Source organism: Chenopodium quinoa, unplaced genomic scaffold, assembly GCF_001683475.1.
Source record: "Chenopodium quinoa cultivar QQ74 unplaced genomic scaffold, ASM168347v1, whole genome shotgun sequence".
In the NCBI taxonomy this organism is placed as follows: Eukaryota; Viridiplantae; Streptophyta; class Magnoliopsida; order Caryophyllales; family Amaranthaceae; genus Chenopodium; species Chenopodium quinoa.
In genome coordinates this window covers 19977967-20121344 of record NW_018742204.1, presented here as the reverse complement: position 1 = coordinate 20121344, position 143378 = coordinate 19977967, and the positions used below count along the sequence as shown (strand labels likewise).

Sequence of the window (143378 nt, the reverse complement as noted above, 5' to 3'; positions counted from 1 at the left end):
ATCAACGTTTTGTAGGGGATATAAGATCGTGTCTTCGTATCCTGCCACAGAAACAAGTCCTGTGAGACATTATACGACTTGTGATTATGGTGAGACTTTCCAAGAAATGTTCTGTTCCTCCCAATATCTTTAAAGAGTCCAGTCCCTACTTGTAAAATTTAGAATGGTTGTGGTGTACTTAAAGAGGTGTGGTGGTACATTAAATGTTTGTGATGTATACCTTCCTTATGGATTATGTAATCACATTAACTACTTTAGGATGTTTAGAATAAATTGCCACATTTCCTAAAAGAATAATGAAAAAATCCTATAATAAAATCACAAGGACATGACAAAAGGGCTTATCTATTGTCTGTAAAATCATGTCATATCCGAAAGGAATTGTGATAATTTTCAGACGGAGGTAGTATATGCTTGTTTATGGTTGTGGTAATGTAATCGTGTGAGCTTTGTGATGATACCTTAAATGTGAAATATCTGTGGTGGTATGGTGTTTGGGATAGAAAATTCAGATTTGTCATTGTTGAGGCTGCTGATATATATCAATAGAATTAATTAAATTTCCATGCTTATTTCACACCATCTGTATCTGAATTTACGAAATAATATGCTGGAAGCAGAAATGGACTAGAATGTCAATCTTGAACACGGCTGGTTCGTACAAGTTCAGCAGTGACAGAACGATTCACCAGTATGCCAGAGACATATGGGGGATAGAACCTGCTATCCTGCCATAGACAATATCGGCAATTGCAGTGAAGCACTTCATCTGTATTGGAACATTTGTAGTTAGTGTATATCTTTAGAAGTCATGCTCCATCTTGTTCTTATATTTTGGTCGAATGTCGCGTACTCACGTAGTTGTAATGTACTCCGTAGTATATATAGCTGTAAAACTAGGAGGCAATAATAAATACTATGTATAATTTAGGGGTGACTTCTTACTTTAAAGATAGCTTTATAGCAAAATTCAATATGGATTTAGGGATTGGTGTTCGACATGGGTATGTATCTAAGTGTATGACTTGGCTTAATTGTGATTTTATTTTATTTATTTATTTATTATTTTTATGATTTTAGTCCAAAATAAAGTGTCAGAGTGACTACACTTATGTATTGTGTTGAGAATGCGATAAAGGTACTTGAGGTAAAATGAAGAATTTGAGCAACATCGATGATGTACAGTTGTACACACCACATGATAAACTTATCCTTAGAAAGGTGTCGTAACATTTAATTAATCAAGGTTTTTACATGATTGTACATTAGTTTTAGTTCAAATATAACTAAGTCAAAAAGATGCCTTTTTATTTTTCTTTTTTTACTTAACACGATGAACAATTTAATTTGTCACACGTATCAAATCTATAAATTGCCTTTTTGCCAAGATTAAGCATACATTGGCCTTTTATATACGGAGTAAAAGGCATGGAAATGGAACCTTTGTTCTTTTCTCTTTTTTCAATTTTTTAAAGCAAAGAGAAACTCTGACCATAAGATATTGCGAGCTTATCCCCTTTGGCGATGGCCACGTATTTTTCCCCATGTGGTGAGTATATTTGTTGCCCTAATAAAATTGATAATTATAGTATTAACATCATAATTATTATTATTTAATTTTAATTGATAGGTTGCAGGTGGTTTCAAAAATAAAATAAAATAATTTGATAGGTAATTTAGAAGTTATATTTTTTTTATAATAATATGATAAATTGATTGAGAATTTATAAAGTTATACTCATAGTTTGATAATTTGATTGTCATTATTATTCAAACATATTGTAAGCAAAAAAGTGATTTTCGCAACAAATATCATAATTGAAACAAATGATTAACCCGACATAATTTGATTAAGTACCAAATTTCAAATAGGATAAACAAGAAACAACCAGCGAAAAAAAGGGAAAAACAAGAGGAAACGGACTAAAAAGGAAAGCAGGAAATAAAACCGAAGATGATTAACTATTATTTTGATAGAGAGAGACTACCAAAAAGTGCACCTTTCCATATGGTTGTTTAATAAGAGAGGCGAAATGGGTCATAAGATACTGCAAACAATGTTAGTGCAAAATGCATAGATGAGTTGATAAGTGATTGATTATGGTAGGTTCATGCATGGTATCTTCTTCCTTTTGAAAAATGCACTGTTTAGCCTGAGTGTGAGCAGTTAAGATACTATAAATGATAATCCATATATGTATATGTGGTCCTCTACTCCATAACTGTCATATATATATATATATAGATAAATGGTAGTGTATATGTCACTTTCTATTGGAGCTTGTCAATGAAAAACACAGCCTGGTTGTTGCTTCAAGAATTATGACATTGTCCACTAATTACTGTATTAATATTAATCATTACCATTCCAAGGATAAGAACTTAATTATTTTCGGATTAATCATGATTTAAGCAATTACTTAACTTTTTGTCTATTATATATATCGAAATCGTCTTTTTGGTTTAGAGTTCAAGCTATCGGTTAATTAACTTTCATCGATTCTATACAATAGGTGTATTAAAGGGTTTACATGAAAATGATTTATAACCTAATTTTTTTTTTTTATTTGAGTTAACATTGAAATGACTGAAAATAAACCATAATGAATTCATTTTGATTTTTTTTTTTTAGACAATGAATTCATTTCAATTGATCTAAAAGAACAACATTTTACCTCAAATTTCCTAAGGCTTTGTTTGGTTCATTGTTAGTAAGGGAAAAAAAGAGAAAGGAAAGGAGGGGAAAAGAAAAGAAGAGAAGGGAAAAGAAGGAGATTTTTGTTTCCAATGTTTGGTTAATGAAAGGTAATGAAGGGAAGAGAGGGAAATATGCTTTTATTTTCTCTTTTCAGTCGAATTTCTCCAATTTTGGGAGGAAAGGAAAGCTAAAAATTTGTAAAAAAAAAAAAGAGGATTTCCTTTCACTTTCCTAATTGTCACCTTGAATGTGGAGAGAATTAATTCATTAATTTTTGAAATTAGTTTTAATGTGATTTACGGTAATATGTATGATAATTAATTTGAGTAACTAACTTTTATGTGATTTAAAATAGCTAATATATTTGTGAACAACTTTTTGACCTCAAATTAAATATTGACAAATGACAATCAGAGAATGTTTTGTGATCATAATTTTTGCTATCTATCCAAAATAAGAGTCTTCTTGAAATTCGTTGACATGGAAATGAAAAAGGTAATGTCCATCAAACATTTGCTTTTGTTGAAACAAACTAATTACCTACTATCAAGATTCAAAAGTTGATTAGATTAATTAAAAAGTTGATTAGATTATTAAAATGTTGATAAGATAGGAAATGTAAAGACGAAGAAAGGTGCATATTGATAAAGTCCATCTAGACACTAGACAGACATATATGATGGTTATTTTCTTTTCTAATAACTTATGCTATCCCCTTTGAGTTGATTCTTTCACAAAAATAGTAAAAAGTAATAATCCATAATTATTGATCAATAATAATATAAACTGTACCCTAAGTCCCTAAGTCAATTTAATTGTAGTTGTTTGATTGAATTTTAGATTATCAATATAATTATGTTATTGATTGTGATGCAAGTAGTCAAAAATCCATCAGTCTTAGAATTGAAATTGAAATACCAAATATGTACGTAGTTCTAAGATTGTCAATCGAGGTAGATTTTTGAGCTGTATTACCATCAAGTATATTATGTTAGGGGAAAAAAAATTAGTATACACGTATTAGTAATGATTTGTGATTGACTTTTTATTTACATTTTCCAATATGCTCTTTTAAGACATTTATTAAATCGAGTATTTAATATTTAATTTAAAATTTTTCGATTTGTAATGCACCGTAACTAGAGGGGATTAGAACCTTCCGACACTATGACAAGTAATGGATTATATATATATATGATTTTGCATTTACCATTCCACTCCCCACCTTGCGCATGCAACATGAAAGTCGAACTTGAATCCCACGAATGGACGACCGTGGGGTGAAAGTGTAAAATGAGAGTATATGAAAATCAAATTAATTAAAATGCATGATTAAAAGAGAGATAAAAAAATAAATAAAAAATAAAGGCAACATTATTAAGAATAAGGACAATTGGAGCATTAAGAGCATGAACACTAGAAATATATATACGTGTTGGTGGACCTTACACCACCCACATTAATATAAATGGCATAATTAAAAAAAAATAAAAACAATAATAAACTTGGAAATAGTATTGGTGTGTCCCTATATTTGTCCACTGATTCTAAATGTTGGTTATTAGGCAGCAAAGTTTACTTTAAGACCAACAAAGTATATAAATATTGTTGCACTAATTATAAAATGAAATGTGGGTTGCTGGTTGCAAACCAAACACAAGGGGCAATTGATGGAAATTAGTTTTAGCACATTTTGCACTTTTGTGTGTTGGTTGAGAGAATATTTCACGTGTTTGTGGAGTGCATAAGCTAGCTCATGTTAGGAGATGGGGTAGCAATTAGATAGCTCTTGATAGATGAGAAGAATCTTACAAACTATATACTGTATCTTGCATTCAATTCGGATGCATCTAAATTTAGGTGCGCCAAATATTGGTTTGCGGTTTATTTTGATATTTTTAAAATGAGGGTAAAATCCGTTAAAAATCATGATTTTGTGCACTTAGCTTTAAGTGCACCCAATTAAGTACGAGAGAGACGTGCTAGATGAATCTTAAAACTAGTAAGGAAAACATATGAATTTAAACGATTCCCTTGAGCATTAACTATGTGGAAAGACGTTATTTACAAAAATATATATATATATAATCTTTTGCAAGTTGAAACCTAGATGGAATCTAAAATTGTAATGGAAGATCTTTGGATAAAACACTAATATATAATTTTGTAAGTAAAGCTCATGTACCGCATTGATATAGTTTTAAAAAAAACATGAAAATTTATTATGTTGCTACACATCAAGACCGGGAAATGATTTTGGCACACCATAAATGATTTAAAGATTTTTAACACACTTTTTATGTGAGAGCACAATTTTCTATATTCTCTTACATATGGGAGTACCAAAATCAATTAATGGTGTGCTAAAATTAATTTCCATCAAGGCTAATGTAAAAAGGTTATACAAGTAATTAAAGTAAATGACCGTAGTTAAAGTTTTCTCGCTTCAAATAATTACTTTAAATGAGATAAACATAAAGGAATAGAACTGAGTCTCTAAAGATACTTTATCGATAGTGTCAATTATTAGCGATACCGAGGACAATTAAGATAAATATAAAAGAACTAGTGCTGTCAAATTTCAAACCAAAACCGTTTAACTGCCCGAAACCGACCGACCCAAATGAGAACCGAACCGATTAAAAATCGATTTTTTTGAAACCGAAAACCGACCCGAACCGTATTTTAGTAAACCCGAAACCGAATCGACCCAAATAATGTTAAACCGTATAAGAACCGAACCTGTTAACAAACCGAACGAAAAAGAACCGAACTGAAAGAAAACCGAACCGAAAAAGAACCGAACCGTATCTAACCCGAAACCGGTTCCAACCCGAAACCGTTTAAACTGGCAAAAAAAACCGCTTACACCGAACCGTTAGCAAACTGCTACCCGTTTGCACCGAACCATTTAAAAACCGAACTGATTATAAACCGAACTGGTTATAAACCAAACCGTTTATGAACCAAACCGCTTCTAAATCAAACCGTTTACAAACTTTTTTATATAATTAAATGGATTTTTTTTTTTGACGAGGATATAATTAAAGGATTAAATATTAGAAATCTTAGAATATTTTTTTTAAAATAGCAAGGCAAATCATTCATTAAGGTCTTAAGGATAATCAGTGTTCACAAACAAGAGCAAAACAAGTAGGCTCAGGCCCTGCCTCAAACTATTAGCAACACTACTGCCTCTAGTCATGTATACATTTGAGGTGATGAAACCAAATGAAAAAAAAGCTTGTAATATTAAGTATCAAGGCTTGGCTGAAGGCGTAGTAAATAAAATTAATTCACAGAGACTATTAAGCATATGATTACATTAATTCTGTGAGTAATAATGAAATAAAGATGGGAGTGTGCTAGTGACATGAATATACTATTAGGCTATATTTTAATTCAGATTCAACTATAATTTAGTAAACTTGAAATGGAACCGATATGAATAACGTTAAAGTGGTTAAACAATCGAAGAACCGAACCAGTTATAAACTGAACTGAAAAAGAACTGAAACAGTTAAAAACTGAACCGAAAAAGAACTGAACCAGTTATAAACTGAACCAAAAAAGAACCGAACCAGTTATAAACTGAACCAAAAAAGAACCGAACTGTTTCTAACCCAAAACCGTTTCCAACCCGAAACTGTTTGAACCGGGATAAAAACCGTTTACACCGCACCGTTAACAAACCGCAACCCGTCTGCACCGAACCGTTTACTACCCGGACTGTTTACAACCCGAACCGAATTAAAACCGCTTAAGAATAAACTGAAACCGAATCGAACCGATAACTATTTAAACCGAACCAAAACCGACCCGTGAGACAATTAAACCGATTCCAAACCGACCCGATTAAATACCGAACCGAAACCGAACTGTCAAACCGTTTTGACAGTGCTAAAAAGGACCGACTATGATAGAATGAACCATAGATTATGAGTCCTACAAAGAAGAAGGTACATGTACAACAAGAAGGTTGATAGTATTTGGAGTCAGAAAAATGGTGAAATGAAAGCTGAAAATCAAAGTAACCAATAATAGCCCAGTCGCCGCAAGCGGGCCGCTTCTTTAAAAGGAAGAGAGAGTACAAGTAAATGGGCCCGGGCCCATTTAGGTAAGTCGCGTGAATGAATTTCTACCTCGCTGTTTTGGTCAAGGCTACCGTTGGAGATGCTTGGACCCCCTCTTTTTTTAACTAATCCAATTCATTTTGTGGGTCATTCTTTTTATTTTATTTCATTATTATATACTCCTAGTACTATTCTAATATAATTATTAGCCTTTAAGATACAATATAATAATGTTTTGGTCGGATGAGAATTTTTTTGTATCATATTAAAATTTGTGTTTACATGATATAGTAAGCCCCTGTTTTTTTGATTTTTTGGGCAAAACAGAGCAAATTTCAGCAGTATAGAGCTTCCAACACACTACAGAACAGAGTAACGCAAATTTAAACAGGATAAGGTAGAGCAGAACAGTTCAAAAAATGGTACCTAAGACCATAAGACGGATTATTGACCTAAATTTGTTTAATAGGCAAAATCTATACAAGATCAAAGTGTTTTAACTATGGTTTATAACTCCTAAACTTGAGATTGGAAGAAAAGCCAACTGAACTAGATTAATTTGATAAGCTACTTGATAATAACATAAATAGCAGCTATAACATTGGGTGTAGTAAATCTTCATTGAGTTAAAGTAATACCACGATCAATTTACTGGGCTACTAGCAAATAAACATGTATTCAAATCCACAAGTATACAATACAAAAAAGATTTCATGTTGAAACTATTTGCTAATAGGTGGAGAATCCCACCAAACTTATATATTTATCAATTCTTCCTTTCTTTTATTATGGGAGACAATTAGTTTCGATTCACATGTGAATATTTCTTTTCACATGGTTCAATGGCACAAGGAGGTAGATATATACTACCAAATCCCACACTTGTCCATACCTTTAAACCCCTCTCCTCCCGTTTTTCCTTCCCTATATATATTTGCTAAGTAATTATGAAGTGTATTGGAATGTGCCATAATATTACAACAATGGATCGTTGAATCAAGCTAGGTTTCACAATAAGTTTTGAGCTATGTTGTTAATGTCATGTACTTAAGTTAGTTAAAATCCTAATCAAAATCCATTAGATCATCACTTGAATGATTACTCACTCAACCCTATCATTCACAAGCTATATATTAAAGGTTTTCCTCTCTTTACCTTATCATTCTTTTACTTGTTCTTATTAGAATTAGGTCAGATCATACCGTAACTTTTATTTCCTTTTCTATTTATCATATATTTTTAATTTCATATGCATACAAAAATGAATATTAGATATCTAAAAAATACACATGAGCTGGGAGACGAATTTAACATGATTCTAACATGCGGTGTTTAGTGCTATATATCAGTGTAAAAACACAATAAAATTTAAATCAAATCAAATCAAACTGGACAGTCAAGAAAGATTATTATCAAACCTTAATTGATTGAACCTACAATCAAACACGTATAGAGAACATAGCACAGATGTTCATGAATGTTTTATTTGAACTATATACACTCATGAATCATACACATGAAAATCGTTATAGATGAAAGTCTTGAGCTATAGAAAGTGAATTATAATAGGAAAAGTTGGGGGGGGGGGGTATAGGACTTAGGGTGCAGCGGCGTGCTTTGTACCAATTTGGCAGTTAGTACTATAGTGTATACAAATAATGTGTTCCATATCTATCAAGAGGATTATTTTGTATAGTAAGTTGTGCATGTGAACACGTTTGGCTCCTTTTATAAGAGCGTGCCCTCCCAACCTTCTTAAGCCCTTCAAGTGAAGGTGTCAATTCGGATATGTAGGTTGAATTCGTTTTGATGAAGTTAGATTGAATCTATTTTAAACTTGAGTTATGCTAAATTATTTTGTCCATATGAGTAGAAATCTGAACTTGATATTTTTCTTTCTGGTCGGTTTTGGTCAGACCAGACGATCGGGTTTTGACCCATTTATCCTCATGTGCTCATCTATTTGTATTTTATATGCTCCGTATTACCTTAATATACTTCTTTCATCTTGTAGGATTTACTTTATGAATTAAGAAATTTTATTTTGAAATCTTGGAATTCATCATTTGATCAAATATTCTAAACCTAATTCATGATTTGAAATAATCTAAATTTGTTTAATTACTTTAATATTTACCTCATGAAGACATTTAAGACATGATCTAATTAACATGCTATTTAACTCGAGCTGCTTTTTATAAGTGAGAATATAGATATGAAATTGCAATAAAAACCTATCTTGTTATATGTCACGTACTAGGTACTATTGCTTTAGGAAGCAATTGCGTCGGTCTAATGCAACAACTAATAACAATGCAATAGTACATACCATCATTCTTTGTAGATATTGTGCATCTTTCTTTCTCTCTCTCTCTCTCTCTTTTTTTTTTTTTTTACAAGTTCTTTTCCTCTTTCTTTTTTATTACACGGCTTAATGATTTATTTATTTATTTATTTCACTAACAAGAATGTATAACTATCATTAATTTCATTAGTTGGTCTCTAGTAATAAAGACACTTAGGCCAATGCAAACAAATTAAATGTTATCAGCCCTTATTTGAGTAAATTTAATGACCCATTGTTGTAATATTATGCCACATTCTAATACACTGAGGAGGATTTGTTTTGAAATAATTATTTAGAGATCCAAGATTTTTGTATAACTTTTCATACATCACTATAAGGCTAAATTTATACTTCGTACCTATTTAATGACTTTTGTTGCCTTTATTTTTCTTTAATTAATACATGATCTTATATAAAGTGAAATTGTCTTTTATCAGAGTAAGCCCCATTTTAATGTTTGTGAGACTGAGGCGTGGGTACCTTGATAAAAAGAATCTAACAATACATCTAGATTTAATAATTCTCACCCTTTTATTTTTTCAATGTATGGTTCCTACAAGCGTGGGTACCTTGCATTGTACCACCGTTTCGCAAAAAGAACATATTATACAAATGTAAAGACATATAACTGTAGAGAAAAGAACATACTATTATAATATAAAGAACATATAGAACATTTTTTCAATGTATGGTTCCTACAGGTGTGGGTTTCGAGCTTATTTCGAGTCAAGTTCTTATTTTTAACTAATAATGTATTTTTAGGCTTGTCCAAACCCGTCATATTTTTGGGCCGGGCCATTTTAAGTAATTTGACTAATTAATTGTATTAGCCATTATTAATTAATTTGACTAATTGATTATGTTATTTGATTGTATAAAAGTGTTTGATAAAATTCTTTTTGTAGCTAATTGGTTTAAATATGTTTGAGTATGAAAAATGATCAATAAAAACATTAACACATCAATACTATATATATACTAAAAGACACACCAGCGATGACACGTGTTATCTACGGTGTGTCCTTAATTATTTTTTTCTTTTTTAAAAAAAATAGTTTAATTAAGGAAACAAATCATTTAAAAAAATCATTTTTTTTGTACATATTCCATATTGACACGTAATATTTATTATATTTAAAATAAAAATTTATTCACAAATCTTTCTAAAAAAAATTGGGCAATATGTACCAAAAATCAATATTTTTAAATAATTAGTGACCTATTTTACAATAAAGATTTTTTGCCTACTTTGTTTTAGTTGTGTATTGGAAGCTACAATTAAAATTGCAAATATTAAATTAACATATCACATACTTTTATTATTTCTTGACTAATTTATGATTATAATATTTCTCAATCAATAAAAAAAAAAATCACCGTGCATGCACGGGATCTAACCTAGTTTTTATTACAATAGGCTTTTGTGCTAGATGAGGATATAGTTGTTATTTCACCTTAAAATAGGGTATAACTATCATTTCGTCATTCACTAACCTTCATATGTTGCTATCAACACAATGTGGTCAGCCATCATAGGGTTAGTGGGTTACTAAGTTACTGTAGAGGTGATCATTTGCGGGCTTGGACGGGTAGCGGGCCGGGCCTATGATTTTTTTTTGTCCGGTGGGCTTTATGTAGCAAACCCGAACCCTTTTATGCGGGCTTGATACTTTGTCCATGCCCCCTTGTTAAACAGGCCGGGCTTACCTGCGGGTTAACGGGCCTTAATTTTTGTTTTATTTTTTACAACACTAACAAATCTTTTTATTTTCTTCTTGTGCAAAAATTATTTTGGTATAGTTGTCTTATAATTTTTTGTTCACAAATGGTAATAGATTTTAAAAAAAAGGTTGAAATTATGACATATGTTATAAATATATGTAAGATAAAACTTATTTAAAAAGTGTTATTGATAAAATATAAAATTAAAATGAATAATTGTAACTAATAAAAGCTTATAGTTCAATATAGTCTCTTTGCATTTATTTTCAAAAATACACAAAGTATGTCATAACTAACTAACTAACTAAATAAAATCCATTAAAAAAAACAAAAAAAACTAACTAAATAAAATTATTAAAATAAGAATGTTATTATTATTATTATTATTATTATTATTATTATTATTATATATTAATAAACGGGCTGGGCGGGCTAGCCCGCGATACATATTTCTTGTCCATACCCGCCCATTTATGCTGACGGGCTGGGCCTAGCCCGCCCAAATATCCATTTTTTCAAAAAGGTTGTCCAAGCCCGCCCTTTTCGCAGGCCGGGTTGGGCGGGCTTAGCGGACCGTCCCGCCTATGAACAGCTCTAAGTTACTGCTATAGGGACTACTTAATTAATAGAGTTATAAAGGTTATTACTTAATTATGGTTATAAGAGTTACCCTATCAGTGTTATAAAAACACGTTATCCTTTTTTACTTTAATTATGGTGAGATAATTACCGTTTAAACAAGAAGAACTTTGAAAGATAGATAGAAAGAGTACCTTATAGAATACGAGTACGATCCTTTATAAGAAGAGGGAAGGTGCGAGTGGGGGAGGGAGGGAGGCGCCTAAACGAAAAAAGGCAAAAATAAATTAGTGTATTTGAAGTTGACACTTTTTTCATTTTATTTTCTTTCCACCTTTCAGCCATTCCCCAATTCCAATTCCATTTTTTTTAATTTCAATTTCTCTCTAATTTGACAGGACTCACTCACATCACCCACCCTTCTCTCTCCTAAAAGTTCCCTCTTTACGCGTTCCTCCCTTTCTCCCATTTTCCCCCCCCTTTCCCAAACCCTAAATTCCCCTCTCTCCTCTTTTTAAAAAAGAAAATTCCGAAAAAATTATTTGTGTTCGAACTACCTCAATAAAATCCCAATCCGACTCCATCACTTATGGACTCGGACTCCAACAAACCCGACCCTCACGACCCAACTTGGTCGTCTTTACCCTCCTCAGACTCCACCTTCTTCTTCACCAGAGACGATGACAACGACTTACACAACACCCACAAAATAACCGACTTCACCTGGTCATATAACTCATCAGACCTATCAGCTGACGTGGAAGGTTACCAACCCTCCGATCCTCCGACAACAACAGCAACAGCAAGTGGTAGTAGTGATTCTCATCTATTACCTGGTGATCAAACCTCCGACATCATACCACCGAATCCTTCGGCTTCCTCGAGCTCATCCGAAGATCTCGCCGATAAAAACATCGGTAAAGCTCCGGCATCCGCAGCAGCAGCAGCAGTAGCTGATACTTCGTGAGTGGCGATCATCGTACACCACTCACTATTTTTTTTTCAAAATCTTATTACAGTAATCTTGATTAATTTTATTATTTCTTTTTTTTTAGTAAAAATAAATAAATAAAAATTCTTTTCATTGGAGGTGAAGTCATGGGGTCGGGTAAAGTGAATACACTAAAATTTAGGGGCTTTTTTGGGATCGATCATATTAACTAAAAAAATCATTAAAAATAAAAATTAATTGGTGGAGAGAGAAAGTTACCCGCCGTCATTGCGGCGGGAATGGCGTAGGGAACAGGCTTCCTCCCATTTTTATTAATTTGTACTATTACCTCAGTTAATTATTATGTGCAATTTTGGTGTATATATATTTTTTTTATTGAAAATATAGTAGAGTACAGTACTAAACACAGAATAAATCCTTCATTTTTTTAAAGTTTTTTTTAATTAATTTAATTTAATTAATAATTATATAATGTGGTGCATAAAATTCTGCAAGTTGGTTTGCAACTCGTGGGGAATTAAATGGATAATATAAATATATAATGAAAGAATCATTTCGATTTTATGAAGGTGATGAGAGGGGGGTATATTATAGTGCACATGGGTGGTATAATATGAGTGTAATCGTACTTTGATAATGATATGATATGATATGACACGAAATGATATGAATACGAATGTATTGTGAGGAGTCCGGAGTAGTGTAAGAAAGGCCAGCATTGGAATTTAATCAATGTTTAATGTTTAATCATGCTAGTATGCTAGAGTTTGGTGGGTGTATATGTGGTCTCTCTTAATTAAATTTTAGGTAGTGGGTTGTTAATTTTGCTTAGCTTGTGTCACTTGTATGTATATAATTATGTGTATGTGGTCCATAATATTAGCCAAACACAAGATTTTTGAGATTAGATTCTTGGTTTGGATTTATTAGACCAAATAGATTACTAGCTTGGTACCTTAGCTTGTTAATACCTAATCATTCAAACAGCTTGCTTGGTACCTTAGCTTGCTTTAGAATAGAATGTATTCAGCATTTATTAACTCTTCTTCTCTAAATATGTTTTTCCTTTCTTCTTTCTTGAAATCTAGTTGTTCTCTTTAAGATTGAATCAAACATAAAGGGATCTTATGACTATGAGGTAAACTTTTTTTTTTTTTTTTTTTTTTTTTTTTTTTTGTTACGATAACATTGTTGATGTGGTGTTATTTTAGGTGTCTGTTTTCTATTTAATTTTCAAAATCTTCCCTCTTTAGAGTTTTGGTCGAGTAACACGGTCGGGTGGTGTTACCATAACTAGCATGATGTCCAAGATAATGTGACTAGGTGGCTTCGTCGTTTTTTTTTTCCTTCTTTGACTTCTAAGAGCTTTGTTGTTGAATTATAGCCACTAATAACTTCAAGACTTCTACAATTCAATACATAAAAGATGTATTGTGATCATATATTTTTTGGTAAATAAAGTATTAGGGTCAATCAAAGTAGCTTTTGTAAGTCATAATATATCTCCCACCTTGTTTCTTTATTCATCAAATTAAAATATCAGCCACCCTAGGCACCGCCCTCTCTAACTTTTTTAACCACTTGATGATGCTTATCTTCACTTTAACACTACACTATAGTTTCCTCCTACTCAAGTCTTTGCCACAAACATTACACAACGATTTCATTATCTAATGTTTTGCATTGCTATCGCGATGTTAGTTGCTAGTGCAAATTAAAGCTGAGTATCCGCCTCTATTACTTTGTCTAATAAGGGGGAGACATGAAACTTCTGAACTTTGCGTGTGCGTGTTCGTGTGTAGGAGAGGTGGAGGTGGAGCCGTGGAGGGGTATATGAATTCACAATGAGCCACATACTAAAAGCAATGCAATGTTAAAAGTGTTTGGACCAAACTAAGTCAGCCTTTAAATAAAAATTTGGACCAACCTAAGACAAAAATACAAATTAAAGTAAGAATTTCTTTTTAATAAGTTGATTAAACAACTAAAACTCCTTCAATTCACATATTATAAATACAAAGGTATCCCTATAAAAAGATGAATATAGTTTTCTTGCATTTTTTTTCTTTGGGTGTGGAGGATGGTGTGCTTTATTGTACGTAAATTAAAGTTTAAAAATGTATATATTTGAATGATTTTAATTTTATATAACCATGGAGTTCATGCTTTTAACCTTAAGCTAGTCTAGTTACTGATGATCATGTTGTACCAGGACGAAGGTGAAGAAAAAGGGGCAAAAGAGGATAAGACAACCGCGATTTGCATTCATGACCAAGAGTGAAGTTGATCACCTTGAAGACGGCTATAGATGGAGAAAATATGGCCAGAAGGCTGTTAAAAACAGTCCATTTCCCAGGTTCATCTCTACTTATATACTTTTTTTCATTATATGTAATTTTTATCTGAATGTGATTCCAAAAATGTCATTCAAGCATGAATTATAACAAGAACAAACTCAAATTCCTTATTTATGATTTGATTCAGCATCATATATATACTATCTCCTTCATTTACCTTTTCTTTTCTAGGACTAATTCCAGACAAAGAGAGTATTTGTCCGACCTAGTAAACTCATAAAGATTTAATTTTGCTACTATTATCTTGCAAGTTAGATAATTAATTCATTATGATATACGAAGTACTCTGTATGTGCGCTTTGTTGGTGCACAATGAGCATCTTGTACATGTCTATATAGTTAGTTTAAGCGTCCGTAGTATAATCTAAATTGATTTTAAGACTATTTTTCGTTATCTACATGTATGTGGTGTTGGTAATGGTATTTCTATACATTTTCCTAGATTCTAGTTAGGGAGGGAACAAACTTATCCTTAGAAAATAAAATAGAACAAAAAAAAAAAAAAAAAGTTTGTTGATTATTGGTTTTACAAAGCTTAATTGGAATCGAATTTATTTTAGGTGCAAGTTAGGTGTAATGCATGTTTTAGTTGTATGTAAAATACATCTTTAAATATCCCAATTTGAGAAATGTCTTCTTTCCTTTATTCTCATTTTTTATTGTTAATTATTACTATACTTACTAAATAGAGTATACATATATACGGAGTCATCCATGATGTTGAATGTGCTCTATTATTAGATTTCACACATATTTCGTTGGTATAGTATATTCCCATTTCCTAGAATTTTTTTTTTCAAAGTTTTCAATTGATTTTAATTTATTTATTTAAAAATTGAAAATAATGTTATACTTACTTTTTAGGCCTAATGGTGAAGTCACAATAATGTACCAAAGAAAGAAACAAAATACTCCTATATGTAATTGTATAGAATTTCTTTCTTGCATGGAAAAATTACAAAAAAATAAAAACAAAATAAAAAAAAAAACAAAGAACAAAATCTAACATCTCTATTTTCTGTCCTTCTGATTTTTTTTTTTATTTTTTTTTTTTATTTTTTTTTTTGAAATAATTTTCTGTCCTCCTGTTCAGTATCACTCTTATGAGTATATATGTTGTAAATCTAGTTAAGAATATATGCTTTAAACTACTTCCTCTAGCTATTCAATTCAACATTCACAGAGAAGAACTTTTTAAGATGCTTTATGTGTATTTGCCAATCTGGAAAGAATTATCTTCCTTGTCCAGCAAATTTGATTTCTATCTATATGGCTGGCTCGAACTTAGTTGTTGGATTCGTTATATCATAGAATCATATTCATCTTAATTATATATGCAATCGATAGGCATATAATCGACATATAGATTCATTATAATAGTATTTATGTGTTGATTTTGAGCAAGCTTTAATTTGGCTGAGACAGTTTCACACTAATTTGATTGATGAGTAACGTTAACAAAAATAGCATCATGCGTTTAATATGTATAATTTTCTAAACCGCGTAACTAATCTTGTGTATGTTAATGTGAATTCGATGTATTTGTAGACTTGTAGTCTCAGAATCATGTTAAACATTGCCAATGATCTACAAGTTTTCTATGTTATGTCTTGTGATAGCCTAAAAAAATAGGTTAAATGTTGTTAAAAGTGTGTTAATTTTCACATAACAAAAGGAGCTAATTAGTTACAGACTATATCTTCTTATTTTGATTATTACAGGAGCTATTATCGGTGCACAAACAGCAAATGCACCGTGAAGAAAAGGGTGGAACGCTCCTCGGAAGACCCTAGCATAGTGATCACAACTTATGAAGGACAACATTGTCATCATACAATTGGGTTTCCAAGAAATAGTGGGTTTCTTAGCCATGAAGGTGCCTTTCTTGGGCACTTTGCACCTCCTATGTCGTCTCATCATCAATCGCCGTTTCTCTATCAAGGAATGCAATTTTCACATGACAGTTCAGTCACTAGAAGCATTGCACAAGCTTCAATTAGTAGTGCTAGTGTGCAGCAGGCTCATCATCAACAACAAGCTCCAAGCGACACCACGGATTCACCTTCGTCGGTTTCTCAACAACTGCCGCCTCTTAGTAGTGGTGAGGGATTGCTAGGGGATATTGTGCCTCCTGGAATGAGAAATCCTTGAGTTGGAGACTAACAATGCAACATATATATGGTATGTATATTGCACTATTTTGTTTGCAAGTTATGATTTGGAATGCAATCAAACTTTAGTAGTTTACAAAATTGATATTATGTGATCACAATATATAGCTTATGTCAACATAATTGAAGTCAAATTGGGCTAATTTATCATTTAGCTATTGCACATCTTGCTTATCTAGGAAAGCAATATTAGTTTTTATTTGGACTTTGAAATAGGTTTTTTTTTTAAGTGCATTGGTTTTCTAATTTGAAGACTGAGCCAAAAAACCTCGTCCTATATCAACAGTATCCTAGCTTGTTTAGGAGACCGCTCCACATTAGTGGCGCTTTTCCCTATTTCTATTAGGGGACATGTTTTGCTGGTAAGACTTTTCCCTGTATAGAACTCGTTGATTAATAAAATACTTTTTCCAAGGAAAAACAATAATAAAGAGTTGGCAAACCATGCTAAGAGTATATATTATTTGCTTAGCTTGATTCTGAATTTCATACATTACCATATTCCTTATTACACCAACAAAAAGGCTAAGCTCCTAGAAAAACTTTAGCTGTATTGTTCATGGTCATGGTACGGTAACTAGCATAGAGTATATATTGTAATAAATTATTTGTGGCACGCCTAGGAGTAGATAATGGTTTGATGATTAAAAAAAAAAAAGAGGCTAATTTTAAACAAATTATATTCTTTTCATCTTGCAGTCAAATGTTAGGAAGAAGTGCTCCATTATTCCTAATCAACTGCGCTGCTACTTTTTATTTTTTTTCAAACTTTGACTTATTATACATCAATAAAATATACTAGTATATTGAAAATTAAGATCATATGTTTTTTTTAATTTAATTTCTGTATGTTTTAGTGTACTATTGCTAAGGAAAATATGCTTAGATCATTGGGTGATGTGAGGATGTCAACTAGTTTAGTTGGTTGAAATTACAAGTTTAGGCAGTAATCAAGGGTTAAAACCTAGTATATATATCGAACTTTTGTGCTATGTCTATATCATATGCCTTTTAGCACTCTCTACATCAACAATTTAATATAATTTGGCATATTTACTTGATTTACATAGTCAACCAATAATTCCATGGAAATTCTTCGACTTGAAAAAAATAAAAATTCAATACTTCATATATTACTAGAGTTACAAGTATTAGATAACTCCGTTTATTCATTCCCTCTACAATATATTTTTTGTCTTGTCGAAAAAAAAACAATATAATTTTGAATGTTTCATCAATATATTTTGTTAAAGATTGACTATGATCATGTTCAACTATAAACTTAAGTGGAGAAAATCAATTATTATTTGTAATTGTAAGTAAGTAATTATGACTAAGTTAGTGTTGTATAAAAAAGAGATCATTTTAGAGAAATTATGTAATATCCTAGGATTCTTTTTATTAAGTTTGTAGCTTATTATCCATATCATATGTCTCTAGCAAATGAATACATCAAATCAAGAAACAAAATACTCCTATACTATATGAAAAGATACTATTGAAATAGTGAGATGATCAATTATCAATTGGTTAACAATAGACCAATAATATTATGGTAGGGCAAACTTAACCTATAGTTTGTGATGTCAACTGTTAGTTTGTTTCCTCGGGGCCATGCACCATGATATATTGTATAAAATATACTACTATATTTGGAGCAATGTATATTATTATACCATATATTTTTTTATTTCTTGGCTATGAAGATCGGTATATCAAGTCAATCAAGATTTTCTTTGTCTTTTCTATTTGTCTACCTCCCTTTTTTTGTGGCTTTTTTGCATACAAATTTTGTTTGAAATAAATTATTCAGATTGACCATGTTAAGAACCCATTTCGCACATATTTTCAAACAACATTCACCCACAATTTAGGTGTTGTTTTTTTTTTTTAATTATGTTATTTGGCATTAGAATTTAGAAATAATAGATTAACTGAGTCAGAGTTATGTGTAGATTTAGTACAACTAGTAGTCGGCAAGTCACCAATTTTATCTATGTTCATAATTCTGCTGAAAACCAAAAAATAATATGCAACTATTTGGAAAAAGATATCTCTATTCTCTAAATCCATCTATCAAGATGCAGGACACACATTGACTACGTTTGTGCATGCACCTCATAGCTAATGTATGACCGATGCTTGTACCTAGTATAGTACGTATCACTCGTATTATAATCATGGATACACTATACAAATATATTCCGGGAGGGGAAAAGGGGGTATGGTAAAGATTCTTATTAGTGGAATACGCTAGTAGATGTATTTTAACATTTGTTGTTGTCAAAGATGCAATCAATCTATGTGAATACACTTCTTATGTTGATGTCTGACCGATTCATATAAATATTGTACCATCGCACGTTACATATATTAGTGGATACACTATACATATATCAGAGGTATGATATAAATCCTTATTGGGATACGCTTGTAAATCATATTTTATGTCTCACAGTCTAAGATGGGATATTTATTTAGATTTGAAATGATCTACAATTCTACATACATGGTCCAAGTTCAAGGTTTTTAATTCATTTGTCATACTAGTTGGCCCTTCATTGCGCTGAAAAAGCAGTCTACTTAAATAAAAGGGGGCTTAAAAAAGGACTACTTTGGATAATGGTTGAAGATTTAGTTCCAAGATTTATTGCACCAAAGCTCCATTGACTAGTCACTTTTCCATGAGATTTAATTTGCTTTTTTCCACCACAACTTTTGGGTGACTATATCTGTAGTACTCCATTATATTATCCCACCTACTTTTCCTTCCTTTTTTTTTTTTTTTTTTTTTTTTTACATAGAATTGTAATCTAGAAACTCCTTTTCAATCACGTTCTTATATCATAAAATCTTGCACTTTTTATTTTCCATCACAAGTGAATTTCTATTTACATGATGATTACTTGGATTGAATGAATTAGTTACCATTAGCATATGCATGCATGGACAGCTATATATTCTTTTAACTTTTTTACGTGTTCTTTCTATCTATTTATGTTACTACGAATTTATTTAGAAATGCATAATAACTTAATGGATTCATCCGTGAAAGTGATGTGCAATTTAACATAATAGTTTTACATTTTGTCTCCCTAAGTTGTATATATCGTTGTTGTTGTTTATTCCTTGTCTTAGAAAGTCACAATTGGCCGGTCATCATAGTCATCAAGTGTATTTGTCTATTTAAATTAGAAATATTCTCTTCCATTGTTGTTAAATTTGGTGAGATTTTTCATTGGTTTACATTTTGTGCTAGTATACATATATATATAGGTAGTATGCATGTGATGATATTTGTGGAGTGCCTGGTTCAATAATTAAATTAAAAATCCATATCATCATATATTAGGGTTATCGATCACAAAACAACAAAAAACTACAGTATGTGTATGGGTATAGAGTTTCAATTCCCAGTTTCCCACTTTTCTATTTGGGCAGAATAACACACCATATTGAATTTGTCTTTAACATATGAGATTGATCGATGCTGATTAAAGTAGAAAGAATATAGATCGAAAACTGTACCATGTTAATAAAAAGTAAATAAGTGATATTTAACGGACAACGTAATCCAAAAAGAAAAGTGGAGCAATATTTAGGAGACTAGTCAGGGGAGTACGTACATGATGTACGTACGAGCTAGGTTATTCAAAATATAAACACTAATGAAGGTATGCATGTTTGTTGGTTGTGATTAGCAGGTTGTATATGTAATTGCATGGCTCTCATGATGACGAGGATGCAGTACAAGTACACTTAATTAGCTTGGAGGTTCAAGATTAATTAACAGTACATGGTAATTATTTATTATCCCTGTTGATGATCGTAACACAGCAACAGCACAATTAATTGGATCTTCCATTATTTTCATGAAGAAGCAATCAACATTATTATCATATTTTATAATCAGAGTGAGATTATTATTAGTATTAAAATTGTTATAATCGTATGGTCTCACCTCACGACATAGGATTGCATGTCGGTTGTTAATTTAAATATCCCTAGTACTTCTAGCAGGTATATATTTTATAAAGTGCAGATCTCTTAACAATATTTTTTATTTATCCACTTTATTCTGTCGTATATTGTCTTTTATATTTTCATAAAAAGGTCATATTTGCATGTAAATTATACGGAGTACATGAGTATATTATACGATCATCTTTTTCATCATTTTTGGACCGTCATTTAGCAGGTATTATATCTGATTCTGGGCATCTCTTCTCCCTATGTTAAAAAGTTAAAAATATATAGATAATGTAATGTTCCATTCGTCTTTAGTTAATACTACATCCGTAACATATTAGTTGTAACTTTGAAATTTTTTATGTCTCACAAATAATACTCTAAAGTTGTAACTACGTATTAATATGTAACGAGGGTAGTATATGGGATTTTGCCTTGGCATTTTTTGTGATAGGAACAACAAAAAGAGACGGAAAGAATATAATAATTCCGAAAGTTTTTATGATCTTTTGCATTCTTCGAAATTGATTTGATGAGGTACTCAAAGATTGGAGGATTAATATTCCAGATTGTATGGCTTTTACCGTTAAACGTGGGTTGGTAAAAGGAATAATGCATACAAAGTTTGTTAGGGTGGATTCCGAGGTTGCTACGTTCACAGCCGACATTGCTATATTTTACTGCCTCACTTTTTATATTGTTTTTTTTTTGTTTTTACCTCTTTTTAACATTTTACCCTACTCTTTCTAGGTTTAGCTCTGCCTTTTTTAGCATTGCATTTATGTTAGCATAGTACACTTGATGATTACATTTGAACTAATTTTAAATTATTACTCCCTCTATTTCTTATTTTTTTTGCATTATTTGACTTATCACGATCTCCAATACACGTATTCAAATGAACTTGTCTCCATTTATATATCCATTAAAATTAAACAAGCCATGGAGAGTAGAATTATATAGGTTCAGCAAGAAGGGAAACGCAAACGTGAATTGATCTATATTCGATGGGTGACTCCAAGTATAGGATGGGTTAAATTAAACACGGATGGTGCTTCAAAAGGTAATCCTGGGGTTGCGGGTGTTGGTGGCTTAATTAGAGGCTGCAGTGGCGAGTTGTTTGAATGTTTTGCCTTAAATTGTGGAATTTTTTCCTGCACTAAAGCTAAACTCATGGCTGTGATGAGAGGTCTATTAGTTGCTTGGGATGATGGACATTGAAAAGTTCAGCTTTCTGTCGATTCAGAAGTCTTGGCTCGTATGTTGGTGGATGAGGTCCCTGTCAACTCTCCTTACATTCACATCAGCAAGTGCAAGCCCCTGATCTCCGGTAGAGACTGGGAAGTTGTCATCTCTCATTGCTTTAATTTCGCGAAGCTAATTATGCGACGGATTGGCTTGCGAATTACGGTGTGAATGCAACACCATCTTTCATCCTCTTTGAAACAATCCCGAGGGATCTTCAAACCGTTTTATTGGAGGACTTGGGAGGTGTGGCTTTGCCTCGTATGGTTCCGCAGCATAATAATTATGCTTAGTTGTGCCCTTATGGCATTATGTTAGCTTGCTTTAGCTGTGTGTTTCACTGTTTCATTTCTTTCTTTTGTTGTTTTGTTTTATTTTTCTTTCGCTTTAGCTTGTTCTGTTTTAGGGGCTTTGCCCCTCTCCTTCATCCAAAAAAATATACACGTTAAAATTATGAAAAATTGATATTAATAAAATATACTATGAGATGATTCTAACAAGTTTTCACATGAATATATTATCACTTATAGATTAATGAGAAATCACATGATTAACAAGCTTAAAAACAATAATAATGCTACAACTTTTTTTTTTTTTTTGAAAGAATAAAGCTACAACTTTTAAGAGACAAGGGTAGATTGAGTATCCTAGATATTATTATTAAAATTTGAAGTTCGTCAAAAATAAAAAACTCTAAATTAATTTTTTAACTTAAATATATATACGAATTTCGCTTATGTGACATCAAACATGTCATTATAATGCTTGGTTATTGCCTACGTGACCCAATACTAGGCGAAAAATTAAAATGACAAGTGTTGTTGTCTCATAGTTTACCCAATCGTACGGCTTAATACATTTTTTTCGTATTTGTTATTATGATGACATGTTTGATGGCCAATAATATAATCCGAATCTTAAAATGTGAAATAAGGCAAAGTGGATTGCATTAGAGTCAATCCATTAGGTCCAAGCCAACCAAAGAAATGAAAAATGTCGGAGGCAATTGACATTACTTTCTTTTTTTCTATGTTTATTTTAGATGCAACATTTTAGCATTTAACAATATTTACACACCCTACTTTGGCTATATTTGGTGATTTGTAAATAAGGAAAAAAAAACATGGAGGGATGGTCAAAAGAAATTTGGGCCAAAAAGAGAGGTTTGACTAACTCAAACCTCTCATGTTAATGTTTGGTTGAGAATCTTGATTGGCGTTTGAGAGCGAATTTTGAATCCAAAAGGCTTATATTGAAAAAACTAGTGATGATAGCTTTTTGGTGATGAGAGATATTTATGATAATTAAGAAGACCACTCTTTTATCATAAGGTTGATCAAATGTACTACTTTCGATTTAAAATACTCACAATTTTGGAATATTTTATATCTCACAAATAACACCTCAAAGTTGCGAGTAATTTGAACCGTACCTTTACAAATTTTGTTCAAGATGATAATACATTATTATACTTATAATCTTATTGGTCATATTACACAATAAAATACGTATCTATTGATAGCTATTCACTAAGAACATTTACACAAACAAATAATATGTACAAGTAGGTACTCAATTAAATCAGCTCATAATAATGCAATCAGCTAGTCAAATCATAAACTGCTTACCTCCTTTTGTAAACAAAAGCCATAATCATATGGAAATTTGTTAAATTCAGCTTTCTATTTTTTTTTTTTAAGACAATTCAGCTTTCTATTTGCTTTCAATATATCAGCTTTCATAATTTATTTATTTATTTTTACTTTATTTTATTGGTGCTTGAAGATATTGATAGTTGACTGACTGACTCCATTAGTTGCATTTTAAAGAACAATATTAAAAAAGTACTGTATTATAAATCAGCTGACTCAATTTGTCATTCATGTCTTCCTTTGAGGGCTTTGACTCATTTATTCAATAAATTTGCTCTACATTTTAGTCCTCATTAAACATTAGATTTATTGTTGTGGGTTTAGGCCTATATGCATCCTATGTTTGGCCCAATAATTTTGATCGATTGTGTACGGTCTAGTCCAAATGAACCTTTTTCTCTTAACGAATTTTATCTATGGTTTAATTTTTGTTTTGTTTTTTTTTTTTGGTTAAATATTTTTTGTTTTTTAATTACTGGTTTTAGTTTAACCGATTACTACCAGTATAGACTACACTGACATAAATGTAGAGCATTAAATTACCTAAAATGATATTAATGAGTCAGAATTACCTAAAGTGGGTGTCATTAATGATACTCCCTCCGTTTTACAATGTTAGTCACATATACTATTTTGGGCGTTTCAAAAAAATCTACCCATATTGAATATATTTCATTTATAACTTGATTTTTTTGGAATTACTTGATTGTGGATTTATGACATGACTCTAAGTAATGAAGTTTTTATCTTAAATTATGCAATTATGACTTGTACTTTCCTAATAAAAAAATCAAAAAAGTTAAATAAGGTAAACTAATTATGAATTATGTTGTACTTTAATGTTAGATTCCAAATATATTTGTTTTCTTATTTTATGTAATTGATTCTATATGGGTTTAACATTATGAAACGGAAGGAGAATTTGTTGGTAATGTCAGCCGTAGTCTATATTAGGTATGTACTACGAGTATAGACTACATTTTTGTCATTACAACAAAGTAACATAATCTTAGTGTTAAAATGATTTAGGGTTGTCTAATATAAACCGTCAGAAATCATACGATATAAGAAAAGGGACATAACAAGATAATTATTTGAAAGAGTTTGAAAAAAAAGTGAATAATAATAGCAAAAGAAAAAGCATTCAAGTAAAATTAAAAGTATTTTTTAAGTGAGTGGTTAAAATGTTGGAGTAAAAAAATTGAGCTTAAACGTTGACTTAGCTCGATATGTCGGCAAAATCTCTTGAGCTTTCTAAACCACGAGTTGTAGCCTACTATAAGTTTGGCTTTGGCTTGCGATTACGTTTTTCTCATCAAATTGTGACAGTTTAACAAAACATTGGTTAGCTTTTGTCGATTGATACTTACGCTTTTTAAGGAAAAGAAAAGACATAAATATTACGGAGTACTGTAAAACCCCTTACAAATCAATACGAGTAGTAAAGATTGTTGACGTCTATACCCTTCAACTCAATGCAACAAAACAATGTTGACTCAAAAAAATCACCCATAAATTAACAAGTGCGTGTAATTATAAATACTTCCTTTGTTTCTCTTTTTTTTTTTTTTTTTTTTTTTTTTTTTTTGTCACGTTAGATTTCACACGGTCTCCAAAACACGTTTAGTAACGTAAATAACTTAATTTTTTAATATGCGCAAAAATTACAAAACTTGATAATAATAAAATATATAATGAGACAAATTTAACAAGAACTCGCAATTATTTAATCTCTTATTAATTAATGAGAATTTATGATTAAAATACTCCATATTTAAAATTTGACTCAATTATTTGTAATGTGGCAAAAAAATTAAGGACAGAAAAAGTCATTATATAAACTTCTCCGTATGTAAAAAGCAATTAAAGTGATTAAGACTTTAGTGAGTCAATTTATTGATAGAACAAGGCATCACAATTAATTCAAACCCAGCAAATGGATTTGAACTCTGAAGCTGCGAATGGACGTACTCGTGGGCCATTATAGTACTGTCAGATCTGATCTGAATTGGGGTTAGTTAGCCTATCACAGTCAGAGCCCACGGTTTATTAACCTAGGTTTGATGGTGATATGTCATTATATGATTGGCGGTTTAAGGATTTGAGGCCCATTGGGCCTACCACTCTCACTGTTGGATCAGCAGACTAGAAAATTCTCTGGCGTAAAGCCCAGCCCACTAGAGTGATTAAGTCTTTGGGCTTTGATTTTTTAATTCTTACATTAAAATGACAAGCTCAAACTAGTTAAATGAAGAGAGAACTTTAATTTTAATGTAGAAGTACAAGTGTACAACCTTCTAGGATAAGTGAAATCTACTTGCTACATATGAAATATATGTATTGTTTCATATTTGATGTCTCTTATTGAGAAGTTATTATTACACCTATTACTCTTAAGATAGAACCTCATTTGAACTTGTTTGTAGATCTGATATTAAAGTCCAAATTACTTAACCTTTCATAATAGGATATTTACACGGATATCATTCCATTAATTAAAGAGTCTCTACAAAACATTTAATGTTAAGAATTATAATGATAGTGTACCTTAACTAAGGTGTGCACTTTACTTCGTATAAATACTCGCATGTAAAGGATAATATTGAGCAAAAAGAAGTTGAGGAGAACAAAGTCTAAGTCTGGAGAGTAATGAATATTCGAGATATATGATTAAATTTCAATTTTATCACTCCTTCTATGGCACTTAAAATAAAGTGTCTAGCTAAGTCCCCTTCTTAAGTGGGGAAGGTGGCCAAGGAGTGTGAATTAGGAAGAGGAAACTTGGGAAAAGATACAGTCCTCTCATCTTACTCCTTTTCCAAATTTCTTAAATTTGTTGACCCCTTTATATATGGTTATTAATATATTGACTTATTCAGTTAATCGATTTTATCATTTGATTCATTGCTATGAGTTGTTGGCCACAACACAAGGCTCACTAGGCTAGTGGACCACTAATACTTTTGCATTTAATTTTTTTAATAGTATCATATTTAGTCATGAAATTCTCCATAGTATCATTAGTTCTCAAAATGGTCCTAAATCACCTAATCATCTTGCCATGGTTAAAATTGACATGAGCAAAGGCATATATGGGTTTCTTAAACAATGGTTACAAATGATACAACAATGCATCTCGATCTTACAATTATCCTTTAGATCATTCTGAACGGGAAGGTTTCTTATCAAGGTTTTCCTTAGTGTACTATTCGACAAAGTAACCCCCTCTCTATACCTTTTCCTCTTCTGCATACATGTCTTGTCTCGAATGTTACATCTAAACCAAGATCCTAAAAAATTCAAGGTACAAAAATTTTTAGGTGATGTCTATTAAATTACCTTATAAAGTCTAGTAAGCTATTGATCACATCATTCCTACTAATCAATCACTCTCAACATGATTAATATTGTAGACCGTTGATATTATATATTTATCCGTACGTGATTCACACAAATAACATATTTCGCTGTTATCGTGCCAAAGTATGTTCATTGTATACAATCATAAACCTAGCTTTCAACAAAACATGCTAATTTAGTGCCAAAAGATTTGCAACTGAAAGAAGAATAGTATAAAAGCCAATGATGGAGATAATCTGAAGGAGAGAAATTCATGTGACATGATGGTTGGTACCATAATGAAGTATGGACCTATCTTAATGTATAAATGGTGAGATTACATCAACAGTCAAAGGTGGTTTTCATTGCTGTCTCAAATTTTATGTCTTTTTGGCTCAAAAAGCAAACCCACACTTACATAACTTGCTTTCTTTACTCTTCATTCTTTTAGCAACCTCAACAAAAGCTCCCCACTTCAGTTGCATTTTTGGCCCTGCTACCCTACTATTGCCTTTCCTCTGTTCTATCTGCTGAAACACACCATGATTTTTTTTTATTATTATTGTCATTACTAGTAGGTTCATCCTATCCTTACTCTTCTTCTGGTTGAATGTCTTAATCTCATTAGTAGATTCGGCTACATAAATTAACATGAGGAAATCCCAAGAGGTCACCCATCCTAGTACTACTCTCAATCATTGTGGCTCATAATAAGCGATGTGACAAAGTTTTTTACTGACTGTCACTGGCCTACCGTAACCCTCCCCCTTTATCCAGGCTTGAGACTGGCAGCAAAAACCTACTGTCGGAGTTTCATCTCATCCTTACTCAACCCGTTCGTAATTAGATGCATTAAGTATATAAAACAAATGTTGTCATGTAATATATTCCTTACTAGTCGATCGTAAAGTATAAGTTCATATAATTGATTACCAATAGATAATTACAGATTTTAAAGGTCAAAATTGTGCATTGACAAGTACAAGTGTGTTAGTTATTAGGCTGATGTATTTAGACATAGAGGGAGGGAGTACATAATTTTGTTCAATTAAGCAGCTTAAAATAATTCAATTAAGTAGGACCAGCTAAAAGTAATGAATTAATAATAAAGGGGAAAATGAAATGGTGAAATTTAGGTGTGAATCAAGATATGTTAAATTTAGACAACATTTGGTGAAAGCACATTAGGCAAACTTACTGTGTTTTACCAGAAGCCTCCACTTAGTGCCAAACATTCATTTACACATTTTCTGACCATTTTTGGTCTGATACTGTTCCCACTTCCCAGTGCTTGTTAAATGTTAACTACTGAGAGATAGAGTTACATATTCATATGAAACTACCAAATTAACACAATAGAGTATTAAACTAGGGGAGGTTGTTAACTAGATTTGACAATTTGATTAAGGGTTTTAAGTGAAAATAATGGAACTTCTTTTGTCAGATGATTAGCTAAAAGTTAGCATATGTATGCTTGATTAGAAATGTGATTACAAGTTTGATGGTATAGTTTTTACCCAAAATGGATTAGAATTGCGAGGAGAATATTTTAGCAAAGTAGTTGGCGAAAATAAGTTATACGAGTAAGTCACTTACAAAAAGAGAACCTGCATCACTTGTCGTTTAAGTTAATAGCCCCGCAACATAAAACTATTATCAATTTAAAAAATTAAAAACCCCTTTCATTATATGCATTTTAACCTTTCTAATTCGGCATATATAAATGAAATGAAGTGAACTAAGAGTCTAAAAAGTTGAGTAATTGGCGGAAATTTGTGTTAAGTGGATATGAAACAAATTTATCAAAATCAGGTAATTAGTTGATACACAACAATGAAGAAGTAACCAAAAAAACAAGAGAAGATACTCATTTCACATTGACCATACTTTTGGTGGGAGCAATGAATCAAACAAGTCAAAAACCTAAGTTATGTCAAATAAACTTCTTATCCCATCTACAAATAAAGTTAGTTTGTCCTTTGCTTGATTCTTGATCTTCAAACTTATTAGCCAACTGGCTTGAACACTTGAACCATATTCCAAGCGGTCCCAATTCCAACTATAAAACTAGGGAAAAAAAATGATGCAGGTAAATATCAGATTGCCAAAGAATAAACACTTCAATTGCCCCACTCCCCCCCTCTTTATGTGTCTTTCTTTTGTATCTCCTCCCATCACCACCAATTTTTCTATTCATTCTTAGGCGCAATCTTTAACGTACGGAGGGAGTATCTGGGGTTGAAACTTGATCCCGTCTAAGTTTGAGTCTAGAACTCGAACAAATTTCTATTATACACTCGGTAAAGAAATATCCCTACTTAAAGTAGGGCGAGACCCTTATATAAGGTGTCCCACACAGGGGAAGTTAGAAGCAAAGAAAACAAATGTTTGATAATAAGGCAGTCAGGTGAAATGGTGGTGGGTGGCCATACCTTTAAGATAGAGCTTCACAAATTTGACACAACAGTAATGCTTATAGATTTGTCAACTTTGATTGCTAATGATTCCATTTCCCAATCATTCCTAATTTGATTCATCTTTCAAATCAAGAATATAATTAAACTTAAAATTAGCCTAACCACTATGTAATCTTCCATCATCAAGGGGCCCATTCGCCCCGATTAGGAAGGTTCTTTCTTGTAATTAAGCTATCAGATGGAGTATTAACTTAATCACCTTCCTTACTAAACTAATTTAACAAAAACCACAGAGTTCCAAGGCAAAAGAGTATATATACTCTATGTTATTGTTTGCTTATATATATATATGCAGTAGTATATGCACAAGGCATTTTCTAAAGAATGACTAGTTAGAGAACTTTTGAAGCTAAGTTTTAATATACTACTAAGACATTCAGCTTCCATAATTGTAGAAAAATAGCATATAAAAAAGGACAACTAAAAAATTCCCAAAGTTCCAGAAAAAAGCAACAGTTTTTAAATAATTTATCTGTTTGTTCATTCAACCAAGCATGTGTCAAGTGATTAGTAGTACATAACTTGCTGAAATAATATAAAAATGTAAGGATCTAATCATATTTTGGCACCAAAGACACCAAATCTAAGTAATAAGTCTCAGAAGACAGGACATGAATGTCAGAGCTTATGGATGAAATGAGAGAAATCTCATTAGAAAAAAGAATTCATGCTACCAATTCAATGATTCAAAACAATTTTATAATCAAGCTCAATTAATAAAAGAATAGCACCAAAGATTCTATGTTTACGACAACTAATTAAGATTAGACATCTATATATATCTTTGGAATAAAGTAAATAAAGAAATGGAAAAACATGTGAAGAAGAAAAAAACTACCAAGGTGCAAAAAAAAATAAAAATCTGCTGCTTTCTTTTGCTTCCTAGAAGCAGCCAGCCAATGAAACAGTTACCTTAAAAACAGAAAATAAGACTTAGTCCTTGACAAAATACTAACAATAATTCCAGCATATTATACTAAAGAAAAAAAAAATGAAATTTTTTTCAAGTTTTAATCTTCCACCAATCCAACCAAACTGTCTGTAGTCTGTACTCTGTACACTCATCTGCATTTTCATGGAACCCATATGACCCACCTTAAGAATAATCCCTTTTCTTTTCATTTTTTTCTAACTTTTTTGGGGACCCCTCAAAGTTTCCACATTTCCCACAAAGCAATAAACTTTCATGCCATTGAAACTTCCAACCTACCATGCCACAAACTGTGAATTTTCTTCTTCTTCCATTGGTGCAGGAAGGTTAAGATCAATCAAAGGCTGCTGCTGCTGCTGCTGCTGATGCTGGTGTTCGGATTTCGGCATTGGCGGTACCACCACCGGCCTATCAATCCTCGGCTTCTCCTCCAACTTCACCACCCCTCGGCCGGCTCCCATCATATGGGACCTCTTGTGACCCCCTAATGCTTGGCCTGACTTGAACACTCTAGTACAATATGGACATTTGTGACCCTTAACTTTCTTTGATTTGCTGCTTGTTGTAGCACTAGTACCCATAATCTTACCACTTGAAACACCCACCAAATTCTGCTTACCTAAATTATTATTATTATTATTGTCATTAATCCTAGTATTATTATTTGTAACACTAGTATCAAAACTATTGTCACCATTTTTCCTATGACTTATAACATGACCACCTAAAGCTTGATGTGTTTTGAATGTTTTGTTACACACCCAACACTCATATTTGCTCCCTTTCTTAATACAACCATAATAATCCTGCTTAATCAACATCTTCTTCTTCTTAATCTTCATCTTCTTACTCGAATTTTCGTCTGATTCAGGATTATCAAATCTGCTGTAATCACCCACCAATCCTCCTCTAATCCTCCTCCTTTTTCCAGAATCATCATCATAAAAGCAAGATCCAAACTCAACTTTAGGCTTCTTAACTCCATAATTCCTCACAAACCCATCAACAGAATCATCTGATTCAAGCTCCTTAGCCCCATTCTCAAAATACCCTGAATCTGAATCATCCATACTTTCATGATGATTATTATTATCATCATCATTAATCACATTAATCCCCTCCTCCTCTTCTTCTTCCTCCTTAGCAACAAAAACAACTTGCTTAATCATCTTACTAGTATCCTTAATCCTCAAAATCCCAACATGATTAGTAGAAGACCCTCCTTCCAAAATCACAGAAGTATTGTCAGAAGACTCAGCAGTAAAATTGAAGCAACTCTTATGACCAGATGAATCCCTAGAAAGCATCATCAAACACATTGCAACTTCCTCTTGTTCATGTTGATCAATCTCAGAATGATTTGAGGAACCATCAGTATTAGGAGGAGAAGGAGTAAGAGAGTTATACCTTGTCAAAGAAGATCGAGTTCGACGATTATTACATATTTTGTTGCTGTTTTCAGAATTGTCAGACTCCATTGTTGAAATCAAGTGATTTTTGCTATGACTTGACCATGAATTATCATCTTCCTCATCTTCTTCTTCATCATCTTCCTTAAAGTTCCTGTCTTTTTCAGAATGACTGCTCATATGACCACATAATGCTTTCAGAGAATGAAACCCTTTCCCACATTGTCTGCAAACCCTTTCCCTTTCCCTTTCCTGGGGTTGATGAAACTGATGAAGGTGTTTGTTAACAAGAGTAGAATCAACCAATCTCCAACTTTTCTTGGGATTTTCTCTCAACCCATAACCAGAATTCTTCCCACCATTTTCATCATCATCATTTTCATCAGAAACATAATCAAAATTTGCAGATTTCTTGGGAATGGTGAAAGGGATTGAAATGGGTTTATGATTATTATTATTATTAATGTTATTGTTTCTGTTAGCAATTACATGAGACCTCATATGACCACCTAAAGACTTACCACTTGGGTATCTTTTGTTGCAGAGCTTACAAACATGCTTCAATTCTTCTTCTTGATCTCTCTTTTCCTCCATTTTTGGTTCTTGTTTCTGGGGTTTAACAGAAAAAATGAAAAATGAGTGAAGTTTAAAAGGAAGGAATTATTGTTAGAATAATAAAGATGAGATTTTTAGAGTGCATATTTGGTTGGTGAAAACAGAGGAGAGAGAGTAAAAAAAAGATGAAAGAAAGAGTTGTAGGGAGCTCAAATCTGGTAAAACTGGGTGGAACGGATCACGAAGTTTCATGCTTATTGACAGGTGATCCAGGAGAGATAATTAGGAGAGAGAAAGAGTGAGAAAAAGGAGGAAGAGAGAATCAAACTTCAGAGATGTTGACAGTTTTATACAACTATAAAGTACAACCATCCGACCCTTCTAAATGTCACCACTAGTATTTCCTCTTCCTTTGCTGCCTTTTTATTATTATTAGAGAATTACAATTTTGAATCATATACATTAATATTATAGACAACATTATATTGTATCCCTAGAGGTATTTAGGTATTTAAAATATTCGAATCGAGTTGAAAATATCCAAAGTGATTTGTATCCTGGTATATTATTTGTTATGATTTGTATCCTGCTTAATTATGCAATACGAATTAAAATGGTATCAGTATCAGTATCATATGTTCTAAATCCAATCAGACTTACTGATTTGATGAACTATACATTGCATTAACATTTATGGATGCGTGATTTTATTTGTTACACAATATGAAATTATATGGTTTTAATTACACGATCTTTATACATGGGTATTTCCAAAATTAAAGAGGAATGTTATATGAATGAAATAATGGGGAGGAGAAAATAGGGAGGTATTTGGAGATAAGGGTGATTATTTGGGTAAAGAGCTAAAATTATGGTATGGTGAATTGGTCCATTGGAACTAGAAGCAGCACTATTAATCTCAAGAGTAGAATTTCATGCAGGAAAGCAAAGATTGGAGAGAGAAACCAAACAGAAAAGTTTAAAAACAAATATCCACGTGGCAAACTGTGAGTGACTTTCGATTTATAGTTGAAGGGCTTTTTTTTTCTGAAGTTCTTAGTCTTTTTTTTTTTTTTTTCCATATTTAGAGGATCACAAGGATTGTGAGAAATTGTACTACGAAAACAGTCACATTTAATTATTTTTTTTGAAATTTTTTAAAATTTATATATATTTTTTTTTTAAAAAAAAAAAAAAAAAAAGTATGAGAATTTTAAGTGAAAAATATATGCTGTACTAGGTGAAGCCACAAAGGCACAAATTTGAAATGTCACAATTTCAGCTCTATCTTCTACCAACCTTAGCTTTTTCTACCAAAAGCATTTTCTACCAAAAGCAAACAACAAGAAGATTTTTATAAATTATGTTTGCATCTTTTGCTTGTTTACTTTCAGCTCAAGCAAAAACAATTACAACAACAATTATAATGATAATTCGTGTTTTTTGTGTTAGTAAAGCAATTATTTTAAGCTGATAACTGCTTACATATGTTAAACGCGGTCAGTATTCCTGAAGGCTGTGACACGTGAATAATACAGTACAACTATTAAAGCAGCTACATGCCTACGAGGAAATAACATCTTACAAATGCTAAATGCAATTAGTAGTCTTGATGAAGATTGTAACACTTGAATCAAATGGTACTACCGTAAAAGTAGCTACATTTCTACAAGGAAATAACCGCTTACATATGTTAAATGCAGTCAGTAGTCCTTTTGAAGGTTTGTGATACGTGAATAAAATGGTACATCCGTAAAAGTAACTACATATCTATGAGGAAATAATTGCTCACAAATGTTAAACGCAGTCAGTAGTCTTGAAGGTCATGACACGTGAATAAAATGGAACAACTGTACAAACAACTATATGCCTACGATAAAATAATTACTTGCAGATGTTAAACGCAATCAGTGGTCTTAAAGATGGTTACACGTGAATAATATAGAATACTCGTAAAAGTAGCTACCTTACAAATATATATATATATATATATATATATATATATATATATATATATATATATATATTAAGGGTTTGTTCACATTTACTTCATTTCACTTCAGTTTAGCTCCAATCAGTTCAGTTCAATTCAGTTCAGCTTCTAATTTCCCTCTCTTATAAAATATTCAGTTCAATTCAGTTCAGCTTCTAATTTCCCTCTCTTATAAAGTATTCAGTTCAATTCAGTTCAGCTCCAAACAGTTCAGTTTAGTTTAGTTCAGTTCAGCTCTAATCAGTTCAGTAAATGTGAACAGACCCTAAATTACTATAACAATTTATACTGAATGAGCTAGTGCACTATGTTTTAAACTTTTTATTATAACTTCATAATATTTTTTGTCAAAAAAAAAAAAACATAATATTTCTAAATAATTTACTTGTACAAGGGCTTTGAAAATTTGGAGTATAAAACATTAACACTCCATATACTTCGTAAAAATAAGTGTAATTTCTTCTTTGCTCCCCCCCCCCCTTTTTATTATTATTATTATTATTATTATTATTATTTTTAATGGGGCCAAATCTCCATCCGTTAATTGGTTTCCGAAACTTGACCCACTTGATGAAGGGGAAATTTTCTTGTTTGTGCCTTATTTTGTGAAATGATATTGCAATTACTACAAAATTGTAACTGTTCCTAGTAGTAATTACTTATTTTTACCTATGATAAATGCAAGAATTTTGGGTATATATTGAATGTGACCATATCTTAGTAACAATATAATCGTATAAGTATCCTTAAGATTAAGAATTAAAGATACTCCACATTTAAGCTAATACCATTGTTATATACCATAGCATATGTTGTACTACAAATTTATGTTTACTTTTTTTGGTGCATGAATTGCATTCTTTGGTAGTACGGTACACTAATGTCTCTTAATAAAGCTCATATACCTTGTGTTTTATAAAGGGACTCTATTAAAGGTTAATTATGTACGACAATTTGCATACAATTGGTAACTTTGCTACGAGCAATTATCTTTTTTCATTTTTTCTTCCCTCATTAAATCATCTTTTAACAAGTTAAACTCACCCAATACTTTGTGTAGCTAATATGTCCAAAATTTTATATCTAAATTTCAAAAGTCGAGATGCCTCACCTAGCTTTTCCAAACTCATACAATAATTTCTCATTTAAAAAAAAATATACTAATGCGTTCTATCAAAATATAATTTACCAAAAATATGGGGAAAGTTTAGCTTAGCTTTGCTTATAGCTTTCTTTTTCATGATTAAAGAGTACTCCTATGCTACACTAACACTCAACATGCATATACTTTACAATCCATCTAACTTAATTTTGTCAAAAGTTCAATTTCCCAAATGATTGTATCAAAGATGTATGAAGACAATGTCAAATTGTTATGAAGATTACTTTCAAATTCCAATAAAATATAAACCAATTAATGTAACTTTATTTTCTCTTTATAACTGAATAATTATGTAATCAACGTATGTTCCATCCAAATTTGACCTCTTTTAAAATTTCATTTTTAACGGATCATTAGTTTGTAGTAACTAGCTATCCTATGAATAATCTTCACATGTCTCCTGAATTTTGTAACCTCGGAACTTTTCTCAACCATCTCTTTATTTCATCCTTGCGAGTCTAAAGGCATGAATTAGTAGGGTCATTGCAATGATTTTTGGGGGCCCTGTTCTAAAATGAAAAAAATGGACCCTTTATAATTTAAAAACATACAAAATTTTAATTTTTAACCTATTATTCACGCCATACACAATTAGATAACCCATATATATTGGGAAGGTATTTAGCAGCTTAATAAGAATAATTATGAAAAAATATAATTAATTGCTTAAATGCTTTGTCGTCGTTTATTTTTAATTTCACTGAAATTAACTTTTTTACATTGATAATTCTGGAATGTAGAAATATACATTATAATTTCATGGAATGGAATTGATGTAATTGTAAAATACTAATTTGAATTGATAGAAGAATATGAAAGTGTTATAAATTAATTAAGAATTGTTAAAAAAAAATAAAAAAAAAATAGGCCCTCTAATAATCGGGGCCTTGTGCTAGGGAGCACTTTGCACTCCCTATTCTACGCCCATGTGAATTAGTTAAAGGGTTGTTTCATACTTGAAAAGTTCAAACGTTTCTCACTTGTTTTATATAAACTTGAAATTAAAATTCGGTGTGTTGCATTTAAAAAAAATAGCGTAAATATTCGATATCTTTTAAACAAAAGAACAAAAGAGATTGTTCACAAGTGGAGTCTTCTATAGTAAAACAAAACTTGTACGTATGACATTATGGAGTCTAAGACCTTGAATATCAAAATATCAAACATTGAAACATATGTTTATCTTAGTCCATGAAATGAATTACTCCATAATTAATACATACCGTTTTGAAGGTACTATAGCTACAATAAATAGTAATTATTTTAATTTGAACCCTTAAATTAGATGTTTAATCTTGACCATCGAATGTATTGATTATGATATTTATTACAGTATTGAAATATAACTAAAATTTTAAGTGTACAATGAATGACTACCGTGGCCTAGCTAGGGTGCATGGAAATTTTTTAACAATCAACATTAAATCATCTCCAATGATGAGATACAATACGCTATAACTTGCCTTATCCAATCATATTTTTAAATTGCAATACAGTTAAGCAACAAATATTTCCAATGGATAACTTTAAGTGCGCAGCAACTATAGCTTATATGTGTTATTTTATTTCATTCCTCTATACGAATGAGGTCATTTTTTTTTTTCCGTCCTCTCAAATGGTAAGCTTGTAGCTACACCTTTCACATAAAATTGCAAGCAGGTTAGGAGCTCAATGGAGCCCATGAAGGAACACTAGCATCTTTTTTCTTGGTCATTCAATTTCCAACCACCACATTAAGGAATAACCAACTCCTTTTGCCCAATTTTGCGGTCGGTCCTCAACCATGATTTTAGTTCTTCCTTAGTGGTCATTTCTCCCCTGTTTACTTAAAAATGCTACCATAATTGAAGTCCAATAATTGTTTACTATGGCCGACGCATCACCATAGATGAAGAATAAAAAATTGACTCCTTTACTAATTTGGTTATGTTGGTGAATAGTATTAAATATTTCAGTTGAAATTAATAGGACTTAATATCGATAAATATATATATATTCGAGTTAACAAGTTCATACTTCTTATAAGATATTAAGCCTAGATAAGTTCAGACAAGTTTAGAATCTGTTCTCATACGTTGAAATTCAGTTCAGTTCAGTTCAGCTCCTAATTTCCTTCTCTTATAAAATATTCATTTCAGTTCAATTCAGTTCAGTTCAGTCAATGAGAACAAACCCTTAGTTAATAAAAGTTCTTAAGATTATTTTACAACTAACAAGTTCAATTCCTAAGTTTTACAAGTACTAAGTTTAGATATGTAAAAAATAAACAAGTAATTTACCCTAAGATGCAAACAATTATAGTAGCCATGATGTTGATTAGTCAATGAAAAGCCACAATCATATTATTTTGCTCTCGTATTTTAGTTTAATTGGGGTTGGAACTTGGGAGGTGGGAAGGAGGAGACAAATCTTACTTGTTTGCGAGTAGAATACTTGTATTTATGGTATATTCCTACTTCCATGCTTCTTAGAAATCAACATTTTTTCGACTGCCCATTTAGACTAGAATAGTAGAATTACACGTTCATGAAACTTTCAACTTTTGACGTACCTAAAAAAAAATCAAAGACTGCTCTTCCCTTCTCATATACTCCCTATATAACACTAGGCTTTGAGCCAAAGCCGTTGATTGGTAAACTGTACTCTCTCTGTCCCTTTATTAGAAACCTATTTTTCTTTTTTTATGTGAGTAATAAATATTAGAAATAGACTTCTTATAAAGGAACGGAGGGAGTAGCATTAATCACTTAGCATGAACCCCTCATACGGTATACCCAATGACAGTTTCTTTCTACAAGTTTCCCACATCTAATTTTGCTAAACATGCCTTAAGCCTTGTAACTTGTGACTGGATTTTTGACACTACCTTACTTTTCAACCTAAATGGAAAAATTGACTAGAGAAGCTTCTAACTAGTCAAAGGAAGTGAAGCAACAATTACAAGTAAATTACCAAATCTTTGACCGACCAATTCAACTTCATCTTAAGACTAGACATTGAAAACAATAGAAAACCAAAACATCAGCATTCAGCAGCGCAAGCAAGTAATTGGAAAATTTTATAAACACAGAATGAATCCTGCAGATTCTTGTATCGGTCAGATAGTAATTTTAACACCAAATGATTATCAAGTTGTATTTTAAAACTAGTTTATAGAATCAAGCAGTACAATTAAAAATAAAACCAGGTCAAACCCTGATTATAATAAATTCAAGTAAAGCTTAAATTTATTAAAACTTCATTAGCATAACTAAATAACAAATTTAAGATTCTGACCTACATACAATCCTGTGATCCTGAGTACATTTTAAAATTTAACAATAACCCACCAACATGACAGAGAAGCTAATTATAACAGGCAAAAATCCAAACATATAGAACGTCAAAATCTTTCTGCTCTACGACCCGATAGCAAGACTCTACCAGAGAAAGCCAATAAAGAATTGTTCTTTGCTCGAATTGTTTTAAGCTACGGCAGGCATGTCCTTAAGCCAAGCATCAAGTGGCTTACCAATGGAGTAAACAATAAAACCAATGTTCCTCAGCTTCTCTGCATCCACAACATTCCTCCCATCAAAGACAAAAGCAGGCTTCTGCATGTTGTCAAACATCTTCTGGTAGTCTAGGTTTCTGAATTCATCCCACTCTGTGAGAATGCAAACAGCATGAGCATCCTTGGTGGCTTCATATGCATCCCAGACAACACTAAGCTGCTTGATAGCAGTAGGGCTTGAAGGCTGAAGATGAGCGGGGTGGTCCCAATCAAACTTGTTCATTGAAAGATCCTTCCTGATCTGATCTTCAGAGACCTGAGGATCATATATGCTCAACTGGGCTTTGTCTCCCAATAGCCCCTTGCAAACATCAATAGCTGGGGTTTCCCTAGTGTCTCCGGTGTCTTTCTTGAATGCAAAGCCGAGGATAGCCACCTTCTTATTGGCCACAGTGTTAAACATTGAAGCAACAACCCGGTTAACAAAACGAGTCTTCTGGTAGTCATTCATCAAGATAACTTGCTTCCAGTAGTGAGCCACTTCAGGGAGTCCATTGCACTCACAGATGTAAACCAAGTTCAAAATATCTTTCTGGAAGCAAGACCCACCAAAACCTACACTAGCATTCAGAAACTTGGATCCAATTCTTGTGTCCTTACCAACAGCATGAGAAACTTCAGTCACATCAGCTCCAGTTGCCTCACAAAGTGCTGACATGGCATTCACAGAGGAAATCCTCTGAGCCAAGAAAGCATTAGCAGCAAGCTTGGAGAGCTCAGCTGACCAGAGGTTGGTGCAGATGATTCGGTCATCAGGAACCCAATGAGCATAGACATCTTTCAGTGTTTTGACTGCCTTAGCACCCTCAGGGGTTTCCCGTCCTCCAATAAGAACCCTGTCGGGCTTGAAAAGATCCTCAATGGCAGTTCCCTCAGCAAGAAATTCTGGGTTGGAGAGGATCTGAAATTTGATACCTTTGCTATTGTGTGAGAGGATCTTCTCGATGGCCTCAGCTGTTTTAACGGGCACGGTTGATTTTTCAACAACAATCTTGCTTGACTTAGACACATCAGCAATCATTCGTGCAGCACTCTCCCAGTATGTCAAGTCTGCGGCTTTGCCAGCTCCAAGACCCTGAGTTTTGGTAGGGGTGTTCACTGACACAAAGACAATATCAGCCTCACAAACATGCCTCTCCACATCAGTAGAAAAGAAGAGGTTTCTCCCTCTGCACTGCTTGACTACATCATCCAAACCAGGTTCATAGATGGGAAGCTGTTCACTGTTCCAAGCATTGATACGAGGGACAGAGATGTCCACAACAGCAACTTCGATTTCAGGGCACTTAAGTGCAATGACAGCCATTGTTGGGCCACCAACATAGCCGGCACCAATGCAGCAAATCTTCACCATCTTATATATCGCTTAAGTAAGCCTGCTTATCATATAATACTAATAATAGTTAGATGAAAGTCTGCTTATATATAATACTGACAATAGCCAGAGGAAGTGAAATACAACATAAACTACCAAGGGAAAATAAATATCTTCATCAGCAGGGAAAGAAAGTGGGGCTGGGAAGAATGAATGGAGCAACATCCATATAGACATATCACATATTTTCTTAATCATAGGCATATCAGATTTTCTTAGACATAAGCACATTGTATGTCATTTCATACCAATTACAGGTTTACAGAACAAGTCCTTTGCAAAATTAATATTGAAAGACAACCAAAACAACAACAAGCCGATGCAAAAAAACTCAAGAAACAAGGATCACATTTTATAGACAACACAAGTTAAGATGCACAACAACCAAAATAATATAGTTGTAAACAAAACAACATTCTCCTATAGGAGTGAACACCCTTGTTCATGTCAAAAGTTTAACTTTTACACAATACTGTTCATATGAAAGCCCCTTTTGTAGTTACATATCACCCTATAAATCTTTCATTATAACATTCATTTTATCATAAAATAATGTAAAAATGCAAAGTTTGTTATGAAAAACAAAGTGGTACACTAATTAGTAGAGAATATGCCTAAAGATTATCAAAAGAAAAGAATTTTGCCTAGAATTTACAACATCAAAGGGCACGTGTAAACTCCCAACATGGCCAACATTAATCCTTATTTCTTTTGCTTTTAACTACAAAAGTTCATAATCCCTAAACTTTTTCTACACCCAATGTGAGATCAACAAGGGTAAATTCTTACTATTGAAGTAAAGTGAAATGGGGTAACCAAAATTAATCAGATCTAACAATAGAATTGTCATGAGATTCATCATAACTCCAGATCCAACGATCTAAATGTGAAACGACAAGAATAAAAAAAATTATCAATTTTCACAAAATGGTGCAATTTTTACCATGATCTAGCAAAAATCAAGAAAGACATAATCACAAAAATCAAGAAATCATAAACACAATTAACCAACAACAATCAACAAAACATTACACAAATACCAGATCTGGGTATCCCAAACAAATTACAACACCGCATAACCAGCCATTTTCACTGTAAGAACACAGATCAATCACCAAAATTCCAACAATGCCAGAAAAAACAACCGACACCCAGAAAAATTTACACAACAATCAACAAAAATAAGCAACACCCACAAAAATTGATCACGTAAATCGACGAAATTGAAACAAAAAATCAAACAAAATGAGCACAAAAAAAAATGAAACAGATCATAAAAAATTGTATAAAATGTGGAAACAAAAGATTACCTTGAATTCCGAGTAACAATCTGATGAAATCAAAGAGGAAAACAAAGGTAAAAGAAGAGAGGCAATTAGATCTGAGGTAGGAGAAGAAGAAGCAGAGAAGAAACGGAGAGAAAAGAGAGAGAGAGACGAGTTAGAAGTTGTGCCGACGAATGAGGAGAAGTAAGGCAAGTGCGAGGTGTATTTATATATAATTGTCCGTAAAATTCAAGTTTTGTTTTAGTTTTTTGCTATTATAAGCAAAGACCCTTGTTTATTTAACACGTTTTGGTGCTTCATTTTATGACTATAGAGTACTCTTTTTGCATAAAATATTGGGTTTTTATTTTATTTGTTAACCACCGTCACCTTATATTAGTATAATGATTTCATGTCTAAACAATAATTAATTGTCGTTTCTTCATTTGTAATACGGGGTATAAAATTGAATCATATCTCACCAAGAAAAAATTGGTTTGGAAAATGCTATATGTTGTTGATTTAGTTTATGTATGAAATTGTGTTGTTGGTAGTGAAATTTCTGCTTAATGTGTCTCTCAAATAAAAATTACTCCATAGTATAATCGATAATATATATTTTGTAACAAACCATGAATAATAAAATGGGTGGGGTATGGCCTATGGGATATAAATAATTTTTTCTATTAACTTGGGATTGTTCACTAGTATTTATTTATCCTTCATACAAAAGAAATAGCCTTTATAGAAATATCGGCTAATTGACCTGATTGGTAAATAAAAAAGACCTTTAGCGACAATTTGGTAAATAAAATAATCTCAGGCGACAATTAACCCAAAAAAATATAAAAATTTCCGACCAAGTACTCCCGAATGCTTAATTTAGTTCGTTTTTTCGTGTTTTTTTTTTGTTTTTTTATCAACCCTTTTAATGGAAACAACAATTTCAAGAAAAAAAATGTTGAAGTATCAATTTCACTTAAGTTTCATACCCCTTATTAACGAAATTCTTTTAAAAAGGGGTTGAAAATAAATTTGGTATTGGGATTTAGCAAAATATAAAGGGGGTGGCATAGTAATTCAAATCTTAAACGGGAAAAATAAATTTTCAAACACAAAAAAAAAATTAAATTAAGATTTTTATAGAGTTTGTGGACAAAATTAAGATTTTTTTGGCTAAATATCGCCAGAGTTTATTATTTTTACCAAATTGTCGCATATAGTTAGCTTTTTTTTAACCAAATTGTCGTCGGAATAAGTTTTTTTTACCAAATTTTCACTAAAGGTCTTTTTTATTTACCAATCTGGTCAATTGGCCTAGAAATATCTTACATGATTTATGTCCAAAATTAGATTGTTCTACTAAAATGAGATTCTTCTACTAAAGCAATTCATGGTGCATGGCATATTGGCATCCTACTTGTATTTAACTGGTAAGATTTAGGTTTTGTTCTCCTTTTAGGACAATGATGTATAAAGTCCTAACTTTCTAATACTCCCTCCTTCCCTAAATTAGAGACCTATTTCTATATATCTAACATTTATAACTCACATAATTAAGAGAAATGAATCTCTAATAAAAGGACAGAGGGAGTAGTTGTATTTAAGGAGTTGAAAGTAAAAATAATACTCCGTACTCCGTAAGTGAAATAAAAAAGTTAATTAGCAATTGATGTGTGTTTTTGTCATAAATTTCTAAATTTTATTTAATTAAGATTTTTTTTTTTGAAGAATTAATTTAATAAATGTATACGATGGATTGCATACATTATACTTATTTTATCTTTTTACTAAAATAAATGATGAGCTCCAACGAGTTTAAAAAGTCAAGTTTGTAGGAAAAAATAAAAGAGTGGAAAGAATAGACATACAATTAACATTTATTACAACGATTTACTCGTAAATTGTCGATAAATTTCCAACTTAATACTAAAAAATGAAGTATATTAAATGCTTATAGCATTACCCTAAACACGGGCAACGGGCCGTGCCGTGCCGCCGCGGGCCGTGCCGCGGTGGGGGTCGTGCCGTGTCGGCTCGCGGCGGGCCGTGCCGTGCTGTGCCTGAAATTGGCACACCCCAGCCCACGGCACGGCCCACGTGCCTTGCGGGTCGTGCCGTGCCGGGCCATGGGCCAAATCGTGCCACCCTTTTTAATTTTTTTTTTTAATAAATGAAAAAAAAAACGAATTAAACGATATATATTTTTTTTAGTACAACTTAATATATGTGATTAATGTATGTTTATGTTAATGTTAATATAATTTGTTTACATTTTTTGAACAACTTTATTTTAATTTAGGTTATATAAATTATTTATCTAATTAATAATTATGTTTAACTTTATATAAACAAATAAAAACAATTTTATTAATTTAGCAAAAAACAACAATGCATATAATAAAAAAAATACGAGTGCGATAATCCGAAAACACAAAAAATCGAAGAATAACTTATTTTATTATAATGACGGTAGCCGGTACGAATGTACATAATTTAATAATACAAAATAATTAAATTATTTTATTATATGGCGGGCTCGTGCCGTGTCGTGCCTCGTGCCGTGCCGGCGGGTCGTGCCAGCGTGCCGGCCCACGTGCCGGCCACCGTGCCGCCCGCCGTGCTACGTGTCGTGCCCGTGCCGATTTCCAAAAAAGTGTTCACAGCACGGTGTCGTGTCGTGCCGTGCCGGCGACCGTGTCGTGCCGGAGTCGTGCCGGGCCCGTGCCGGCACGGCCCGTGCCCATGTTTACATTACCCTATAAGTTAATAGGACTAGTGCTCGTCAAAAATAAAAGAAAAGAAAAAGCGGTTCATAGGGGCCGGGGGAGTTTTTTTAGGGGGTTCCAAAAAGGGAAAAGCAATCAAATTCCTCATTTCCCTCTATTTTTATTTTTATTGTTGATTAATTAGGGCGTTTATTTTAACTACTACCTCTATTAAATGTTACGAGCAAATTTGCAATATTTTATATCTCACAAATAATTCCCCAAAGTTGCACATAATATTTAACGGAGGTAGTATTTCCTTCTCCCATTATTTCCCTCCTTGGTTACCCACCCCAAGAGATCATTTTAACTCCCAAACTCCTCTACATCCAACCAATCAACTTTAACCACCACTTTAATCATTCTTTCACAGTTTCACACTAACACCACTACGTCAACATCCTAACCACTAGCACCCTCCCCCCTCCCAAATCACTAGCACCATCCCCCTCCAATCACTGGAGTTGACTCGCCTAACTCACGAGCCACCATCCACCACTAAGGGCCTGTTCACATGTAATGAATTGAATTGAATTGATTGGAGCTGATGAACTGAACTAAATTGATTGGAGCTAATTGAACTGAACTGAACTTAGCTAAAATGAATATTTTATGAGAGAAGAGAATTAGGAGCTGAACTAAATTGAATTGAACTAAATTGAAACTAAGCTGAATTGAACAGGCCCTAAAATTCCACTCAACCCCTCGAACACCACCCCTAAACCCACCATCCACATACCTCCACGCCCACCCATTCCAAAAAAAAAAAAAAAAAAAAAAAAAAAAAAAAAAAAAAACCACCAATCATGAAAACCACCTAGTTACCTAATAAACCATCCACCCTCTTAGAAAAATCTACCTAATAACTCACCCACACAAATTAGGTTAAGAGTAGAATTAAAGATGTTGGTCATCTGGTGGTGATGATTTGCTCATTGTCACGCGAAAGAGGGTGAGTATTTAGTTCTTTGACATCCTTAGCTTGTTGCTAGTGTGGTGGTGGTACAATGAGAATATGGTGGTGGTGGTTGTTATATATATATTCATAGATGACAGATTCACTCATTCACTCAAATAAACATCAGTACTAGAAATTCCAAAACTTTCATCACCTTTGTTTTTCCCTAGTTACCCTTTCTCTTACCCTCTTAAAAAAGAAACAAATTTTTTATTTTTTTTTTGAAAGATCTTAAAAAAGAAACAACTTGTCATCAAGTAATACATACATAAAAACCAATAATTCCATGCATACTTCATGCAATTCTTGATATTATCCCTTTTTAATTTTATACTTCCAATGTGACTATCTTAATATTTTTAATCCATGTATAAACAAAATCATAACAAGTTGATATTTTTAAAACAAGATCGATTTATCCAATAACATAGCATATCTTGATTTGTTGTATTTATTGATAAAAAACATAGTCAAGGTTAGTAAACAATATGGCCAAAGTTAATTTTAATATATAGTTGGATTTTTTTTTTAAAAAAAAAAAAAAAAAAAAGTTCCTAAGTATTAAAAATCATTTGATTTAAAGTTTTTTTTTTTTTTTTTTTGAATAGGCGATTTAAAGTTTAGATAAACAATTAACAGACTTAGATAAGTTTATATAACGTAATTTATAATTATGTGTTTAATTAAGACAATTTCAGATAAATAACACACACAATCAAAGTATAATCGGAATTTTCAAACATGGGGTGCATACACGATCATTTAACTATTTAATGCACTCTTTTGTTCCGTTCACGGGGTTACATTGGTGTTTTGGTACATCCGTACATGGGTATGGTGATGGGATTGCATCGAAGATTCAAAGGTATCTAATTTTCTCTTAATTGACCGCCAATTAAGCAAATTAGCCGTGCTTTGCCATTTCCCTATAACGCACTTGAGATTTGTTATGCACTGCTTGAGAAGTTGTGCTTGTCCTCGTGGGCCGCGTGATTTTTTTTTTCGTTTCTTTTTTTGGTGAATAATTGGTTGCGTCAATTTATTAACAAACAAAATAAGCCACCAGGATGACTATAAGTTCATACACTATTATTCAGAAGCTTTAACAAAGAAGACTAGTAGAGTCGATGAGTCGTAGCACAATTTGATTTATTTTCTTTTAAAGTTAATAAAATATTATCTTGAAACTCCAAAGAGCACAACCCGCTCTTGTATGGGTTTGAAATCAAGACCTTCCCTAAGAAAGGTGGAATACCGAATACGTACCAATCTGGATATAGGGTATCCTATAGGTTTTAATTTTTAAAAAAAATTGAGAATCGGAACCTATTGCAATAGGGTCTCCATTTTTCTATCGGCAACCATCTCGATTTTTTGAGCTTAGCTTATATGTATTGAAACTTAATTGAGCTTCAATACATAACTAATAATAAAGATAAGTAACTCCTTTGACTAATAAAAGTTAGTTTATTCTCCAACATCGACATGTGTGGAACAATACACCAATGCACAAGTTTACACATTTATGTGGTTAATAATGTGTACACAATTCATAATTTCATATCTGTAGCAATTTTGTAATTTATAATTATAGGTTGGTGACAATTAGATCATTTAATAACGGTCCTAGTTATGTCATACAAGTATTATCGTGAACAATAATTTGGTCATATCAACTTGGACTAATTCCAGATGTATAGTACGCCAATTAGCTTATTATGAAAATTATACTGCATATATAACAATTTGAACAATTTTGCCAACTTTGCCAATTGTTGTTTTATTAACCATGCATATAGTCAATTTGATGTATGAATGATAACATATTCATTGTAAATTTGTTTAGTAAACTTGTTGTTGGGAGTTATTGGTGCAATTAATATGTAAAATGACCAAATTAAGTTTCATTTGGAATAAGTTACTCCATTTAATTTTTCTTAATTGCTGAATTTAACACTAGTCAACCGGCAATAGAATGAAGTTCATCATACTATGTAGTACGTACTAAAATAAAGGTTCTCCTTTAATACAGAGTTAGAGTTATCTATTATGTTTTTTTTGGTGTTTGGAGAGCCACAAGGGCGGGGTGAGAATCGATCTCAGGACCTCCTAAAATTAGAAGGGAAGCTCTAACCACTTGAGCTATCTATTATGTGAAACTAGGTTAGATCCCGTGCCATGCACGGTGGTCGTTATACATAATTAATAGATAAATATTATAATCATAAATTAGTCGAGGAATAATAAAAGTATGTGATGTGTTAAATTTTAATTGTAGCTTCTAATACAAAATTAAAAATAAAAGTAGGCAAAAAATCCGACCAGTATTTTTTTTGTTGTAAAACAGATCACAAAATATTTTTAAGAATATACTCCGTAATTTTTGGTTTATAGTTGTCCAATTTTCTGTTTTAGAAAAATTATTTGTGAAATCTTTTTATTTTAAATATACCACATTAATATGGAATATGTACAACAAATAATATTATTTTTGAAATTGATTTGTTTCCTTAATTAATAGTTTTTTATATAAAAAATAATAATAATATAATTAAGAACACACCGGGAGATGCACGTGTCATTGCTGGTGTATCTTTTAGTATATAGTATGATTGATTGATGATTATGTCAAAATTTTACAATACCAAAATAAAGGTTCTCCTCTCCTTTAATTACAATTATCTTGGTTATATATGAAATAAGATTGCTTGCCATTCCCAAACTATTTGGTGTTCAAGTAAACTTTTCAACTCTAATTAAGATGGTTGATCTCCTATATTTGGCCTGGCTTCCACCTCTAGTTTTAGTGTATGAATTCGCTATAAAATAAAGAAAAAAAAAATACTAGTTTGATAAATTGATAATACAAGGGTTTTAGTGTATTAATTCACTACGGAGTATAAAATAAAGGGAAAAAAACTAATTTTAAACTTCAAAATATTACATCAAATTTAGACTATATATATAGTTGCACCCTCTCATTGCATTATTACTTTATTATATATAATACATACGTACTAAATTTATTCATGAAACTTAATTGAGAAATATAATGAAATAGAAGAAAACTTGAGAATTCGGGAACATAACGTTAGCATGCATCAAGATCGAAGAAAAATGGCGGTTGTGGCATATGCAAAGAGGCAGAAATTGAGTAGGAGCTAAGTCAAGGCACCAAATATAATTAAATGTTTAGGACTAAGTAACATAATTTGGTGGGTCAACGGTCATTAAGTAGATGCATCATTCATACTCCATCGCCATTTAAGTTATAGTTCATTTACATTTCAAATAAGCCATAACATACAAGAAAATTAATCTAGGTTAATTAGGCTTGATTTGTTAGCTAGGATCGTAGTTATTATTATTCCTTGCGAGGAGGATTAAAATTCGTGATGTTTTTTTTTTTTTTTTTTTTTTTTTTTTTACAGGAAATTCGTGTTATAGACTTATAGTGCTGTTATTGTAAGTAATTAATAGGGAACGAAGGAAGTAATTTTTTCGAATTTGTAATCTATTTTTGAAGTTTTAGTTTCATGCTTGATTCTCAATGCACATTTACACCATTATACATATCTTTACTATGACTAAATGAAAATTGTAAAATTTATATTTGAAAAATATATATCAAACTGAATCAGACGATTCTACATACATTACTATATGTTTTATTTTCCTAAGGTATAAATCACAAAACGTGATATTGCAGATTTCCAATGTTAATTGTGATTATAAAAGAATAGAGGAGTATAAAACCAGGGTTATATTATGTAAGCTTTGAGTGTGTAAAATTAATTTCATATGTATGACTGGAGTTGTCAAAAGCTGATGCAAACTGAAAAATGTACCTGAACCCGATTATGAGTTTTATGACCACCTATTTAAACCCGAGAAAATAATGACCCAAAACCGATATGACCCGACCTCAAACCAAGCCTATATACGAGTTAACCTGAGAATTTGAGACCCAAACTCAAACATGACCCAACCTGAATATAACCCGTAAATTATTGACCTGAACCAAGATTGACCCAAACTTGTTTTAACCCCTCAAAACTCGAGTTTAACCCGACCTATTACTAATTCGATCGAATTCAACCCGAACTATAACTAATTTGACTCGAATTCAACTCGATTTGTTACTATGAGCTAGAAGTTTAGTAGTCCATACATACTACTCCTTACTTAGACTAATTGTAGCTATATGCTCATTTCTAAGTGTTATTAGATTGTATTCCTAAAAAAAAAAGTGTTAAGATTGTATCTATCTTAATCCGACCATGACCCAACGTGTTTGAAACCGAGTAAATTGTGACCCGAACAAATATGTCCCTAACTTGAACTAATCTGAGACCCGAGTCAAACCAGATTTTCAAGACCTGACCCGACATGAGTTTTAATAGATAGTATATGTATATGTGGGGGATTTTTACCTAATTAGCTATCCATTACAAAATGTCAAGTTGATTTACAAATATATGAGTGAGTATTATGTATCTTCAATACTTATGTACTCCGTATAGAGTATCTCCATTGACAAGCTAATTGTCAAATTAATCTGTATTATTGCTACCAGTGCGTTTCTGGTGCGGCTGGGTGCCAAATTAAATCAGCAAATGACAAAATAACCCCACCAACCTAGTAACCCCTGACCCACCTGGTAACCCCACCAACCTATTAGTAACCCCTGACCCACCTGGTAACCCTGACAGACCAAGTAACCCTTGACTGAATCAAGTAACCCCTGACCGGACCTAGTAACCCCTGCCCGGACCTAGTAATAACCTCAGACCAATTAACCCTTGACCGGACCTAGTAACCCCCCGATAACCCCTAACTAAGTAAGTAACCTCTAATCCTACACCACCTCTAAGCCTAAACTCCACCACACCTTAATAAGTTGTACTATGCTTCTCAATAAGTTCTTAAATCCTTTATAAGAAGCAATTATCAAAGTTTTAATTTTGTTTCAGAAATGTTTAACCATGATTAAAGCACTGAACTTTGGCTTCTTATTTTTCAACAAAAATGTACAAGAAAAACTCCCAATTTATTCGTTACTTCTGCAAATTCACGCCAAATCCGATCCAAAAACCCACCCTAACCACCTTACCACCACGCTACCACCAACCACGCCCAGCTACCCACCCCTAAAACCCACCCTAACCACCAGCAATCATGTTGCTAGCAACTCTGCTGCCACAAACAAACTCAAATCCAACCCAAACACAACCAAATCGAAAAAACAAAAAAAATTAAATCTAACCAATACCTTAATTATTAACGATGGCTTCAAATTTCGCTTCAAATAGGCTAAAAGGGCCAAATTCGACCATAAAAACACTAGATCTAGAATTTTCATGACTGAATTTGGCCTTAAAAACCCTAAGTTGTTTTCCGGCGACGGAGTACGAGGAGCTTCACGACGACCACAGACTGTGTTGGAGATTCACGACGACCATGGCGACAATCTGGTTGGAGCTTCAATATAGGCAGTGCTTCAAGGAAGTGGAAATGGAGGAGAGGAGAGAGAGGATAGGAGAGGAGAGAGAAGAGAGAGAAAAAAATAAAATAAAAATTTATAACTGACTGTACGGTGCGGCCAGACGCATATAAAACTTTGTGTATTGCTACATGATACTTTAACCTTTTACTTTCTAGCTAATTTGCACCTAGTTAGCTATTGCAATAATTTATTACTTCATATTTAATTGTGTCACACATGTTAATAAAATAATTGGTAGCATTTTTCATTGTTTTGTTAGGCTAATTAGCTTGGACAAGCAAGTTAATTTGCTTTTTTTTTTTTTTTTTGAAAGAAGCAAGTTAATTTGCTTGGTAAAGCTAATTTCCATTTTTTTTTCTCTAAATGGCTGAGTTAGTATTCGTAAAACTAAACTTAGGGCTTGTTTAGTTTTCAGTTTTCTGTACACTAGGGGAGCACACGTGCGCGATGCGCGCGGTATGATTAGCCAATATAAGAAAGTTATGTAATCGGACCTCAGAGTTTACAAACTTGTAATGGGTATTTAACAATGGTGTAAAATTAATATTCGTAGATTAAATTATACATCAATAAGTCCTTCCTATATATATTACAATTATTTTTCTTACTTCATTGTTCTTGATATTAAATTTGCTCCGATAAAAGTGAGAGAGAGCTAAGCTAGTTGTTAAGTACATTAAGTAATTCAAAAATCCTTTATTAATCAAAAAAATGATTTAAATAAATAAACAATTTTTTTTATAGTTACAATGGAACGATATTGAAACTTCTTCTTAAGAATCTGCTGAAATGATCTACCTTTAGCCATTATTGATTACAATAATCTCTCTGCAACCAAAATCAATTATCAATTAATAATAATTTAAAAACTCAAAGCTGATTAAAAATAAACAATTAATTAGAAAATAATAATCATTAAATTCCAAAAAAAATCATTTCGGATCGAAAATACAATATGAGGTACCCAGAGTTTTAGATTGGAAGTGGAAGATTACCTTGTACGTAAGAGACTCATCCTTAAACAAATGAATACACTTGTCTTTATCATTCATTCATCTCCATCTTAGGTGCTCTATAATGAGATTGAAAATTAGTATTACATAAGTAAATGATAAAATCTAAATATCATTTTGTGATAAGATCTTCATTGTTCAATGCTGTGGGCGTTCGTATTAGCTATTTAGTTATTAGTAATTGACTTATTCCTTTTACTGTTACTGCGTAGTGATGGTTAATTTTTGTTATACATAATTTCAATGGAGGGAAAAATTATGAAAATCCAATGGATGAACTTCGACAATAAAAGTGGTTGTACAATCAAAACACTCTCAACCATCAAATTATTCACCTCAATAATCAATTAACAACTAACAAACTTAATTTCAAATTTCTCCTCTAATTCACGAAGAAGATGACTTCTAACAAATGTAGTCTTTCCTAGCTAGCATATCCAAATTTGCTTACAACTCACCCAAAATAGTCAAAACACATACAATTATCGGCGATTCGGCACATCCGCTACTAAATTGCTATGCAAATCACAACCATTATTAGGGGGCGTTTGGTTCACGAAATATAGGTATGAGGTATGGGTTTAGAATGACTAAAACCCATACCATATGTCTGGTTGTCAAAAATATGAATTTCAAACCCATACCTCAAACCCATGAGGTATGGGGTTTAGAAACCTTGGGGGGAGGTGGGTTTGGCTCATTCCATTCCCTTAGGTATCAAATAAAAGGAGAAAATAGTGAGATATTACATTCCAGAATTAAACCAAACACATGGTATTAAGTATCAAGTTCCAACCCGATACCACCTTAACCCCATTCCTGATTCCAACCCCATACCACTCTGTGAACCAAACGCCCCCTTAGCTAAAATTAATCCTTAATAACATAAATTCCAACACATTGCACAATATGTCAATATGTCATTATATCATTAGATACCAATTACCAAATAACACAAAGCAACAAAATTTATCTACCTTCTCAACGACGTGAATGGCAACACCAACGACAATAATAACAAGATCATAATCGAAACACTTATCTACCATTGGTATTTGGTAGATAAAGCAGCAGAGTTTGAATTCGAAAATCGGTGACTCGGAAGCTCAACTCCGCGAGATTTGACGGAGTAACTCAGAGCTTTCTAGAAGGAACTGTATATTGTATGATAAGAATTTCTTGCAAAATTTGTTAATAAGCATACCTCCGTAATGAACAAGCTCAGCCTAAAACGATTGTAATTTCATAAATTACTAAATTTGCAAGAAAAGTTATTAGGTTCTGAATTATGAAGTGACGACAACAAATCAATCCTTCCTCCAAATTGTTTATTTATAATAAAAAAAAAACAATTAAAGCAATCAACCCAAAAATAATTACAATTTACAATTGTAAAATCAAGCCTAGATAAAATACCTAAAAAATTCAGAAACAAATTTACCAGATCATGTGTTTCTCTATGAATAAATCATAACTCCCAGAAATTTATAAAATTATAAACAAAAACGGAATAGAATAATTACCAATTTCACCATCACCAACATGAACAAGCTTGAAGCTTAGGTAATCAACAACAAGAATACAAATCGACTATAATCTTGATTTGGACAATCTATACCTAATGATTAATTACACCTAACAATCATCTACTGAAATAGAACGAAGGAGATCAAATATATATAAGATAAGATGATGAAAAATGAGATTGCTATTGAGAAGTCGGGTATTAAAGGAGGAAAGTGAATGAAATAAAAAAAAACGTTATTGAGGCTTGAGAGGAGATGATGAATAATTAGGCAGAAATACACCGAGGAAAGAAAGGAAAGGTAAAAAATTCAAGTCAAAAGTATCAAAATATAAAATGGGGGTAAAAATGTAAATTAACATTTTCAGGTTAAAGTGGTCTTCACACTATTTATAAGAGTTTTTTTTCCACTTTTTATAAGGTAGGGATAAAAAAAGAAAAATATGTTTCATTTGTTTGTTGTTAGTTTTCGAAATTATTATAATTTTAATATATTTTGTCACATTTTAATTTATTACACGACATATATCATATGATTCTGAAAAATAAAAACATAAAAAATGGAAAATCACGATAATGTCAAACCAGTTTTTAGAGTTTTAAAATTACAAATAAGTCTTTAACAAAAATGAAAGCAGCCAAATAACATAGTTTCACGTGGCAACAAATCATTGAACATAGTGGAAAGTTTCGTTTCCAACCCTCCCCAAAAAAATTCACCATCTTCTTCTTCCTTCTTTTCCCACACAAACAATCACAATCTCCATTTCCATTTCTTCCACTTTCTCTCTCCTCTGACCAAAAATGTCAACTCGAAAACTCATACACCACTCTCTCCGCCGCACCCACCACCACCCCTCCACCGTCCGCCACCATGCCACTCTCTCTCCTTCCCCTGCACCCCCACCTCCATCAACCCCCTCTCCTCCTCCTCCCACCGCCATGATCTACGATCGATTAGCAGAATCCGTCAAATCTAAGCTCAAAACTCTCCAAAATCCCGACCCACGATTCTTACGCTACACCTCTCCACACCCAATTTCCGCCGATCATTCCCAGATCCTTCAGTTTCCTGCTACTCAGATCACTACTCTTCCTAATGGGCTTCGAGTTGTTACTGAGTCACGACTCGCTTCTGGGTCGGGTTCTGTTGGGGTGTATTTGGATTCTGGGAGTCGATTTGAGTCTGATGAGAAAAATGGGGTTGGGAGTTTTTTGGAACGCGTCGTTTTGACGTCGGATAATGAAGATGCGGCGAATATTGGGGCTGAATTGGAGGGGTTTACTGGGAGAGAGATTTCTGGGTTTTTGGGGAAGGTTGCGGCGCAGAATTCTGGGAAATTGGTTGAGGTTTTTGGGTCTTTGTTGCAGAATTCGGATTTTAGTGATGAGAAGATAGAGAAAGTTCGGAATGCTATTCTCAGAGAAAAAGAGCTGGTAATTTTTCAAATTCATTATTATTTTATTAATGTTTATTTTAAAATTTTTGATCTTGATTGAACAAAGTTATGGATTCTGGAATTGTTGATTGTGCTATAGTGGAATGTTTTAGTATATTTGGATTGGATTTTTTTAGATATATATTGCAATTTTTAGATGATGTGATTGTTGTTTTAGGATAGAAAGAGAAGCTATTTCGTCTTATTTATGGAAAATTTGTTTCTGTAGCTGTGGCTGTAGTATAGGGGCAGGAAGTGCGGCAGCTGCAAAAGTGTCACATATGTGGTAAATCGTTCTCTTGGTTAGAAATGGGGCTTTGAATCTTTGAGGGTGTGATTGTCCGAACTGGTTGTAGTCGATTTTGGTTGGAAGGGTGAGGATTGAGAAGGAAGAGGAGGAGGAGATGTCCCTGACAGTTAGGTGATCACGATACGATAATTGTGAGTTGGGGAGAAATTTTGGCGGTAAATGGTCTTTTACATGTCTTATGTTTGCAAATGTTCTTGTGAAGAGGAATTGCAGTTGACTTGATGGATTTGTTATACATATTTTGATTGTTTTACTTTCAGCAAGATTTCCATGTGCAACTCCAATGGCGCTTGTCATGCCCCATAAGCTTTTAAGCTAATTATCACTTTAGCTACTTTTTGCTCCAATGGCTAGCTATTAGCTTAATAGTAGTTGTTGGATAAAAAATACATGGAAAGAGCTTAATTGGTGTAATGAGCATTTTATTTTGGCAAGTTTAATTCTCAAGCAAATTAGCTTGGCAAAGTTAATTTAGCCAAGCTAATTGAGTTTTCTAACTCCAATGGTCAAGCTAGTAGTTAGGAAATTATTGAAATTGCAATCAAGTCCCTAGCTATAACCATTGGAGTTGCTTATGTGGTGTATGTTTATGCTACCTCCTTTTGTTTAAGTACTTCTTAGATTTGCTAGTTAGATGAACTTGGTGATGCTTGAAGGAAGACATTGCCGTGGGGTAGTTATTAACTTATTACCCTCATTTAGAGGCAATCTATTAACCTTGGAGAGATTGAAAAATTGCTTTCATTTCGAAACATATTACTTCTTCTCCCTCTTTCCTTAACTGTAGCTCTACTGTGTTTAGGAGTTATATAAAGGTACTAAACTTTGCAAAAAATATCAATTAAGGTACTGAACTTTCATTTGTATCAAATAGAGTACTATAACCTTGATTGTAGGTAAACTTTCCGTTTGCCACTGATTGTAACCGGTTTAATACAATTTCCTTAAATTTTTTTTATTTTTATTTCTGAAAATAAACCAAATTACAAAACCAAATTACAAAAACAAATAAAAAAAAAAAACAAAACTCATACCTGGAAATGAACCCAGCTCCTTCAATTTTCTCTTTCTTTCCTTTAATGGTGGACAAGCCATTCCTAATACCATACTTCATAATCTCACAACCACCCACAATGATCTAAAATTGAAAACATTAGATTCGAAAATAAACAAGAAATTAGCCACAAAATAAAACATTAGATCTGAAAATAAACCAAATTACAAAAAAAAAATCTAAAAATATGCCCATTGCAATTTGCAAACCAGCCCCGCCCCACCCCCATTCACCGCATGAACCACGTACAACCGCCGGCCCTCCCCTACCCCTGACCCCTTTATCTTCCCCCTTTATTTCCTCCCAAAAAAAAAAAACACCATACCCACCTCAAATTCCAACCATAACCACCAAAATTTCTCCCCATATCTACCCAAAACCCAACCCTAACCACTGAAACTCACCCCAGTCGCTCCCAATCAACCCAAAACCCTAAAACTTGTAAAATATAATTAGAAAGAGGAGAGGAGTAGAAGCGGCAGCGGTGTACATGGTCAGTAGGGTGGGGTTGTTCTACGGTGGGGGAGGGTGACTTTTTAATTTTATATAAAGGAGAGTGAATTTGAAGTTGATGATGAATGAAGATGAGAACCCAGAAGTTGGAAGAGAGAGAAATTAAAAAGATTTCTTTTTTTTTCAAATTTTATTTACAATGTTAAGTGGTTAAAGAGAGAGAAATTAAAAAGATTTTGTTTTCTTTTATTTTGTTACAATGTTAACCGGTTATATTAGGTAAAAGGGAGAGTTTACCTGTTTCAGTACTCAAATTGATACAAATGAAACTTTAGTACCTTATCTGATACTTTTGCCAAAGTTCAGTACTCTCTAATGATATGAATTCCTCCGTTTAGTGTAGAGCTATGGCTTGTGTAGCAATCAGGTAGGAGCTCTTTCAATACCAAACCTTTGTTTGATTATATACTAATATGAATGAATGTATTGTTGCCCCACTCTAAGAATATTTTTAATGTAATAGCTATGCCTTTTGGTAACTGGTGATCCTGGTGAGAAGACACGGCTTAGCTATAACTGTTGTGTGTCCAATTGGTTGAATTGTAAGAAATGGTAAATAAACTGAGTCCCATAACTGTATTTTGCCATAAAATTGTCTATATCCTTAAAAAAAAAAAAAAAAAAAAAAAAAAAAAAAAAAAAAAAAAAAAACTAAAAATAATATGGAACTATAAAAAGTACTTTGTAGTTGCCATCTTTATGTTGTCAATTCGGAACCCCTGATGTTCTGTTTCCATTTTTGTGCTGTGGCTTCTCATCTCCCTTTTGAATGTTCACCAATTCCCACCTTGATCCACGGAGTATATTCTTTGTATTTAATTTGTAAAATATCGAAATAAGTAATCGCTTGTCCATTTTGAATACCAATGTAATTTTCAACAAATACTTGATCTGTAAGTGCTAACCTTAGCGAACTCTATAGATTAGTGGGAGTATGTATTTCTTTCCTTCTGTTTTTTTTTCCTAATTGTAATTAAAATTAGTTCTTCTACAGTTGTTGGTGCTTTGATGTTTAATGTAGTTGCTGTTTCCACATTTCTTCCAGATGGGTGTAGAAGGTGACCAAGTTATCATGGACCAGTTACATGCTACTGCATTCCAGTATACTCCACTTGGTAAAACCATTTCGGGATCTGTAGATACAATAAAATCCATTACTAAAGCCGATATTCAAGACTATATGTCCTCTCACTGTGCTGCCCACAGAATGGTAATTTGTTTTGTCCACTGGATATGTTTTGCTTTTTTAATTTCATTTAGTCTATTTTAGAGGAATCAGTCATAGATGTTGATCCACAAGTGAAAAATTCTGTATGATGGATGCTAGATTAATTATGAACGGTTCCAATTTGATATTCTTGTTAGGTGATTTCTGCTTCAGGAGGTGTTAAGCATGAAGAGGTTGTGGAACAAGTGAAGAAGGTCTTCACTAAATTGTCAGCTAATCCTATCACAACTTCTCAGCTAGTTGCAAGTGACCCAGTTAATTTCACTGGATCAGAGGTTTGTGCATGTAGTTATTTTCCCTACGATGTGCTTTTATAGCACATGATGACCTATCAGCTTCCTTCTCTCTTAATCTTTCCAGCAATGAATTTAGGTTCGCATGATTAATGATGATCTTCCCCTTGCACGATTTGCGGTTGCATTTGAAGGAGCTTCTTGCAAAGATCCAGATGCCATTGCTTTAATGGTTGTGCAGACTATGCTGGGTTCATGGAGCAAAATGGAAGAAGGTGGAAAGCATGTGGGGTATGCATATCCATCATGATGCATAAGCTCTTTAGCATGTTATTAGCTCTGAGTGAAATTTTCTGTTTATCCATTTTGCATGACATTGTGATTGCAGTTCAGTATGAAGAAATTGGATACTTAGTTTCTTATTTATTAATCTGGTAACATGTGAACAGGTCAGAGCTTGTTCAAAGGACCTCCATTAATGAAATTGCTGAGAGCATCAAAACATTCAATATTAACTACAAAGATACGGGTCTCTTTGGTGTCTATGCTCTGGCTCAGGTGTGTATACACTTAGTAGCTTACAATCAAAGATATTTTATGAGGTGATACCTTTACTTATAGCTTCTGGTGTTATCTTTGGGAATTTGGTATTTATAGCCCCTTAAAGACAGCTTATTGCCATCATTGTAGAGTTTTGAAGTGTTTGCTGATGTTTTATAAATGAGATTTACATGTTTTCATTATCTTACACTGACAGCCTGACTGCTTGGATGATCTGTCATATGCAATTATGCATGTAATAAGCAAGTTGTCTTATCGAGTTTCAGAGGAGGATGTTATCCGTGCACGTAATCAGGTACTTGAATTATGTTATATTCTAAGATTTGCCATCCCCACCCTCCCCCCAAGGGCCTAAAGAGTTCTGCAGCTGTTACTTGCTGTTGCCATGCAATATTTATTATTTGTTTTCCTATTTAGCTCCATTAGTCCCTCTTGAGTAGGGTCTCTGAATGTTCCTTTTTATTATGCATGTATACATACGCGAATTCGGGATGTTATTAAAAAGTTAAATATTAGGGAATTTTCTTTAGTGGTCCATATAACTCCATAAACATCGATTTTCTGTCATAAATATGTGTGTTAATGTGGCAAAAGCCTGATTGAGCTACATTTTATTTATATTTCTCAGCGATGGTAACTTGTTAATTTATCATTGGACTCTTAATTTTTGGAGTCAGTTTCCTCCTACCTTTTAGTTTGTGACTTTCATGCATGTCATCAAACTTGTTTATCAATGTTTGTTTCTATATGACATCTTTAAGGACGTGAAAATATTTTCTCGTTCATTTGAATTATACTGTTTTATTGCAGAGATAAATCATTGCTCTTGATAATCAAAGAAGGTTTATAACCCCCTACCTTGTATTCATTATCAAGATACCATTGTGAATTAAATATGTGCTTATATGCAGCTGAAGTCCTCTCTTCTTGCTAAAAGTAATGGAATCAGCAGGGCTGCTGAAGATGTTGGGCAGCAGGTAATATTTCTCGTCTTTATCTCCTTTTTCACATGTTCGTAGGGAATGGGATGTTGGTGCATATGTACATCATAATGCTGTATTGACTGTTTGGCAAGCTGTATATGATAAATGCTTAACTAAATGAGACCATAGAAAAGCTACCGTTTCTAAGTCTGCAAGACTTTTCTTGATTTAAGAGTTTAAGCTTGTATGGTTTTTTCTTGCTCCACGATTACTATTTCATGAGCTAAATTAGAGTTGCCAACTTTCTCAATGCTCCTTTTGGTGGGTTATTTGGCATGCAAATTGTACTTTTTCTCTTCATGTTTATAACACACGACACGACAATGATTTGTAGAACTCTATAGGCCTGTAGAGTGTCCATGGGTCAGATATTTGGATTTTATTTTCTAAATAAATTTAGACAGGTGGCCATACTTAATTTTTTTTTCCCAACTTACTGACCCAGATAAATGTCACCCTTATTTTGGGTGATTCTAAAATAAAAAAGTAGTATGATCTTTTAGTGAAAATTCCTCAACAAAAATTTATAAATAGAAATTCTTTGCACTTTCTCAATTTGAGATCAAAGTTAAGAATTGAAACTTAAATCTTGTGGGATATATATATCAAGTGGAGATTCAATCTGTTGGTGCTACTCAATAGCCATGAGGTTGGTGGCTGCTGCCTTTTGGCAGCTTTCCCTGCTGGCCATTTCCATGAATTGGGTCAATTGCTTTGGTTTTGCTCTCTCCAATTTGGTCTTTTGTTTAGTTTTGATGAAAAAAAAAACAATCGCTGTTTGGGAAAGGACTTTGTTTCTCTCTGATTCCCTCCTCCCTATTTTGCGTCTTGGCCTCTTGCTATGATTCTGACTAATTTCTTTGATGCTATGATTCTGACTCCTTTCTTTGATCGAGTCAGTGTGCAAGTGCAACTAATGGCTATTGAAGTAACAGTTAAATGACTTGGTTAAATTTTATGCTTCCTGATTCATCTTATGGGAACTGTAATTGTGACAATCTGAATTATTAATTCCTCAAAGAAGTTTTTGTCATAAAGGGAAAATTAGAGAAAAAAAAACTTGATAAATCCTTTTAAATGAATTAAACTTCTGAAAATACTGTATTTGTGAGATGTATGATCATATTGCACTGAATTTCTTACGAAGTTTGTATGAATATATATGAACTAAAATTTGCCAACTGGATTTAGCCTAAATTTAGTATCCTATATCTGAAATCTGCTAGTACTTGATAGCAATTTGCAGGTATGGCTCCCATGATCAATCTTAAATTTTCTTATTATAATTGCAGTTGTTGACCTATGGAAGAAGAATACCCTTCGCTGAATTATTTGCAAGAATTGATGCAGTGGACGCCAGTGCTGTGAAACGTGCAGCTGATCGTTTCTTATTTGATAAGGTAAGTCTAGTTTTTTTAAGCTGCATTTTTTTCATTGAGCTTTAGGGGCCCAAATGTATCTTTGCCAGTTGCCACATCCTATCCATCAGAATTGGTTTCTGAATGGATCTATCCCTTGTATGCTATGATGGCCTTTTTTATGTGATAAATAACTTGTATACCGTATAAGTAATTATTGGAATCCCTAGTTGTTTATACTCCCTCTGTCACCTTTTTTCTGCTTGGTAACTCACAAGGGCGAACTTTTTAGGTTTTTGTTAAAAGGAATTGATGAGAGAGAAAAGGGGTAGGAATACATGTAGTGGTTGTGAGAGTAAAGGTTTGGTCCCCTACAATCAAAAGTGTTATGGGTGCAAGCTTCACGGGGCAAACTAAAAAGGAAAATTGGGCAAACATCAACGTTTTTTTTGGATAGTAAAGAAGGAAGGAGAGGGAAGAGATAGGGAGGGGAAAGGTGAGCTCCATTTTCCCTCCAAATCTCTACAATTTTGGAGGGATTATGCTTATTTAAGAGAGGGGCAAAATGGATCCATTCCTCTCCTTCCACTTCCTTCCCCCGATCCTTTACCCAAAAACAAGATAAATTGTCTTCCCTTTTCTCTTCTCTTCTTTTCCTTCTATCCAAACAAAGTGCAAGTAATAAAGGGAGTAGATATGCTTATTATGCCTTAGCCAGACTTCTGAAGCTTGCTAGTGATTTGAGCAAATGTGCATTATATTTTCACAGAATGTTTTTCTCTCAATATATTTATAGGTCTTCCATATTTGTATACTTATTATTATTTTTTTACTACCTTTTAGGATATTGCAATTGCTGCTATGGGACCAATCAAGAAACTACCCGACTACAACTGGTTCAGGCGCAGGACATACTGGCTACGTTACTAGATTTATTGTGCATTTTGGTTATTTGAAAGTGTAAGGAATCCAATATTTGTCAAGTTCAATATTAAGTAATATTTGTTCCTCTCTAATGCTATGTGATTATTTTATCAGATATGTTACACCGTCGTGGTTGGGTGAGAAAAATTGGTCATCACTGACAGCCGCTTCAAGATAAATAAGCTTGAGAAACATTTTATGTACTGCTTGGACACTGTCTGATATGAGCACACTATTTTTTGGTAGATTATGGGCTCTGTGCTCTAAAATATCTGTACATTTCACTAAAACTACTGTCAAGACTCAAGAGGAATGATACTGCCTCATTTCTCGTTTTTGGCTTTTCATCAATAAATGCGAAAAACGAAGGCGCAATTTTGTTGTCTATTTTGATCTTACACCCTATATACAGCATTCATACACTAATTGGATTATCTTTTAGGACGAATTATGAAAGCATTTTGATCTTCAATTCTTGCAGTCTTCATATTGCAGTTCAGGTTTTTCAGATTTGTGGCCAATCAAGATGTGTAGCTGAGAAGTATGCATATCCTTCCTAAAAAAGACGAATTTTGTAACCTTGATTAGTACATGTTTATAGTACTAACAACCTCTATTATGCACCTAGTTGTCTAGCTATTTACTCCCCGATAGACTTATAGTCACACTGTCGCAGAATATGCTGCTCATGCACCATTACTGCCGGTTAGGACAGAATTGACTATGATGAATGACCAAAGTATGGAAAAGTTTTTTTGAAGGGCAATATAAAAAAGAGGTCCTACCGGGAGTCGAATTTAGGTCGCTGGATTCAAAGTCCAGAGTGCTAACCACTACACCATGGAACCTTTGATGCTTAATTTAGTATCTAAAATAACTTACATCCATATTTTAAAACAGTATCTTCTCAAAGCAGGAATAAAATTTACAGTAGATAGGAATTGGTATTGCGCCTTACAAAGTTAGAAAAAAAACAAACCGTAGCTTCATAATTTGTAGGGCCTGTTCATATTTACTGAACTGAACTGATTGGAGCTGAACTGAACTGAAAAATTAAAATGCATAAAAGTATATGAAAATGTTTATGAAAATTAATGATAATATATATAGTGGATTGTGAAAAATATAAAAGTGTTTTAAAAATAACTCTGTTTTTTAAATTAATATATTTTAAATTATTAATTTTTTGTGTATTATATTTTAAATATATATATAAAAATAAAAAGTATTCTTCAATATTTTACTGTAGTCAATCATTACTTGTTATACACTACACAATTTTGTTCGTTTACATGAACTAGGGATTCCATTCACGCACCAAGTTGAAGTCATGGGACTAACAGAAGATCATACTATGTACGATGATAACAGAAAAGCAGCTATGGATATTGTACGAAACCAAAATAACTAATCAGATATGGGAGTCAATTAAGAGGAATGCCGAGGTAATGGAGCAACTTAATGAAGAAGAAGAAGACGAAGAACTAACCGATTATGAAAGCTAGTAACTGTTGTGTAGTACTCTCATTTTGTCAATGAGTTCAACTATAAAAAAACATGTGACCATTTTGAACGACGAATATAATTTAAAATAATAATAATAATAATAATAATAATAATTATTATTATTATTATTATTATTATTATTATTATTATTAATATTATTATTTTATCATTATTATTATTATTATTATTATTTTATTATTACTATTATTATTATTATTATTATTATTATTATTATTATTGTTATTATTATTATTATTATTATTATTATTATTATTATTGTCGTTGTTATATTATGCTAAAACATCTAACACAAAAAAATTAACAACTGAACTGAACTGATTAGAGCTGAACTGAACTGAACTGAAAATAAGTAAATATGAACAGGCCCTTACTCTTTACTTGTTCAATAAATTTTGTGACATTATATGATATCTATCTTTACATTTTTTCTATTTATTAAAAAAAAAAATTGTGTTTTTATAGCATATCGAATTTTGCGTCTTTATCGATCCTTTCACGCTTCACTTTTTTTAAACATGTGATCTATCGTAAACAAATCAAACCGTAGTCTAACCATGAGATCAAAACCTCGTTATTACATTAATACATTATTGATGGCTTACAAACTTGCAAAAATGTATGCTAGCTGTATAGAGTTGGTAATCTTGGAAGTATTAACCTATAAGTTTACTCTACAATAAATATATATTAAAAAAAAAGCCAAAAAATAAGGATTATTAGTTATTAGTGATGCAAACATATCCCTAAGAACTCAATTAATTATAGAACAGACAAATGACTTACATAAAAATCAACTTGTCTTTTATGTATACAACTTATGCCAGCAAAGTCAACACTTAAAAAAATAAATAAACACTTATAATTTGTTACAACTGAATTTCAACATTAACCCCCCTTTTTTTAATCATTTTACAAGAAGCCAAATGAAGTTACATAGTTATATGAGTTAAAGCTTTAACTGATTAGAAGACTTTCTGTTCCAGTAACCACCAATTTCATGAGTGAATTCTGTGAAGTCACAACTTTGTTCTTATTTCTCCTACAATATATTGGTACATTAAATGTTTTTTTTTTTTTTTTTTTTTTTTTTTTTAAACACATTAATTAAGGGTCTGTTCATTTCAGCTTAATTTCATTTCAGTTCAACTCCAATCAGTTCAGTTCGGTTCAGCTCCAATCAGGATCAATTCATTTAGCTTAGTTCGGTAAATGTGAACAGGCCCTAAATGTGTATTTATAATTTAACGTAAGTCAATCAATTTGTTTTATTTTTCTTTGATTTGTGATAGACTTTATTGGCTTTACCTTAATCTTTCCTTGTTTGAACTAGTTTATTTGTACCTAATTGAATTTGATAGAAATTCGAAATTTATGAATCTATATTTTAGTTTTGTACTGTGTATTATATTGAGCTTGAATATAATTCTAATATGAAATTTATGAATCTTTCCTTGTTTGAGCTTGTAATGCAATTGAGAGTTGTGAGGAGAGTAATTTTTACGAAAAATAATCTATCTCTACGGCATTGTGCTAACTTATACGTAGTTAAAAATTAAATTATATTTTAATTTTAAATTATAACTTTTTTTTTTGTGTTTCAATCATCATTCTCCATCAGGAGTCCAGGTTATCATATCACCAAACTTGTAAACTATATACATTGATCTGTAAGATAAAAAGCTGTTATATTAATTAGATATTAGATTCACAGTAATTTGTACTTGCTTTATATAAAGTGTTCATAATTGTTATGCGATGAAAATAAAGAATTTTTAATGATTAACAAAAGCAAATAAAAAAAATGATCGTTTAAGAACAATTTTTTTTTTTTTTTCAAGAGTCACACAAAAAATGATGTAGACAAAATTCAATTTATTAGTTGACGTCAACTTTTGAAAGCAAAAAATTTAACGATGTACATTTACTTGTTAATTAAAATTTTGACATAAAAAGAAACGCATCAACTATAGGTCACAAGTGTTTCATTTTTTTTTTTCTCCCTTATTAATTAGGAGTATCAAGAAAGTTTTGATTTTCCACCTAGGTAAGCAAACTTGTAAAGCAATGTGTCTATAAATACTTTGTTTACTTAGAGACATTTCTACACATGACATATAGAAAACTTCAAATAAAAAAATAAAAACTAAAGAGAGAAATAAAGGAAAAAATAAAAAATAAAAATGGGTGCTAAGTTAAACATCACTTTAGTCCTTATGCTACTTACAGCCATATTAGCTGTTGATGCTAAAATTGAAAATGACTGGGAAGATGCCCATGCAACCAACTACGGTGGCATGGATGGACGTGAAACCATGCGTGAGTTTTTCAATTCCTTATTTTTTCTTTTAATAAATCCATGCCTTATTTTATTTTACTTAACGTTAGTTAGTAAAGTTGACACATTGACGACATTGTGACTGAGTGTAACAGTTCCGCACAAATTATCAAAAGACGTCACCATTTATAAACAAGATTTTATGTTTTAAAATTGAATTTCATTTAAAGTGATAGATTGGAACTTTTTTGGAAAATAGGAAATATTGGATGCATGGTAGAATTAACACTTACAAGATATAGCTATAGATAATTGGATTGTCACGCCTTGTCATTTTTACTTGCTCCTAAATTTTATTTATATATATATTTTTTTATTTATTTTTAAATAGTATTTTTCCAATTTGCACTGACTTTTTGAGTTTTTCAATCCCAAAAAATATTCCAATGCGAGTAAATTTTTTTTTTTTTTAATGTCTATCATTTATTAATGTTTGAAAAAAAATCAAAGATATAGAAATGTAATTTCTTAAAGCTTTAACAACCCATGCATGAAGTTTATCAAACTCTTTGCTTCAATTTCTCAAATATCATCATCGATTAGAAAATAACAAATTGATTGTAGAGAACAATAATGTTACAATTATAGACTTTATTTGCATGCATGCATGCATCATTCTAGGCAATAATTAAGTTATACTCTCAATTTGATTTTTGTTTGATTATATATGCTACAAGACACCCTAATCTAAATTTTAATATGTTCAAATCTACACAAAATTAAACTTTTTTTTTTTTTTTTTTTTTTTTAACTACGTACACAAATTGGCCTGGTGATCATATTCTGATTTATGTGCACTACTTGCAGAAGGAGCTTGTGGGTATGGAAATCTCACAGAGCAAGGCTATGGACTCGAAACGTCAGCATTAAGCACGGCCCTCTTCAACGACGGTCTAACATGTGGTGCTTGCTACCAAATCATGTGTAAAGACTCAAAATGGTGTCTTAATGGTACTCAATCAATCCATGTAACAGCCACCAACTTTTGCCCTCCTAACTACACTAAGCCTAACGAAAATTGGTGCAACCCTCCCTTGAAGCACTTTGATCTAACACAACCAATGTTTAGAAAAATCGCGGTGTATGAGGCAGGCATTGTCCCTGTGGCTTATCGCCGTGTTAATTGTGTTAAACAAGGAGGCATTACGTTCGAGTTTAAGGGAAACCCGAATTGGATCGTTGTACTCGTTTATAATGTGGGTGGTGTAGGGGATGTTAAGGATGTTAAGGTTAAGAGTTCAAACACTACTAGTTGGTTACAAATGAGGAGGAATTGGGGACAAAATTGGGACACTAATGCTACACTTGTTGGACAAAGTTTGTCGTTTCAAGTGACTACTAGTGATGGTAAAATGGTGCAAGCTGATGATGTGGCTCCTGCTACATGGAAATTTAATCAAACTTATGTTTGTAAAAGACAATTTAATTAGGTAATTTATATTACCTTCTTGTAATTTGGTTAACATGTATTATGTGCAATAGGATGAGGGCTCTAGATGATGTATAATTTGAAGTTAATATGTATGATCGAGCTCTAGATAAATCAAAATTAACCGAGTTATGAGAAAGTTTAATTATGTTACTGGGTTTATGTATTTCATGAGGTATTGATTTAGAATCACTTCAATGAATCTCGACTCTTAAATAAAAAAAAAATAATAATATGGTCAATCACTTTTGAAATAACTAACGGATTGATTAGTTAACCCCCTCAAACATTTTGCTGGAATCTTTAATTTGTAGTATGTAGACTATGGATTGTATATTTGTATGACAAATTTTCACTTCTTTGATTTAACAATCAAAGTTTCTTACTACTCCGTTTGTATTTGTTAGTCAGTATTATGTGTGATGGAAAGCAAAACTTAATGAAATGGTATTGATTGCAACAAAAAACTTTTAAGGGTTGATCTGCTGATATGATGTAAAAATTAGTTATGTGTGTTTAACCCTTTACCTATGTATGTTGTGTTATGGAGTGCGGACGTGTGGTCATTCTATATGTCAACTAACTTAGTTGGTTAAAGTGTCTTGGAAGTGGTGTCAACAAAAAAAAAAAAATCATGATTGGAAAGTAAATATAGAGTGCAAAATAATGTGTAAGATTCAGATTTTATCAGTACAAATACAATTAGAAGAATATATAGTCACATAAACACCCTTTGTTATTTCTTTTCAATATTTCATTTGAATATTTCACAGTTTCAAATTCAGTTTTCAGTCCAAATTAATATATACAAAGAATGGTTCAACAAGCTAAGAAGTTCTTAAACCATTGAACAGAATTCTTGGCATATCTCTTTTGATTGTTCTGGTAATCCACATAATAAAGACCAAATCTAGAAGTATATCCTGCTGCCCATTCCCAGTTATCCAGAAATGACCATGCAAAGTATCCTTTCACATTACACCCATCTTCCCTGCATTTTTAACAAACACTCAACCTTGTAAGTGATTCGGTCCGAAATGTATTAGACTTAGCTAATTAACAACATGATGTACTTCCTTGGATATGATCATTGTCACTTACTTGATAGCTGCAGCCAAATTTTCAAGATAGCCTGTGTAGTATCGAATTCTTTTCTCGTCTTTAAGCGAGTCATTCAAGGATCTGAATATATTGTTACCATCATCCATCCCTGCAACAATTCAGATTTTAAGTGCACTATATTTCAGAGTTCTAAGTGGTGTAGCAGTATGTTCTGATCTATACACTCAGATATATTTTGGTTATTTGACAACGGCGAGTACTTGACTCCCTGACCAATCTCAGGGGTCCGAGGGTAGCTCCAACCACTTGAGCAGCCCGCGCACTCTTATCTTATAAGAGTTACATCATGTTATAGTATGATGTTACAGAGGACTGTAACACATATATAGCAGATTGTATGTATGCTTACATTAAGGCCAACTATTTTGCTAGAATAGCAGATTTAAAATGCCAGTTTTAGTATGTACCATTTTCAGTTATGATGACCATGGGATTTCCATATTTGTTCTTGATATAATTCATCAATTCTCTCATTCCTCGAGGTACAATGTACAGCCATATCGAATTAGCCCTCTCTCCAATAGGTTTCCCGTCATGACCAAATGCTGAAGATGAAAAAAAACACAAAAGGTTGAAATTCTAATATAGTCAGATCAAGTAGCAGCATAAATTGATTAAGTAGAGTTCAAGAAAGATTTACGCGAAGTCACAGTGCCAGAATCAGCAAGAGCATCATTGAGAAGAAGCCCAATGATATTAGTCTTGTTGTCCCTTGCATAATATGTAGTGTAGTGATTTATGCCAACAAAATCTAGAGACCCTTTGAGAAGAGCTGACTCTGCTGCAGTGAATTTTGGCAGACGGTCCCCTACTCGCTGCCTCATTGAAGCAGGATAGTCTCCAAACATCAATGGATCAAGAAACCTAACAATGTTTCATTCCACTTAGTTATCTCATTTTATTCGAAAATGTAGCAAAACTTATACTACCTCCATTTCATATTATTTGCAACGATTAGACATTTTTCCTCTCTACTTTATGTCAAATCGTTGCAAATAATATATAGCGGAGGTAGTAGCTAGAATAAATATAATACTCCAAAACATTATCAATCATACCAGCCAAGCTGAAAATCTTGTGCTCTTTGAGCTGCTTCAATATTTTCTGTTGTGTTGGTTTCAGGCTCATACCACATCACATCTAACGCTGCTCCAATTGATCCGCGTTGTTTTCTCTGCCAAGGTCACGTAATATATTGAATTTAAACGACTAATTAAACGCATCATTAGTACTTGAATCAAGTTAGCTCATCATTTACGTGTGCATGATATTGTTAAAAGCTAATCTTTACATCAAAACACAGTAGATAATTCACAATAGAAGTCACATTTACCTGGTATTTTCTCCTATAAATGTCGACTGCATTAGCATGAGCAAGAAGCAGGTGATGAGCAACAATATAAGGCTCAGTAGCAGAGTTCCCTGCCCTGCAAAACAAGTGGAGGAGGATGGAGCATCGTCCTGGAGCGAATATGCCTATGTCATAGCCTTGAGATGCAACTGTATGAGGCTCGTTTAGTGTTATCCAGCGCTTAACCCTGTCCCCGAACTTCTGATACAGAGTCTCCGCGTAGACTCCAAAATCATTTCTGAAAACAACATGAACAACATGAGCAACATAAACTCACCATATTTTAAACGACTACTGTAAAATTTTCATAAACAACATGAACTTCAAGTTGATATATGACCGAAAATTACATGATCTGAGGGCTAAGCCAACTTTTGTAAGCATCCTCCAAGGCTTGAGGAGTGTCCCAATGGTACATTGTCACATATGGTTGAATTCCTATAACACATAATTAAGACACATTTTAAGTATAATAGCATTTGATATCTATAATAATCCTATCAAAATCGATTAATAATAATGTACCATTAGCTAGTAATGCATTGATTAGATTGTTGTAGTGATCAACTCCGGCTTGATTTATCTGGCCAGTTCCATCTGTTAATCAAAAAATTTTGTATGATTTAGCACTAGGGTTCAAGGACTAATATTTGCTAATCAAAAGGAAGTTTCATTAGTAGAGCAATGAATTACTTGGAAATATCCGAGTCCAAGATATCGAAAACCTGTATGCATCGACTCCCATGTCCTTCATAAGTTTTACATCTTCCTGTTTATGTGCATAAAGTTTAATTACATATAAAAATATAGAACAACATTTTTGAATTTATGCAATGAACATCAAAGTGAGAGTAGTTCTTACAAGGTATTTATGATAATGATCATTTGCAACATCAGCGTTACTAAAATCAATGACTTTGCCTGCACAAAAATTAACAAATTTAAACCTGATTAATCATGAATAGTTTATCCTTGTTCAAAGACTTAATCATGTAGGAGACAACTTGAATTACCGAGGGTTCAAAGAAGGCCGAAATAGTCAAATCGAAAGACTTTTTTTTGTTAATTTATATAAGGTCCAACCTTTAAATTTATCTTGAGTACACGAGAAAAAAGTATCACCAATTCACCATAACTATTTAAAATATCACCACAAATGTATCTATAATTATTTGAGACGCGCCACACGTATCTCCAATGGCACAACAATACAACATCAATATTCTTTTAACCAGGTTGGCTTGTTTAGCAAATCCCGGAGATATGAAAGCTTTCAACATGCAAAGTTCTTAACAACTTAAAAAGTGTTGCAAAATGTAGTTATGACTTTGTGTGTTAATTAGACGAAACTACGAAAGTCACGTTCATACTAATACGAGAATAACGTCCCAAATTAAGATTTGTCATCATTCATATGTCATGATTCTTAGAATTTGAGACTTTAATAAATCACCGACTCCTCCTATAAAATGTGAGTGCGACTTTTTTTATTTATTTTTTATAAATTAAAGTAAGAAAAAGAGAATATATTATCATAATATTACGATTTTATAGGTCAATGTAAAAATGAATAAATGACCTAAATAGTGTGATATGTATGTATTCTACTACTACCTCCATTATATATTAGATAATTAGTTGCAACTTTAGAATTTTTATATCTCATAAATATTATCCCAAAATTTACAACTAATATATAAAGGACCTAGTATGAAAAACCGAAAAAAAAAAAAAATTACCAAATTGGTGTGCAAATGTATCCCAGACAGAGGGTCCCCTGCCGTCCTCTTTTACAGCTCCTTCGTACTGCAAAATTAATATGCACCCAATATTTCAAACTTCATTAAAATCATCCACTTTGTGTCAAATGCCAAATACAGTATGGCTAAAAGCAGCATCTTAGAAATTAGAATAGTCAATATTGACTGTATTTATTTATTCGAATGAGTTATAAGGAAAAAAATTAATTAAGGGGTTTGAACCTATGACTTACTCAGATCTCTCAATTCTTTGAACAAGTGACCTTTACGTTACGCTAGTTCTTATACTATGTTAGGACATTAACCCAACTAAAATCTTAACCTGAAGGTTAAAGTTCGGAAATATGTTATACTTATCACTTTTGATCGAAACAGAGATTATTTAGTGGACACAGGGCCTCCCGGACAGCCCATACTTCCACATTGACTTCTCAGTTTCTCACATCTCTTCACCTCTTTTTTTTTTTTCCATCCAAACTCATTACCAACCCACTATACTTAGTGCAGTAGACTAAAGCAATATTCTTCACTTTTTTTTTCCTTGAAATATATTTATAGTATTGAAAATTACTTGTATATCTAACAAAAAAGGTTTATATTCTGAAATGTACATGAGTACTAACCATTAAAATTATAAAGTATAAGACTTAAATCTTCATATTATATTTAGACTACGTTCTAATAATATTATATACTCGTATAAAAAACATACAAGTAGTAATTACTCGTAATAGACATTGAAACGCTAAAACCGTACTCAACTACGTTATTTTGTATGGAGTATGTTATGTGATATGTAGTATGAATAATCCCAAAGTACTCCACCACCTATTTCAGGCATACTTTCTACCCTAATTTCTGCGTTACGTCTTATTCACCAACTTAGCTATTGTGCCTTGAAGGAACTATTTATAACTATATAAGGAATTCCTTCTAAACAAAGCTACGTTTACACCACCATTTTAGACTTAATTATCATTATAAAGTCGGATCCATTTTGCTTTTTTGCCCTCTAAGTGAACATCCACATCCCCATTGTTTAAAAATAAGTCAATAAATTAATACATAATATAAAATATTTCTAGATTCGACACTGCTTATACAAGTTTATTTTAACAAAAAGTCTAAGCTAATTCTTACTCGTACTAATTATACCATAATTATCAATTAGACAATTAATAATCAATGTCATTTGTTGAAAAAAAATCGTTTTTTTGCCTTTGGCTTTATGCTTTAGTTTCTTTTAATTGGCATTCTCCGTTATATCATCAACTAGAATAAGCTAGAAGAAAGGAATAAAACTCGCAAGACTTCCTCCTTTAAAATTTAAAGCTTTTGTCTCATTAACAAAGTCTATCCTTTGTTTCTAATTTCCTCCTCTAATTATTCTTTGTCATCTTACCTTCTCTCTACCACATATTTCTTTTTTGTAAAAAACATATATATATATTCTTTCTACGACCTATTTTGTTGCAATGTTAGTGACTTTTTCAGTTGTCGTGGGATCTTATTAGACAAGTCAAATTCAACGTGTATTTACGATATTTAGTTATCAATACAAAATTCAAACATATTAATAGTTGAAATTACGCATCGCCAAAGGTTGATAATAGATTGGAAGAAAGTATTAAAAAAGATTACAAACATACAAAGACGTATCACATGACTAAACTAGCTATCTCCTGCAATTTCCTTCCTTTCTACTGACGATATTCTTGAAATAAAAAATTTTAAAAAAATAAAAAATAAAAAGTAGCGTACCTGATAGGCAGAAGATGCAGTGCCAAAAACAAAGTTCTTTGGAAAACTCTTTCTACTAACATTTGTAGAACAATCACAATTTATCGGGTTAACAATCGCGATAAGTACAAGAATCAAGCTTATAATTAGCTTGTTTTTCTGATTCATAACCATGATTTCTGAATGAAATTCAAAGAATGTATGTAGTCTTGAAATTGAGAGGAAATAAAACAATTAGAGAATGGAATAATAAATGGGATACTATATACTTTTATAGTAACACAAATAATATTATGGTTTTGGGAATTAATTAAGGCTGGATAAGGAGAAATGATTAAATAATTTGATTATAAAAGGTAAATGAAGTTGTGGTTGGAAAGTTGAAATAAAAATGAAAAATGGAATGATTATGATATGATATTAGTGAGTGCTTAATTAACTGTTTAAATTGGAGTTTAATTTTGTAAGAGGAGAGAGAAAATGAGAAAAGTTGGAACGGAAAAATAAGAGCGGTGGGAGTATTTATAAGTGTAAGGGGTTGAGGAATGAAGGTGATTATGCGTGTGAATACTATAATCACGTTTACACGTTATCTAGTTTATTTTGTTAGACATGTTATACAAGCATATCAACTTTGTGTTTTAAGGGTTTTTTTTTTGTTTTTGTTTTTACAAGTTTAGCTTTTACTACTTTTGTTTTTAGTTCGAATGTATACTCAATGTATCGAAATGAATATATGATTGTGAATTTCAGAATTTGTGAATTGTGATTCAATTATTTGAACATCGTGTCATGTTGAGTTTTTCTGTTTAAATAATGATGTTTGAATTTTCTTGTTGAACTTGTAAGGCGTTATAGGTCAAATAAATACCAGTATCTTAAATTGACCGGCAAATTTACCAATTATATATATATATATATATATATATCATGGGTTAAAATAATGATTGAACTTATTCTACGGAGTGTTAAGAATACAAATGACTAATTGTATAGTGTAACATTTTCTAGATTAATTAGTCAAGACACATGGTGTATATTCATATAATATCAATGTTTTTATTAAAGTTTTAATTTATTATTAAATAATTAAAGATATTAATAAAGGTCAAAATTATACATTAACATATATATCAGACAAACTGATACGGGGTACATTTATGATTTTTTTTAATGTGAAGGTTTGTTTGATTCATCATGTGCCAACCAAATAATATGGCATATTTGCAACTTTGCATTGGCTATTTGGCTTTGTTTAATCCATGTACCATCTCCCATCCGTATTAATTAACATGTTTGCATTTGGTTAATTCATATGTCAACTCTATTAATTTTTTCTTTTTTTTTCAAGATAAAGAATAAAGAATAAAAATAATGAAAATCAATGTAGCTTTCCATTTTATTTTACTTTTTTAATTTTTCGTCTCTTTTATAGAGTTTTTTTTTTTTTTTTTTTTTTAATTCTCCTTCTCTTTTTACCCTCTTTGGCTAATGGCTCTATCTAATTCTACATTTCTACCATCTCTCTTCTGTTTATTGATACAACGGACTTGTGCATTGCATGGACAACAATTATTAGGTATATTATTGAGCATCAAGATTTTGATAATAAAAAAAGTTATTACTACTAACATTGCAATTGTATCAAGTCAAGATAATGGTATTTTCCCCTTCTAGCATTGATAATATCTATTCTTGATTATCAAAATCTTCATGCTTAGAAATATCCTTGATACACAAGACAAAGTAAGGGACTGTTCTCTTACATTGAAAGTCAGTTCAGTTCAATTCAGCTCCTAATTTCCTTCTCTTATAAAATATTCATTTCACTTCAGTTCAATTCAGCTCAGCTCAGTTCAGTTCAGCTCAGCTCAGCTCATCTCAGTTCAGTTCAGTTCAGCTCAGCTCAGTTCAGCTCAACTCAGTTCAGTTCAGTTCAGTTCAGTTTAGCTCAGTTCAGTTCAGCACAATTCAGTTCAGTTCAGTTCAGTTTAGTCATTGAGAACAGACCCTAAGTTGGGATCAATTACGGGAAAGTTTTCCAGACGACATTTAACTCAAAAATGGTAGCCATTGTAACAATTTAATTTTATTATAATTTTTCTAAAGTACTTATTATATATATAATCTCTAATTTTCAATTTTGTTCATCTTTTAGTAGTCTCTTAGTCTTATAAATTATTAATTACTTTATCTTCTTATTATATTAAAATGGGACATCACTTACATATATTGTTTGAGAATGTTATTTCTTTACAATTAAGAAAATAAAGTAGGACGACAAATTACACTTATAGGTGGGAATTGGCCTGTACAATTGTCCATGGATTTCTGATTACATTTCATAGTAGCCGCAACCTCTACAGTGTGAAATGAGGAATAACGAAAACAAAGATTAATGATGGCTGTTAGCTTTGTCATTCTAGCTACTCTTGTACATACTTCGGCAGACATATCCAAGTCCTTTTTAATCACAAGAATATTATAAATTATCAATGAAACGGGGAAAGAGATTTCGAATATGTGACATCATACATATGTTTTCCGATAATTCTGATTATCTCATGTCTCTAACAACAATAGAGTTTATTGTTATATATATTTAGATAATTTCTTCCATTTATACATTTCCTGGTTTCATTTATGATGTCGGACCATTATTAGTCTTTAATATAATTATTGACCATACATAGTTTGACTCATTGAGGGAGAATTAGAGATCCAAATCATCCAATAGTAAATATCCAACTATCCAAGTGGAAGTAGACCTTTTTTTTTTTTTTTTTTTTTGGTTTGGAACGGAAGTGGATGTAGACTTTTGTCAACTTAATTAGGCTATATTTAAATCTGTCATAATTAGTACTAATCTGCTTTGATCATCTTATGCACCACTCAATCGTTATTTGGGTCAAAAAAATGGTGGCCGAAAACTAATTGCTAAACACGCTATAAACCTGCTAACAAAATAAGTACCAAGGATCATATGTTATACGGAGTATAAGTTAGTTTCTTACAACATAATAAATGCAGATTGCATTAAAATTCATACATATATCGGTATATATATATATAAACAACAAATTGATACATACAGAGTAGTAGTTAAAAAAAAATAGCTAACCTAAGGTCCTAAGGCACATTGAATGATATATGGTTAGTTGTTTTCTACGGTCGAGGTTAAGTAAAAGCATTTGATATAGAGTAGATTGTTTTTGAGCTTGAGGCGGAACTGATTGTTGTAGTAATGTCTTAATGGTTTCAAAATCCTTGTTTAAGTTTCTCTTGTGATTCTTTCTTTGTTGTTATGAGTTGTTTAAACTTCTTGTAATCCCTAATTAATGGCGTTATATGAAAGGTAGTCTGCCTTAATTTGGAGGGTACTTGCTATTCATTTCATATTCCCAACCTCATTGATTATTTATTATGAAAATTGAAGCATCTTGTTGCGGTTACAAACATTCTACTTGTATATACTAGTATATTACATAGTCATCAATTACTTTTATTCTCATCCCTACCTTATAAAAAGTACAAAAGAACTCTTATGAATAGTGTGATGACTTTTTTACCCCTAAAAATATTTATTTACCCATATACCCTTTTATGTCATATTAACTCTTATGCTTCCGTATTTATTTCACTATGCTTCTTTAGTCTTCCTTCCCTTTCAACTTCCAACCTTTTCCTCTCTTTTAAACCCCCCTTTCCCTCTCCTTCCTCCTTTACTTCCCTATTCTCTTTCTCTCCTCCATTAAAGCGAACGAGCCCTCCATTAAAGCACCTACCGAGCTAAGCCACATGAAGAAGAGGAAGAGGAAAAGGAGAAGGAGGAGGAGAAAATTGTTGAATTTAATGGCAAAACTATTTAACGTGAAAATAATCCTTTTCAAAGGGTGGGGGAATATTCTGGTTATAACCCACTTTGTTACTATTTTTTGTATTAAAAAAAAAAACACACACACACACACAAAACCAATGAATTTAATTACCTAATCATCTAATTAGACATTTTTCTTTTAAAGTTTTTCCATTAAATTTTTAGTTGTAACATTCTAACTTTCACGCTTGTCAATACATAATTTCAATCTCTTGTATCTCTAATTATAAACATATAAATAATCTAAAGATTAAATATTTAAAACATATATATAAATCGAAATGAATCTAATAAGATCCCACATGACTATTTTGCCCAACAAAAAAGTCAATAAAATAAAGATCAATTATTAAAAAAAATAAAAAACGTATATATTTTCAAGTGGTGCAATTAACAGTGACGGATGATATATAATTGTATTTTATAACTCACAACAAAAGCCATATTACACCATAAAAACTTACAACTAAAAGTGTTTATATATTTTCAAGTGTTACATTTTTTGTACCTATGCAAGGGTATGATTATCAACAATTTATTTCTTAGTATATACGTTCAAAAGTCTACCCAATAAGTTTTGGGTGTCATGACAAGCTATTACAACTCGACCATAAACATCGATTATGTCGCGCGCAACGCGCGCGTAGACTCCCTAGTTAAGTAAAAATTATAAAAATTACGTTGTAAGATAGTATAGTAAAAATATACGGAGTATGTTTTTTCCTACATAAATTCACTAAAATGGTCAAAGAAAAGGGTATGAATAGTATAAAGTCAAAGTGGGTTAAGTGTAAAAAAACGGAGAAAGTATAAGTTTTTCTTTTGGCTTAAAAAAGTTATCTCAATGAGGGATATCGGGAAACATAATTGCCAAATTTAATTCAACTTATTTTTAGATGTGCAAAAGAACAAATTGTACGTGCAAGTCTTAACTTTTGATATATAACTAGTTTTTGGGTTCGGGCGATGCCTCGGATTATTACATGGAACTGATAAGTAATATATGTTGTAATTTATGATTCAGTTTTCTTCTAATTAAATTTGTTGTTCATAATGTCATATATTATATATTAATATTTTGTACTCAAAAGATCATATAAAAAATCACATAGCTTGCATGGTGACGTGGCGTAATAAGGTTAGTTTACGTGACACGTGGACGTTGTTATAAACGCCTTTTAATATATTAGTATAGGTGTCATACTTGTATTTTGACTCTGTGTTAGCTAACCAAAAGATTTGTCAAAATGATAGTTCCATCGCATGAGTCCGTTCTACGCAAAAGCTTCTCGATTATAAAAGATATATACATAACGTTTCATTTATTAATACAATGCAATACATCCTTCTACCATTGTGTAATGTTTTATTTGTGTAAGTTAAATTAAAGTTGTTAAAAAGGTCACATCAACTGTACAAAGCAAAAAAGGTAGAGTTGAGCATTTAATTTGATAGCTATTGAAGAGATGTATGGAAGAAAGGAAATTATTCAACTCGATTGCTTGTGTAATCTGTTCACTCCAATCTGCATCAATAATATAAATGTATATGTACTAATGTACTATATAGAGTATATACACATATAAATGAGGGAAATTCAATTTGATGTTACATTCTCTAACGACGTGTATGTTCTTGTTGTGTCAACTTTGTTGAGAGTTATGGCAACCCATGCAAGGCATAGCATACATGGGTTTGTAATTGTAACGAACCAACTCGTTGAGTATAGGATTACTTGCGAGTTTGTTGTTGATGTCTTGCTCATAACTCCGCGAATACAAGATCTATCCTAACTTGCTATTACGAACAAAAAGAAGAATTTTTTTTTTTTTTACAAAATCTACTTTCATTTATTATCTAGGTAAAGAAAATAAGTTCATAAAACGTTGTTGTCAATAATAATAATACTCCGACACTCCGTAATATAGAGGGTAAAACCATAACTAGCTATTAGAAAAGGCAATAATTTAAAAACGTCGCCTGAGAGATTCGAACTCTCGCGGGGAAACCCCATGTACTTAGCAGGCACACGCCTTAACCACTCGGCCAAAGCGACTTGATGATGACAAACAACATAACATTTACTAGAATTAAAATAAAGAGGTTAAGAATTTTCCTTGCTTTAGAGAAGTTTATTTTATTTTTATTTTATTTTTTTTTTCAGGTAAGAAAAAGGAAAAACATTACTTTAGAGAAGTTGATAGATTGTGGCCGTGTTTGGGGAAAAGTTGAAAGCTAAAACTAATTGTGTTAGTTGATTTTAAGTAGCTGATTGTATTAACTGATTTGACTTACTTATTATATTAGCTTATTGTTGAAAAGTGTTTGGTAAATAGCTGATTGTTTAAAGCTGATTGGTTATGTGAAATGACCAATAAACTAATTATGGGGTAGGTAGTTCATAGAGGATTTTTAATTAAATGGGGGGTATAAGTGTCATTTCACCATAAGAATTGAATAAGCTAATTGAAAAAGCTCCTTAAAAGAGCTTATTCCACTAAATAAGCTCTTTAAATAAGCTTCCTACCAAACACCTTGAATTAGCTTATTTAATAGTCAATAAGCTAATGTTGATCAAACAAGCTAATTTTGCTCAAATAAGCTAGTTGTCAAACACAACCTGTATTATTATTGTAACATTTGTAAGAGAAGCTATTACTATTCTACTCTGTATAATTATGATTATCGTTTAGGTTGTGTGAATAACATTATCATTTAGGCTGTATGAGTAACATATCTCTCATGATGTTGCATATAAAACAAGATTAATTAATGATATTTGAGAAGTTAAAATCCCGTCTCTCTTGTCTCCTTCTCTTATCTCTCATCTCTCTCTCTCTCTCTTCGTCTTTTTTTTCACTTACTTATTCATTTCTCTTCGCTCAGCCTGCTCTAATTTATATACTTCATCCATTTTTTTAGTTGACACGTATTGACTTTTATTTTGATACTATTTACAAATTTTATTTTGACTAACTTTTGTAATTTATAAGTACATTAAAACATATTTATTTAGAATTTTGTTTAAATCGTTGCAATATATTACCTTTGTTCCAAATTAGATGATGACATGTATATATAGACTTTTGACTTAGGGCATGTTCACATTTACTTAATTTCAGTTCAGTTCAGTTCAATTCAGCTTCAATCATCATCAGCTCAGTTTAGTTCAGCTCCTAATTTCCCTCTCTCATAAAATATTCATTTCAGCTTCAATCAGTTCAGTTAAGTTTAGCTCTAATTAGTTCAATTCACTTCACTAAATGTGAACATACCCTTATTCTTAAGCATTGTTTTGACAAACACTTTTGATTTATATAGATATATAAAACATAGTGATCATGTCGATCATGTTAAATTTGTTTAAATCGGTCGGTAATTAATTAAAATTTGTTATGATAATATCTAAATATGGATGACTATTATCCCATGTACAATCTAGAATATTCTAGAGTTGGGTATTTGGTCTTATCCATTGATGGAACCCTAGGAAATGTACCTTATATATATCCAGTATTACATGGAATATGAAATACAACGTAACAATCTTCCCTCGTCTCTCTTTATTTTCTCTTCCATATTTAACATGTTATCAGCACCATTGCTAGTCAACTGAGTAGGATTACCAAACATTTTTCTAGAATCCCATATTATTATTATCATGTAAGTATGATCGTAGCCCATAACAATTATAATTTAACATTTATCTAATTTTGCATGCTTATTTATTGGAATATCAACATATATAACGAATACAGAGCATGATAAATAATTTAAGGTTCCATTCTTATTTTTCTCCATGCTAACGTTCTCATCTTCTATTTCGTTCTTATTTATGCATGACTTGTATCAGGATTATTTATGCATGATTATAACGTTTAGTACATATTTTGGATACTATTTATATATACTTATCTTTTAATATTATTTTGTATAGTGAAAAATGTCGGACCTTGCCAAGCTCGAATTTGTGCCCCTTGATATTACCGGAAAGAATTATTTATCATGGGTGTTAGATGTTGAAATACACCTAGATGCTAAAGGGCTTGGTGAAACAATAAAAGAGGCTAATAAGGCAACACCTCAAGATAAGGCTAAAGCCATGATTTTTCTTCGCCATCACCTCCATGAAGGGCTCAAAAATGAATATTTAACTGTGAAAGACCCACAAATCCTTTGGAGTAATCTAAAGGAAAGGTATGACCACCAAAAAACAGTGATACTCCCTAGAGCTCGTTATGAATGGTTGAATTTGAGATTGCAAGATTTTAAATTTGTTAGTGAATATAACTCAGATATGTTTAAAATAACTTCTCAGTTGAAATTATGTGGAGAAAATATTACTGATGCAGAAATGCTTGAAAAGACATACTCCACTTTCCATGCTAATAATATTGTCCTGCAGACACAGTATAGAGAAAAAGGTTTTAAAAAATATTCTGAATTAATATCTTGTCTTCTTGTGGCTGAGCAAAATAACGAGCTATTAATGAAAAATCATGAATCACGTCCTACTGGCTCTACTCCATTCCCTGAAGCGAATGTGACAACCCATAACGGGAAAGAAACTAAAAACAGAGACCATTCCAGCAGTAGTGGTAGAGGTAGAGGTCGAGGTCGTGGTCGTGGCCAATGGCGCGGCCGAGGTCGTGGACGTGGATATGGTAGAGGTCGTGGAGGTCATTTCACAAATTCACATTCCCACCAGAAGTGGGAACGTAGGGATGAAAAAGAGAAAAGTGATAACAATATATGTTACCGTTGTGGAGGAAAAGGTCATTGGTCTCGGGTTTGTAGAACTCCAAAACATCTTATTGAACTTTACCAAGAATCATTGAAGAAAGGAAAGAAAGTTGAGGCAAACCTTGTTCTTGAAGATGGTGAAGGTGATTTTGATTTTGGCAATGCCAATCAATTTGATGTTGGTGATTTCCTTACTTCCCCGGAAGGGAATAATTTTGATTTTGGCAGTACAATTCATTTAGAAGTTGCCGATTTCTTCACTGCCCCAGAAGGGAATAATTAAAATTATATTGTTTTATGTTAGTTTTAAGTATTAGACTTATGTTTGCTTATTCTAGTGATTTATTTAAGTTTATTTCTTTCGTTGTAATAAGGATTTTTGCTTTATAAATTTATGAACTATTTGAGTGTTTTTATTGATTTATTTGTTTTATCATCTTTATTTTTATGCTTAATATTTTGACATGTATTTTATTTCATGAAGAACATGGATATTACTCAAGTTCAATTTGCTATGAATGGTGAAGAATTATGTCTTGCTGACAGTGTAACTACACATACAATACTTAAAAATAAAAAATATTTCTCTCATTTGATGATGAAAAGGATTAATGTAAGTACCATATCGGGTAGTACAAATATCATTGAGGGCTCCGGAAGAGCCACTATAAAGTTGCCTTGGGGAACTGAAATTAAAATAATTGATGCTTTATACTCCCCATTGTCTCAAAGAAATTTATTAAGTTTTAAGGATATTCGCAACAATGGTTATCATATTGAGACAATCAATGAGGAAAATAACGAATTCCTTCAAATCACAAATATAACTCAAGGCTCAAAACATGTTTCGGAGAAACTACCTACATTCTCTAGTGGTTTGTACTACACAAAAATCAATGCTATTGAAGCTCATGCTATAGTAAACCAGAAGTTTACTGATGATTTTGTTGTTTGGCATGACTGGTTAGGCCATCCCTGTTCAATAATGATGCGAAAAATAATTACGAATTCATGTGGACATTCTTTGAAGAGCCAGCAAATTCTTCATAATAATTTTTCATGTGCTGCTTGCTCGGAAGGCAAGTTGATTATTCGCCCATCACCAGCTAAAATTAATTTTGAATCAATTAGTTTTCTGGAACGTATACAAGGAGATATTTGTGGGCCCATACATCCCCATGTGGACCATTTAGATATTTTATGGTTTTAATTGATGCATCAACTAGATGGTCACATGTGTCTTTGTTATCAACTCGTGACCTGGCGTTTGCGAGATTACTTGCCCAATTGATTAAGTTACGAGCACATTTTCCAGATACTCCCATTAAGACTATTCGGCTTGACAATGCTGGTGAATTTACATCTCAAGCTTTTAATGATTATTGCATGTCCATTGGGATAAATGTTGAACATCCTGTAGCACATGTTCATACACAAAACGGTCTAGCAGAGTCATCAATAAAACGTATTCAGTTAATTGCTAGACCATTGCTTATGAAATCCAATCTCCCAATTTCTTCTTGGGGACATGCTATATTACATGCAACAACACTAATTCGCATTAGGCCAACAAGTTATCACAAGTTCTCCCCATTACAATTGGTTTATGGTCAGGAACCAAATATTTCCCATCTAAGAATTTTTGGATGTGCGGTTTATGTTCCAATAGCTCCACCACAACGCACTAAGATGGGTCCTCAAAGGAGGTTGGGTATATATGTTGGGTTTGAATCCCCGTCAATAATTAAAATCTTGAGCCTACAACAGGGGATTTATTTACGGCTCGTTTTGCAGATTGTCATTTTAACGAGTCACTTTTCCCAACATTAGGGGGAGAAAAGAGAGAGCTGGAAAATGAAATTAAATGGAATGAATTATCATTATCCTATCTTGATCCTCGAACTATACAATGTGAACTGGAAGTTCAAAAGATAATTCATTTACAAAGTTTAGCGAATCAATTGCCAGACTCGTTTGCTGACCCAAAAAGAGTGACCAAGTCACATATTCCAGCTGTTAATGCTCCATTTAAAATAGATGTCCCGGAAGGACAAAATAAAATTGCTAATGAGTCTAAACCACGCCAGAAACGTGGAAGACCAATAGGTTCCAAAGATAAGAATCCTCGGAAAAGAAAATGAGCATTGATTGATGATGGTCAAATTGAAGAAACAATTTCCGAACGATCTCCAGAAGAGACTTTAGACATGATACAAGAAGAAATTCAGGTACCTGATAATGAAGAAATTTCAATAAATTATATCATGTCTGGAATTACATGGAACCGAAATCAAATCGACGTCGATGATGTTTTTGCATGCAATGTAGCATTAGATGTTATGGATAATAATGAGGATCATGAACCAAAATCCATTGAAGAATGTAGACAAAGAAATGATTGGCCAAAATTGGAAAGAAGCAATTGAAGCAGAATTAAAATCTCTTGGAAAAAGAGAAGTATTTGGACCAGTAGTCCGTACACCTGAAGGTGTAAAGCCAGTGGGATATAAATGGGTCTTTGTGCGAAAGAGAAATGAAAAAGGTGAAATTGTAAGATATAAGGCACGCTTAGTTGCACAAGGATTCTCACAAAGACCTGGTATTGATTATGAGGAGACATATTCTCATGTGGTGGATGCAACTACTTTTAGATTTTTGATTAGTCTGACAATAAGAGAAGGACTTGACTTACGTTTGATGGATGTTGTCACAGCTTATTTATATGGCCCACTGGATAATGACATTTACATGAAGCTCCCAGAAGGATTCAAGCTGCCGGAAGCAGCAAAATCTAGTTCTCGAGAACATTTCTGTATTAAATTAAACAAATCTCTTTTTGGATTGAAACAATCTGGGCGTATGTGGTATAACCGTCTAAGTGAGTATTTGTTGAAAGAAGGTTATAAGAATGATCCTATCAACCCATGTATTTTTATAAAGAAATTTGGATCAGGATTTGTTATAATTGCAGTGTATGTTGATGATTTAAATATCATTGGAACTCCTGAAGAGATTTCAGTAACTGTCAATTATTTAAAGAAAGAGTTTGAAATGAAAGATCTAGGAAAGACAAAATTCTGCTTGGGGTTACAAATAGAGCACCTAGAGAATGGAATCCTTGTGCATCAATCAACATACATAGAAAAGGTTCTTAAAAGATTTTCTTTGGATACAGCACATCCATTGAGCAGCCCTATGGTTGTAAGATCACTTGAAGTAGAGAAGGATCCATTCCGACCTCGGGGAAATGATGAAGAAATTCTTGGTCCTGAAGTACCGTATCTTAGTGCAATTGGAGCACTAATGTACCTTGCAAGTCATACACGACCTAATATATCATTTTCAGTTAATTTATTAGCAAGGTTTAGTTCATGTCCAACCCGAAGGCATTGGAATGGGATTAAACATTTACTTCGTTACCTTCAAGGTACGAAGGATATGGGTTTATTTTTCCCAAAGTTGTCCAAAGAAAATTTGATTGGTTTTGCAGATGCAGGTTATTTATCTGATCCTCATAATGGTCGGTCACAAACTGGATATGTGTTCACATATGGTGGTACTGCCATTTCTTGGCGTTCCATGAAACAAACCATTGCAGCTACTTCTTCCAATCATTCTGAGATTTTAGCAATTCACGAGGCTAGTCGTGAATGTATATGGTTAAGGTCGGTAGTTTAACATATAAAAGAAGTTTGTGGTTTATCATCTGGGAAAGAGGCACCAACAACTTTATATGAGGATAACGCTGCTTGTATTGCTCAACTTAAGGAAGGATACATCAAAGGCGACAGAACAAAGCACATCTTACCCAAATTTTTCTTCACTCATGATCTTCAGAAGAATGGAGATATAAATGTATTGCAGATTAGTTCAAGTGAGAATTTAGCAGATATATTTACTATGGCTCTTCCGACAGCAACATTCAAAAAGTTAGCTTACGACATTGGATTGCGTCGTCTTAAAGATCTCAAGTGATGTAGTCATGAGGGGGAGTTAATGCGCGCTGCACTCTTTTTTCCTTAACCATGGTTTTTTCCCAATGGGTTTTCCTGGTAAGGTTTTTAACGAGGCAGCATATTATGCGCATTATAGTGTATTATTTTGTATGGGTTTTGTAGTAAATGTTAGTTATTGTTTTATTCAATATATAGTCATCCAAGGGGGAGCGTTATGATAATATCTAAATATGGATGACTATTATTCCATGTACAATCTAGAATATTCTAAAGTTGGGTATTTGGTCTTATCCATTGATGGAACCCTAGCAAATGTACATTATATATATCCAGTACTACATGGAATATGAAATACAACGTAACAATCTTCCCTCATCTCTCTTTATTTTCTCTTCCATATTTAACAAAATTCAATTACTAGTGTTTTTTTTTTTACAAATAGTATAATTCTAAATATTTTTGATTAAATTTTGCAATGGCAAACGTGTCATATAATTTGATTAAAGGAATTATATTTTATTAATATAAACTTTTTATAATTTTTAATTATTGCTAATTAGTGATATTAATTGTCAAAGTTGTGCATTGACAAACGCGATATATATGATGAAGAAAATGTTTCAGCTAAAAATAGAATGACGGAATTATATTTTATACGTTGTACCTAAATTGTTTTTGTTTTATTGTTGGATTTTTTTTTTATTTTTATTTTTTTTAAATTTTAGTATTTGTTTAATGCCATTTTCTTTTCATTATCCTTTTTTTTAAAATATTCCTGCAATTCTATAATATTGCATCTACTTCATTTTATTCAATGTTTAAGACGCATAGTCTTCAAGTACTTTAACCATTAATATCTTTAATTTTGCATTAACTTAAAATTTTTAAAAAATGTTACTATGGTCACGCTTAATTCACCTTCGTATCAAATTAGAAAATTTAAGTTATGAAATACTTTAGCTTTATCATTTTATATATGTGTGATTTTTATCGCTAAATATATTCAATTTCATAATTAAATTTTTTTATGATTACATATTAATAAAATAAGATACTTGTTTGTTATTAATTCCTCGTTATAGTATTTTCTGTGTGTATTCGATTGTCGTCTCTCGATTTCGTGACATATTTTCCATGAGTATTATTACATAAGATTTATTCATCAAAATTTGATGCTTTATGTTTATTGAACAAACATTCATTATTTACAATTTATTTAATACAATGTTTGGATGATGATAGCCAAACGAATGATAAAAAATAGTACACGAAGTCAGGTCGGGCAAATATTTTTGGCCATTCGTAGAAATGGTTGATCTAAAACCCATACATTAGAGTGGGTTTTCTAAATCAGGTAAAAAAAAATTTAACTAAAAAGTAATAAAATGCTTCTCTATGACAAGTTTAATAAAAATAATTTTGTTCCGAATTTTTATTTACAAAATCCGCCTAAATTCGGGCCGAACCCATCATGATCACTCCTACTCCACATAAAGATATATTATTTTTGTGTTCATACCATTATCCTTATAATACTGAATTTTTTTTAAGGAAAAACAAGAGAATTAACTTTGATAATAAAAAAAAAAAATTAATTATGTGCACTGACACAATATCTATCATTATACGTGAACATATGCTCCAATCCATTTATAATATAAAATTTTACTATGATTTTAATTCCACGTAGTTTGGAATATTGTCCGGACACAAACTAGTTTCACGATTATGAAATGAATTAGACATATAAAAGTTCCAAATAAATTTTCAATTATTTCTACATAACTTTGCCTTTCTTTCCTCTTTCAATAATATTTATACTTGTAAAGCTTTAAAAAGAGTCATTTATAAGAGATATGTCATGCTTATTACACATGTTAGGTATAATAATCGTATAATAAGAATGCCACTTGTTGAAATGTTGAACTATATAAGAGTCTCCTAAATCCACCATTAAAAAAGCTTTCATTTACTTTTCTATACAGTGGTAAATTTGTGTCAAAAAAATAAAAATAAATTAAAACTTATAATTGCTTTGGTTGACAGTCGAACTCATCATGATCACTTCTACTCCACATAAAGATATATTATTTTTGTGTTCATACCATTATCCTTATAATACAGGATTTTTTTTAAGAAAAACAAGAGAATTAACTTCGATAATAAAAAAAAATAATTATGTGCACTAACACAATATCTGTCATGATACGTGAACATATGCTCCAATCCATTTATAATATAAAATTTAACTGTGATTTTAATTCCACATAATTTGGAATATTGTCCGGACATAAACTAGTTTCACGATTATGAAAATTTTATCATTAAAATGAATTAGACATATAAAAGTTCCAAATAAATTTTCAATTATTTCTACATAACTTTGCCTTTCTTCCCTCTTTCAATAATATTTATACTTGTATAGCTTTAAAAGGAGTCATTTATAAGAGATATGTCATGCTTATTACACATGTTAGGTATAATAATCGTATAATAAGAATGCCACTTGTTGAAATGTTGAACTATATAAGAGTCTCCTAAATCCACCATTAAAAAAGCTTTCATTTACTTTTCTATACAGTGGTAAATTTGTGTCAAAAAAATAAAAATAAATTAAAACTTATAATTGCTTTGGTTGACAGTCGAACTCATCATGATCACTTCTACTCCACATAAAGATATATTATTTTTGTGTTCATACCATTATCCTTATAATACAGGATTTTTTTTAAGAAAAACAAGAGAATTAACTTCGATAATAAAAAAAAAATAATTATGTGCACTAACACAATATCTGTCATGATACGTGAACATATGCTCCAATCCATTTATAATATAAAATTTAACTGTGATTTTAATTCCACATAATTTGGAATATTGTCCGGACATAAACTAGTTTCACGATTATGAAAATTTTATCATTAAAATGAATTAGACATATAAAAGTTCCAAATAAATTTTCAATTATTTCTACATAACTTTGCCTTTCTTCCCTCTTTCAATAATATTTATACTTGTATAGCTTTAAAAGGAGTCATTTATAAGAGATATGTCATGCTTATTACACATGTTAGGTATAATAATCGTATAATAAGAATGCCACTTGTTGAAATGTTGAACTATGTAAGAGTCTCCTAAATCCACCATTTTAAAAAGCTAAAAAAAATTAAAACTTATATAATTGCTCTCGTTGAGAGTCGAACTCAAGACCTCCCGCTTACTAAACGGGTGCTCTAACCAACTGAGCTACGAGAGCTTTGTATTAAAATAATCCAACAATATTATTTGTACTAAAACAGTTAATAAAAGCAGGCCGTAAACCCGACCCGACCCAAAAAAATCAAAACTAGAAAAAGAAGCAGAAGAAAGAAGAGAGAGAAAGAACTGAAAAGAAAAATGGAAGACGACGAAGAACCACCGGTAGCCATTGAAATCGATGAAACCATCTCATACCAAAACCTACAAAACGACGAAGTTTCAGTCGTCGGCGTCACCGTCATCACCGGTTACCTGGGTGCCGGAAAATCCACTGTAAGTGACAAACTAATAATTATTATGACTGGTGTTTATTTTTTTCATTTTTAGTAAGAATTTAAAGTTAATATGAATACTAATTGTAAAAATGATGAAATTTAATGTAGTTGGTGAATTATATAATAAATTCGGAACATGGGAAGAAAATAGCAGTGATTTTGAATGAATTTGGGGAAGAATTAGGGGTTGAAAGAGCTATGATCAATGAAGGTGATGGTGGTGCTCTTGTTGAAGAATGGGTTGAGCTTGCTAATGGTTGTATTTGTTGTACTGTTAAACATAGTCTTGTTCAAGCTTTGGAGCAGCTTGTTCAGCGTAAGGAAAGGTATCTTATATTTCTTCTTGTTATTATATAATTTACTTGTCCCAAGGTTTGTTCGGGATTAATAGTCACGTTGATCGTGTAATTTGAACTTGTAATGTGATTACTATACGCGGTTGGATATTGTTTGGTAATTTTGTATTGAATTGTTTTGATATTGGGTATAATTTAAACTAGTAATGTGATTACTATACCCGGTTGGGTATTGTTAGGAAATGTTGTATTGATTTGTTTTGATGTTGGGTATAATTTGAAGTGTTGTAGGGTTAGGTTGATTAGCCAGGTGTTATTTGTTAGAGTGCCAGGGTAAATCATGTATTGTTGATTTGTCTAGTTTTTATGTAAATATTTGTGTTTATGTTTCTTTTGAATTGTTCTGCTGTGCATTTTGTTCTAATGTTACCTTGTTTGAACGTAAGTAATTTGATGAGCGCGGTGTAATGTTATTTATGTATAGGAAAGTGTTTGTTGATGGAGTCTAGGAAGAATAGCAAGGTCTAGAATCATGCACAACAAAGGACAAAGGACATGAACACTCATAGCTAGGGAATTGTATGTTAGGTTAGAATGGACAATCATTCATTTGTTAGTTACCTTAGCTTTCACAAGTTACGTTCTTGTTGTTTCCTTGTTAGATAAGAGCTTAACCATGATCGATTTGGTAGGAAGTTGCTGTCATATCTCTTCTTTCCATTTTTCGATCTATAAAGTATATGTGTTGTATTACTTGAATACAGTAGTATGAATTGAGTAATTGTTTCTTTACCTCCTTTTGATTTTCATAGGCTTGATCATATATTACTCGAGACAACAGGCTTGGCAAACCCAGCTCCTCTTGCATCTGTCCTTTGGTTGGATGATCAGCTGGAGTCTTCTGTTAGGCTTGATTCGATCGTCACTGTAAGTTCCAATTTGTGTTTTTTGAAATTTTTTGATATCACAAAAGATTTTACTGTCCAGAGTTCTGGTCAATATAAGTAATCTGCTTTCTTTTCTCCCTTAGGTTGTTGATGCCAAAAATCTCCCTTACCAGCTCAAGCAACGTGATGATTCATCTTCTTTTCCTGAAGCTTATTATCAAATAGCCTTTGCGGTAATTGTAGTTCTTCCCACATCGGTTTCTTTATGCCTGGATTTTCTAGTGTGGTTACCCTGGTTGGGTGTTCCATAACAGTCATGCCCTCTGCTTTCTGGCTTCTTAGTAGGGAAATAAAATGTACTCACTTAATCTCTGGTAACCTGGAACTTGCAAAGTGATGGAAGTTTACAAAGATTTATTTTATATGGTTGCAGGATATTATTATACTGAATAAGGTTGATTTGTTAGCTCGAGAACAACCTGAAGGTACTCTGGAAGACTTGGAGAAGGAGATACATAAGATTAATTCTCTTGCTAATGTCATCCATTCAGTTCGTTGTCAAGTTGACTTGTCTAAGATATTGGATTGCCATGCTTATGATGCTACAGTTAGTTACATGCGTCTGATTTTCCATACCTTGGTAGGCTATTTCATAGTGATGGCATAGGTTTGTGATGTTTTTTAGCTTATCATTTCAGCATGCCTCTCATTTGGAAGCCTTATTGGAAGAAAACAAATCTTTATCTACTGGGGATCTTCATGATGCTAGTATCAGGACCCTATGCATATCTGAGCCACAAGCGGTGTCTCTTGATAAGGTACTTTTCTTACCTGTAATTGCAGTTTTTACAGAAGGCTATTTGAACAAACTCTTCCATCTCAGTATTTATACAAATTTCTTTATAAAAGGCCTTCAGAAAAGTTGTTTGAAAAGGAAATAAACAAAACAAAGAGCTTTGTGTAAATAAAATTTGACCAACTATTCAGCAGGAGAAACCAAAATGCAAAATTGAACCTTTTAATGTCCGCTGGAGTGTTAATATAGACATTTATGCTACTTGTGCTGTTCTACTGCAATATTGTTGTTTTCTCTGAACATCTTTGTCAAAAACTGGCTTAGTGGCCTTAAAACTATCATGGATGGGATCTTCGTTGAGTATTGCTGGCACTTGGCAAAGAATATCAGAAGGGTGCTTTTTTTTTTTGGGGGTGAGGGTTGGGGGGGGGGGTTTAGTGGCTTAATAGTTGAACATCTGAACACTTTTTTTTATTTTTTTAAATGAATTTACATGAAGATTATATAAATTATTGTTTCCCTTTATATTATAAGTATTAAAAAAAATAGTACGAATCTAGCAAACTGTGGCAGAATAATTCATAAGAATTTGTGGGCTGCGATAAAGTCATAACGGTGATACTCTGCTATGGATCAATATTAAGGGAAGGGAGACTTTAGGTAGTTAGTTGTCAAGCTTCTTGAATGCTTGAATAGTCAATACTTTGCTGTAATTTCAGTTTATAATCAATCACATCACCTTCTTAAAGCTTGATTCTCACATTCAATCTCTGGATTCACTCCATATCCATGAAAATTATTTAATTGCACTTGATGGTTTATTGCCATAACAAAGACTTGTTGCTTAGTATTGGGCCTATAGGCATTCAAAATTTACTTGTAATATTTGTGAATATTTATCCAGTAATAGTCTAGTAGATGATGAATTGTCAAGTCAGCTAATGAAGAAAGGAAAGTAGCAAGTAGTACTTAACTTTCTTGAGATGTTGGCTATCAGACTATATAATATTGCACTCCCTCCGTTTCGCAATAATTGCAACACTTTCCTTTTACATCCGATTCATAATAATTGCAATACTTCCTTAATTGAAAAGGACCCACTATTATTATATTGTTTCTCTCTCCCACAAACCCCGCTTTCACAAATATTTTATTAATTTTCTTTTGTACGATCCCCACTTACATTACTTTCTTTTAGTTTATATTATTTCTCACCTCTTCTAGCTATACTTATATTATAACAAATCTTATATTGGTCCCCACCCTATAATTTTCGTAAAACTTTGTGCACACCCTTGTGTTGCGATGATTATGAAACGGAGGGAGTAAGTGTTATTGGGGTTTGCAATATAGCCAATTGGATCCTTTTGATCTTATCTCTAAGATATATTATATTATGTGATCTAGTTTGGGTGCTTCATGTGGATTAGACTTTTGAAATAATTCTCATTGTACCTTGTGATGCTTGATTTAGCTTTGAGAGAGACTTTTGAAATAATTCTCATTGTACCTTGTGATGCTTGATTTAGCTTTGAGAGATGTGTTACTTTTCTACTAGCCTATGAAATAGGAATTCTGCATAAAGGCAAACACTTCTGATATTTTGGTAGAGAAGTTTGATTGATGTCAAGATGGAATAATTAAGCTATGTATGAGCGAGAGAGTGTGAAAGGGAGAAGGATAAGAATATTAGCAAGATTTTTCTATTCTCCCTTCCTCCCTCCAGGCCTGTGCATCTATTTTAGTACTCGGATATATATTTGCTTCATTGCCAACTCGTGAAATGTTACATTATATGACCTTGCAAAAGTGATGGTAATGCGGCTATCATCATCAATAACCAAATTCCCGATTTAGTCTGTACAGCTGTACTGTAAAACTTGTGATTTTCCATCTGATGCCAAAAAATCATGAATACTCTCTTTTTTTGTTCTGCATGTTTCTTTTATACTTTGATTTAGTGTTGGATTAGGTATAGGTCCAGTCTCACTTTTCATTATTATACATTTAAGGTTCGCATATGGCTTGAAGAGATTCTTTGGGACAAGAAAGGTGGTATGGATGTCTACCGCTGCAAAGGAGTTTTAAACATTTCAGATTCTGATGAACTCCATACCCTACAGGTAATAATTTCTCATATTATTTATGCCTGTTGGCTTCTTATTCCAGGATCTTGATCTCCTTTGTGACTCACAAGAGTCACAACTCCATATTATTTTCTTTGGATATGACTCATTTAATTTCTTCTATGGTGATCATTAAGAATTGTGTGCTGCTGAATGTCGTGCAGGCTGTGAGAGAAATATATGATATCGTTCCTTCCCGTGCATGGAAAAATGAAGAAACTCGAATGAACAAAATTGTATTTATCGGTAATGGAAAGTCATATCATACAAGACATCTTCAGTATCTCAAACCTTTTCTCACTTTTTCCTGTTTCATGTTCAGGTCAATGCTTAGACGAAGAAATTCTGGCTGATTCTTTTAAATCCTGCAAGGTAACCAGCTAAGATTTGTGTTTCAAGTGTTGCTCAGTTGAGGATGATTTGATATTAAATAGGTTGACTAGAAATACTTCTACAATATGAGTTCATACTTGCTTGACTTGGTAGTTCTCTGCCTTCATTTTGGTTGCTGTAGCCTTGAGTATTGCTATGATCCTTTGCAATACAGTTATACTGTAGCTTTGAATACCATGGATAACACAGAGTTGTACATTAGTTGTTTACCGGAGATAATTGTTGTTGACGAATTTTTTACCTTTTCAACGTCTGCATTGGAAGAACTCTTGGACCAAAATTTCGGAAATGGATCATTTGATCATGCATGATGCATCCATACCTACTTGTAAATAAAAAGAAAATCACTAGTATCCTTATCTACGGTGGCCTTGTAATCTTGTATTAACCAGCTTCTTCAAAGATTAAAAAGTAGTAGTTGTGAACACTTTTATCTTTTTAGGTAATGTTTTGAAAAAAAAGAAAACTTTAGGCTGGCTGGTAAATCTTGCTCTGTGTAAGGCATCTCACGTCAAGCAAAAGTACAAAGGTCATGGTTTCGATTCTAATGTGAACCTTGCCTTTTCTTTTCTCGTTTACCTTCTTGCTTCGAGAGGGAGTTTTTGGGTGAAGCTGTATTTGACATTGTTGCTTACCGAGGTACGTGTACAGCTATGCAACACAAATACAGAGTATATAATGATCAATATAATCCTCAACTCTGAAGTCCGACTGTTCTTAAGATTCTTGATTGGCTGGATGAAGTACCTAATGTGTAAATCAATGTGAGCAAATGAATGCAATTTGATTTCTTTATTGCATATTTGCATGATTAGTTATATTGTTTGAATCTGTCGCAAAGCATGAATGGCTGATCAAGGAAGCTGCTACTAATTTTTTTTAGCTTTGTTAGCCTTCGTCACTTGACAAATTCTAATATAAGACGGTTTTATGTGACGAGACATAAAGTGTTACATAAAATCATGAGCATGACTCCATAGTTTCTGATCATGAAGAACAATCCTGTATTACTTGTATAAGTTGTATTGCACAAGAGTTATTTTTTTTTGCTTTCTTTTAGTCAACCATATAACAACAAGAAAGAGGGTGAATTCCCTTACCTTCCTAGGTTTTAACTTTTAACCACATAAATAGAAATGTTAACATCTTTGTTTTCTCTTCCATTCCCCTCCATTCCTATCATTTTTTGCCTTCTTAAAAACCCAACCAAGTTGCGGAAGAGCCTAGATGGAGCCACTTCATCAACATCTCTAGAAGTGGATTGAGAAGATGATCTCTGCAGGCGCGATGAGAAAGAGGAAGAAGATAGCCTTCGAGAAGATGGCATTGTAGACCACCGGGCCAACTTCTCCAAGTAGAATGCGTAATCCTTAACACATTCAGGGTCCAACTCCAACTTCAACTTCAACTTGGGTTTAGCCACCTTGGTTTTCTTTTCCCATCTCCACCTTAACCACGACTTAATGGGGAGGCAACGATTCTGACTCGAAACCAACTCAAGTCGGGTCAAAGAAGATGAAGGGAATTTCTTGCTATTGGAAGAAAGGCTCACGGACTGAACACTTCCTGTTTGGAGTTCCTGTGATGGTGAAGAAGAAGAGGAGACGAGTCTAGATGATGACGATGATAATAACAATGATGGTGGTTCGGGGCTTTGATGTGGTTGGAACTTGGAAACTCCGGGTCGGATTTCCCAGTTGAATGGGATTGCTGGTTTCTTGATTGAATCATCTACTACAATTGCCATTTTTGTTTCTTTACTCTCCATAAACATAGTTACACATGAACACATATATATAATTCAATAGTTAAGCTATCAACATCATGGTGCTTGCTGTGGTAAAGAAAAGGTTCCAAGATACATGCCACTTTCCAAGTCACAGTCATGCATGGGTAGAGATCATGAATCATTCCACTATTTTTTTTTTTTTACTTCATATGTTTATACAACACAATAATTAGAACTCCATATGACATAATAAATAAATAAATAAATAAATAACAACAAACACACACACATTCTTATATATGGCTGGATACAACGTTTGGCTAGTCATTATGTGGATTACTTCGTTAGTGTTATAGGTGTTAATCGATCAGTGTTAACAAGTGAGTAATAACAATGTTTAAAATAATTAGTAGATGTAATATTCCCGTTACTTGGGCCACTTTTAGTTTAGCTTAATTAAATTAAATTTGTTTATTTAGAAAAATTAAATCAAACCAGACTATTCTTAGAAACGGAGTGAGAGCTATTTTAGATTTTTAGAAACTTCATTTAAAGTATATCAACACCAAAAAAAAATAAAAAAAATTGCAAAGCATGGATTTTTTTTTTTTTTCAAATAAAGGAAGCATTTCTCTTGTTTTATATGTAAATTGCAATGTTCAGAATTTTACATAATTCACTCAATTTTATTTATTGTCAATAGTGAGAAATAGAGAGTGAGGGATAACTTAAGTGATTAGAGTTTTTCTCCCGATATTACAATTGCTCAAAAAAATTTTTTTTATGGAAAGTTAGAGTCATGCTTAACAAGGATTTCCTTATTATTTGTGCTCTACATATTTTTGCTCTCATGATGAATACATTTTCTACATTGCGAAGCTATAGAAAAAAGCGTCTCCAGTTCCCTGCTTTCTTTTCAATCTCAGGTCTTTTTCTTGCTCTATTTTCTGTCCATGAATTTGTTCCTTGCTTTTTAATTGCTATTTTCTGTCAATTCTTTCAATTGAGACTTTGTTAATTGATTTTACCCTTCTACCCAATTGTTCAAGGTTTCTTTATGATTCTTTTTTTTTGTATATTAACCCTCTTAATTTAATTATATCTTTTGTTGAAGCCAGAATCAAATTTGTTGTTTTTCTCCCTTTATATGTTTTTCCTTGTGAAATTTTGATCATATGAAATTTGCATATTTTTCATTTCCTTGTTCTTGATTATCTTTTATCTGTTCATCCTATATTGCTGTTTGCCTACATTTTTGTTGTATCAAATTTGTTTTAAGTCTGAATTTTTCTTGTGTTCTGCAAATTTTAGTAACAGACATTGTTGTGTCAAATTTGTTATAAGTCTGAAAGTTTATCCGGTTTTTTTTCTTGTGTTCTGCAAATTTTACTTACAGACATTGTTGTATCAAATTTGTTTCAAGTCAAGAAGTTAATCCGGTATTTTTTTTTTGTGTTCTGCAAATTTTACTTACAGACATTGTTGTATCTAATTTGTTTAAGTCTGAAAGTTAATCTTGTAATTTTCTTGTGTTCAGCAATTTTAACCGACAGACATGGGAGACAAAGAGGTGTTGAAGTACATGGATGTTGTTCTGCGGGATTCAGATCTGGACACTTTACGAGGACCTTGCTTCCTCAATGACCAAATCATTGCATTCTACTTTAGCTATCTGTTCTCTAGCAGCAAATCTGATGACATCCTGCTTGTTAAACCTTCTATATCTGTCTTTCTTGCAAAATGCGAGGATGACAAGTCTGTTGAAGAGTTCGCTCAGTCTTGCAGGCTATCAAGCAAGAGACTGGTCCTTTTCGCCATAAATGACAATGATGATTATGGTGGAAGTCATTGGAGCATCCTAGTGTATGACAGGACAAAGAACTCGTTTCTGCATTACGACTGTATGGAAGGAGTGAATAATTTTCATGCCATGAAGCTGTATGATGCTGTTAAAGAATTCATGGGGCCAGGCGGTGAAGTTTCAAAGCCACAAACCTCATCGTCTTCAATAAAGAAGCAGAGGAATAAGAAGAAGAGTGTGCAGTCTGTATCAAAGCCTCTTGGAGCCGCGAAACCTGAATCAGTGGCTGTTACCACACCTGCTGTTTTCATAGAGTGTAAGACCCCTCAGCAATCAAATGGATACGATTGTGGTCTCTATGTGTTGGCCATTGCTAGGGCAATCTGTCAACGGTGTTCACATGGAAACAACAAAGGCGACGTGATATCAGTAATAGAGAAGCATGTTGATGATTCTGTGGAGATCAATATGCGAAGTGAGGTATTGGAGATCATAGAGGAGTTAGCCAAGAATTGAGTTATTGTACATCTGTCTCAAGTAGGAGTGAGTTACTTATGTTGGTCCAGACTCTAGAAAATATGAGGGTTGGATCAGCATAATTTACACTTTGAAGATATGTTAGTCTGAAATCTGAATGATCCTATGATTTCTGCTTTGCAGGATGAGGCACCTGTGTAAACCAATGTGAACAGGTGACATAGTAGCAACTAGCAAGTACATGGTTTTACATTAATCATTAGTCGATTTCGATTTCTTCGTACTTCATTAGGAATCTTATTATTTAATACAGAGTATACTAGGTGAAACTCGTGCATTAGTTTGAATTTTTTAAAAACTTTTTTTTTTTTTTTTTTGTCATATATTAAGATAAAATTCATAATATCAAAAGATAATACTTCGTAGTTTATATTTAAATAATTTAAACTTAAAAATCTCATTCGCTAATTTTGCTTACATGTTATTTAAATTATTTAATTCTAAAAAAATTAATAATTTCTTAGGGCCTGTTCACATTTGCTTAATTTCAGTTCAGTTTAGTCCAACTCCAATCAGTTCAGTTCAACTCTTAATCAAGGCCGGCTAAGGCCCTGTGTAAGCCGGTCCTCGGCACAGGGTCCTATGACCCAATACATTTCAAGGGCCCCAAAATGTTTATTATAATTATCAAGTTTGTAAATTAGTTAATGCACAACCTTGATGGCTTGGTGGTAGAATAGTTAGGCTTTGTTATACTTGGTAATTGGTATGAGGTTCGAACCTAAAGTAAGAGTTTTAATATATTTCACTCTTTTAAATTAATAAATGTAAAAATTATTATCATGTACGTGTCTTTTGCCATTGCACACAATTTATCTATTTTTTTTTATTAACTAGCTGATTTTTTTTCATTACAATAATATAACATTATCTACGTCTTATATAGTTACATAGTTACATAGTTACATGTATATCACTTACAAAGTATATGACCGTATATCATTAAGGCATAAATTCACAGTTAATTTACTTGAATATTTGTGTCATTTAATTTTCTTTTCATTATTAGTGATATTTTAAACTATTAAACATTGTAATGAAAATAGCATAGGGCCCCAAATTTGCATGAGACGGCCTTGCTCTTAATTTTCCTCTCTCATAAAATATTCATTTCAACTCAGTTCAATTCAGCTTAGTTCAGTAAATGTGAACAGACCCTTATTTAATTTGCTACCACAAATTTATAATCCTACGTGGCGTGCATTGCACGAGTTTCACCTTGTATACTCTGGATTTAAATTACGTAATAGTAATGACTAATAATAATATTGGTGAAAAAATGTTTGATTTAGAAAATTATTATTATTATTATTATTTTTTTAAAAAAAAAAGAAAAGAAAAAAATAAACAAAAAAAATTGTGATTCTTGTTGAGTTGACATCTAATGTGAACATTTCTTAATTAACCTGAGACCTGAAGTGACTCGATACAAAATGACCTGTGACCCGACCTGATTAACAATTCTACATAAAGTAATAAAATCATTTTAGATTGTGAAGTATATTATTTCAATCAATTAGGATATATTATAAACGAATATTATACGTTTTGAATCACTTCTTTTGCAACTCTAAATCAACAATTTTATCCTAGAAATCTAAACTAATTTTTTTTATCCTACGGGGTAGTTTTTATACATCCAATTAAAAAAATACTTTTTAATTCATAAAAAATACATCCAAATAAATCCTATGCATCATACTAATACATAATTGTTGCATATGTGGCAACACTTGGCGGAAAGCGACACTAAGTTGAAACGTCAAGTGTCGTTGTCTCGTGGCTTGACTAAAAGTTTAACTTTATATTTTAGTTATATATGACTAGTTTTGTGCCAGGGCGATGCCCGATAAAAGTTTATGATAATCTTTTTGGCTTGAATGTTAAATATGGTCATATATCCCGTCATACAAAAAAAAAAGGTCATATAATCCCTTTTGATAATTTGTATAGTAGGGCACTTTTTGTAGTTTTGTTTGTAAATAAAAATCTATTTTACTGATTAGAACTTATTTTTACATATTTTCTATTTTTTATTGAAAGTATTTTTTTACCAATATTTAATATTATTTTTTAAAATAAATTAATATATTATAAATGGCTCTATTTTTAAAGAACTTTTTTAAACGAATTTTATGATGGAAATAACATCGAGTTATACGGTATTTATTAAATATTATGATTAATTTTGTATATATGAAATATTAGAAGTATATTATTGAGCATCATATGTGTCACAATTAAAACTCGATATAACAATTTTATCTTGAAAAATCTATCCAAAATTCGCTTACTGAGCATTATATAGATGTGTCACAATAAAACCTAGTTTTTGCCTACATGGCGAATAACTTGAATGTCAAGTGTCATTGTCTGTTGGGCTGGCTGAGAGACCAACTTTATGTATATATATATATATTATATTTTTGTAAAAGATTTGTTTCTTTAATATAATTTTATTTAGCAAAAAAATTAAAATAAAAAACATTCAAGTCATATCAAGAGATGACACGTGTCATTAATGATGTGTCTTTTAGTACATAGTTATTAATTGGTTGTAATACTACTCTTGAATACTGTATTACGTCAATTGTTAAACCAACTCGATTTCGAAATGAACTCGAATTGGTTTAAAATAACGTAAATACAATAAATATATATTATATAATATACTATGAACACTGTAAGAACACCACCCACCAAACTACATATCCATTTAACCAATACAATTGCCGGAACTTCGTGGAAGTTTTCGAGTACATTTATGTTGTAAAATCACTCTTTGATCCAAATACTACCGGAATCAGAATGGAAAAAATGAACGCATGAATAAATTTACCTTTTTTTATCATTACCATGACGAGCTCTGTTATAAAAATGTAGAAAAAAGATTTTCTTACACTTAAAAACTGAAATTCTTTTCTTACAAATTTATGGATTGAATTTAGGTTCTTAAGATGTTGTTTCTTGAGTCAGGTTTTCTAAATTTTAAATTGCGAAGGTTGAGTGGACAATAATATAGTATGAAGCCCGTAAGTACACCACCAACCAAACTATATATCATTTTAACTAATACAGTTCCAGATCTTCGTGGAAGTCTCTAGGTATGTTTAGGTTATATAATTCACCTTTTGATTCAAAGACTACCGGAATTGGAATGACCGACGAAAAAAAAAACATAAATGCGTGAATAAATTTATCTATATTATGGTTGTTGTTTATCATTACCATGACGAAACAACCAGTAACGAGCCAGTGCCGGATCAACCTTTTCAACAAGTGAGTTCAAATCAATTTACGCTAATTCTTAACCAAAAGTAGATAAATTTATTATCCTAAATCATTAATAAAAACATTTATATAAACTTTCATAATGACTTAAAATTCATAAAGACAACACATTATATAATATATTATATATTATACATATATTGCACATATATACACATATATAAAAATTTTAAAACGAATATTTTTTGCATCAATGTGATAAAATTTGTTATTTTATTCGTTTTATGTAGTATATCATTTAATATTTTTATTTGAAAATAATAAATTGTGAATTTTCTCTAAATCGTTAAATATTTAGATCAAATTCTTAATCTCAAAAAATAATATTTTATATTTAATTCATTTAAATTTTAAAATCTTATTTGCCAAATTTGCTTATATGTGGCATTTGAATTATTTAATTTTAAAAGAATTCACAAAATTCTTTTTTGATTAGCTGTCACTAAAATTTATAATCTTACATGACGCGTTAAGAAAATTTTATCCTACATGGCTCTCTAAAAATTCGGGGAAAAACTCCCCTTTATATATATACACTAGTTTTGTGTTCAGGCGATGCCCGTATTGTCCAAATTTTTTTAGCTTGAATGTTAAATACGATCATGTAACCCCTTTTGATAATGTAAAATATTTAGACATACGATATTATATCGCTTATTTATATAATAGTGTAGTTATTGTAGTTTTATTTGTAAATAGATATCTATGTTATTATCAACTTGATATTTTTTATTGCACTTAAATTATTTCAAATGAACTGAAAGTATTTTTTCCAAACTAAAATTATTTTTTCTGATTAAAAATAATTTTCTATTTTTTTATTAATATATATTATAAATAGATCTTTAAAAACAAATTTTATTATTAATATAGTACTGAGTCATAAGATATATATTAAAAGTTATAATTAATTTTTTATGTATGAAATATTCGAAGTATATTGATAATAAAACACTACACAACATTTTTATCTTAAAAAAAGCTATCGAAAATTCGCTTAGTTAGCATCTTATGTATTACAATAATACCTATTTGTCGGCTACGTGGCTCGACACGACACTTGGTGAAAAACTGAAATACCTAGTGTCGATATCTTGTGGCCTGGCTGCGAGACCGGTTTTATATATTAGGGATATGATATATTAAATTTTATTTGGTTAATATTTTAGTCAAATAACCCTTTAATTTGTGTTTAAACCTAAGTGAGATTTTTTTTGTTAAAAGTTCAAATAATAAGATGAACTGTTTAATTTTCCTCCTATATTATAGATCATATCTCAAAGAGTTTTAAAAATGATGTATCACTCTTTGTGTTTATGGTATTAGCCATATTTGGAGCATATGTTTTAAAAGCTCAACAAAGCATATAACAAGCACACCAAATAAAACTAAATTTGGCACATGAATCAAGTCGTGTTGGATAACCTATCGCCTAGCCAACACCAAGGCACTTGAGCACTACCCATCACGAATTGAGCTCTTAAATAAGCTAATTTGTTAGGAAATAGGTGATGTTGTGTGCTTGTGTTTAATCTACGTTGGGAGATTTGAAAGCTTCACTTCCCTTTAGTAGAGAAATGTTGAAGAATAAACCTTTCAAGTGTTACCACATGTAAGTGTCCCATACCTCTCAATTTGATCCTTTCTTAGTTTCTTCATTATCTAGGTCCCAATCTGGTAGGTTTGGACTAATTTGTTGCCTAATGACAATAAACTGAAAGATTTTTCTTAAAGTTTGGCCATTAATGTGACCATGACTCTTGGGTCGATTGTATTAATTGGAATTCCATTTATTGTCTGCTTGTCTTGCTGATATTATTTCCTCTTTACACTGCAGCTGAAACTGATTGTCGAAAATGGAATGAAGATCGCAATGAAAAGGGTGAAGCAGCATATTATGAGAATGTCTTTGAAGATCTAGTGAGAATAGATGGGATTCGCCTGCCATTGTAACATTGCTACATTATTTTGTTCACTCTAACATTTTTGTTCAGCATATTTCTGTTATCTCTATGAAACATATTTATTGCCACAAAAGTACTGTAATATTTGTTACAAAAACTACAATATTAGGCAATGTTTCTCAGCTTTACAGGAATACATAGTACGTGCCGGCCCCAACGAGAGTATTCACATGGTTGCAGTTATAAAAACAGCTCAGAATAAGCACCAATGCAATTTGGCTGTGACATTAAGAATCTTTGAGCTTTCGCAATCCTGATTCTACCTTTTTGTCTATTTTAAGCTGTACTTGTGTTCTTGTTGGAGTAATGATTTAAGCCTCGCTGCTTTATAATTACACTCCTTTTTGAATAGATAGTGTTGGCATAAATTGCAGTAGTTCTTATAATTGCTATCATATTTTAACATGACAATTGCATTCACTCTTGCATGCGCGAGATTGAGCGTATGTGTACACAATTGTGTGGTTATGTACACCTGGGTGTACCGTACACCCGAGGTCATTAGCTCATTCAATCTAAAAATGAGTAAAAATATTACTTGCTCATTTGTCAATTGAATGAGCAAATGACCTTGTGTGTATATAACAAAATCTAGTTGTGTGGATTTTCTTTGTATTGTTTAAATGCTCTGTACGAGTGTCTAAGCACTTGCTTGACATACCCTCATGTATTGGTTACTGGTATTATGTAATTCGAATTCGTCTTGAAAACTTTTTCTGCTTCTTTGAAAGTAAATAATTAAGAATACCTCGAAATTGCCTTTGAAAATGGACAATTGAACAACTAACCATAAATAAATAAAGTACAACATTATAAGACAAGATATGCTAGTTAAATTGAAATTTCTCCTTTAAAGTAGAATGATCCAATTAAAAAGACAAAGTATGCTTTTTATAAGTTTGAAATTTCTCCCTAATAGGAAGGTTTTGATGTAGAAACTTTAACAAATTGCTTTGGCTTTTAACTTTATAAAAAGGGAATTCATATCCAAGAAAATACTTTGGCTAGCTTGTTGAAGATTGGCCTACCAAGCTATTCCTCATTAATATTAATGGATGGTGCATGGAAGAGTGGTTCCATTTTCCATGGCTATATGATGACTGATGAGCATAGCACAATTAGTGATAATCCAAGCATAATGTGTACTATAGATTAACAAAAGGTGTAGCATTTTCGGGAAATAAATAATATAACGTAAATCATTGAGATTTAATTATACTCCGTAATAGGAGTAATTTTTTTTTTTTTTTTTTTGAATAGTAATTATACTCCGTATTTGACAACTCATAAAACTATTGAATAAATACAAATGGTGTTTAATGGTTCTCAAATTCACATATACTATTCTTTTCTTTTTTCTTTTTTTTTACTATTCTAATTTTTTATTAAAGTTAAGTATGTATAAAAACAAAGTACGATTTCTTCAAAAAAAAGAAAAAGTACAATTATGAAATTATAAAGTATCATGTAGATCATTGAAATTTACTTCCCACATTTGAGAACACACTGATTTTGAAAAAAAGTATATTGTATTTTGTTAAAATACCCAATTAATACACCTATTCCATTAATACGCTAAAAAAGAAATAAAAGAAAATGGGTCCCACAAGAATTCTTCCGTTGTGGTGTACCATTTACACACTGTGAATGTGATAGTGATTCCCAGCAAATGGTCCAACGTCTAATAATACACCATTTATTTATTATGGTTATTATTATTATTAATAATTAAAATCTCTTGCTTCTTACTTCACCTACTACTACAAGTAGGAGTATTAGACTGAAGTATGGAATCATAGATTTCGTATTCCGTAAATTACATATTTTCCATATTTGGCGCTAACATATTTCTCATTTTAATAGCATCATTTCCCACTTGTTAATTAACTATCATTGAATACAATACAAGGCTTCTTAGATTTCTTACTAGCTAGCTCCCGGACCACTCCTATTACATCACATTCCAAACAATATAATGTTGTATTCTTCTTTTAGGTATACAAATGGCCTTGCTTGCTTGGTATAGAGTACTACACGTACTTTTTATTTATCGGCCGGGGTTTACTAGATTTGTTTAATGATGTTGTCATTTTAGTTGTCTGTATTAAATACTTGTAAAGGTCATTTGTTAATTGTTGACTGTTTTACGAGCTAATTAAATATAATAGTTATTTTAGTAATTAACTTTTTAATTATAGCTTAATACGTGTACTTAATTCACAAACATAATAAACAAGGCTTGCGGATGCTAGTATTAAAAAACAATTAAGAAATGGTCTTTAAACCAAGATTTTAGGCATTGATACGTTTGGTTATATAACTCAAAAGCCTCAAATATTGTGAAATAGTTAAAAAAAAAAACTAACTTATTAGACTGGAATTAAAGTTGTACGTATATCTGATTGAACGTGATCAACCTTAAACATACATGATTAGTTTTGATTCCAATGATTGTTTTTAGTGACTTGGTAGTATCATTTTTATCAAATCATCATACATCATATAACCATTTATAACCGATAAATACGTTATGTTCCAACAATTAAATTTGTCAAAAACACCCATAAATAATTGATTTGACATTTACAGCACACCAAAAATTAAACCACACTAACAAACATTGAAAGAAAAATCACAATCAAAATAACAATTTTCCAACAAATTCTATGCTTTCAATTATATAATCCCTAATCATTCATTAATCAATATTTAATCTCATAATTTTGGCCCTAATCACATTAATAAACAATTAAAATTGAAAAGAAAAAAAAAACAATAAATGTGATACGATTTAGCTAGCTTATTATTATTCCCTCGTCTCTCTCCTAGATCTGAAACACGCACACTCACTCACTCACACACTCACACACCCCAACATAATCATAATTCCAACCAAAAAAACTGATTAATCCGATTTTTACTCTTTCTCTCTCCTCCCTTTCTCTCTCTTCGTCCGCCATTGTTGAATCCTAAGCTTTCTCTCTCCTCCATTTTCATTTCTCTCTCCGTACTATCTGTATTTTTGTTTCTGTTTTTTATTTTTTTGGTACATTGAGTTTTTTCGAACATTGATCACTTTTTTCGATTTTTTTGAGGATTTATTTGTTCGATCCTAAAAATTGGAGATCACATTTTCGTGAACCCTAGGCGGAGTTTGAGGTTGTAATGTTTGTTTGAGTAATTAGTGTGATTAAGTGAAGAAGAAGGAAGACTGTGATCTGGAATTCCGCTGATTTTCAGGTTAGATTTTGATTTTTTAAATGTGAAATTTAATGTTGTTTTGGAGATTAATTAATTTTTACGAGTTTGATTATTGTATAATTAATTGCGTAATTTTGATTGAGATCTGTGTTTGTGGAATTTTTTATCTATTGTAGGTGGAATTGTTGGTGTTTGCTTTGAGAGGTTATGCTTTTCGAAATTCTGGGAGATTTGGGATAATTAGAGTATAAATTGAATTTTAGTTTAGTTTTCTGGGAAATTGTTTGTGTTTTCAGATGAATTTTTGAAGGAGAAGAGGTAGAAATTGGACATGAGAAGCTCTTGGTTTAATAAATTGTCGCTCATTTTTGGTCATAGAATTCGGCATAATTGGTTCCTTTTGTGCCTTATTAGTATTGTTGCATTAGTTGTTATTATAGGCTCTTCATCATCGTCATTGAGAGAATTCGATTCGATAGGACCTCCTCGATTTCCCAATGTTTACACCAATTATAGAAAGTTGAAGGAGCAAGCAGTAGTTGATTATTTTGATTTGAGGTTTCTTGCGTCGGGGAGTAATCCTAGGCAAAAGGAGCTTTCCCTTTGTGGGAAGGAGAAGGAGAATTATGTACCTTGTTATAATTTGACCGCGAATTTGAAGGCGGGGTTTAAGGATGGTGAGGAGTTTGATAGACATTGTGAGTTGTTTCGGAATGAAGACCGGTGCTTGGTTAGGCCTCCGAAGGAGTATAAGATTCCCTTGCGATGGCCTGCTGGCCGAGATGTGATTTGGAGTGGAAATGTGAAGATCACGAAAGATGATTTCCTTTCTTCTGGAAGCATGACTAAAAGGTATAAATTTATCTTTATAGTGCTACATTGTGTTAGGTAAAAATGGATTGGCTCACTAATTGTAGTGAACTTATTTAATTCACTAGGATGATGTTACTGGAAGAAAACCAAATTGCTTTTCACAATGATGACGGGTTGATATTTGATGGCGTGAAAGATTATGCTCGCCAACTTGCAGAGTCTATAGGGCTTGGTAGTGACTCAGACTTCCTTCAAGCTGGTGTAAGCCTTCCACTGAATTACTTCTGATGAGATGTGCTTAAAATGAAATGCTTTTATTTGCGCCAGCCTTTTGAATTGAAGGGACTAACTTCTTTCAGACACCTTATAAGTTTGCCTATCTTCTCAATTACAGGTGCAAACTGTGCTTGATATTGGCTGTGGCTTTGGAAGCTTTGGGGCCCATTTAGTTTCTTTAAAATTGATGCCTATTTGTATTGCTGCATATGAAGTGACTGGTAGTCAAGTTCAATTGGCCCTTGAGAGAGGTCTTCCAGCAATGCTTGGCAATTTCAGCTCTAGGCAACTTCCATATCCATCATTGTCATTTGACATGGTTCACTGTGCTCAATGCGGCATTGATTGGGATGGAAAAGGTAATGAATGACGTTGTTTAATTGATTACTGCTTGGATTTGAACCTTTTCTCTGTATTTTTGGACTGTTAATTTGGCTTATTCTTTTCTATGTTATAGTCATATTGGAATAAAAGCATAACAGGACTATACTAAATATATAATTTCTTCCTCCTATAGCCAAATAAAATTTGCGTTTCTCAATTGGAAAAGAATATACTTGAATTATTTTCTGTAGGAGAATGGAGAAACATAATGTTGATGGTATATTCTATTTTTTTGTTTGCTGATATAACTGGTTGCAAAAATTTAACTAAAAGGATAACTCTTTAGAACATTAACACAGAACCAACTTTTCCCGTCTTTATTTTTGTTTGGGGTGTGGGGGCAAGAGGCTGATATACCTTGTTGATGCTTTATTAATTGAGGCATTTTCTTTCTGCTTTGTATGCTCTTCTATTTTCAAAAGTATCTGTATCAAAGATTTATAACAGGACTGTACCAAATATATATATTTAAAAGCATAACAGATATCTGATTATTTTGTATAAGATATCTGTATGGTCTATCTTCAAATGAGCAAAAAATTATTCCATGAGCAGAAAATACCCTTGGGGATTGGGTGCACCTTACACTCGTGAGTATATAAATGTATTCAGATTGAAGGTGTGAAAAAGGTTTTGCCTGTGTTCAGGCTCTTGCTGCTGTAGAGAGGGAAAGTTCACTGTTATTAATGTATGGGTTTTAATGTACCTTTTTTTTTTTTTTTTTTTTTTAAAAAAAAAAAAAAAAAATTTATCTCACTGACCTCAATTCAGACTATATGAGATTTTTTTATTAGAAATTTCACTTTAAGCTATATCAGTTGGTCTCCCTAGATTAGGATACAACCTGCTATCTGTGTCAAATATTTTTCTAGTCAAGTGGATTTATCAAACTGGATGAGGCTCTCATTACAGATCTGTTGTGATGGCAAGAAGTTTAGTGTTGAGAATTGTAGAAGTCAATTCTGAGGACCTTGAGATTGGTAACTAAGATAGTAGTGGCTAATAATGGTATTCCTGTGTGCTTTGTGCTGCATAAATGTTTATGTCTATCTGATGGATGGCACAAATGTGGGACTTGCTATGATAATGCTTTTTACTTTGGGCATATAATGACATTTATTATAACATCTCAAACTGATTTACTATTCAAAATCTTGCCGGTTTAGCTTTTTTGTCATTACTATTATAAGGGTATGGAAGCCCAATTGTGTATTCCATGTTTGATTGATGTAATTTTAGCATGGTGGAAATTTAATCAGTGCCAATCCCATAGTGGCTTGTAGTAAATACTTTAAGGTAGACCGTTATCTGCTATCGTTGGAAAGCTTAAATTTGATTGCCTTTGCACAAGTATTGTTCATCTTTCCATCCTAACAATGGCTGTGAACAGATGGAATGTTCATTATAGAAGTGGACCGGTTGCTCAAGCCTGGAGGTTACTTTGTTTTAACCTCTCCTGCAACCAAACCACAAGGAAGCTTGTTGGCAACAAAGAAAGGCAATATGTTGACTCCAGTTGAAGATTTCACTCAAAGGATTTGCTGGAGTCTTCTGGACCAGCAAGATGATACTTTAATCTGGCAGAAAACTGCTGATGCACATTGTTATGAAGCTAGGTAAGGGGAAGCTACATTGAAACTTATTAATATTCACTTTGGTTTTTGTGGATTTATTATCAAGTTGTTTATGTCAGATCACGTTAACTTCACACCACTATGCTCATGTTGTTATGATTTCATGGTTTCGTTGACACACCATTCTAAAAAAAAAGGCTCATTCTTCTTTTCTTGGATCTATAGGAAACAGGGGCTGCCTCTTTGCCAGGATGAGCATGAAAGTCAATCATATTACCGCCCCCTTGTTAAATGCATCAGTGGAGCACACAGTAAAAGATGGGCTCCCATTCGTAACAGGTCCAATGGTTCTCGGTTAACCTTGGAAGAACTACAAGTACATGGAAAGTATTGCTTTAAATAGATTCTTGCCAAAAGTTGAAACATGTTAGTGATCAGGCATACCGAAATACTGTTTTGCTGACCTTCCCTCCCCTCCTGCAGGTGTTCAATATGGAGAGTTTTATGAAGAGAGGGAATATTGGAAGTCGGCCCTTAGAAACTATTGGTCGTTGCTTACCCCCTTGATATTCTCAGACCATCCAAAACGCCCTGGTGATGAAGATCCATTACCTCCATATAACATGGTACGCAACGTAATGGACATGAATGCTTTTTATGGGGGTTTCAACGCTGCACTTTTGGATGGAAAGAAATCAGCATGGGTCATGAACGTAGTTCCCATAGGGAGTCCCAATACACTCCCCCTTATACTTGATCAAGGCTTTGCTGGTGTTCTGCATGACTGGTAAGGCTCTATGTCTACAATCATTATCTCTTAACACTCTGTGGACCAATTTATCATTATCAAAACTATTTATAGGTCAGACTTTGACCTTTTACTGATCTCAAAATATGTTGTTATGATTGTACTTTAAATACAAGTCTTAAGTATGTACTCTGTAGTAGTTTCTATAATCTTAATGAATATATGCTGAGAAGTTAATGGTCAATATTGGACCTTGAATAACATAGTGTTCTGTTGTATATGCAAAATGGAAGGAGTGTATCCCTCTGGACTCTGGAGAGTAGAGTCTTGTTATTAATTATTTACAACCCCAAGTCCCGAACTGGCTAACTCCCTTTGCTCTCTTATAGATGTTTCAGTTGCTTTTCATGGTTTTCAATGCCCTCCTTTGACATTTAATACATGTAGCTACACTAAGAACAGTTTTCTATTTTGGTGTTTTGGGAATTACACATCGAAATGAATTTAAGAAGACTTTACATGTATACAGTTTGTGTGTATACAACTAATACTGGTGCAAAATTAAAATGGATTCATCTATGACCTTGAAAAGGCTACTTTGAAAACAACTATTGGAGAATGTATGAAGGGTTAGTACTTAGTTTTCACAGCTGACTAAAGATTCTTAATTTTTGAAGCTGTAATTTTATATAATAAGATTCTCTATACGTGAGGTCTGTTGCTGATTGGATGTAAGTTCTGAGGGAAGTGTTTAAAAATGTTATACGTTACCTATCTCAGTATTAAATCACAAGGAATTTGTTGATATTTGTTTTACTTTTGTTAAGTTTTGAATTGCCTTGTAAAGGGATGTTAGCTCTTATGCTGAAATATATGAGCCTGCTTCATTGGAGTAGGATGTGGCTGTTTCTTTAGTATTATATATTGCAACAGATGACATTAATTTATTTTTAATTTGGGTGCTTATCATTTTAATCGATTTTTCTAGGTGCGAGCCTTTCCCAACTTATCCTCGAACCTATGACATGCTGCATGGCAGTGGGCTTCTTTCTCTCCTCAGTTCAGAGAAATGTAGTATGATGGACTTGTTTCTGGAAATGGATAGAATTTTACGGCCAGAGGTATGCCTTTCTGTAACTGCTTTGTTTATCTGGAAATGAATTTGTTACATTCTTTTCTATTTGTTTGTATTTATACCTTTATACACTATGAAGAGTGGAGTGAGGATGGAAAGGTTTTCTTCCCTTCCTTTGTTGTTGAGGTATGGGTGGGAAACGTAGTATTAGGAATTGTAAATACATTTTCTCTGTTATTTATGTTCACGTGTATTTATGCAGTAGTTTGTGTAAGCTGATGTTTGTCGATTGTGTTGTTGCTTATGAGTTTTGCTACACACATGGCATGAAGTTTGACAAAAACCTTGTATTTCCTACTAGGCTTGGGTTATTCTTTCTGATAATGTTGGAGCCATAGAAATGGCAAGGACACATGCCACTCAGATTCGCTGGGAGGCCAGGGTGATTGATCCACAAAATGGAAGTGATCAGAGGCTTCTTGTATGCCAGAAGCCATTCTTGAGAAAATAATCACTTTAACATTTAGACCTCCACTGCAGGGGCCTCTACATTGTCAACTCTGGTAATTTATCTGAACTGTTTATGCTTTGTGCCATGATTTGTTTTACAATGCAAGTGCATGGACTCTACTGCTAAAGAGATTTTTTTGTAACAATAAACTTGTGCTTAATATTTTCTCGGCAATATTTTTAGATGAGTTCTATAAAAACATTCCTGATGACTTTAACCCTTTATTCAAGTGTTCACTATTTAGCATGGCATTACAACTCTTATATACTTATAAGGATGGCTGATATGCCGAAGTTGCTATGTATAACTATTAATACTTCGCAACTGTTATTATTTCTGGCTTTGTGCTAGGCTGTGACTGAATTGCTGCAAAAGGATGTTATTAGTGAATGTGTTACTGTTAATTACTCATTTATCATGTGTACAGATGAATAAATGAATTCTATGTTCCTTTTCTTTCCTACTCCGGTATATAGTACATGTCTTCTGGAAAACTATAAGATCTTTAGTTTTAAGCGATATAGCAATATTCTTCAGCAGCATAACTGACGCACTGATCTACTCTTTGCTTATTGTAGGGCAGAATTCACATGAATATAGTACAGAAGCTGCTTGGGCTATTGAGTATTAGACGAATTTGGTTGTCTTCATCCTTGACAATGGGCAGGTTGAAGTTGTAGATTAGGAGAATATATTCATTGCAGAAAAAAAAAAAGCTGCAAATTTTTTTGGCCTGGCATTTGTAGCAATTCATTCTTTTTTTTATTTTTTACCACTCGTCCCACAAGTTTTTGTTTCCGCTCCTGTATCTTATATTTTTCATTGATTTTTTTTTTTGGTATTGATCGTTGTAACGGTGAATTATTGTCTATCTGAAGAGAGCATAGCAATCGACGATATGTAACAGGTGATATCCTTTATGATTGGAAGAGCGAAGCTATATCTTTCTAATCATCCTACTGTTAATTGCTCAGAGCTGAATTATAAATATCACAGATTTACAGCTATCCTATCTTATCCAAAATGGTCTCACAAGTCAGAATGCTGTGAAACTTTTGTCAAGCAAGCAGACACGATCTCTCTCTCTCTCTCTCTCTCTCTCTCTCTCTCTCTCTCTCTCTCTCTCTCTCTCTCTCTCTCTCTCTACTTATATTTGTATATGCTTACATTTTATACTAGTACATTGTAAGAATTTAAAAGGGTTATCAGTTGACATCCTCGTTGGTCGCTGACCATATAAGTGTTGTAGTTTATTAGTGTGTTTGTATTCAAACAATCAACCTGGGCAAATTATGAATCAATTAAACGCTTCAGCTTCAGCAACCCAATTGTTATGTCTTGAAGTCCTTAGATTTTTGGAGCGCTACTGTCATTTCCTTGTTTATATTTCTTATTCTAGTAGCCATTGCAGAAAAAAAGTTTAAAATTCCAAAGTTGAAGTCTAATATCCGCGTTTTTTGAGAAATTTTGAAGGTTTCGGGGCCCATTGACGAAAAGCCTTAAGATTTTAGGGCATACATCTCGGGGCCATATAATGCCGTTTGGAACCATATATAATCTTTCTATGTTGTCATAAATGTTCGTGGTAGACTTGAATTAATGAAATCGGTGCAAGTTGTAAATCGTTAAATTGGCCGTTTAAAGGCAAATTAGTTGGTTCCACCTACCCAATTGGACTGACGGAGGGTATTAAGGACTAAAAATTTCGGCAATTTTTATTTCTAGGCGAAAAAAGCCAAAAAAATATTAAAATTGAAGGCTAATATCCACGCTTTTTGAGAAATTTCGAATGTTTTGGGGCCCGGTGTCGAAAAGCATTGAGATTTTAGGGGATACATCTCGGGGTCATAAAATGTCGTTTTGAACCATATATGATCATTATTTGTTGTCATAAATGTTCGTGGTAGGCTTGAATTAAAGAAATCAGTGCAAGTTGTAAACCGGTAAATTGGTCGTTTAAAGGCAAATAGGATGGTTCCACCCACCCGGAGGGTATTAGGATCCATAGTAAACATTTCGGCAATTTTTATATCCAGGCAAAAAAAAAGTCAAAAAAATTCTAAAATTGAAGGCTAATATCCACGTTTTTTGAGAAATTTCGAATGTTTTAGGGTCCGTTGCCGAAAAGCATTGAGATTTTAGGGGATACATCTCGTGGTCATATAATGCCGTTTAGAACCATATATGATCATTATATGTTGTCATAAATGTTCGTGGTAGGCTTGAATTAAAGAAATCGGTGCAAGTTGTAAACTTGTAAATTTACCGTTTAACAGCAAATTGGATAGTTCCACACACCCAATTGGACTCCCGTAGGGTATTTAAGGACCATGGTAAACAGTTCGCCAATTTTTGTTTCCGGGCAACAAAAAGTCAAAAACTTCCAAAATTGAAGGCTAATATCCACGCTTTTTGAGAAATTTTGGAGGTTTCAGGACCCGGTGATGAAAAGTCTTGAATTGAAATTCTAGGGGATACATCTCGGGGCCATATAATGCCGTTTGGAACCATATATGATCATTATTTATTGTCATAAATGTTCGTGGTAGGCTTGAGTTAATGAAATCGGTGCAAGTTGTAAACCAGTAAATTAGTCCTTTAAATGCAAATTGGATGGTTCCACCCACCCAAATGGAACTCCTGGACGACATTAGGGATCAACGGAAACATTTCAACAATTTTTATTTTCGGGCGAAAAAAGTAAAAAATTTCAAAATTGAAGGCTATATCCACGCTTTTGAGATATTTTGGAGGATTCGGGGTCCGGTGTCGAAAAGTCTTGAAATTCTAGGGGATACATCTTGGGGTCATGTAATGCCGTTTGGAACCATTTATGATCATTATATGTTGTCATAAATGTTCGTAGTATGCTTGAGTTAATGAAATCTGTGCTAGTTGTAAACCGGTAAATTGGTCATTTAAAGGCAAATTGGATGGTTCCACCAACCCAATTGGACTCCTGGATGGTATTAGGGACCATGGTAAACATTTCAGCAAATTTAATTTCTGGGCGAAAAAAGTCAAAAAAATTCAAAAATTTAAGACTAATATCCACGCTTTTTGAGAAACTTTGGAGGTTTCGGGGCCTAGTGTCAAAAACTCTTAAAAATCTAAATGATACATCTCGGGATCATATAATGTCGTTTGGAACCTTATATGATCATTATTTGTTGTCATAAATGTTTGTAGTAGGCTTGAGTTAATGAAATCGGTGCAAGTTGTAAACCGGTAAATTGGTTGTTTAAATGCAAATTGGATGGTTCCACCCACCCAATGGAACTCCCGGACGGTATTAGGGATCATGGTAAACATTTCGGAAATTTTTATTTCCGGGCGAAAAAAAGTCAAAAAATTCCAAAATTAAAGGCTTATATCCACGCTTTTTGAGAAATTTTAGAGGTTTCGGGGCACGGTGTCGAAAAGCCTTGAGATTTTAAGAAATACATCTCGGGGTCATATAATGACGTTTGGAACCATATATGATCATTATATGTTCTCATAAATGTTCGTGGTAGGCTTGATTTATTAATGAAATCGGTGCAAGTTATAAACCGGTAAATAGGTTGTTTAAAGGCAAATTGGATAGTTCCACCCACCCAATTGGACTCCCAAAGGGTATTAGGGACCATGTTAAATATTTCGGCAATTATTATTTCTGGGCGAAAAAAGTCTAAAAATTCCAAAAATAAAGGCTAATATCCACGCTTTTTGAGAAATTTTAAAGGTTTCAGGGCCCGATATCGAAAAGTCTTGAGATTCTAGGGAATGCATCTCGGGGTCATATAATGTCGTTTGGAACCATATATGATCATTATTTGTGGTCATAAATGTTCGTGGTAATCTTGAGTTAATAAAATCGGTACAAATTGTGAACTAGTAAATTGGCCATTTAAAGGCAAATTGGACGTTCCACCCACCCATATGGACTACCGGAGGGTATTAAGGATCATGGTAAACATTTCGGTAATTTTTTTCCGGGCGAAAAGATTTTAAAAAATTCCAAAATTGAAGGATGATATTCTCGATTTTTGAAAAATTTGGGAGGTTTTGGGGCCTTGTGTATTAAGTCTTGATATTTTAGTGGATGAATCTCGAAGGTTATATAATGTCGTTTGGAACCATATATGATTATTATATGTTGTCATAAATGTTTGTAGTATGCTTGAGCTAATGAAATCCGTGCAAGTTGTAAACCAATAAATTGGTCATTTAAAGGCAAAATGGATGGTTCCATCCACCCACTCACCCACTTGGACTCCCGGAGGATATTATGGACCATGATTAACATTTCGGCAATTTTTATTTTCAGGCGAAAAAAATTCAAAATATTCAAAAATTGAAGGCTAGTATCCACCTTTTTGAGAAATTTTGGAGTCTTTGGAGCCCGGTGTCTAAAATTCTTTAATTTCTAAGGAATACATTCTGGGGTCATATAATGTCGTTTGGAACCATATGTAATCATTATTTGTTGTCATGAATGTTCGTGGTAGGCTTGAATTAATGAAATCGGTGCAAGTTGTAAACCGGTAAATTTGGTGTTTAAAGGCAAATTGGATGGTTCCACCCTCCCAATTGGACTCCCGAAGAGTATTAGGGACCATGGTAAACATTTCGCCAATTTTTATTTCCAGGCGAAAAAAATCCAAAAAAATCCAAAATTAAAGCCTAATATCCACGCTTTTTGAGAAATTTCGAAGGTTTCGGGGCTAGATGTAGAAAAGTCTTGATATTTTAGGGGATACATCTCGGGGTCATATAATGCCGTTTGGAACCATATATGATCATTATATATATGTTGTCGTAAATGTTCATAGTAGGCATGAGTTAATGAAATCCGTGCAAGTTGTAAACCGGTAAATTGGCCGTTTAAAGGCCAATTGGACGGTTCTACCAACCCAATTGGTTTGCTGGGATATTAGGGACCATGGAAAACATTTCAACAATTTTAACTTCCAGAAGAAAAAAGTCAAAAAATATATGATCATTAACGATTTAGTTTCTATCTTGTTCTGGATAACAGATTAGGGAGCTTGTTTAGGGCCGTTATGATCTCTTGTCCAGTACTAGAAATCTACCCAGTGAAAGATATCAACTTCCCACATGGTAGTTCGAAGAAACCTGTTCCAATAGTAGCCAATGCAGTAGCCATTGCAGGAGTACAATATAATGATATATGATCTCATTTGAGACGACAATGCGCCCCAGCCCAAAAATAATGTGCCTTAAAGTGGGTTTTATGATGATTGAATTGACAAATATGAGTTCAACCAAAGAATTTGTCACCTTTTGTAAAAAAAAAAAAAAAAAAAGAATTTGTCACCTAAATATATACTTCCTCCGATTTTTTTAGTTACAACACTTTTATTTTCATGGTCTTCTAGGCAATTTAAGAGGAGAGAGATAGAGAGAAAATAAGTGGTATTCATATGGGTAAGAGAGAGAAAGAAATGTCAAAAATGAAAAGAGTTGCAAGTAACTAACAATTTCCAAAATAGAATAGTGTCACAACTTGCAACTAAAAACAAAAGGAGAAAGAAAGCAATTCGAACAATATGTTGCCACCTCTATTAGCCGCGAAAGGCACTAGGACATGTTGCCAATTAAACATTAATTATTATTATTATTATTAATTATTAACTATTAAATAACTATTAACTATTAACTATTAATTATTACTGTATTATTATTATTATTATTATTATTATTATTATTATTATTAATTATTTTCTGCTTAGCAGAGTCTGACTCAGTAGAGCATAATAGAGCAAAACAACTCAAAAGAACAGGGCTTAATTATATCATCTCATATTACAATTTTGATCAACTGCTATGAAGTCCTAATATGTCAAAACTCAAATCATATACTATAGGTCTATAGCGTCTGTTAAGTTATAAATTCATATTTTTAGTGTTGGGTTTACTATTATGTTAGCAATAATTGAACTTAGGGCTTGTTTTGTTCACCTTATTTTTGCTTATCTAAATTTATATGATCTGGTCTGATCTGATCAGAATCTCATATTTGACCAAACTTTGACCTTAAATATACGATAATGTATACGGAAAAATATATCAAGTGGGTCATGTTAGATTCGTAATAATGTGTATTTTATTAATATGTGATTTTCATAATTTTTTCATTACGAAATTAAAGATATTTAGCAATAAAAAACTGCACAACGATAATTTAATCTGAACTTATTTTTTTAAAAATAAGTAAAAATAAGGTGAACTAAACGCTTTAGATACTTTTTTTGGTGTTACGTAATTACGTTATACCTTGAGTTTTGACTTAATCAATACATATGACCTGCATAGGAACCATGCTATTTTTTTAAATTGGCATTATACACACCATTTATTCGATTTTATTGGTATATATAAGTTTTTTACAAAAGCACACTAATTATTGATACAATAAAATACTTAGAAATTCAAACAATGTAATCCAACTTTTTGTCCAATCCATATTCATGAGCATCAATCTGATAGTTTCTTAGGAAATACTGGTATACTTTGTTCAGACCTGAAGAAATTGCTCGGATCAACCTTAGCCTTAACTTGCAACAATCTCTTGACATTGTCCTTAAAAAAGTCCTTAGCAAAAACTAAGCTCCCACCCTTGTTAGTGCCAACATCAATGTCCCTATAATTCAAGAATGCTTCTCTTGGATTCTTAGACACAAAAGGGGTGAATGTATCATGAAGATCTCTAGTCAATTCGATATTCCTATTTAGAGCCTCAACACTATCATCTTGCCATGTTGTGATGTATTGTATCTTAAAAAGGTTCCCTGCTCGATGTGGGAAGGCCGTTGCACCCTCAGGGATCTCGCTCATCCTCCCACCATAAGGATTCCATTGTAGGAGCATAATGTTATTAGACTCCACCTCGATCATCTTTTTCCATATAGTCTCTAGCCCTGCCCTTGGGATAGGTTTTTTCACATAATCAGACTTGTGTTTGCTAAAGGAATGGGGCGGTGTTGGTGTCCTTTCTAGTAACACCTCAAGTGGAGTACCTATTGGATTACCATTCCAAAATAAAGTTGTTTCTATCCATGGCATTTCAGAGCAATCCTGTTTTTTTAAGCCCAAACTCGAAAAGCTCGTGTTCATCAAAGGAAGAAGCTTGTTGGCACGTCCTAGGTATAAACCAATGAATGAAACTTGGACCGTCTTTTTGCTTCCTTGTTGCATAACTTGTGGTTGAACTCTTATGAAGAGCTTCCTATCGATGGTAGAAGCCACTCGTTGCCATTGCAAGACTATATCCGTAGCACTTTGTTCTAACGTCTTTTGGACATTAAAAACGGTTACAATCTCTGGAACGCGTACTAGTTTGATTTTCCATGATAATATGACACAAAAACTAGCACCTCCACCACCCCTTATAGCCCAAAAAAGATCTTCACCCATAGTTTCGCGGTTAAGGATCCTCCCATTTGCATCGACAACTTGTGCATCGATAATGTTATCGACGGACAAGCCATATTGCCTTAGCATGTTCCCATAGCCACCCCCACTAAAGTGGCCTCCGGCGCCAACAGTAAAGCACACTCCTGCAGGGAAACCATGGACCTTACTCTTTCGAGCAATGTTATAGTAAAGTTCACCAAGAGTTGCTCCGGCTTCAACGGTAGCAGTCTCACTTGGTATGTCAATATCGATGGATCGAAGATTGAACATGTCGAGGATTACAAAGGGATTATTTGAGACGTATGAGAGGCCTTCGTAATCATGCCCTCCACTTCTAATCCTGATTTCAATCTTACTTGTCCTAGCACATGTCACGGTTGCTTGGACGTGGGACACGTCCAAGGCCGTGACTATTGCTAGAGGTTTTGGAGTAGTAGTCATGTTAAAACTACTATCGCGTATGTAGCTATGAAGAACATTTAAGAACGAAGGATTTGTATTAGTATAGATGGCATTTGAGATCGAATTATTCGAAGTACTCGAGTTAGATTGAAGGCATGCAAGGAAATTGTGTATGGGTGAACTTGAAGTATAATTTACTTGGGAAACAAAAAATAAAAATAGAAATAGGTTTAGGACTTTCATGTTGTTTTTACTTTGTTTAATTTGGTGATTCAATTCTAATGGTTTGTGTATTCTATATATAGAAATTTTTATAGGGTAAAATAGCGATAGAACTAAAAATGCATGATGTTTTTATTTATTATTCAATTTGGACTGCGATATCAAAATGCCGTGTTTAAAAATCATGTAAACGATAACATGCTAGAGATTAAGGAGAAGATTCAACGTTCAAATTTTAATGCTAGGAATTTAGGATATACTTGTAAGTTTCAATTTTGAAAATAAATTCATCATTTACCAAAAGAATATTGGTGTAATCAAAGAATAGTCACGTATAAAAAATAATCAGTTTTTAGCTGTCATTAGTCAATTCTAATTTATGTAACTCGTTATATAACAATCTTATATAGGAACTTAGGAAGACAAATTGAAAGATGTTATTTTTTTTATATTTCGTGGTGTAAGATATAATAGAGATAAGTAAGATAGACATGAGCATATGACTTTTGTCAAGTTATTAAATGAGAGAAAACACAATTACTTGTCTTGTACTCCAAGTAATAACGTGGAAAATGTTGATTTTGGTTGAAAATCAAAGAGTTGGTACGAGATAAGCAATTATTTATGTAGTATCTAACAAAAACCAAAAGGTTTAGAATAAATAAGTTTTTTAAAAAATGGTACGCAGTACTAACTAAAGATTAAGGGGCATGTTCGGCAAAATATAGCTGTGAAGGTTGCTGTAACTGTGGAGATAGTTGTGAGCTGTCAACAAGCTGTTAGCTGTGAAAAAAGATAATTTAGGTATGATTGTTTGGTAAAGTAGCGGTTGACTAGCTGTTACATTTAAGTATCAATATTTTATTTTTAAAACTGTACATTAAATTTTCAAAAGCTACGTCTAACTTCAAAAGCTAATGATCATAACTTTTAATAAAAACTACCTCCACCACTAAAAGCTACTTGAACTATTACTTTGCCAAACACTCACATTTTTTGTTGAGTAGTCAAACCACTAAAAGCTACTCAAAAGCTAGCGCCGAACACACCCTAAGTCTCTTAATGCTCTGGATAATAGATTAGGGAGCGTGTTTAGGGCCGGTATGATCTCTTGTCTAGTATTAGAAATTTGCACAATCAAAGATATCAACTTCCTCGAGCTGAGGAAACCTGTTCCAATAGTGGTAAGGTCATATATGATAGGATAAGATTACACAGTACAGGTGAATAAGGTTTTTTTTTGGGAAAGAAGTCTCAAAGGACATTATGTTTCATTAATCGATTTTTTTAAAAAAACAGAAACAAAAACAAAAAAAAACCAAAAAAAAAAAAAAAAAAAACATTATGTTTCATTAATTATAATTATACGGCATTTGCAATTGACAGTTAACGATAATAAAAACATATTTAACAAAATCAAACAAGAAGTAACCGGGAGAGGGCTAAGAATCCAAATACATAGATATACAATTTGGCACATTCTTGATTCGTTTTCTCATTCAAGGTTAATCTGTCTCCTCTTCATAATTTTGTGCAAAAAGAAAATTCTTATACTGATTTCGTAACCCGGATCCGAACAATTATCAATTGCAGGCCCGCACAACGAACTGGACACCATATTAAGCGCAAATAAAACTTTGTCATTTAAAGGAATTCGGAAAACTTTGTCTTTCGAACAAAATAAATCATTTCTTTCATGGAAGACATTGTTATTACATAAGAAACAAAAAAACACACCAGTGAAATCCGATAGAACCTCCTTTAAATTAACAATAGAGGCTAGTGTGTAGGAGAGAGAAGAGATAGAGAGGCCTTGGGTGTTTACAGAGGTTCCTAAGCAAGTGTCATGTAGGGCAGTAGGGATGAGCCTTCAATATGAGTCATGAGACCAATCAATTGCTAAGTGCCTATTTGGCAATGCTTGTCGTGAACTATGCCTTGTTTTTTTGGTGCAACGTGAACTATGCCTTGTAAGTTGTAAGGACATAAGGTTGGTACTCGGTAGTTGTTAAGTTCTGTGATTCAGGAACGGAGGGCCAAGGTATATCAACTAACGTTATTTAGCATGTTTATGCCGATATGATTACTCATACACTTGGAAATTATTTATAATGTGTTAGGAATTTTCATTTTGAGGATGGCTTCTTAATGTTTAATTTTTCTTACCTTTACACAAAAAAAAATAATAAAATAAATAAATAAAAGATAAAAGATAAAAATAGGACAGTTTTACAATAGTTACAATAAAATTGTGGCCACTATAATAGAGTGAATCTCAACCCTTCACTTAACAAGACTCATCATATCCATTTATTTAGTTGACTTTTAAGATATAAAAAAAAAACTCATATAAAATCAGTAATTTCTCTACTCTAATTCAGAAATATCTGTTTAAAAAGGATATTAAGACTAGAACGAATTTTTTTTAATGAATTACCTCATCTATATTTGATGTTGTACTATTTTTAATTTATTTATCTTAAGATGATTGTTTACTTGAAAATTAAAAAATCTTTATGTCAATATCTTCCATTCATTTCTCTGGTTTTGGTTTTGATTTTGCCAGGATGATTTAATATACTCCACTCTAATCCCACAAAAATAGTGTGTTAGATATTAAATATCATATACAAACACAATAGTGATGGTCTGATGAACACTTCTTATGTTTGATCAATTGATCTTACGAATTGCAGGTAGCATCCGTATTTTTGTGAAAAGCAACAGGATAAAATGGAAAACCGTTTTGTGATCTATAAGAATATGAAAACAATTTTATTTTATTTTATTTTTTTAAAAAAAAAAAAAAATTGATTAATGGACAAGATTGATCCATAAAAATAAAGGGTCAAGATTTTTTATTTTGAAACATAAAGGGTCAAGATTAAAAGTAATACAAAATTATAGTCATTGAAAAGTCTTCCGATAAAAATATATTTATACTATAGCTACAAGTTCAATATAGAATTATAGATTAAGGACCATGGAGAAGAACTTTATTTATGAGGCTACCCTAATAAGTTGATTTTGACCTTGTAAAGATGGTTAATAGTACGTTGAGAAAATTAATAATTTTTACTATATTTAATTCCAAAATGTGGAAAAACTACATGATAGGATCAATCAAATTAAGAAGGTTTTAAGTTTTTTTTTCAAAGAAGTTCCAATTTAATTTTATTATCATGAAAACTAAAAATGTTTATCTGGTAGCAATTCTGTAAATAAATCAATAAAAAAAACACCAATCTACAGGGCATGCATATTCATAAAAAAATCAACATTTATGGGCCCATGTTTAATTTTAAATCATGGATTTATTTATGAAAATGACACTAAATTAAAAAAAAAAAAAAATGTTTATCAAGATGATTAACTTGTATTTCCCCCGCCCTTTTTTCCTACATAGCTTGAAGTTGAAATTTAGCATTCATTTCATATGAATATTAATACTACGTAAATTGGTTCAATTTTGCCAGCTCTAGACCTTCGATCACAGGACTATTAGACGATAGGCTCCTTCATGGAGCCCATCTTCTAGATCCTCTTCTAGTTTACTTTGTACTATCGTGTAAATGGTCCCCTAAACATCAACTAAGCAAAAAAAGTATCCAAATGATACCAAGCATGAACCATGTACCCTAGGTCTGTTCACGGATCGGATATCATATCCGAAATGTGATTTCGGATCGGATATCCGAAGACTCGGATATCAAAAATTGATATCCAAATCCGATTTGAAAAATTCGGATATCCGATATTCGGATATCCAAAATTTTCGGATCGGATGCTTCGGATATCCATTATCCAATATTAAGTAAAATTGTTATGATTACTTTCTAAATTTCACTAATTTTACCGTTTTTTTATCGCTAAGTTGTACAAAATATTTTAACAAAAACAGTAGTCCTTTTGCAATTAATATTATCATCAAATATATTAAAAATATTACAATAAGTTAATAATACAGGGTTAGTTTTATATGAACAATTTAAAAATTATATTATTTTAGGCTTTATATTTCGGATATATTTCGGATATCGGATATCCGAAATTCTGAAAATTAAAATCCAAATCCGCATCCGATATCCGCTTTTTCGGATCGGATATCCGATCCGAAATGAAAACTCGGATCGAATATCCAAAAATTCGGATCGGATAGTTTTGTACAGGCCTAATGTACCCATTGGAAGTTGGAGGGGTAAAAAAAATGGAGATGCGGGGGATCGAACCCCGTGCCTCTCGCATGCAAAGCGAGCGCTCTACCATTTGAGCTACATCCCCTTTTTGATTAAATTGTTGCTTTTTATATAATTTATTACATAAACATTAGTCAAACTCCGCATTAAGTATGAAAGTACTTTGTCCTAAACTATTAGACTCGGGTCAAAGCTTCATTGCATCTGGCTTTTGAAATTCTGGCCATATTTGGGATATGATTTTTGAATATAAATTATTACTCATAAGATTAAGATTTCGGTTTTTAAGAATTAAGGTTGGCTAGTTAGTTCGCCTCTCACTCTATTTTGTGCGGCAAATAGGCTAATTATTGATGCTAAGGGTCTGTTCATATTTACTTAATTTCAGTTTAGTTTAGTTCCTATCAGTTCAGTTAAGCTCCTAATTTCCCTCTCTCATAAAGTAATCAGTTCAACTTAGTTCAGATCCAATCAGTTCAGTTCAGTTCAGCTCAGCTCCAATCAATTCAATTCAGCTTAGTTCAATAAATGTGAACAGACGCTAAATATTCAAAAATTTATAATTTTATTTTTTATTAAGACATAAAAATATATCAATACATGTGGATAAATTTTATTTTTACCTGTTTACTTCACCTAAAATTTGTTGAATAGAATTTTTATTACTGGCCTTAAATTATATATATATATATATATATATATATATATATACACTCTTGGAAATTGTATAAAATTAGAAATTCATGACAATATCACACGTAAATCAATGTAATTAGTGTTTTTTATTTTAATAATTTCTTAACTTTTTACGGTTTTCAAGTGTAAATTTAATGCTTATATGTAGCTCTCATGGCTATGTATAGCATTTTGCATATAATAATAATATGTCTATCTTTTATGATTTTGATTTTGAATTTTGTTTTAGATTATTATGAAGGCATTCAAATTTCAATTTTATCAAACTAATGGATAATTGTTTGAGGGTGATAGGATGATAGTGGTACCTAACCAACCGTTTGAATTTATACACAAACTTTAGTCAACAAAACCAACAGAATGATATAAATAAGCTAAGTTAATTGGACAATATTTTTTCCAACTAGAATTACCTTGACCTAAGTAACAAACCTGATTGGACAACTAACTAAAGATGTCTAAGCTTGGTTTTCATATATGGCCATATCTTCTTCATTCTCAAATTAGTTGTTATATCTAACTTCTTACAATAAACCATTTTAACCTCAAATTTCATTACTCCGTACGGAGTAATAATTAAGAATAAAATACTACACCATATCATATGAATTCTTGTGTGCTAACTTTGTATTGATGTATATTTACATAATAATAATTTTTATTCATAAATAATGATAATTAAGGCCACATATTTAAATGGAACCAGTAATTTAAGACAAAGGTAATGTCATCAACGCTCACATCCATATTAGGAAATTCCTAAAACGTCTCTCGAGTTCCAAATCAAACTAATCACAATATATTACTTCCGTTGAAAGAAATAAAAAGGAAAAACGGTGTAAAAACAACTAAAAAGGCACATGCTAGATTTCATACTTATAGAGTACTCGTAGAATATTCAATCCAATTACCTTCTTGGTATACACTTTTGTATTACAGTACTATTTAATTACGCAAAGCTTAATTAACAGGAACATAAGGCATAAAGTACTCCTACTATAAATAGTAAAAAGATAATCCTACTTACTTATTTTAACTCCACCTCAATTTTAATCTCAAAAAAATTGTCTTATTTAAGAAAAAAATTGAATAAATCAACCAAATTCTCCTGACTCCTCCGATTTTGGCGCTACTCTTTGAAAACAATCAAATCCAACGGTTGAGATTCAGTCTTCTCTTTGACTTGCTCGATCCTTTACAATTATTTTTAACACTATATAATTCTCCTATTTCTTTCTCCCTCTTCCTTCATTTCTCTCTCCTCTTTTTTTTACAGTTTCGAAACGTTTCGATTTTCTGGGTTTTTTTTCTTCTTGAATTTCTTCAACAATGTCGACCGAAAAGGAAAGAGAGACTCAGGTTTATCTTGCTAAGCTTTCTGAACAAGCTGAACGCTATGAAGGTATACCCTCATTTTTGAATTTTTGTAAAATTTTCATTTTTTTTGAAAAAAATTGTTTTTTAATATTTGAATATATTTTTGTGTAGATCCGTTGTTTTTGAGATGTTTGATGATTGATCTGTGTTTTATTTTGTCGATTTGTTTGTAATATTTGTTTTTCTCGAATATTTGTACTTAATTTTACAGGGAAATTGAATCGTTTGAATTGCGAGCAGTTTGTGTGAATTTTGTTGGGAAAATTGTGTAAATTAAAAAAATTAGAGGAAAATCTCTGTTTGGATCTGTATAATGTGATTATGCGAGTAGTTACTATTGTTCTGTTAAGTTTTTTTTTTTTTTTTTTAACCCTAATTTGAATTTCTATTTTTGGTTTGAAATGATCAATCGATTAGAATGTGCTTAAAGCCGTAAAGGGGGTGTGATTTTACATTTGAATGTCGGATTCGAGGATTTACATTGTTATAGGCAGCCATTACCTTAGATAAACATGGATTGTTTATGAGAACAGCATGGATCCTGATAGATTTGGCATTGCATGCTGCAATAACATGGATTTCTGATGTTATCAGTCAAATTAGGTTTTATTAGTATAATTCTTGTATTAGGCTCATGTAGTTTAATATGGTTATTGCACTTATGCTATATTGTGTTGTATAATGCAAGCCATTTTGATTGTTGATTGTTGGTGGTTGAAAGTTCTATTCATCTATTCATTTAGTAAAAAATATTGGTATCAAATCTCATGTAGCGTGCAACTTGGTTTGACGGTTGTACATGACTACATATCAATTGGGTATGGCTTATTTATTTAATTGCTTCCAATTCAATGCCCTTTATCATAATAAATCTAATGATCATAGAAAATTGGAATAGTCAGTAGCTTGTCAATATCTTTACTGTTTGCATTGGGTTGTTCCTCTTATTTCGATCTCCATCTCCATTGGTTTGAAGTTCTCTATCTTTAGATACAGTAGGAGAAAGAAAAGAGTATTTTGTAGTGTTTGTACTGATTTGAAAATGGTGAAAAGGGGGTTTTTTCGGATTCCTTTCATATGTTTGGTAGAGTCTCAAAGCAATTATTTTTGTGGTCCCATCAAGTGTTTAGGACAATTTCTGAACTATTAATGGAAATTTCCTTTGCTCTTCTCCCTTTCCCCCCCCCCCCCAAGTTATTATACAAAATGAAGGGTGAGTCCCCTCACGCACCTAGCACCTTTTTTGGTCTCCTTGTTTTGTCTCCTGAGTTCCAATTGTAGCAAGAGTTAGGACTTAGGAAGGTAATTAAAGTTTTTTGTATTGATTTTTTGTCTTCATGGAAGCTGAAATATAAGGGTTCCTTCAGTTCCACTCACCCCAAAGGAAATTTAAATTTTTCGGTACTGAATAAGGGCAACTCTTGGCAATTTTACCCCTTCCATTATTCAATTCTGTTCACAAAGACAATCTTTTCACAGAAGATAGGTTGAGGAATTATAAAAAATGGAAATGAAATTATTTTCTGTGATTCCCTTTTTGGGAGTTTTAATTCAAATTTCTCACAAATTCATTGCTCTTTTCTTCTTGAATGGGATCAACCTCAAATGGGACCAAGCCACACTTTCTGTTGCTCCACTTCAGCCTATACACAGAATTTTCCAGCTCCACAGTCCTAAGTGTAACGGTTTTAACCCTACCATACCTAAACTGCCACCAGTTTATAATTTTTCAACCGCCTAAGTTAACACCATCATAATGGCTTTACTGGACTGGTCAGGAGTTTCTTTAAGCAAATTCCGCTATCTAACCCAATTCTATAGTTGAACTGGTAGTATTTCCTTTATGACCCAATTCAAAACCAAAGGTGGAGGTCTATGCTCAGATTAACACTACTTGTGAGTTGTGATGTTAATAAGCCACTGACACACTTGAGTGTTGGTGATGATGGAAGGAGGCTGTGATAACAGGAGGTAAGCAGTGTGGTGACTGTGGAAGTAGATAAACAGAGGAATTGGATTTTGGGTAAAAAGGTGGGGAGAGAATGATTGAATAAGCTAGGGTTTAACTTTTGTATAACAAATAGACGGTTTTCTTTCCTTTCCTTTCTCTCTTTTATCCTTTGTGCTGAACTCAATGCCTTAGTTTTGCTGTGAATTATATTCTATATCAACAACTTAATTGACATCTTCACCTCAAACATATTTTTGCCAAAATAATGCTTTTACTAGTTCCTTTTTTTCCAGAATGTTTGGTTTACTTGAGAAATGGCATCAAGATCATTTTATTAAATGTGTGTTCCTTAATCCTACCATGGGTTATATTAGTAGATTTTCTCACTACAACTCTTGTGGTATGTGCAGAAATGGTTGAGTGCATGAAATCAGTAGCAAAATTAGATGTTGAGTTGACTGTGGAAGAGAGGAACCTCCTTTCTGTGGGTTACAAGAATGTCATTGGTGCTCGGAGGGCCTCTTGGCGTATAATGTCTTCAATTGAGCAGAAGGAAGAATCTAAAGGAAATGAGAACAATGTCAAGCTCATTAAGGGTTATCGTCAGAAGGTTGAAGATGAGCTAACTAAAATATGCCAAGACATCTTGGCTATTATAGATGCACATCTAGTTCCTCATTCCGGCAGTGGAGAAGCTACTGTATTCTACTACAAGATGTAAGTTTTCGCATTCAATGACGATCTCCATTGGCTTAATTGCTCACAATTTGAACTAAGGTTGCCCTTCAACTGACGAAATCGTCTAAATTGCTTACAATTTGAACTCTGGTTGCCTTTATACTGATTGAAATTTGTCCTGGGTTTTGTGTCTTTTAAAATGTATTGGATAGAGATCTTTTAAGCAATTTTGTTTTGAAATATTTTATATTGCTGTGTTAATGAGAAGTAAGATGCATAATTGACAGCAATTTGGTAGTTCTCTAGTTACTTTAGGGATTAAATGTAAATTCCACCAAACCCATTTCTTGTTCCTAAGGAGTCATTATAATGATTGCTTAGTGACATATACACTTCTTTAGAAGTAAATATTTATTCAGTTTTGTCTGATGATAGCGCCTTTACCTCCCACCAAATAGAGTAATTGGAACTATTCAAGGGCTGTAGAACTCTCTGTATTTTACTGAACAAAATTGGCACATGCTAGAAAATGAAATATCTACAATTTACAACTTCTTGGGAGGTTTTGTTTCTTTAACTAATGACTATTAGTTTGTTTTTTACTTTTTGTGGAGTATTTGCTTATAATGCTGCTTACTTATGTTATGGTGTAAAATTACAGGAAAGGTGACTACTTCCGCTATCTAGCTGAGTTTAAGTCCGATCAGGAAAGGAAGGATGCTGCAGAGCAGTCACTTAATGGCTACGAGGCATGTTTTTTTTTCTCCATCTGCATAGTTGGTTTTAAAAAACTAAATTATTCTCTCTCATTGCTTGTTTATTTTTACGTTTTTTGTGTCTTACTGTGCCAATGTTTTGTATAGGCGGCCTCTGCCACAGCAAATACAGATCTGCCTTCTACCCATCCCATTCGTCTTGGTCTTGCTTTGAACTTCTCTGTCTTCTACTATGAGATTATGAACTCTCCAGAAAGGTGATTACCTCAAATTATATATTCTTACAGTTCCTTACCTTCTGAATACATTATGCTCGTATTCACCATTTTACTGTATGGTATTGCAGGGCGTGCCATTTGGCCAAGCAAGCATTTGATGAAGCCATTGCAGAATTGGACACATTGAGTGAGGAGTCATACAAGGATAGCACCCTAATCATGCAGCTATTGAGAGACAATCTCACTCTTTGGACTTCTGATATACCTGAAGAAGGAGGTATAATGCTTTAATAATTATTAGTAAACTTTTACTCTGTTAGTGTTGCATACTTGCCTTATTAATATCCAAAACTCAGCTATTATGAGTAACTTAGTTCTCCGAGGACGCGTGACCCTCAAGTGGAAGGCCAAGTGTGGATCCCTTTGCATGTAGTCACATAGATTTAGAATTCTTGCTAGTCAGTTTTACGAGTGCATGTTTTCAAGCAATATGGCAAAAATACTGGAGGGTGGAGTAAGGGTTATAATTTGGCAATATATGTATATACAATTGTATAAGTTACAATTTGTGCATGACACAAGTGACGCAACCAATATGATATTTACTGTTGTTCTGTAGGTGAAGAAAATTCCAAGGCAGAGGAAACAAAACCTGCTGATGCAGAAGTAAGTTGTTAAACTTCGGTGGTCTTGTTAACTTTCGTTCACAATGAAGTAATTTGTTTTTGTACTTGTAATTTATTTACATCTTTTTTTGGGGCAACAGTGATGTCTTATACAACCGCGTCATTATAACAAGAAGCTGCCATAAGAGATAGCTCGGATCCCTTAATATCTTCCCGAAAAGCAATTGTACTGGGGAGCATATAAATTATTGTTGCTGAAATTTTGTGCTATAATAGCTAGTAGAGAATCAGTTAAATGTTCTCTTATCAGCTTTTATTGTAGATTGTTCGTTGCACTTTCTTTAGATTGTGGTGTAGTATCCAAACAATCTTTTCATTTTTTGTTCTTATATGCAATTGTAAGCTCTTTTATATTGCAATTGCGATGTTTCTTTAGTCTTAATATCGAAAATTCTGATTGTGTTATATATGTATTTCAATGTTCCTTGGCGAAGGAATTGTTTTTTGGATTGCAAATTTGCTATCATGTCCGCCATTAAGGTTGGGATAGACCTCGACCCATATTATTGTTCTTTTAAATGGACTTTGTTTATATAATCTACTCAATTGGGGGGCACACTGTTTCTTATACTTTTAATTTGCTTAAGGTGAATAGTAAATATATAAACTAGAAATGGAACAAAATGTAGATCTAATGTTGTACTTATAAAAAAACTAAGGGCTTGTTCTGATTGTCTGAAATGAACTGAATATTTTATGAGAGAAGGAAATTAAGAACATGACTGAATTGATTGAAACTGAATTGAAAATAATATGAAAAGAACAAGCCCTAAGTACAGTCTAATACAATTTGCACAAAACTAAATCTGAACTATCAATTTACCACCTCTATGTATCAAGTATTAAATCCCAACTCTATGTGTCGAGTTTTAAAAATTAATCACAAAATTCCCTTACGCTAATGTTTGGATAACAAATTAGAAGGGAAATGGAAGGGAGGGAAACAGGAGGAAGGGGAAGGAAGGGAAAGTGGAGGAAATGATGAGCTCCATTTTCCCTCCAAATCTCTCCAATTTTGAAAGGGATGGTCTTTATTAAAGGAGGAGGAAAATGGATTTCTCCCTCCCCCTCCCCCTCCCCCTCCCCTTCCCTCCCCCAACATATTATCCAAACAAGGAAGTTTGTCTCCCTCCCTTTCCCTTCCCTTCATTTCCTTCCATTTTTTGTTATCCAAACATAGCCTTAACCTTGACCATGCATCAACTATACATACAAATGTGTTCAATTGAGATTTTGCATCTTTTGTTACTAGGGTATCTTTTGTGCGGTTGGCCAGCTTACCACCGCGACCTCCGTGTATGTAGTGTTGGTTGGGGTTGGTTTATGTGCTGTTGTTGGGTTGTTGTCTGAAATTTTGATGAAGAAATTGCCATTGTTACATTGAGAAAGCAAGAAGGAAAAGGAAGACAAGGAAGGAGGAAAAGGGGTGAGTTAGCAACATTTGAGATATGTTTCTCAATTGAGAAAATGGGGCTCACAGCTCACTCCTGAACTATATCTACAAGAGTACAAGCTTATTATTGAAAGATGTGGTAGAAAACGAAGTACCCAAACCCTTGCTACCGGAAACATGCTTTTATCCAACAAATCAGGCTGTAAAATCTTCGAGCAAGCGCCTTCATGCTAGAGTAAATTCGAAAATAGATCCTACATGCCATTGATTTTGATATCAACGTTTAATTAGACAGGTTTTTCATCTAATAATAATGACAATAATGAGCTGAACCAAATCGCCGAGAGAAAGATCTAACAGAGATCAATATCAGCAAATCTAACACCGCAAAGGCAAAAGAACCAGCAAAAGTGAAAACCACCTCAAACATTGGGATAAAGCCATGGAACAAACCCTTCATTGTGAATGATAACAGAATGAGCACATTTTACGGCAATTTACAGGAAGTGCTTATGATATGATATGATATAATAGGATAGATTCAAAATTTTGATTCAAGATTGACAATGTTGATGAGCTATTAACTAAAACAAAAATGTACATGTTCATCTAGTTTAGTTGTTTAAGATTCATCCTTTGCAAAATAGCTTTGTGGCAAAGAGAACTCCTCCTCACAATGCGGGAATTCTGCATCTTCATCATCTCCTCTCTGAAATTGTCAGTAAAACAAGATTGAACACTTAAATTGAAAAGTTATATAAAATTAAATACAATCTCCTAGTTGTAAGCCTGTAACTGAGAAATTTGCATGTAGAGCAATAAAATATCAAGGCCATACTGATTACTGAATTAGAAGGGTAAGGTAAATCAATAAACCTCCCATCAGTCACTGACTGAGTAAATTCATCCTCAACAGCTTGCTTACCAGCATCTCCAAGTTGTAGAAACGGTCAAGCAAGCGCATAACCTCTTCAGAAGAGAATTGGCGATCAAAGCTGTTTGAATTAAAATGGGAAAGCAATGTACCATGGTTGAATTTAGTATAATCATTTATAAATTATTCATGAAACATGTACATAACAACAATAAAAGAGCACATACCTTCTTCGGAGAAACTCCATCACACCATAAAGGACGAAGTGACGATGAATGCCTGAAGCAGAAAATCCTATTATGGTATTCTTACAAGTAATTTAAGATAATCCATATTAAAAAAATAAAAACAAACTGCATAGATATAATGCAAGTGCTTCATAGTAAACTTATTTGCATAACAGAAAGAAGTGATCAGTGATCAATTTACAAGCATTCATTTTTAGAACTCTAACACTGGACTTATACTACATTATAGCACAACACTATCTTTTGTTTTAACGGTTAATTCACAACAAAAGCCAAAAATAAGTTATTTAATTCTTTCACATAAGCAAACAGATTAGGTCTATCAAACCATATCCAAGGAAGATCAATGATGTATACACTGCATGACTCATTACTTCATTAGTCTCAGTGAAATGTAAAAAGAAGAGTTTTTTTGTGTGTACTGTGTCTGTGTGGAGCAATCTACTGTCTAATTGCTATAAGATGGAGGCTTCAGATTTTTCATAATTATGTACTTCCTCAGCTTCCTTAAAATTGCAGCACTTGATGTTGGCACGTTTATTTAGAAAATAGGAGAGACTCATCTAAATTACCTATCTAGCCTTTACTTACTCTCACCACCACTCCGCTGGTCCACTCCTACCACCCATCCACGACAGCCCCAGCCAAGCTCACCATAGCCCCCCGCAAAAGTATCCATGTCCACTACATCCCCGTTGTCAATCCCAAGTATTCCCAACCACCACAACAACCTACACCTAAATCAATGTGAGAAGAGATTAAGAACCAAGACATTCACAGCAACTTCACTAGTGCATGTCTGCATGATGCATAAGAACTTTGGTGGTCAAATCCAGGGTGAGCGTTCCAAAAGCCACCAGAATACTGATAGGATCATGCAGGCAACTGGAGACATCAAAAGCTTAATTGGAGCCATCATTTTTCTTTTTCTTCAATCAACTATCCTACTTCATTCTCCTTCTTTGATCTCCTAAATTCTTCTTCTTCATTTCTAGATTTACGGCATAGCTAAAAAAAGGGAAGGAAAAAGGAGACATTGGAAAGTGTTGCAGAAATACGGGAAGAGATGAAAATGGGCAGATGCAATGGGGGTAATGTGGCTAGAACAGGAGGGAGGAGGAGGTGATGGTAGTCTTTAAAGGAAGCAAGAATGACCTGGTAAGGAGGCAGTAATAAAGAGGGAGATGGAATAACGGTATTCATAAAAGTACGAGGTATGGTGATGTAAGGACATTTGTTATATTTTGTAAAACTTGACAAAAAAGATGTGTTATGATTTTTTGGAAGCTGCTCATTCAGGAAGTATTGTAAATTTAAGGAGAAAATAAACAACAAGTATGCACATACTAATAGTTGTTGAGCTCAGACAAATAGCTTAGACGGCGGCATTGTTTTAAGGTGCAATCTTCACAGAATCAACGTCTATTAAGTGTGTAGTTATGTAGTTTTTGTTTTGCTGAAATGGTTAAGCATCATATTCAAGTCAATTTCTGTCAAAAACCTATTAAGCTGGAATGACGGTAGATCAGAAGTCCACAGGTTCTTCAAAGTCATCAGGAGATTCTGGACTCATTTCCTACAACGGCCTTAATCCCAATATGATGGGGTTGGCTGCATGAACCAAAACTTTATCTCTAGTGATCGTTGACAAAGGTCCTCTCTTTCCATTTCCTTCTATCAAATGTTTTAGGTTTATGTAAAAGCTTGTAGACCCAATTTCTTCAGATCATTTTTACTTCCTTCAATTATATCCAAGTCATCTTGGCCTCCCTCAAGTTTTTGTGGAATCCCTATCATCCCAACTCTACACTTTTATTACCTGAACATCTTTTGATTGCCACCTCACATGCCCATAGTCCCATACCAACATAATCAATCCCCCCTTATATTATTCTTAATATCCGCAATACTAACTTTCTTTCAAGTATCTTCATTCTTAATTACATCCTTTAAGGTGTTCCTACACATCCATCTAAACATACCCATCTTTGCTACACCCATTTACCTAATATGATCATTCCTAAACGCCCAACATTTTGACCCATATAGCAGTCTTGGTGTAATAATTGTCTTGTAGAAGTCATTTGGACTCAGCCCCACCTTAAATATAACAAATTGGAATATGGGTTTCTATCAAGAATTTGCTGAAAACATGCTCTCTAATTGGGCATGAGTCCACTAACCGAGCCTTAAGAAAGAGAGAGACTGATGATAGGTTATCAATTTCATGGATGTTCAAAAAGGGACCGAGCTCAGACATAAGCATACTTCGTACTTGTATTTTCTAGATAATATCAAAACCAAACTATGTTAATCTATGTAAATAACAAGCTCAAACAGTCCAACTAGAGTAATAATTCAGACACTGTTCATTGAACAAGATAATTAACTACCAGTTCATTTAAATGTGATTCTAAAATGTAGATATATATACATGCCGCGCTATTCTTTCATCATTTTGCATTGCTATTAGCCTACAACCTTGATTATGATTAAATTACGGTTTACATAAATAGAACATGGTATCCGAATTAACAACAAAGGATTCATCTTACATGCTTTTACATATATATACCATGAGTCCATGATCATTGTAATTAACTACAATTTCTCAGAAGATTTAAAACGAAAAAAAAAAAAAAAAAAAAAACAGAATATAAAAACCCCAAATTAAACAAAATGATGCAGAAACTTTATAAAAATTGAAATGGGAAAAAATTAAACATGCCTTTCAATTTTCCAGGAGGGTAAATTTCAAGTGCCTCCAAAAATCTAAGCTCCAATTCTGCTTGTGATTGCTCCTACAAATTAAAATCCCAAAAACAAATTTAAAAATTAAAAAAACCCAGTTGAAAAATCACATAAATAAAGCAAACCCAGAATCATAAAGAGGAAGAAAGAGAGCAACCTTGGAGAGAGAAGAAGCAGAGGAAGGTGGAGCCTTGCAAGGAGAGTGTACAGACATTCCATCTTGTTCTTCTTCTTTGGCTCCTCCTCCGCCCATTTTCAGAAAATTATGAGTAAATTTGGGTTGATGATTATTCTTTAGGTTTCTGTTATTGCAGAAACTGAGATTATATGCTCAACATTTTAGTAGGGTTTATGGTTTTGATCCAAATTCTTCACCAATAGAAGTTGTTTGTGGGGTTGGGTTTTTTGGGTAATTGGCTGAGTTGCTCTAAAAGTTGATCAACTTAAAATACTTCTGGGCTTCTATTACTCTTAATTTCCTAATCTATATTGGGAGTTTATGTTAATTTTTCTTTTGAGTTGGTCCGATCAAGAGATCACTAGTCTCGTAATATTTAAGTTGAAATTGAGTAATGCCGGGATCTCAACATTAGTAGCGGTTTTACTTATGAACAATATAAAATTACACAATTTTGTCGATTTAATTTGCTAATTGGTTTTTGTTTTAATTAGTAAATCAACTCAAAAAATAAATGTACTCTAATTATAATCGATATAATTAGTGAAATCGTCCCGAATTACTCACATCATTTTCTTTGACAGCCCTTAGAAGGCAGCAAAGCTCCTTGGCTCCCTTTTATGTTGGTTGATAAGAGAAGGTATACTTTCTGTTCTAAAATCTGAGCATATTAGTTGTCTGATGTTTTTTTTTCGAAATTGATCCAGATTAATACTCAGCACACTCTATCTTATGTGCAACGATTACTTCATATGATGGGTTAATTAAATGTTTTAGGGGTAAATTTTCATTGATGACCTTGTGTTGCACAGAGAATGTTGAAAGACTTGGAACAATAGGAAGTGGAGAGATAATGGTGTTACATAGGAGCATTTGTGCACCACTAACCACCTAAACTAATTAAGTGCAAAAAATTGATAACATACAACAGTCAAATCAATTGTGCAATAACACAGGATTACCAATGAATTTCATAAACTATTACTTCGTATTAATAAAATTATAAAGTTACAAATCCTGAGTAACTAGAAGGAATTTTACCACTCTAAGGTAATTTCCCTACATTGAAGACTTAGGGTTCCATCACTAGTCACTACAACTCTCAACTTGGCAAGGGATAAGAATTGTATAATTTGAACTTTAGGATTAGTTTTGTATTATTCCTAAGCTGTCAAAATTAGAAAATTTAATTGCAAAGAAATGTCCCAGAGAAAAAGAGGAACAAAATCGGTACATAAAGAAAAGGGGAGTATAAATAGAGCTCAATCCTAGGCTCAACCAAAAACTCAAAATACAATAAAATTGCTTCTTTACAAACAAAAAGGCGACCTGGTTGCTTAAAAAGGAATTTCCAATTGCCATCAGCGATGGCGGACTACGAGGCATACTCAGTGCCGTACTCCAGATTAAACAAAATGTTCCTTCGATTATCAGAGCCCAAAAAGATTTTGCTCTGCTTGGCAAGAGATATTACTTGATTACTGCTATCAAAATCCATCTCTCGATCACATCGTCTTTTGATCTTCTTTAATGTGTCTTTTGATGGTTCAAAACCAGCTTCCACCTGCGAGGGGGTAATTCCAAATTAGAGGTTGGTTAAATATGCCACAACAGAAATATCTTGTTTGGGGCAAGACAAAGGACACTTTTACAACATTTTCCAAATTAGAGGTATGAACGCCTCAACAGACATTAATCACTATTGGTTCATGTAGCCGACCCACTTATAGGATTAAGGCTTTGATTGATTGATTGATATGAACGCCTCAAAGGTCTTTCTTGAGAAATTTGAAACCAAGGGAAAAAAAAATAATGGGGGATTGTCTTTACCATTGCATTTAGAACAGAAAGAGCAGACTTTGGATCTCGGTTGATGAGGTGAGCATCGACAAGCAGACTATATGACATAGCATTTGGTTTCACACCCAGACTACATAGATGTTCAAATACCCTTGTAGCTTCAAAGGTCTGCAACCAGAAAATGTATCTCATGGTGCTAAGTTTTAGCAATAGGAAAGAGCACATAAAATAGAAATTTAAATGAATTGTAGACCAAACCTTTCTCAATTTTGCAAAAGCAGACATCAAAGCATTGTATGAATGTATATTAGGGTCCAATCCAAAGGTTGAACTTATTGCTTCAAATGTTTGGTAAGCACGATCAAGGTCCCATATATTTGCACAGCCCAAAATTACACAATTTAAGGCAGCAACAGATTTGTAGGGAGGGTCTGCACGACTCAAATTCTCTAGTTGAAAATACACCTAAGAAAATTACAAATATAAAAGGTTAAAGATAGCACACTATTTTCAAATACAAAAGTGAACATATGTACATCAATAGTAGCCTCTAAAAACAAATTTCCACCTGTCTTCCTCACACACTGACCACAATATTTCCTATACGACTATTAAAATGGATTCTGCAGAGCTCACTGAACTAGCTCCAATGAGTCCATGACAAACATGCTAAACAATACTCTCTCTCTCTCAATGAAAGGAGAAGCTATTATGCTAATCTTGCAACCTTAGAGATCAAATGTTCAATTCTCACAAATCACAATCTCATGGGTTTTGGGGTTGGGGATACTCATGACAATCAAGAGGAGATCAAGTAATTAAGCTTTAACCAACGACAATCTCATGGTTGGAGGGTTTGGGGGGGGGGGGGGGGGAGGATACAGAATATGATGTGTGAAACTGTCAAACACTTCATAAAATACATTCACCTAATTGAGGGATATGACACCTTGTTTTACCTAGCTTGTTTTTGTTAAACTCAACATATTTAACTAAAAAAAAGTTGAATTGCTAAGTGCACAACAAATATCTTTCAAGGAAATCAATAATGATTAATGACAATGGTCCCACATGATAATGTTTTCTCAAACATATTAATAAAGATCAAGGTCAAAATTGATAAACTTTTAACCTTGTAAAAGAAAATTCAGAAACACTATTGAATAACTAAATGCTAATATAACCGTCAATAATGGAATATAACACTACCTATGATGTATATCAGGTCCAAAAATATATTTCATCTGTATACCCTTAGGAAAAGGGTAGATAATCAGCACCTCCGGAATTCAAATGATAGGAAGCCAAATCGTCAAAATAGAAAGGTGCAAATCAGAAGACTTACCAGATCTAAAGTTTCAAATCCTTGCTTTGAACATGCCACAACTAATGGATAAAGAGAAGTGAATGGTGACAGTAGATCCTCCCCTGCAGAACTTCCATGTGTTTTTTCAAGTTCATTCAGAGTGCTAAAAGCATTTTGCAAGCTTCCCAGGGAAGCTTGGGCATTTATCTTAGCCAAGTAGGTTTCTGGATTGGGAGGTTTTCTTTCACGCAAGGATCTCTTTAGGATGGCCCATGATGCATCCAAGAGAGTTGAGTCATAAGTCCGGGCAGCTGTAGCAATGGCAGAAACAACTAATCCTTCATCAACAGAGTGAAAAAAAGGGGGCCTCCCGTTTTCACCCAGTTGAATCCATCTTGCCATAAATCCTAAAGCTAGAAAGGCCAGCTTGCTATTATCATTCTGTATTGCTACATCTGCAAGATTGTTGCACAAGTTCCAGCTGGGGCTCAGAGCTTTATTTTGGTCCATAGCCTGATGATGCATAGAAATAGTCAAAATGAGAACACAAAGTCATATCTCACATGAGTCTCCAAGCAACAATCAAAACAATACCTTGCACTTCTCTATAATCGTCACCAAACTATCCAATCTTTTCTTGTCAACACAGCTTTGGACACAATCAACAAAAACCTTTGTTGACAGCATATAACCAGATTTCAGAGTTAGATCTATATATTTTAAGGCGGTATCAATCTGGCCTTGTGATAACAGCATGCTAATAACCAAAACATATGACTCCTCATCAGGCTGAGACTCTTTCCCACTTTGCAGCATCCTAGATAAATTTAGAATAAGATTCATCTGTCAACGGGCTAATTTAATTACAGCAAGAATGAAAAACAGAAAATAAAGCAAAGTCTAAAAAAGCCATTGAGTATACATTCAACTGAAAATTACTAAGAGATGAAACAGTATTATCTAAGAGCAGCAAATTGATTCACTAGTGTTATTGTGACATAAACATGTTACCGTTTTTACTATCTCAGACCAATTGCAAACGAAACAGCTTCAAAATTTTGTATATAACTCATAGAAGGACACTCTCAAATTGAAAGAGAATGTGATTTAGTGTGTCTGTGCAGAGATAGAGACGGAGGCAGAGGAAGGCGGAGAATAAAACTATAAAGGTAATAAACTAAAACATCATGACTCAAATACCATATGATTAAGCATCAGTGTCAAAAAAGCTGCACATGGCATCAACTCCATAAACGAATTCACCAATCAGCAACCTCAAAGTAAAATGATATTCGTAAGGGACCACCAAACAACAACTTTGACTGCATGCCCAAAGAATACAAAACCTGCAATTTCCTAGATTCTCACTGCAAAATCTAAGGATTTATTAAAACATCCACAGTCAAGATAGGCAAACAAACAAGAGAACTATGATTTATTTCATAGGAGTGCTTGTACTTCCTTTCAGACCTGTCATTTTCCAAAAAGTCAGGGAATGCATTCACTAAAAAAGCTCTAGAGATCAGAGTCCTAATAGAATATCATCCAGTCAACTCAAAGTATTAGCTACCTACTGCCAATAAAATGGGAAAGCTCTAGGGCACTTCATCTGATGTGAAATAGCATTAGGGCAACATGCTCCCCACTCTACACACGCATACACACTGATGTGAAGTGATGAGAGATCTAATAAGGTTCTCGTAACAATAGATCAGCTTATTTAAGTTTTTTAGTCACAAGGATGAGCTTCCATTAACTTCCCTTGGTTCAAAAACCCTTTTATGGACACCACGCGGAAAAGAAAAGAAAATATCACGGAAATAGATATATGCCTAAGAGGCTAGGACAAAGCTCCTTTTGGGTGTCAACATGGACACAATGATTGATAAAACTAGGACAGCAATGAGAAGCTCTCTTCCACAAGCACCAAAATCTCCATTCCTGATCAAATTCATCAACTTTCAAAATGGAAACCCAATAATGTCCAAAGCAAAAGTATATTAATCACTTAATCAGTTAAATGAAGCAGAAATTAGTGTACATGCAAAGAACACGACAATTGAGCTCTAGTGCTCCATCGCCATTAGAAGCACGGTGGAAGTAGTGAAACTTATGCCATAGGTGGTAGGGGGCTAATGCTGTTTTGAAATCATTCGCCAATACAGAATCCATACTTATTGCACATCGGCACTTAAAGAGCAATACATTCATACAAGCTCACAGTGACCAAAACAAAATCAGCTGCACAACAATAAGAATTATTGGTGATATTCCAATGGATGAAAAGTGAAATGTTCATCATGAAGAAAAACCATCTGCAGATGGGCTTCCAAAGCAACTTTCAGACATAAATAGGTAATGTAGACTTGAACAAAAAGGTAACTAAAGAGATCCAATGTCTAAGTCATTGCCAAAGGTGCTCTAAACAATGTGAAAGCTCATAAACCAATATATTGCAAATAGGCAATGCCAAATAGCATCTGTCTGTCTGTCCTGACCAATTGAAGCAGTACTATAGATAATCTCATGTGGCTCTACAGTAGTACAGTGGAATCATAGAATGTCCTTTAGAAATTGCGATGTCCTTTACAATTTGGTTTGGTTTGGGTACCAAACTGGACCGCAAACACACCAAAAATAGGACGTAAATTTGGAATTGTAATAACAGTTTCATGAAAACTTACAGGAATCTACTGCCAAGGCACTATTATATGAAGCACCGCAGCAAACTATAAGTAAAATCCAAGGAGAGTTTATAAGGTTCCGAACCACGACCATCACAAAAACCTAAAAACGCTTCCTTCTAGAATCGATCAACTAAAGAGTATATATCTTTCCTCGAGTTTGAAAAGGGAGGCAATACTGGTGTCAATATAAAATCAACCCATGTTTAAGTCTTTTCCTTTACAATATCAGCTTCCGTTGCCAACACATAAAGTACTACCATCTCAAATTTTCCATTACCCTTTACAAAAACTACTGTCATAGTTCCCAATGCACCATAAAACCATGACCCTAACATTAAGCCCCAAGCTTCTTCATTCCCAATTAGATTCATTAACTTATAGCTATACATAGCAAATATATAATCCATTTCTTTATTTTTCAAAAAGATAACATAATTTAACTATGAGCACATTAACATTAAACAAAATTAGCATTTAACACCACAAAATTAAAATTAATGCAATGTAGATTAATCAGCAAAATTTAAATCTTTGAAAATGTAACCTTTCAATAAGCTTTTCCGCAGCCTCATATTCTCTAGCCTGATGCATAGCCTTAAGCACCAAATTAAACGAGGCGGTATTCGGTTCGACAGCGAAACCCTCCATTAAACTAACCACATCAAGCAAGTCAGCAGCAGTAGCACCATCACTAAAATGCGCCCTCAAGTAATGATTAAACAATTGCACATTCGGCTTATTAGGCTTCCCATTAACGTCCAACGATTTGATCCAAAGCTCAAACAAATGCTTTATATCTCTCCATCGTTTCGCCGTAACCCAATCAGCAAACAAATTCAAAAGAGAATTAGCATCCTTCTTCTGCGCAGCCGCTTGCATAAGAGCAGCAGGGCTTTGATAGAAATACCCAGATGGAATTATCGATTGATTTCCGGTACCATTGTTCGGAATAGGGCTTCGCCAGTTCTCGTTGTACATGGGGCTGCCGGAAGAAGGGTTCGGCGGAAGAGGCGACGGAGATTGCGACGGCGGTTGTTCCGCAAGCTGAGCTTCTTGATTGAGGAGAGAGAAAGTTGAGATTGATTTGAGGGTATTGGGGTTTAGGGTTTTGAAAAGGGATCGTGATTTGGTAAGCATCGCCATTTTTGAATGCATCTGAAGCAGAGAGGAGAGAGAAAGTGAAGGTTGAGGAAGAAGATGAGAGAAAGGAGACTAACTGGCTAGGGTTTAGCAGAGGGAGAGAGTCACCGAGTTGCCATTTTCTCGCTCATTAGTGTTGATAATCTTTTTAAGAGGTATTGAGGATCTAGGAGATGGAAGGATGGCCCTCGAGTGACAAGGGTTCGAACCTCATCCCCTTGTGAAATTATGGTCAATTTTAATACTAGGAATGCTAACACTCGATATTGATATGAATAACCCGTATGTGTTAGGTTTATGATAGCTCAAGTGGTTAGAGCTTTCATCCCGATTTCAGGAGATCCTGGGATCGATTTTCAACCCCGCCTTCATGGCTCTCTAAACACCAAAAAAAAAAAAAATATAACTCGTATGTGTCTCGTGATGAATGTGTTAGGTTTATGATAGCCAAGAATAGCCCGGCCGGGC

At 32.8% G+C, this 143378-nt stretch overlaps 15 protein-coding genes, 1 long non-coding RNA gene and 3 other non-coding genes across 24 annotated transcripts in view; 8 read left to right on the top strand and 11 right to left on the bottom strand.

The window, feature by feature from the left end:
* The window catches only part of LOC110722127 (alpha-1,4 glucan phosphorylase L-2 isozyme, chloroplastic/amyloplastic-like), an 11166-nt gene extending 10095 nt beyond the window's left edge, over positions 1-1071 (top strand). For both annotated transcript variants that reach the window (XM_021901391.1, XM_021901383.1), the window contains exon 15: positions 621-1071. In XM_021901391.1, coding sequence (XP_021757083.1) covers positions 621-737 — 117 coding nt within the window. In that variant the 3' untranslated portion in view covers positions 738-1071. The remainder of the gene's footprint in view (positions 1-620) is intronic.
* A 10597-nt stretch (positions 1072-11668) lies between these two features.
* LOC110722117 (probable WRKY transcription factor 57) lies at positions 11669-21223 on the top strand. Of its 2 annotated transcripts, none has more exons than XM_021901375.1 (4): positions 11669-12382; positions 14584-14727; positions 16450-16909; positions 20601-21223. In XM_021901375.1, exons 1-3 carry the CDS (start codon positions 12009-12011, stop codon positions 16877-16879), a joined length of 948 nt encoding a protein of 315 aa, XP_021757067.1. In that variant the 5' UTR covers positions 11669-12008; the 3' UTR covers positions 16880-16909; positions 20601-21223. The 2 variants fall into 2 exon arrangements, with proteins under 2 accessions (XP_021757067.1, XP_021757062.1); XM_021901370.1 differs by having other exon boundaries at positions 20604-21219.
* Positions 21224-30040: 8817 nt separating this feature from the next.
* On the bottom strand, positions 30041-32902 carry LOC110722109 (suppressor of Mek1-like). Its single transcript, XM_021901359.1, has one exon. It carries the CDS (start codon positions 32513-32515, stop codon positions 30788-30790), a length of 1728 nt encoding a protein of 575 aa, XP_021757051.1. The 5' UTR covers positions 32516-32902; the 3' UTR covers positions 30041-30787.
* A 5853-nt stretch (positions 32903-38755) lies between these two features.
* LOC110722102 (UDP-glucose 6-dehydrogenase 4-like) lies at positions 38756-42079 on the bottom strand. Its single transcript, XM_021901345.1, has 2 exons — positions 41870-42079; positions 38756-40560 (listed from the first exon to the last, which is right to left on the bottom strand). The coding sequence occupies exon 2, from the start codon at positions 40536-40538 to the stop codon at positions 39096-39098; it is 1443 nt and encodes a 480-aa protein (XP_021757037.1). The 5' UTR covers positions 40539-40560; positions 41870-42079; the 3' UTR covers positions 38756-39095.
* Positions 42080-51737: 9658 nt separating this feature from the next.
* Positions 51738-53995, bottom strand: LOC110722097. Its single transcript, XR_002511521.1, has 2 exons — positions 52052-53995; positions 51738-51884 (listed from the first exon to the last, which is right to left on the bottom strand). It is a non-coding gene; the product is annotated as an uncharacterized LOC110722097 (long non-coding RNA).
* Positions 53996-54187: 192 nt separating this feature from the next.
* LOC110722086 (probable mitochondrial-processing peptidase subunit beta, mitochondrial) lies at positions 54188-62645 on the top strand. Its single transcript, XM_021901327.1, has 10 exons — positions 54188-55031; positions 57956-58120; positions 58276-58413; positions 58511-58662; positions 58821-58929; positions 59129-59227; positions 59844-59909; positions 61208-61315; positions 62117-62233; positions 62312-62645. Exons 1-9 carry the CDS (start codon positions 54399-54401, stop codon positions 62201-62203), a joined length of 1557 nt encoding a protein of 518 aa, XP_021757019.1. The 5' UTR covers positions 54188-54398; the 3' UTR covers positions 62204-62233; positions 62312-62645.
* A 3005-nt stretch (positions 62646-65650) lies between these two features.
* On the top strand, positions 65651-67544 carry LOC110722079 (expansin-A25-like). The gene is made up of 2 exons (XM_021901317.1): positions 65651-66040; positions 66867-67544. The coding sequence occupies exons 1-2, from the start codon at positions 65905-65907 to the stop codon at positions 67487-67489; spliced, it is 759 nt and encodes a 252-aa protein (XP_021757009.1). The 5' UTR covers positions 65651-65904; the 3' UTR covers positions 67490-67544.
* Positions 67545-68145: 601 nt separating this feature from the next.
* On the bottom strand, positions 68146-74364 carry LOC110722071 (beta-glucosidase 6-like). Its single transcript, XM_021901311.1, has 12 exons — positions 73483-74364; positions 71701-71767; positions 70824-70882; positions 70655-70730; positions 70487-70558; positions 70312-70399; positions 69944-70199; positions 69669-69784; positions 69251-69474; positions 69018-69155; positions 68590-68698; positions 68146-68479 (listed from the first exon to the last, which is right to left on the bottom strand). The coding sequence occupies exons 1-12, from the start codon at positions 73633-73635 to the stop codon at positions 68308-68310; spliced, it is 1530 nt and encodes a 509-aa protein (XP_021757003.1). The 5' UTR covers positions 73636-74364; the 3' UTR covers positions 68146-68307.
* Positions 74365-79312: 4948 nt separating this feature from the next.
* TRNAS-GCU lies at positions 79313-79394 on the bottom strand. Its single transcript has one exon. It is a non-coding gene; the product is annotated as a tRNA-Ser (tRNA).
* Positions 79395-81281: 1887 nt separating this feature from the next.
* Positions 81282-84222, top strand: LOC110683932. Its single transcript, XM_021860363.1, has 4 exons — positions 81282-82196; positions 82566-83160; positions 83397-83792; positions 83876-84222. The coding sequence occupies exons 1-4, from the start codon at positions 81282-81284 to the stop codon at positions 84220-84222; spliced, it is 2253 nt and encodes a 750-aa protein (XP_021716055.1).
* Positions 84223-89138: 4916 nt separating this feature from the next.
* On the top strand, positions 89139-97422 carry LOC110722048 (COBW domain-containing protein 1-like). Of its 2 annotated transcripts, XM_021901288.1 has the most exons (10): positions 89139-89568; positions 89679-89896; positions 90679-90793; positions 90897-90986; positions 91187-91360; positions 91452-91571; positions 93562-93672; positions 93840-93921; positions 93998-94047; positions 97335-97422. In XM_021901288.1, the coding sequence occupies exons 1-10, from the start codon at positions 89434-89436 to the stop codon at positions 97341-97343; spliced, it is 1104 nt and encodes a 367-aa protein (XP_021756980.1). In that variant the 5' UTR covers positions 89139-89433; the 3' UTR covers positions 97344-97422. The 2 variants fall into 2 exon arrangements, with proteins under 2 accessions (XP_021756980.1, XP_021756973.1); XM_021901281.1 differs by lacking the exon at positions 97335-97422 and having other exon boundaries at positions 89142-89568; positions 93998-94357.
* On the bottom strand, positions 89220-89293 carry TRNAT-AGU. Its single transcript has one exon. It is a non-coding gene; the product is annotated as a tRNA-Thr (tRNA).
* LOC110722061 lies at positions 94480-95995 on the bottom strand. Its single transcript, XM_021901299.1, has one exon. The coding sequence runs from the start codon at positions 95858-95860 to the stop codon at positions 95180-95182; it is 681 nt and encodes a 226-aa protein (XP_021756991.1). The 5' UTR covers positions 95861-95995; the 3' UTR covers positions 94480-95179.
* An 8455-nt stretch (positions 97423-105877) lies between the features above and the next one.
* Positions 105878-112979, top strand: LOC110722029 (probable methyltransferase PMT5). Of its 2 annotated transcripts, none has more exons than XM_021901256.1 (10): positions 105878-106630; positions 106768-107443; positions 107530-107665; positions 107799-108039; positions 109455-109680; positions 109864-110021; positions 110122-110425; positions 111375-111507; positions 111823-112024; positions 112556-112979. In XM_021901256.1, the coding sequence occupies exons 2-9, from the start codon at positions 106923-106925 to the stop codon at positions 111970-111972; spliced, it is 1869 nt and encodes a 622-aa protein (XP_021756948.1). In that variant the 5' UTR covers positions 105878-106630; positions 106768-106922; the 3' UTR covers positions 111973-112024; positions 112556-112979. The 2 variants fall into 2 exon arrangements, with proteins under 2 accessions (XP_021756948.1, XP_021756944.1); XM_021901252.1 differs by having other exon boundaries at positions 105879-106630; positions 112551-112979.
* Positions 112980-118195: 5216 nt separating this feature from the next.
* Positions 118196-120079, bottom strand: LOC110722040 (berberine bridge enzyme-like 4). The gene has a single exon (XM_021901268.1). The coding sequence runs from the start codon at positions 120034-120036 to the stop codon at positions 118453-118455; it is 1584 nt and encodes a 527-aa protein (XP_021756960.1). The 5' UTR covers positions 120037-120079; the 3' UTR covers positions 118196-118452.
* Positions 120080-124223: 4144 nt separating this feature from the next.
* On the bottom strand, positions 124224-124296 carry TRNAA-UGC. Its single transcript has one exon. It is a non-coding gene; the product is annotated as a tRNA-Ala (tRNA).
* A 1744-nt stretch (positions 124297-126040) lies between these two features.
* On the top strand, positions 126041-130938 carry LOC110722009 (14-3-3-like protein GF14 iota). Its single transcript, XM_021901232.1, has 7 exons — positions 126041-126309; positions 128646-128952; positions 129575-129662; positions 129777-129886; positions 129976-130124; positions 130467-130513; positions 130614-130938. Exons 1-7 carry the CDS (start codon positions 126237-126239, stop codon positions 130614-130616), a joined length of 777 nt encoding a protein of 258 aa, XP_021756924.1. The 5' UTR covers positions 126041-126236; the 3' UTR covers positions 130617-130938.
* Positions 130939-132337: 1399 nt separating this feature from the next.
* On the bottom strand, positions 132338-136355 carry LOC110722017. Of its 2 annotated transcripts, none has more exons than XM_021901246.1 (5): positions 135957-136355; positions 135777-135849; positions 133028-133079; positions 132803-132921; positions 132338-132635 (listed from the first exon to the last, which is right to left on the bottom strand). In XM_021901246.1, exons 1-4 carry the CDS (start codon positions 136050-136052, stop codon positions 132813-132815), a joined length of 330 nt encoding a protein of 109 aa, XP_021756938.1. In that variant the 5' UTR covers positions 136053-136355; the 3' UTR covers positions 132338-132635; positions 132803-132812. The 2 variants fall into 2 exon arrangements, with proteins under 2 accessions (XP_021756938.1, XP_021756933.1); XM_021901241.1 differs by having other exon boundaries at positions 132852-132921; positions 135957-136342.
* Positions 136356-137108: 753 nt separating this feature from the next.
* On the bottom strand, positions 137109-143129 carry LOC110722002 (pentatricopeptide repeat-containing protein At1g26460, mitochondrial-like). Its single transcript, XM_021901227.1, has 6 exons — positions 142315-143129; positions 139678-139900; positions 139123-139596; positions 138036-138242; positions 137808-137945; positions 137109-137541 (listed from the first exon to the last, which is right to left on the bottom strand). The coding sequence occupies exons 1-6, from the start codon at positions 142923-142925 to the stop codon at positions 137353-137355; spliced, it is 1842 nt and encodes a 613-aa protein (XP_021756919.1). The 5' UTR covers positions 142926-143129; the 3' UTR covers positions 137109-137352.
* Between the last annotated feature and the right edge of the window lie 249 nt (positions 143130-143378).

Bases quoted from the DNA above. Each gene is read 5' to 3' on its own strand.
- LOC110722002 (XM_021901227.1), bottom strand. From the start codon at position 142,925: ATGCATTCAAAAATGGCGATGCTTACCAAATCACGATCCCTTTTCAAA. The intron at 138,243-139,122 runs GTAAGTCTTCTG...TAATTTTCTTAG, and splicing joins GATTTGAAACTTTAGATCTG to GTGTATTTTCAACTAGAGAA. The intron at 137,542-137,807 runs GTAAAGACAATC...ACCCCCTCGCAG, and splicing joins TTTCTGTTCTAAATGCAATG to GTGGAAGCTGGTTTTGAACC.
- LOC110722071 (XM_021901311.1), bottom strand. From the start codon at position 73,635: ATGGTTATGAATCAGAAAAACAAGCTAATTATAAGCTTGATTCTTGTA. The intron at 70,559-70,654 runs GTAATTCATTGC...TTTGATTAACAG, and splicing joins TTGGACTCGGATATTTCCAA to ATGGAACTGGCCAGATAAAT. The intron at 69,785-69,943 runs GTAAATGTGACT...TGACCTTGGCAG, and splicing joins TTTATAGGAGAAAATACCAG to AGAAAACAACGCGGATCAAT.
- LOC110683932 (XM_021860363.1), top strand. From the start codon at position 81,282: ATGTCGGACCTTGCCAAGCTCGAATTTGTGCCCCTTGATATTACCGGA. The intron at 83,161-83,396 runs GCAAGTTGATTA...CACATTTTCCAG, and splicing joins ATGTGCTGCTTGCTCGGAAG to ATACTCCCATTAAGACTATT. The intron at 83,793-83,875 runs GTATATATGTTG...CTCGTTTTGCAG, and splicing joins GGGTCCTCAAAGGAGGTTGG to ATTGTCATTTTAACGAGTCA.
- LOC110722079 (XM_021901317.1), top strand. From the start codon at position 65,905: ATGGGTGCTAAGTTAAACATCACTTTAGTCCTTATGCTACTTACAGCC. The intron at 66,041-66,866 runs GTGAGTTTTTCA...CACTACTTGCAG, and splicing joins GGATGGACGTGAAACCATGC to AAGGAGCTTGTGGGTATGGA.
- LOC110722117 (XM_021901375.1), top strand. From the start codon at position 12,009: ATGGACTCGGACTCCAACAAACCCGACCCTCACGACCCAACTTGGTCG. The intron at 12,383-14,583 runs GTGAGTGGCGAT...ATGTTGTACCAG, and splicing joins GCAGCAGTAGCTGATACTTC to GACGAAGGTGAAGAAAAAGG. The intron at 14,728-16,449 runs GTTCATCTCTAC...TGATTATTACAG, and splicing joins AAAAACAGTCCATTTCCCAG to GAGCTATTATCGGTGCACAA.
- LOC110722061 (XM_021901299.1), bottom strand. From the start codon at position 95,860: ATGTGTTCATGTGTAACTATGTTTATGGAGAGTAAAGAAACAAAAATG.
- LOC110722086 (XM_021901327.1), top strand. From the start codon at position 54,399: ATGTCAACTCGAAAACTCATACACCACTCTCTCCGCCGCACCCACCAC. The intron at 58,414-58,510 runs GTTTGTGCATGT...CAATGAATTTAG, and splicing joins TTAATTTCACTGGATCAGAG to GTTCGCATGATTAATGATGA. The intron at 59,910-61,207 runs GTAATATTTCTC...TTATAATTGCAG, and splicing joins CTGAAGATGTTGGGCAGCAG to TTGTTGACCTATGGAAGAAG.
- LOC110722029 (XM_021901256.1), top strand. From the start codon at position 106,923: ATGAGAAGCTCTTGGTTTAATAAATTGTCGCTCATTTTTGGTCATAGA. The intron at 108,040-109,454 runs GTAATGAATGAC...GGCTGTGAACAG, and splicing joins CATTGATTGGGATGGAAAAG to ATGGAATGTTCATTATAGAA. The intron at 111,508-111,822 runs GTATGCCTTTCT...ATTTCCTACTAG, and splicing joins ATAGAATTTTACGGCCAGAG to GCTTGGGTTATTCTTTCTGA.
- LOC110722048 (XM_021901281.1), top strand. From the start codon at position 89,434: ATGGAAGACGACGAAGAACCACCGGTAGCCATTGAAATCGATGAAACC. The intron at 90,987-91,186 runs GTAATTGTAGTT...ATATGGTTGCAG, and splicing joins ATTATCAAATAGCCTTTGCG to GATATTATTATACTGAATAA. The intron at 93,922-93,997 runs GTAATGGAAAGT...TTTCATGTTCAG, and splicing joins GAACAAAATTGTATTTATCG to GTCAATGCTTAGACGAAGAA.
- LOC110722040 (XM_021901268.1), bottom strand. From the start codon at position 120,036: ATGAAAGTCCTAAACCTATTTCTATTTTTATTTTTTGTTTCCCAAGTA.
- LOC110722109 (XM_021901359.1), bottom strand. From the start codon at position 32,515: ATGGAGGAAAAGAGAGATCAAGAAGAAGAATTGAAGCATGTTTGTAAG.
- LOC110722017 (XM_021901241.1), bottom strand. From the start codon at position 136,052: ATGGGCGGAGGAGGAGCCAAAGAAGAAGAACAAGATGGAATGTCTGTA. The intron at 135,850-135,956 runs GTTGCTCTCTTT...TTTAATTTGTAG, and splicing joins CTGCTTCTTCTCTCTCCAAG to GAGCAATCACAAGCAGAATT. The intron at 132,636-132,851 runs GTAAGCAAGCTG...TGACAATTTCAG, and splicing joins TCTACAACTTGGAGATGCTG to AGAGGAGATGATGAAGATGC.
- LOC110722009 (XM_021901232.1), top strand. From the start codon at position 126,237: ATGTCGACCGAAAAGGAAAGAGAGACTCAGGTTTATCTTGCTAAGCTT. The intron at 129,663-129,776 runs GCATGTTTTTTT...TGTTTTGTATAG, and splicing joins AGTCACTTAATGGCTACGAG to GCGGCCTCTGCCACAGCAAA. The intron at 129,887-129,975 runs GTGATTACCTCA...ATGGTATTGCAG, and splicing joins ATTATGAACTCTCCAGAAAG to GGCGTGCCATTTGGCCAAGC.
- LOC110722102 (XM_021901345.1), bottom strand. From the start codon at position 40,538: ATGGTGAAGATTTGCTGCATTGGTGCCGGCTATGTTGGTGGCCCAACA.